Source organism: Odocoileus virginianus, chromosome 12 (genome assembly GCF_023699985.2).
Source record: "Odocoileus virginianus isolate 20LAN1187 ecotype Illinois chromosome 12, Ovbor_1.2, whole genome shotgun sequence".
In the NCBI taxonomy this organism is placed as follows: Eukaryota; Metazoa; Chordata; class Mammalia; order Artiodactyla; family Cervidae; genus Odocoileus; species Odocoileus virginianus.
In genome coordinates, this window is record NC_069685.1 from 2443863 (window position 1) to 2588041 (window position 144179).

Genomic DNA, 144179 nt, shown 5'->3' on the forward strand with positions numbered 1-144179 from the left:
AAAACAAAAGCCCAGGCCCAGAGGGCTTCACAGGTGAATTCTATCAAACACCTAGAGATGGGCTAATGCCTATCCTTCTAAAACTATTTCAAAAAATTGCAGAGGAAGGAATATTTCTATGAGACCATAATCACCCTGATACCAAAAGCAGACAGACAACACAAAAAAAGGAAACTACAAGCCAATATCACTGATGAACATAGATGCAAAAATCCTCAACAAAATTCTAGCAAACAGAATTCAACAACACATTAAAAAACTCATATACCATGATCAAGTTGGGTTTATTCCAGGGATGCAAGGACTCTTCGATATATGCAAATCAATCAATGTGATACACCATATTAACAAATTGAAAGATAAAAACCATATGATCATCTCAATAGATGCAGAAAAAGCCTGACAAAATTCAGCACCCATTTTTTATTAAAACTCTTCAAAAAGTGGGCATAGAAGGAACCTACCTCATCATAGTAAAGGCCATATATGATAAGCCCACAGCAAACATTATTCTAAATGGTGAAAAACTGCAAGCATTCCCCCTAAGAACAGGAACAAGACAAGGATGTCCACTCTCACCACTATTATTCAAGATAGTTTTAAAGATCTTAGCTATAGGAATAAGAGAATAAAAAGAAATAAAAGGAATCCAGATCAGAAAAGAAAAAATAAAGCTTTCACTGTTTGCAGATGACATGATACTGTACATAGAAAACCCTAAAGATAGTATTAGAGCTAATCAGTACATTTAGCAAAGTTGCAGGATACAAAATCAATACACAGAAATCACTTCATTTCTATATACTAACAATGAAAAATCAGAAAGAGAAATTAAGGAATCAATCCTATTCACCATTGCAACAAAAAGAATTAAATATCTAGGAAGCAACTTACCTAAGGAGACAAAGGAACTGTACACAGAAAATTATAAGGCACTAATGATAGAAATCAAAGGCGACATAAACAGATGGAGGGATGTTCCTGAGTAAGAAGAATCAATCTTGTGAAAATGACTATACTACCAAATGCAATCTACAGATTCAATGCAATCCCTATCAAATTACCAATGGCATTTTTCACAGAACTAGAACAAAAAGCTTCACAATTCATATGGAAACACAAAAGACCCTGAATAGCCAAAGCAGTCTTGAGGAAGAAGAATGGAGCTGGAGGAATCAATCTTCCTGACTTCAGATTATACTACAAAGCTACAGTCATCAAAACAGTATGGTACTGGCACAAAAACAGAAATACAGACCAATGGAACAAGATAGAAAGCCCATGAATAAACCCATGCACTTATGGGTACCTTATTTTTGACAAAGGAAGCAAGAATATACAATAGGGCAAAGACTTATCAATAAGTAGTGCTGGGAAAACTGGACAGCTACATGTAAAAATGAAATTAGAACACTTCCTAACACCATACACAAAGATAAACTCAAAATGGGTTAAAGACAAATGTAAGACCAGAAACTATAAAACTCTTAGAGGAAAACATAGGCAGAACACTCAATGACGTAAATCAAAGCAACATTCTCTATGACCCACCTCCTAGAGTAACAGAAATATAAACAAAAGTAAACAAGTGGGGCCTGATTAAACTTATAAGCTTTTGCACAGCAAAGGAACCTATAAGCAAGGTGAAAAGACAACCTTCAGAATGGGAGAAAATAATAGCAATGGAAACAACAAAGGATTAATTTCCAAAATATACAGCAGCTCATACAACTCAATACCAGAAAAGAAAACAACCCAACCAAAAAGTGGGGGAAAGACCTAAACAGACCTTTCTCCAAAGAAGACATACAGATGGCTAACAAACACATGAAAAGCTGCTCAACATCACTCATTATGAGAGAAATGGAAATCAAAACTACAATGAGATATCATCTCACACTGGTCAGAATAGCCATCATCAAAAAATCTACAAACAATAAATGCTGGAGAAGGTGTGGAGAAAAGGGAACACTCTTGCACTGTTGGTGGGAATGTAAATTGATACAGCCACTATAGAAGACTGTATGGAGATTCCTTAAAAAACTAGGCATGAAACCAACATATGACCCAGCAATCCCACTCCTAGGCCTATACCATGAGAAAACTAAAAGTGAAAAAGACATGTGTATCCCATTGTTCATTGCAGCACTGTTTACAATAGCTAGAATATGTAAGCAACCTAGATGTCCATCAACAGATGAATGGATAAAGTAGTTGTGGTACATATACACAATGGAATAGTACTCAGCCATAAAAAGGAACATATTTGAGTCAGTTCTATTGAGGTGGATGAACCTAGAATCTTTCATACAGAGTGAAGTAAGTCAGAAGGAGAAAGATAAATATCATATTCTAATGCATATATATGGAATCTAGAAAAATGGTTCTGAAGAATTTATTTACAGGGCAGCAATGGAGAAACAGACATAGAGAACAGACTTATGGACATGGGGAGAGGATGAGATGTATGGAAAGAGTAGCATGGAAACTCATATTGCCATATGCAAAATAGATAACCAACAGGAATTTGCTGTATGGTTCAGGAAACTCAAACAGGGGCTCTGTATCAAACTAGGGGGGTGGGATGGGGAGGGAGATGGGAGAGAAGTTCAAAAGGGAGAGGTTATATGTATCCCTATGGCTGATTCATGTTGAGGTTTGACAGAAAACAACAGAATTCTGTAAATTAAATTAAAAAAAAATAAACCAAAATGATAAAAGCCATGATGACCCAGAATTTGCACAGACCAAAAGATAAACTGGAGGAGTGGAGGGATTCCTGACGAGGTACAAGGGGGCAGAGCTGAGAACTTGGAGCCTGGGGCCGAGCATGGGGAGGAGAGGGGCAAGTCAGGGTAGCCCGGGTCCAGTGTCCACTGTCTTATCAAACATCACTCTCCTTCCCATATAAAAAGGCCCATCTGGGGAACTCCTTAGTGGTCCAGTGGTTAAGACTCTGTCCTTTCACTTCCCAGGGCCCAGTGGGGGACCTAAGGTCCCAAGCCTCTTGGCAAAAACAAAAGCCCATCAGTCACTTTCTCTTATCTTTTTTTCCTTTATAGCACTTACCAGGCAGTACATTTGCACTGTGACTTATAATCCCTCTCCCCAACTAGAACATAAGCTCCAGGAGGACTGAGATGTTTTTCATTTGCCTGTATCTAGAATAGTGTAGAACAGTACCCAGGATACATGTAGTATCACTCTATAAGAATTTACTGAATTTATTAATTCATGAAAACTTGTCCACAGAGAAAGAAAAAAAAAAATAATTAGACACCAAAGAAAAGTGTAGATGAAAGACCATGAGAACCAGAGATAGCACTTGGTTTTGGATGAGTTTTTTTACTCCTAGCTATAATCTCTCATGAGACCAGAGTGTATTATACACCCTTACATTCTGTTAGAGGTATATCCCTGTATTTTTCAAAAATAAATGTCCTCTTTTTATTTAAGCTTGTTTTCCCAAATTTAAATCTCTTGCAAGCAAAGGAGCCCTATAAAAGACAACTGGAAAAGTAGGTGTAAGCCAGACAGTGACAGCAGTGTTTAGACCTGAGTGCACCACGGAAGTGGTGGGACAAGGATGATGCAACCAGAGTGGGCTCTGGGAACATCATCATAGCAGCACCATCAAGCCAACACTCATTTATCTGAGTGCTGCCATTAGGTGGTGACGTGTGTGTGCATGCTCAGTCATATCTGACTCTGTGACCCCCTGGACTGTAGCCCACCAGGCTCCTCTGTCCATGGAAATTTCCAGGCAAGAATACTAGAGTGTGGAGAAGGAAATGGCAACCCACTCAAGTATTCTTGCCTGGCAAATCCCATGGGAAGAGGAGCCTGGTGGGCTACAGTCCATGGGGTTGCAAATAGACTGACATGACTTAGAGACTAAACAATAACAACAATGAACTAAATGCACATCCAAAGAAGAGGAACCATCACTGAAGCCTCTCTAGAAGTTATCTAAGAAGAGTGTTTCACTCTGGAAGTTATTTGGCAAATTATATCTATGATAGCTCTTTAGCATCTTTGGAAAAAGTATTAATACTGGAAAAACTGCATTAAGAGACTGGAGATGATTGCCTCTCAAGTGGTGTTTGTCTGAATGTCTTTCTTTTATTCAGTCCCACAGAACACTGTGTATAGATATATGGCTGTTATGTAAGATGGAATAAGGAAACAATGAAGCTTCTATTCCCTGGAAAAGAGACCTATTATTCTAGATCCTAGCCCACTGGCACCTCTACCCCCTTCATCCAATGTCCCTTCACTCAGTCTCTGAGCCCCCTGATGGCTAATCACTCTATGCTCACTCATCCTTTGCCTTGCCCAGCCTGTGCCAAAGAAGCTCCACAGAAGCTGATGTAGACGTGTCAGACATAAGCTGCGCCTTTGTCACTGTTAAAGGCTCTAGGGAAAACAGGTACACACTGGAGACAGTGGCACAGTGGTATGAGACAGCGTCTGATGAAAGGCCGAAATCAGTGACCCAGACTGTGAGGGGTCATGGCAGAGTGACCGCAGTAGCTCCATCTTTTAGACTTAACCACAGGCCCCCAGGGCACTGTGCAGAGCACCTCACCACCTTAGTTCATTCAAGCCTTCTGGCTGCCCCCACCTGGTGATTGTCATCCTCATAGTTGAGAAACCAACCTTAGGGAAGTAACTGATACAAGTTAAGTTGTTACCAGCGATTCAGGCTCAAACTTCTATTAAATCACTGAGAGATGCAACTTATCTGAGGCCTGAGGACCAGGAAGAGCTTCCTATGAGACACAGATCTTGAACTGAATGAATGATTTTGAATACTATAGCCAGTGCTATTTCAGATATGTGCTGACCTCCAAGCTACCAGCCTATTCCTCCCCTCACCCCCAATGAGTCCCCCTGCCCTTTAGCCAGGACCAGAAACTGCTATTTTTGTAGTCAAGAGTCCTGAAGTGGGCCACCCCAGCTCTGTTAATGTTATAAAGAGTTCACTTCACTGACTTTACATTGTGGTAACCTATACTGAGTATTATCAGGGCTCCAGGAAATTGGAGGAACAAAAGAATTTTCTGTGCTCTTGTTTCTAGATGTTACTCTTGAGGGCAGAACCTAGATTAATTTAGAGACCTTGATGCTTTCAAAATAAATTTAATGATAATGTCAAAAGAAAAGAAAAAAAGAATACTGGAGTGGGTTGCTATTTCCTTCTCTAGGGGATCTTCCTGACCCAGGGATAGAACCTGAGTCTCCCATGTCTCCTGCATTGCCAGCAGATTCTTCACCTGCTGAGCCTTCAGGGAGGGAAGCATTAGGTGGTTGGGGACAAGGTAAAAAACGGGGAGTGTAAAAGCAACTTCTCTCTAGGCCAAAGACAAAGCAAGATGGCAACGTGCCTCAGTTTATCTCCCTGAGAAACAAACATCTTCAAAATCAGACTTAAAACAGTCTTCAAATACTTTACTTCCAAAGTTATGTCTTTTTTCTTTGAACTCAAACTCGGAAACATAAATGCTTTCACTTTTGTATCCCCAGCACATAGCACAATGTCTCACCCATGAGACAGTCCCCATGAGGGAATGGCAGTCCCCATTTTATTCATTCCTGAATATCTCTCTTGTTCCTTTAGCTTTCACCTGTGACCTGGTAGCCTTTTCTAGCTTTGCAAATAAACTAAATAGAATAGGTGGCCAGGTACGCTTTTAGATTATGTGGACATCCAAGAATTGTATATGCAATAAATATTATTAAATGGTTAGCTAATATTTATTTAAGATAGTACACATTCTTCACCCAGGGAAAACAGAACAAGAATCAAGCAAACATATTTGCAACTTTTATTTTAAAAAGCACTTACAATCTTTGCTAAAACCAGTTTGCTGTTGTTACAGGTTTTAAATTTTTTTTCCTTAAAAACTGGCGGATGTTTCCCCCTGCAGGAAAACTCAGGTAAGTACACAAACTGTTACAGGAGGGAGATACATCTGGAATAGTCATTCTTTGGGTTGGGCAGAACACACAAAGAGCTTCTGAGAAAAGGCAGTTTGGAGGAAACAGCCACTGAAGCACATTCTTTTGCATACATTTTGACAAACTAGGGAGACGACAACATGCTCATTTGCTTTCTCCTTCCCATACACCTCAGACAACAGGGGATGTAGCATCCCCTTCTGGTGGGCCCTTAGAATAGCTGTGGATTCTCTGTTAGGGAGCAGGCCTATCTGTCTAAGGTGATGGCAGAAAAGGGGAGGTAGCTTATGACTGATTCATATGATGCCATGATGATCTGAGGTACATTTTATGCCTGCGGTTATTCTCCCCTATCAGGGTGCACCTATCTATGTATTAAACTTTTAACATTTAATTTGTTCATCCACTGAGTGTTTCATTTTAATGGATCATGTGAGGTAAAAATCTAATGACACTTCTTTTCCAAAAGTTTAAGCATTTTTCCTAGATATATTTGACATTCCATCTACATAGACCTATGCAAGATTCAATCTTACAGTTTACTTCTCTACAAAAATTAAAATTTCAGATACAAAGTGATTAAGGTAGCCAGCAACTTGGTAAAGATGGGTGCTCCATACCAGAGTCAGCAAGTGATATACTTCCCATCCTGCCAGTGCAGGATACAGAAACCATTCTAGATATTTCAAGTAAAAAGTAATTTAACACAGGAAATTCTCAACTCACGTAAAGCTGTCTCACAATGCATCTTTGCATATACTATTTTTCTCCCTGGAAAACTGTGCCCTCTTGTCTGCTTAGAGAACAATTTTCCCTAGTTCACACAGCATATTATCTAGAATTATTTGCGTGGCACCCAAGGTCATTAATCACTATGTACTATTTCAGTGATTGTACTGGGGAATTTAAAAGGTCTGAGAGCAGCAACTCAAGTGGAATTGGGCAACTCAAGACAGTTCAAAATTCAAAGAGCTGCCAGTGGATGATAACTTGGTTTGTGTTCTTCTCTCCAAAGTCTCTGAACGTTGCCCTTTTCTTGGAAGAAATGAAATATTTACTTTACTACTTTATTAGTAATAACAAATGACTTGCATCAGTTTATAGATTTTTTTCTTTACAGTTGCATAGTACTCAATGGTGTGGAAGTGCTAATCTATCCAAACAACTTCTCATTATGAATATTTAAGTTGTTTGCCACATTTTGCACAAATTGTGCTGCAATGAATAGAGATGTCCATATGTACTTTTATTTCCATCTGCCTGGTATACATTTGTCATCCCTTTGCATTTTGCATTCATAATTTGCTTTGTTTTACCTCTGTTTCATATAGATCACAGAGTTGAAAAGTGTTTTGTGATCCAATTCACAACTGGGCTTCCCTGGTGGCTCAGCAGTAAAGCATCTGCCTGCAATGCAGGAGATGCAGGTTCAATCCCTGAGTCAGGAAGATCCTCTGGATGAGAGCAAGGCCACCCTCTCCAGTATTCTTGCCAGGAGAACCCCATGGACAGAGGAGACTGATGGGCTACAGTTCATAGGGTTGCAAAGACTCAAACACGATGGAAGTGACATAGCACACACACACATGCAATTCACAATTACTTTATTATTTTAGGGCATAATTACTATGTGTATTACATTATATTTGTTTTTTCTCTACAGGATGGCTTTCCTTCTTTTTCTATCCTTTTAATATTTTAGAAGGCTTGTATTTGTGCTCTGGCAGCTACATTTCTTTGTGAAGTGTAGTTGATGTACAATATTATATAAGTTAGAGGTGTGTAATATACTGATTCACAATTTTTAAAGGTTATATTCCATTTATAGATATTAGAAAACACTGGCTATATTCCCTGTGTTGTACATATATCCTTGTAGTTTACTTTATACATACTAGCTTGTACCTCTTAATCGTCTCCCTCTGTTTGGCCACTCCCCTTTTCCTTCTCACCCCTGGGACCCTTTAATTTGATCTCTGTATCTGTGAATCTGCTGGATTTTTGTTATATTCACTAGTTTGTTGTATCTTTTAAATTCCACATGATATCATACAGCATTAGTCTTTCTATCTGACTTATTTCACTTAGCATAATATCCTCCAATTCTATCCATGTTGCTGCAAATGGCAAAGTTTCATATTTTATGGCTAAGTAATATTTCATTGTGTATATATATGAATCACATCTTGTTATCCATTCATCTATTGATGGACACTTAGGTTGCTACTATATTTTGGCAATTGTAAATAATATTGCTATGAACATCTGAGTGCATAATATCTTTTCTAACTAGTGGAGATTTTTGGATATATATATCCAGGAGTGAAATTGCTAGGTTAAAATGGTAGTTCTATTTTAGTTTTTTGAGAAAACTGCATATTGTTTTCAACAATGGTAAACTGGTGGCACCAATTTTCATTCTACCAGCAGTGTTCAAGTTTTCCCTTTTCACCATGTTATTGCTGATATTTGTTATGTTATTTTTGATGATAGCCATTCTGACAGCCATGAGATGATATCTCATTGTGGTTTTATTTTTGTCTTACCCTAATGATTACCAATGTTGAGCATCTTTTCCTGTGCCTGTGTGTCAACTGTGTGTCCTCTTTGGAGAAACCTCTATCCAAACCTTTTCTGTTTTTTAATTGGATTGTTTGATTATTTGATGTTGAGTTGCACGAGCTATTTCTATATGTTGAATATTAACGCCTTATCAGTTATATCATTTGCAAATATTTTCTGCATTCAGTAGGTTGTCTTTTTGATTTGTTGATGGTTTCCTTTACTGTGCAAAAGCTTTTAAGTTTAGCTAGGTTCCATTTGTTTATTTTTATTTTCTTTCCTCTAGGAGATAGGTCAAAAATATTGCTATGGTTTATGTCAAAGAGTGTTTTGCCTGTAGTTTCTTCTAGGAGTTTTATGAAATCCTGTATCATACGTTGGTCTTTAATGCATTGTTTATTTCTGTAAATGATGTTACAGAATATTCTAACTGCAGTTTTGACACATAGTTGTACAATTTTCAAAGCACCACTTACTAAAAAGACTGTCTTTTCTCAATTGTATATTTTTCCCTCTTTTTTGTCATAGATTAAGTGACCATTTATTTTTGGCCTCTCTATTTCATTCCATTAAGGTAGGTGTCTGCTTTTGTGCAGTACTATACTGCTTTGATGACTGTAGCTTAGTAATAAAGTCTGAAGTCAGGGAGTGTGATTTCTCCAGCTCTGTTCTTTCTCAAGATTATTTTGACTATTCAGAGTCCTTTGTGTTTATGTGTGTGAGTTAGCCACTTATATTTCCACCTCTTTGTGACCCCATGGACTGTAGCCTGACCGGCTCCTCCATCCATGGAATTTTCCAGGCAAGAATACTGGAGTGGACTGCCATTCCCTTCCCCCAGGGGATCTTCCTGACACAGGGGTTGAATTCTGGGTCTTCTGCATTGCACGCAGACTCTTTACAGTCTAAGCCACCAGGGAAGCCCTAAAATTAAAAAAAAAAAAAAAAAGATATTTTGTGTGTATTTATATAAAAAATTTTAAATTGATGGTTCTAGTTCTATGAAAAATGCCACTGGTAGTTTGACTCATAGAGATTGCCCTGAATCTGTAGATTGCCTTGGGTTATATGGTCATTTTAAACATTATTAATTCTTCCAGTCCAAGAATATGACATATTTTTCCATGTTGAAATCCTCTTGTTACTTTCCCAGTGTCTCATATTTTTCTGAGTCCAGATCTTTCACCTCCTCAGGTAGATTTATTTCTAGATATTGTATTCTCTGTTTCTGAAAATTTGTTGTTGGTGTGTAAAAATGCAAATGATTTCTGCATATTATTTTTGCATCCTACTACTTTACTAAATTGATTGATAAGTTCTAGTAGTTTTCTTGTAGCATCTTTAGGATTCTCTACATATAGTATCATATCACCCAAAAAGAGTAAGAGTTTTACTTCTTCCTTACCAATTTGGATTCTTTTTCTTTCATTCCTTCTTCTATATTCCTTCCTTCTTTTCTTTCTTCTTTTGTCTGATTGTTATCACTAGGACTACAAATACTTTGTTGAATAAAAGTAGAGTGGGCATTCTTTTCTTGCTCCTTATCTTAGAGAAAAGGCTTTCAGCTTTATGCCAATGAGTGTGATGTTAGCTGTGGGTTTCAAATATATTGGCCTTTATTATGCTGACGTATGTTTCCTCTATGCCCTTTCTCTGGAGAATATTTTTTTAAATCATAAATAGATGTTGAATTTTATCAAAAGATTTTTCAGCATCTATTGAGATGATCATAGAGTTTTCATTTTTTTGATTTGTTACTGTAGCATATAACATTGATTTTCAGATATTGGAAAATGCTTGTATCCCTGAGATAAATCCTACTTGATCATGGTATATGATCATTTTAATGTGTTGTTGAGGATTTTTGTCAAGGATTTTTGCATCTATGTTCATCAAATCCTACTTGATCATGGTATATGATGATTTTAATGTGTTGTTGAGGAATTTTGTTGAGGATTTTTGCATCTATGTTCATCAAATCCTCAACAAGATACTAGCAAATAAAATCCAACAACATAATAAAAAGATCATAAATCATGATCAAGTAGGCTTTATTCCAGGGATGCAGGGATCCTTCAATATTCACAAATCAATCAATGTGATATAACATATTAACAAATGGAAAGATAAAAACCATATAGTTATTTCAATAGATGCAGAGAAAGCCTTTGACAAAATTCAACACCCATTAAGATAAAAAGTCTCCAGAAAGTAGGCATACTTTTTGTATGCCATATTATGTCAAACATAATTCAACATAAGAGCCATATATGACAAACCCACAGCAAACATTATCCTCAATGGCAAAAAATTGAAAGCATTTACTCTAAAATCAGAAACAACACTAGAGTGCCCATTCCCACCAATACTATTCAACGTAGTTTTGGAAGTCCTAGCAACAGCAATCAGAGAAGAAAAAGAAATAAAAGCAATTCAAATTGGAAAAGAAGAATAAAACTCTCACTGCTTGCAGATGACATTATCTTCTACGTAGAAAACCCTAAAGATGCCACCAGAAAATTACTAGAGCTAATCAATGAATATAGTAAAGTTGCAGGATACAAACTTAATACAGAAATTCCTTGCATTCCTATATGCTAGTGAAAGATCAAAAAGAGAAATTAAGGAAACAATCCCATTCACCATTGCAACTAAAAAAATAAAATACTTAGGAATAAATTCATCTAAAGAAACAAAAGACCAGTATACAGAAAACTGTAAAACACTGATGAAAGATCTCAAAGATGACACAAATAGATGGAGAAATATACCATTCTTGGATTAAAAGAATCAATATACTGAAAATGAGTATACTACCTAAAACAATCTAGAGATTCAGTGCAATCCTTATCAAACTACCAATGGTATTTTTCACAGAACTAAAACAAATAATTTCACAATTTGTATGGAAATACAAAATACCCTGAATAGCCAAAGCGATCTTGAGAAAGAAGAATGGAACTGGAGGAATCAAGCTTCATGACTTCAACTTCATGACTATACTACAAAGCTACAGTCATCAAGACCACATGGTACTGGCACAAAGACAGAAATATAGATCAATGGAACAAAATAGAAAGCCCAGAGATAAATCCACACACCTATGGACAGCTCATGTTTAACAAAGGAGGCAAAAATAAATACAGTGGGAAAAGACAGTCTCTTCAACAACTGGTTCTGGGAAAACTGGTCAACTTTATGTAAAAGAATGAAATTTTAACACTTTCTAACACCATACACAAAAATAAACTCAAAATGGATTAAAGACCTAAATGTAAGACCAAAAAATATAAAAATTCTAGAAGAAAAGATAGGCAGAACACTCTCCAACATAAATCACAGCAAGATCCTCTATGACTCACCTCCCAGGGTATTGGGGGTTGTAAATAATGGGAGGTGAAAATAAACAAATGGGATCTAATTAAACTTAAAAGCTTTTGCACAATGAAAAAAAACTATAAGTAAAGTGAAAAGACACCCCTTAGAATGGGAAAAAAATAATAGCAAATGAAAAAACTATCAAAGAGTTAATCTCCAAAATATACAAACAGCTCACGCAGCTCAATACCAGAAAAATGAACAATTTAAAAAAAAAAGTGGGCAAAAGACCTTAACAGACATTTCTCCAAAGAAGACACACTGACAGCTAATAAACACATGAAAAGATGCTCAGCATCACTCATTATCAGAGAAATGCAAATCAAATCTACAGCGAGATATTACTTCACACTGGTCAGAATGGCCAGCATCAAAAAGTCTATACACAATAAATGCTGGAGTGGGAGTGGAGAAAAGGGTCCCTCTTACACTGTTAGTGGGAATGCAAACTGATACAGGCACTATGGAGAACAGTGTGGAAATTCCTTAAACAAGTGGAAATAGAACTGCCATACAACCCAGCAATCCCATTGCTGGGCATATACCCAGAGGAAACCAGAATTGAAAGACACACGTACCCTAAAGTTCATTGCAGCACTATTTACAATAGCTAGGACATGGAAGCAACCTAGATATCCATCAACAGATTAAGGAAATTGTGGTACATATACACAATGGAATATTACTCAGCTATGAAAAGGAGTGCATTTGAGTCAGTTCTAATGAGGTGGATGAACCTGGAACCTATTATACAGAGTGAAGTAAGTCAGAAAGATAATGACAAATACTGTATATTAACACATATATATGGGATTTAGAAAGACAATACTGACAATCCTACATGCTAGGCAGCAAAGGAGACACAGACCTAAAGAACAGACTTTTGGACTCAGTGGGAGAAGTGAGGGATGATTTGAGAGAATAACATTTAAACATTTACATTACCATATTTAAAAGAGATGACCAGAGCAGGTTTAATGCATGAAGCAGGGTCACCCAAAGCCAGTGCTCTGGGACAACCAGAGGAATAGGGTGGGGAGAGAGGTGGGAGGGGGTTTCAGGGAGGTGGGGGGGGGGTATGTATACCTGTAGCCAATTCATGTTGATTATGGGGAAAAAAATCACATTATTGTAAAGCAATTATCTTCCAGTTAAAATAAATCATTTTTTTAAAGAAGAAAGAGAAACTAAAGAAACAATCCCATTCACCATTGTAACAAAAGGAATAAAATACTTAGGAATGAATCTACCTAAAGAAGCAAAGACCTGTATACAGAAAACTGTAAGACACGGATGAAAGACATCAAAGATGACACAAATAGATGGAGAAATATACATGTTCTTGGATTCAAAGAATCAGTATCATGAAAATGAGCATACTACCCAAAGTAATCTATAGTTCAATGCAATCCCTTTCAAACTACCAATGGTATTTTCCACAAAACTAGAACAAATGATTTGACAATTTGTATGTAATTTTCTTTTGTGTGAAATCCTTGCTGGTTTTGATAGCAGGGTGATGGTGGCTTCACAGAATGGGTTTGGAAGGATTCCTTTATCTGCACTCTCTTCAGAATAGTTTCAGAAGTATATGTGTTAATTCTTATATAAATATTTGAGGGATTTCATCTGTGAAGGTATCTAGCCCTGAACTTTGGTTTTTTGGAGGTTTTTAAATCACAGATTAATCAGTTCCAGTAATGTTAATTGGTCCCTTCATATTTTCTATTTCTTCCCAGTTCAGTTTTGTAAGAATGTACACTTCTAATAACCGTCCATTTTTAAGAGGGAGTCCATTTTATTGGCCTGTAGTTGTTTGTAGTTGTCTTATGATCTTTCCTATTTTGTGGTGGTGGTTGTAACTTCTTTTTCATTTTTGAATTGGGCCCTCTATCTCCTCATTTTTTTGATGAATCTGGCTAAAGCTACATTAATTCTATCTTTTCAAAGAACCATCCTTTAGTTTAATTGATTGTTTCTTTTTTTAGTCTCTCTTTTATTTCTGCTCTAATTTTTTATTATTTCTTTTTTTCCTACTAGCTTTGTGTTTTATTTGTTCCTCTTCCTCTAATTGTTTTATGTGTAAAGTCCGGTTGTTTATTTGTGATTCTTCTTGTTTCCTGAGGTAAGATTGTATTGCTATAAACTTCCCTATTAGAACTGCTTTTGCTGTATCTCATAGGTTTTAGATTATTGTGGTTTTGTTTTCATTTGTCTCTAGGTGTTTTTTTTTCTGTCCCCACAGTTATCCATTGGTTGTTTAGTAACATATTTTTTAGCCTTCAAGTGTTTCTGTTTTTTGCGTTTTTTTGTAGTTGATTTCTAGCACTGTGATGTTGTGGTCAGATGAGACGCTTGATACGAGTTCAGATTTCTTAAATTGACTGAGGCTTATTTTGTGGCCCACTGTGTGACCTCACCTGGAAAATGTTCCATGTGCACTTGAATAGAATGTGTATTCTGCTGCTTTCAGATGGAATGCTCTATAAATATCAATTAAGTCCATGTGACCTAATGTGCCATTGAAGGTCAGTGTTTATTTTCTCTCTGGATGATCTGTCCATTGATATAAGTGGGGTGTTAAAGTTTCACACTATTATTGTATTAATTTCTATTTATCCTTTTATATCTGTTAGTATTTGCTTTATGTATTTTGGTGCTCTTGTATTGGGTGTATATATACTTATAATCATTGTATCTTCTTGGATTGACCCCTTGATCATTATGTAGTGTTCTTCTTTGTCTCTTGTGAAGTGAAGTGAAGTGAAGTGAAGTCGCTCAGTTGTGTCCAACTCTTTGCAACCCCATGGACTGTAGCCCACCAGGCTCATCCGTCCATGGGATTCTCCAGGCAAGAATACTGGAGTGGGTTCCTATTTCTTTCTCCAGGGGATCTTCCCAACCCAGGGATTGAACCCAGGTCTCCCGCATTGCAGGCAGACGCTTTAACCTCTGAGCCACCAGGGAAGCCCTTGTCTCTTGTAATAGCCTTTAATTTAAAGCCTGTTTTGTCTGCTATAAGTATTGTTATTCCAGCTTTCTTTTGGTTTCTATTTACATGAAATACTTTAACCCATCACCTCAATTTCAGTCTGTGTGTGTCTTTAGAAGCAAATCTCCTTCATGTAGCAAATATATGGATCTCATGTTTTTATCCATTCAGCCATTCTATGTCTTTTGGTTGGAGCATTTAGTGTGCTTATTTTAAGACAATTACTGTTATTTATGTACTTAATGGCCTTTCCTGATGGCTCAGTGCAGAATTGAGAATTGGCCTGCCAATCCAGGAGATGTAGGTTTGATCCCTGGGTTGGAAAGATCCCCTGGAGAAGAAAATGACCACCCACTCCAGTATTCTTGCCTGAGAAATCCCATGGACAGAGGAGTGGGATCATAAAAGAGTTGGATATTACTTAGCGACAAAATAACAACAAGGTCTTTAATGCCATTTTGTTCACTGGGGATTATTTACTTAGGTCTATTTTTCCTCTGTTATTATATTTTTTCTCTTGTCATTTAATGACTATCTTTGGCATTTTGTTTAGATTTCTTTTTCTTTTTAGTGTGTGCTTATTTGTAAGAGATTTTTGCTTTGTGGTTACCATGAAGCTTTTCTGTTCCAATCACAAGCATGTAATTGTTTTAAGCTGCTGATCTCTTAACTTCAAATGTATTATAACAACCCTGAATTTTTACTCTTCCCCTCACAATTATTGTTGATGTCATATTTTACACCAAATTGTTTTGTGTATCTTTTAACTTCTTATTGTGCTTGTAGACCATTTCATACTTTCATCTTTTAAACTTCCTACCAGCTTTGTGTATAGATGATTTCTTGCCTTACCTGTATAATTTTCATGTTTCCAGTTGTGGCCTTTTCTTTTCTTCTTAGAGAAGATCCTTTAATGTTTCTTATAAAGCTGATTTGGTGGTGCTGACTTCTTTTAGCTTTTGGTTGTCTGTAAAGATTTTGATTTCTGCAATTTGAATGAGAGCCTTGTAGAGCAGAGTATTTTCTACTCAGGCTTTTTGTAGGTTTTCCTCTTTCATCACTTTAAATATATTGTGGCACTTCCTTTTGGCCAGCAGAACTTATGCTGAAAAGTTAGCTGATAGCCTTATGGGATGTCCTTTGATTATTATTTGTTGCTTTCCCCTTGCTGTTTTTCATATTCTCTCTTTAACTTTTGCCATTTTGACTACAATGTGCCCTGGTGTATTCTTTGGGCTGTTTCAGTATGGGACCCTACACTTCCTGGACTTAGATGACTATTTCCTTCCCAGGTAAGGAAAGTTTTCACCTATTTTGTCTTCAAATGTTTCCTCAGGCCCTTTCCCTCTCTCTTCTCCTGGGCCCTCTAAAATACAAATATTAGTGAACTTGATGTCCCAGAGGTCTCTTAAGCTGCTTTCATTTCTTTTCATTCTTTTTCCATTCAGCATCAGTGATTTCCACTGCCCAGTCTTCCAGTTCACTGTTCCATTCCTCTATAAAGATCTATACTCTACCGTTGATGCCATCTTATGTATTTTTCATTAATTGTATTCTTCTTCTCTATTTGATTATTCTTTATAGTTTCTAATTCTTTGTTATAAAGTACTAACTTCCTGCTCTGTGTATCCATTCTTTCACAAGTCCTTTTGACCATCTTTATGATCACTACTCTGATAGACTGCCTATCATCACTTAGTTTTTCTTCTGAGATTTTATCTTGTTCCTTAATCTGGAACATGTTCCTCCATTTGGAATATGTTCCTCTGTTGCTTCATTTTGCCTAAGTTTCTGTTTGTATTTTTATGTATCTGGTAGGTTAGTTATGTTTCCCAGCCTTAGAGAAGTGGTCTTTTATACAAGATGTCCTGTGCATCCAAGCAGCATACTTCCCTCTTGTCACCCAAACTATATGCTTTAGAAGCTTCCCCATGAGGGCTATGCAGGTCCTTCTGTTGTGTTGGTCTGATTGTGTGGACAATCTTGGAGACTTTATTGGCCCCTGGTCTGCTTGACTGCCAGGTCCTGCTTTGTGCAGAAGCTGCCAGGTGCTGGCTGGCAGGGCCAGGTCACAAGGTTGCAGATGCAAAACCCAGTGGACCCTGTGACTAATGCTGGACTATTGGCAGGCAGAACGGGGTCATGGAGCCTGGATGCAGAGCATAGGAATCCTAGAGCTGGGTTTGGATCACTGGTTGGTTACGGGGACATTCCTGATGCAGTTGGGTACAGGGTCCAGGGTATCCTGAAGCTTGGGTTGGCCTGCTATTGGGCATGGCCAGGCCCCAGTTGACCCCAGGGCAGGGTCTACCCTGCTGTGGTACACTGGGTATGTACGCTGTGGGATTTTGGTTTCCTTGCATCTGTCGTCTGTCACCTGATGGATGGAGCTATGTCCTGGGCTCTCTAATTGGTAGGACCACGTCCTGTAGTGGCTGTGGGCTCCAGTGGTCTTAAGACAGCCTGTGGGTAAATGGGTGGGGATTTATTAACTAACTAACCCAGTTAGCTTCTTGGCCTGAAGCATTTCTCAAGTTCATAACATTGTACAGATGGGGTTATCAAAACCATCCCTTAGAAGAAAGGCAAAATGGTTGTCTGGGGAGATATTATAAAGAGCTGGGAAAAGAAGAGAAGCAAAATGCAAAGGAGAGAAGGAAAGATATATCCATCTGAATGCAGAGTTCCAAAGAATAGCAAGGAGAGATTAAAGTCTTCCTAAGTAATCACTGCAATGAAATAGAGGAAAACAATGGAATTGGAAAGGGTACAGATTTCTTAAGAAAATTAAATATACCAAGGGAATATTTCAAGCAAAGATGGACACTTTATAAAGGACAGAAATGGTATGGACCTAACAGAAGCAGAAGATATTAAGAAGAGGTGGCAAGAAAACACAGAAAAACAATATAAAAAAGATATTAATGACCTGGATAACCACAAAGGTGTGATCACTCACCTAAAGCCTGACATCCTGGAGTGTGAAATCAAGTGGGCCTTAGGAAGCATCACTACGAACAAAGCTAGTGGAGGTGATGGAATTCCAGTTGAGCTGTTTCAAATCGTAAAAGATGATGCTGTGAAAGTGCTGCCCTCAATATGCCAGCAAATATGGAAAACTCAGCAGTGACCACAGTGCTGGAAAATGTCAGTTTTTCGTTCCAATCCCAAAGAAAGGCAATGACAAAGAATGTACAAACTACCATACAATTGTACTCATCTACACGCTAACAAAGTAATGCTCAAAATTCTCCAAGCCAGGCTTCAACAGTATGTGAGTCAATAACTTCCAGATCTTCAAGATGGATTTAGAAAAGGCAGAGAAACCAGAGATTGCCAACATCTATTGGATCATAGAAAAAACAAGCAAAAAACATCTACTATTCTTTCACTGACTATGATAAAGTCTTTGACTGTGTGGGTCACAACCAATTGTGGAAAAGTCTTAGACATGGAAATACCAAATCACCTTACCTACCTCCTGAGAAATCTGTATGCAGGCCAAGAAGCAACAGTTAGAACTGGACATGGAACAACAGACTGGTTCCAAATTGGGAAAGGAGTATATCAAGGCTGTATATAGTCACTTTCCTTATTTAACTTATATGCAGAGTACATCACGTGAAATGCTGGACTGGATGAAGCACAAGCTATAATCAAGATTTCTGGGAGAAATATCAGTAAACTCAGATATGCAGATAACACCACCCTTGTGGCAGAAAGTGAAGAGGAACTTGCTCTTGCCTCATGAATAAAGTGAAATAGGAGACTGAAATAGCTGGCATAAAACTCAATATTCAAAAAATGAACATCATGGCATCCAGTCACATCACTTCATGGCAAATAGATGGGGAAACAATGGAAACAGTGACTGACTTTATTTTCTTGGGCTCCAAAATCACTGAGGATGGTGACTGTAGCTATGAAATTAAAAGATGCTTGCTTCTTGGGAAAAAAAGCTATGGCAAAACTAGACAGCATATTAAACAGCAGAGACATTACTTTGTCAACAAAGGCCCGTCTAGTCAAACCTACGATTTTTCCAGTAGTCATGTATGGATGTGAGAGTTGACCATAATGAAAGCTGAGTGCCAAAGAACTGATACTTTTTAACTGTGGTATTGGAGAAGACTCTTGAAAGTCCCTTGGACTGCAAGATGATCAAACCAGTCAATCCTCAAGGAAATCAGTCCTGAATATTCATTGGAACGGCTGATGCTGAAGCTGAAGCTCCAATACTTTGGCCACCTGATGTGAAGAAATGACTCATTGGAAAAGACCCTGATGCTGGGAAAGACTGAAGGCTGGAGGAGAAGGGGATGACAGAGGATGAGACGGTTCGATTGCATCACCAACTCAATAAACATGAGTTTGAGCAAGCTACAGGAGTTGGTGATGGACAGGGAAGCCTGGCATGCTGCAGTCCATGGGGTCGCAGTGAGTTGGACATGACTGAGAAACTGCACTGAACTGAACTGAAGCATCCCAGCACTACTGCCGACAGGCTATTGGGCAGGGCCGTCTTGGAGTTAATGAGCTAGAGGAAAGATTCTTCAATGGCACCCAGCCACACCACTGTCCACACAGCAGAAGTAACTCCCATGAATGGCTGCTGACCGTTTCTATATCCTTGGGGTGCCACAGTCACCCCTTGCCTCTCTTAGAGATTCTCCAAGACCAGCAAGTAGGTCTAGCCCAGTTTCCTATCAAATTTCTGTTTTTGACCTGGGTCCTAGAGCATGTGAGATTTTAGGTGTGTCTTTTATGAATGAAGTCTGTTTTCCTCCAATCCTGTGAAATTCCTGAAATTAAGCCCCACTGGTCTTCAAAGCCAAATGTTTGAGGACTCATCTCTGTGCAGGATCCCCAGACTGGAAAGCCCAATGTGGGATTTAGAACTCTCACTCCTGTAGGAGAACCTCTGCAATATATTTGCTTTCCAGTTTGTGGGTGACCCACCCAGGGTTATGAGATTTGACGATATTGAGTCTGCCCTGCCTACTGGTCTCATTTTGGTTCCTTCTTTATGTCTTTAGTTGTAGGTATTTTCTGTTAGGTTCCAGTCTTTTTCATGTATGATTGTCCTGCAAAGAGTTGTGATTTTGCATATACACAATGGAATATTACTCAGCTATAAAAAAGGACACATTTGAGTCAGTTCTAATGAGGTGGATGACACTGGAGCCTATTATGCAGAGTGAAGTATGCCAGAAAGAAAAACAGCAATACAGTATATTAATGCATATATATGGAATTTAGAAAGATGGTAACAGCAACCCTACATGCAAGACAGCAAAAGAGACACAGATGTAAAGAACAGACTTTTGGACTCTGTGGGAAGGCGAGGGTGTCATGATTTGAGAGAATAGCATTGAAACATGTATATTACCCTATGTGAAATAGATCTCCAGTCCAAGTTCGATGCAGGGAACAGGGTACTCAAAGCCAGCTCACTGAGACACTCCAAAGGGATGGGATAGGGAGGCAGGTGTGTGGGGGGTTTGGGACAGGGGGACACATGTACACCCATGGTTGATTCATGTCAATATATGGCAAAAACCATCACAATGCTGTAATTAGCCTCTGATTAAAATAAATTAATTAGAAAAATAGTTGTGATTTTGGTGTGCTTGTGAAGGGAGTTGAGATCAGGGTTTTTCCACCCTGCTATCCTGCCAATCCCTTGGTGGTAGCCTTTTTACATGCACCTTTTTATAAAGCTTTTAGTCTGTTTTCTTGACATTTTACAGTCTGATTTGTCAGTCATTATGGGAATTCTCTGAGTGCTAGTGACCATTTACAAAAAAGAGTTTACTTCACCTTCCTCTCCCTTCTCTTATTTTCGGTTGCATCATTTCTACTTTGTTACAACACTTGTGTATTGTATTCCCACCCTTAGCCCCACCTTTTAGTATTGGTTTGATTTGGTTCAATTAATGAAATGCTCACAATCATTTCTTTTCCTAAAGTTTCCCTAGTCATATCCTCTAGTAGATTCCTTAGGAAGCCTCAGGAGGATATTCCATGAGTGCCTAAAGTGGCTTTTTTGTTTTTCTCATACTGCCAAATGTTTGAGGATTTTTCAGTTTAATATATTGTGTAATTATTTTCTGCTACTTAGTATTTGTTTTTATTTTTCAGGAAATTTTCATCAGCTGAGGTGTATACTCATTTCTGTCTTCTTTTTACGGTGGCTTTATGAAGAAGTAAACTGCTTTAATATTTACTTCACAGACAGGCTTGGCAATTTTGAATGGTTTATAAGATTCCAGGTTTAAGAATGCTCTCTGCTCTCAGTGTAGTAAAGTACGATTTTTTTAATGGATTTTTTTGTGGGTGACAATTGTGTGCTCCCTTTTCTTTTATGGTTATTTGTCTTATAGGATCCTGAATTTCACCTCTTGAATTTTTTTCCCCTTTTACCATTCACAATTCAAAGGACATGTCCCAGTTCCTTTTGACTTTGTTCTTCCAGAACAGACTGCTTGTATATACCAGGATTTTTTTCAGTATTTTCACAGTTGAAGTGTACTGTTAGCTCACCCTTAAGCTTTATACTTCCAGATTCCTTTTTACCATTTTCTAGACCCTTTAACACATCCTTTGTCCTCCACAAAGGTCTGCATCAAAAACTCAAAAAATAACTACTGGAAGAACAAAGCTAGAGGCTTCAGGCTTCAAGCTATGTGACAAAACTATAATGATCAAAACAGTATGGCACTGGCATAAAATAGACATATAGACTAATGCAGCAGAATAAAGAACTGAGGAATAAACACACACATATATGGACAATCAATTTACAACAAAGGAGCCTAGAATATACAGTGGGAAAAACACAGAGTCTTCAGTAAGTGTTGTTGGGGAAGTGAATAGCTACATGAAAAAGAATGAAACTGGACCCAACTTACACCATATGCAAAAATTAAATCAAAATGAATTAAAGACATTAATGTAAGGTCTGACACTCTAAAACCCTAAAAGGAATTACAGGTAGTAAGCTCCTTGATATCAATCTTGGTGATGAATTTTTTATAGTTGACACCAAAGCCAAAGGCAAAAAAGGCACAAACAAACAGCAGGGTTACATCAAACTAAAAAGTTTCTGCACAGAAAAGGAAATCATTAACAAAATGAAAAAGCAACCTACCAAATGGGAGAAAATATTTGCAAATCATATATTAATATATGATAAGGGGTTAGTATCCAATAAAGAATTCACATAACTCAATTGCAAAGAATTCCAATTATAAATGGGAAAAATACTCATTTTTCCTAAAGAACACATACATAAGGTCGATAAGCACATGAAAAGATGTTCAACATAGCGAATCATCAGGGAAGACCAAATCAAAACCACGATGAAATATCACCTCATTCCTGTTAAAGTGGTTATCATCAGAAAGACAATAAGTGTTTGTAAGGATGTGGAGAAAAGGACACATTTGTGCATTGTTGGTGGGAGTGTAGATTGATGCAGCCACTATGCAAAACAGTATGAGTGTTTCTCAAAAAGTTCAAAATATAATAACTGCCACATGATGCAGCAATTCTTCTGGATACTTATCTGAAAGAAAAAAAAATGACTATCTGAAAAAGATATCTGCACCCCATGTTCACTGGAGCATTAGCTCAAAAGCCAGGACAGGAAAATATACTAAGTATACAATGATGGATGAATCAATAAGAAAATCTGTATGTATATATGATGGAAAATTACTCAGCCATAAAGAAGGAAACTTTGCCATTTGCAAAACCATGGATGGAATTTGAAGGCATTATGCCAAAGTGGAGTAAGTTACACAGACAGAGACGAATACTGTATGATCTCATATGCGGATCTAAAAGCAAAAAAAAAAAAAATCTGAACTCACAGGTACAGAGTTCAGATTCAAGGGTCTGGGAGTTGGCAAGATAGGTAAAGGGGGTAAAAAAATACAAACTTCTAGCTATAAAAGAAACTATTAATGGGATATAATGTAAAGCATGGTGGCTATAGTAATACTGTACATTTGAAAAATCACTAAAAAGTAGATCTTAAAAGTTCTCATTGTAATCAGAAAAAAAAATGTCTACTTACATGTGGTGATGGGTGTTAAGATTTATTTATATATACAAATACTGAATCACTGTTATATACCTGAAAATAGTATAGTGTTATATGTGAAATACACCTCAATAATAATGAAAACTCTTCTGCATTTGTCATCCATATTTATTTTTACTTACAGGTAGTTTGCAAATTGTAGTGCTCTCTAGTTGTGCTAAAGGTATGGATCATCCATGGCCTTGCTTTAGATTATTCCATATAGTTTCCAGAAAATGTGTAAAAGAGCTCTGGGTTTTGGTGCATTCCACTATATTTAGGACACTAGATTCCAATTTTTTTTCCCCTTAGTCAACTGACTTTAGTCAACCCCATAACACAGGAGACTGAGCAAAGGATGGGAGTATAGCAATAACAGTCCTTTAGACTATGACATGCCACTTCCAGCTGAGAGCAGGGCTGCCAGGCACACACCTGGTGACAAAGAGACACCCAATTCATGAGGGTCAATCTCTATCAAAGCCTGTGACTGTGTGCATCACAACAAACTGTGGAAAATCCTGAGCAGGCCACCTGACGTGCCTCCTGAGAAACCTGTATGCAGGTCAGGAAGCAACAGTTAGAACTGGACATGGAACAACAGACTGGTTCCAAATAGGAAAAGGAGTACGTCAAGGCTGTATACTGTCACCCTGCTTATTTAGCTTTTATGCAGAGTACATCATGAGAAACGATGGACTGGAGGAAGCACAAGCTGGAATCAAGATTGCCAGGAGAAATATCAATAATTTCAGATATGCAGATGACACCACCCTTATGGCAGAAAGTGAAGAGGAACTAAAAAGCCTCTTGATGAAGGTCAAAGAGGAGAGTAAAAAAGTTGGCTTAAAACTCAACATTCAGAAAACTAAGATCATGGCATCCAGTCCCATCACTTCATTGCAAATAGATGGGGAAATAGTGGCTGACTTTATTTTTCTGGGCTCCAAAATCACTGCAGATAGTGATTGCAGCCATGAAATTAAAATTTATTCTTTGGAAGGAAAGTTATGACCAACCTAGACAGCACAGTAAAAAGCAGAGACATTACTTTGTCAAAAAAGGTCTGTCTACTCAAGGCTATGGTTTTTCCAGTGGTCTTGTATGGATGTGAGAGTTGGGAGTATAAAGAAAGCTGAGCGCTGAAGAACTGATGCTTTTGAACTGTGGTGTTGGAGAAGACTCCTGAGAGTCAGTCCCTTGGACTGCAGGAAGATTCAACCAGTCCATCCTAAAGGAGATCAGTCCTGGGTGTTCATTGGAAGGACTGATGCTGAAGCTGAAACTCCAATACTTTGGCCACCTCATGCGAAGAGCTGACTCATTTGAAAAGACCCTGATGCTGGGAAAGATTGAGGGCAGGAGGAGAAGGGGACGACAGAGGATGAGATGGCTGGATGGCATCACTGACTCAATAGATATGGGTTTGGGTGGACTCCAGGAGTTGGTGATGGGACAGGCAGGCCTGGCATGCCCCATGTTCATGGGGTAGCAGAGTCAGACACGACTGAGCAACTGAACTGAACTGAACTGAATCTCTATTAAACCTAATCACAAGCTAAGAGCTGTTTTTCAGGAAGAGACTTATTTGCCTAAGAAAATGCAACTTTGTTTCAAATCTTGGAGGTCTTTTTTCACTGTTTTTCCTATCAGAGATAGACATATTTCAAGTAAACTGGACCCATTGAGTCAAAATTGGTGAAGTGCATAACTGATTATATTGCTGCTTTTATGATGCTGTTTATTTTGCCTGAGTTCCCTATTCAAGACCCATTAACTTCTTGATCACAGAGTAAATACACCAGTGCAGTTTTTCCTAATGTGTTTGTTTGGATTATGGTTCACTAAAGATCTTCATTTTGTTTCTTAGAATATATCTTTTTACTTAAAAGAAATTTAGATAAAATATAGAAGCGACAGACCAGTTTATCATTGTACTGTATCTGGCGTGAAGGGAACTAGAAGTGTGATCTCATACACTTTCCTCATAATCATTTATTTTGTAATCCTTTCACAGTCTAATATAAACACATACAAATGTTTTCTCCCTCTTTACCCAAAGTACATCATAGTATCTTATACACATTATTCCTAAACCTTAACTTCTTCACATCGCCTTCTATATTAGGAATAAATATTATTTTGTATAACTTTTCAGTTCACTCACTCAGTCGTGTCCGACTCTTTGTGACCCCATGAACTGCAGCATACCAGGGCTCCCTGTCCATCACCAACTCTTGGAGTTTACCCAAACTCATGTCCATCGAGTCAGTGATGCCATCTAAACATCTCATCTTCTGTTGTCCCTTTCTCCTCCTGCCTTCAATCTTTCCCAACATCAGTGTCTTTTCAAATGAGTCAGCTCTTCACATCAGGTAGCCAAAATACTGCAGTTTCAGTTTTAACATCAGTCCTTCCAATGAACACCCAGGAGGGACTTCCCTTAGGATGGACTGGTTGGATCTCCTTGCAGTCCAAGGGACTCTCAAGCCCTCCAACACCACAGTTCAAAAGCATCAATTCTTCCACACTCAGCCCTCTTTACAGTCCAACTCATACTATACACCAATAAATGTATTATTTAATCAGTCCCCTAATGACGGCTTCATTGATAACTCAAGTCAGTGAAGAATCCACCTGTAGTGCAGGAGACCCCGGTTCGGTTCCTGGGCCGGGAAGATTTACTAGAGAAGGGATAGGCTACCCACTCAAGTATTCTTGGGCTTTCCTAGTGACTCAGCTGGTAAAGATCCACCTGCAATGTGGGAGACCTGGGATCAATCCATGGGTTGGGAATATCCCCTGGAGAAGGGAAAAGTTATGCACTCCAGTATTCTGGCCTGAAGAATTCCATGGACTATAGAGTCCATGGGGTCACAAAGAGTCGGGCAGGACTGAGCAACTTTCCCTAGTGATGGGTATTTCAGTTACAAAATGTTTCAATGAATAGTTTTACACATACTATTTCACACACATGTGCAAGTATATTCCAGAAATAGGACTTCTGGATCAAAAGAGTTAAGTATTTGTAATTTTGGATGAGAGCTAAATAATTGCTCTCTACATGAATTATACTAACTTATAATCTTACCTGCAATGTATGAGAATGCTCGTTTTATTCAATGCTTCCAAAGGTTTATCAACCTTTTGAATTCCTATAAATCTAACTTTTCAGATTGCATTTTTTTCTTATGAGAAAAAATGTTTAAGGGTCAACAATCTTCTGTCTTCATACATTTTGCCCATTTTCCTCTTGAGTGGAAGCTCTTTTCACTGATATTTATAAATATTAGAGATTAGCTTTGTGAATCAATTCACAATTATTTTTCAAGTTTTATCATTTGTCTTTTGACATAACTGATAACATTTTCTTGCAACACAGGCTTTCCTTTTTAAATTGGACTTTCACCTTCTTCTATAATGGCCTTTAGATTGTGAGCCATAGTTACTGAAAACTTCCCCACTCTAATATTGTAAAAGGAAAACCAGAGAAGAGAGGTAAGGTTAAACTCTGCGTAACTTTTCTAATCCTTCTTCTTACCAGGGTTTTTATGCAAGCCAAGGATCATAGCTACTTAGTACTTCATATTTCAGCCATAGCTCCTTGCACAAAGTTGCACAAAGAATTTGATAAACAGCTGTCTTTAGAAGTATTTCCCTGTCCAATGAGCTGCATGACATAGCTAAGAAAGTTACCAATTAATAATGGCTTGTGGTTAATAGCTTATTATAGAGCCTGTACTATAAGAATTAAAGCAGCAAGTAATTAGTAGCTATGTTCACAAGTGAAATTTCATATGCAGTATGGACAAAATTGACCATTACATCAGTCATTACAAGCTCAAACATTACATCACAGAGACAGTGCTTGATATGAATGCATGATTTATATATTTCTGGTTAAAGGGAACAGAGAGGAGAAACCAGTACATTAAATCACTATTATATGTTATATAATTACACCTAAACAATATAGGCTCCTGCTTGAGTACTTTCTCCTTGGAAGTGCTTTACCTTTAACGTTGTAATGTTATCAGGATTATACAGATTTGAAATTATAGCTTCAATAGATTAAAAATCATGTACAAGCTCAGAGTCATTACTTGGCTGTGGCAGAACTGGTAATCAAACCTGAGGCTTGTACATACCTGCCATACGGGTATGGCAGCTATGGCAGAACTGGTAATCAAAGGCCAAAGCTTGTATGTTTTCCCACCATATAACTATGGATCTCCAAATGCACTGAGTGATTGGTAAACTCTGAATTGTGATGTACAGTTGATCCTTTAAGAACACTGGGGGTTAGTAGTATCCATGTTCCAGTATCCATGGTTCCATACTGGCAGATTCAACCAACCACAGATGATGTACTATAGCAGTACATATTTATTGAAAAAAATTCACATATAAGTAAACACACGCATTTATTGTTCAAGGGTCAACTGTATAATATTTTAAGTGAAAAAGTTATGTGTGAACTTGTAATTGTATTTGGGCCATTCCACACATTTCTATGAAAAACTGAATTAATTTGTCTGTTTATCTTCTGGTTTGAATCAGAGTCACCTTTGCATCTCAAGGGCATTTCCATAGCAGCTGACAAAATGCTCACTGTATGTTTGCTGAAGGAGTGATATGAAGCCGTGAATCTCAGAAGTTAAACTGTAAAGTCAGATGTCAGAAAAAAATTAACACTACTTAAGGATAATGTCTATGCTCATTTAAATTAGAAAATCTAAGGCAACAACCTAGAGAAAAGTATTAAGTATGGTCTGATGGAATGAACCTTCTTTAGAGGATGAAAACAAGGCACATTTATTATCTCCAATAACTTCTGCTAAAGAAAAACTTCAGTAGAAGACATACGCAGCTATTTAATATTCTACTTATCAAAACCCTATGTTCCATACAATGAGATGATTACCAAAGCTAGTATCTGGGATCTGAACAGTGCAAAGATTTTTGCCTCCTATGGAAACCATCATTAGAAACTGATTACAGATGTATGCTACTGAACTATTAAACAGCCCAAATGACCTGAGTTTGTTAATTATTCATAAGAAAGAGAGGAAAACATCACTGGGTTAATCAACAAAATATTTCTAACGGCCCCTAAGAAGGACTTTGTTAGTATTTTCTGCCTTCATTACCCTCTGCTTTGATCCCAGTGAAGACAGTGAGCCTATGCATACCAAGCAGGGAAACCGGCTTCTAGGAGGTCAGGTCAAGACAATCACGAGAACTAAACTTTTTCCACATACTTAATAAACAAGTGAGACACACACATATTAGAAACACTGTATATTTAATGTCAAAGAATTTGAATTCAAGTACAAAAATTAAACAACACATGATTTCAACGTTAAAAAACTGTAACACTTCTTACTCAACTATACATTGAATATCAAAAAAACAGAAGTATAACTATAAAAACCTGAATACATTAACAGCAAAGTTATAATTTATTTCTACAGCAAATAATTATTAACTAAAATATTTATAGTTATTTTCAAGGACCACAATGGTAGACTGCTTTTTCTTTCGTACTGCATAAAATTTGCATCTTAATCTTTTTGCCCTTCATTTCTTTTTACATAATAGTTAGATGCTTCTGGTTATACAATTGTTCTAATCTCTGATACAAATAGTGATCCTTGGTAATCAAATCTAGTGTAACCATTGTCTGCAAGTGCTTTAATACTTGTGAAACTCTATTTAGTAAAGTTACAATGAAAAAGTTAATGTAAACTTCCAGGTTGTATTGACCACTCAAGAATCAGAAGTTATTTAAAATCCCAAAAGTTTAAAATGAACAGTAGTTTGTTATACCTTTATCAAGAGAAATCACTGAGTAACTTTTTAACTGTAGCATTTTTACAAGTTTTACAACTGTAGGTTATTGATGTTTACTATGACTGATGTTTACTATGTTGAATATATAATTTTCATTTTAAAACCAAATGTACAAACCCGATTCTAAAATAAAACAGTATTTTAATGTGCATGCTTTACAAAGAAACTTCATACTCCTGTTTACAGTATTTTCTTCAGAAGAATGAGGCCTGATTGGAGATATATAGTCGCTGTCCAACATGGCTGCCATTAGCAAGAGGTATCATTGATGACAAGGAATAGCCTGGATAAGAGTAAGGCCTTGAAGTATAAGGAAGCACGCTGGGAGTCCCAGAAGAGAGGGTAGCACTAACAGGGGAAAGACTATTTATTGAGCTGCGACGGAAACTGTAGTCTGCAAACAAATACATAACAATTATGCTGCACATCTTTATGGTTACAAATTTAACTCAAAGAGACAAAGCATTATAACTATAATCACAGTTTAACATAATGTTCTGAAACTTTCAAAATCCTGATAATCTTATATTGCTGGTAAAGACTATTTCAGCATTCACTGCATTGCAAACCCTGACAGTTTCATCAGTCAGTATTATGTAAACTTTCACTGACACAATGCTTCAGAGATCTTACTAGAATGCATTCTTGGATATCTATTGTTTAGTGTCTTTATGATCACTGAAAAAGAGAACCTCTGATTTCTCTTACTCTATTCACAATGAAGCTCCTTTTAAATCTGATAATGACACTAACGGGTCGGTCATCCATGAAGAAAAGATATGAAACACTGAATTCATTATTTGCTTCTTTTTTAAAATTGTGTTAGGTATCAAACCAGCAGAAACATTTACCCCTGGATTGCAAAAATTATCTAATATTTCATTACTTAAATATTAATATAAACAATTATACAACTCAACAAACCAACTTAGTATCAGAATCCTATCAGTACCATAAAACAGTAAAATGAATCATCTTCATAAAATAAACATCAAGAAACCATTATCAACTTACAGTATCGAGAAATCCAAAAATTAAACCACATTATTTTTTGAAAACCAGTATTTGAAATATTGCTGTTCCAAAATAAACATTCATCTTATGTAGCTGCAACTTCCTGCTTCATTAATTATAATGTTTAGAGATGTGTGTGACCATTAAAGACCAAATCTGTAAATCCTGTACTTTCCAAAAACTCAACTATGTTCTTTAGTGTAGAGTAAGTCAAAGAGTGTGAAAATGACTATAAACTGATTATTTATAAAAGGTATGGTACTTCTAGGGATGGAAGAAATTAGGTCATCTAATACATAGGTCAAGTTTTTTCTACATTTTCCTGGTACTATAAATCAGGCCTAAAAATGAACATTAACCTAGTATTGTCATGGAACTTAATAGCAAGCCAACAGGAATGAGATCAACTGCAGGGGAATAAGCTTAAGAAACATCAGAAAGAACCTAGTTAAGAAAAAAAATGGAAAAAATAAAAATCAGTTAAATATAAGTTTATTTTCTAACACTGTAAAAACTCTAGTTAGAATAATTTTTATAAACTTTTAATGGTACCATAAGATCAATGAAAGTAGTTTGCTACATGTCAATGTATGGCAAAAACCACTACAATATTGTAAAATAATTAGCCTCCAACTAATAAAAATAAATGAAAAAAAAATAAGAAAAAATTTAAAAAAAGAAGACAAATACCAAGCATCCAGTTAAAAATATTTTCAGTATTTTGAAACTGGATAAGGAATTACTTTGATACCATTTGCTTTCCTAATATCTAGGTATTATAGAATCAAGTAGCATAAATCCAGGTATTATAGAAATTTTTTTTCTTCTTTTAAAGGATCCTCTTTGCCTGAAGTGTTACAATATTGAGTATAAATAGAAACCTCAGTGTTTCTGATAATTCTAATGATTGTTTTTTTAAAAGTTCTGATTCTCTCCTCTCATTCTAAAGATTATCACACAAATACAGTCAATTCCTTATTCAGTTCAGTTCAGTTCAGTCACTCAGTCGTATCTGACTCTTTGCAACCCCATGAATCGCAGCACGCCAGGCTTCCCTGTCCATCACCAACTCCCACAGTCTACCCAAACCCATGCCCAACGAGTCAGTGATCCCACCCAGCCATCTCACCCTCTGTCGTCCCCTCCTCCTCCTGCCCCCAATCCCTCCCAGCACCAGGGTCTTTTCCCATGAGTCAGCTCTTCACATGAGGTGGCCCATTCCTTATTAGCCATGCACATACAGTTCATGCTTTCACATTTTAACAGTGTGTTCACAGACAACATGATTTAAAAGAACAGATCTCTAAATGGTTATACTTTGTATGTGGGGAAACAGAGTTTGCAGAGAAATCACTTTCAGTTTGGGTTGCAGCCTGTTCATGGAATATGGCTAAAAGAGAGATTTTCAGAAGATTTCACAAAGACAACTGGCTACTAACAAGAGTGTTCACTAGGTTTGAAAAACTGCATTTTTTTTATATACCTCTACTGTAAACCTTCAATTTAAAAACACACTAATGACCACTGTAGTCTCACATTCTGAAGGAGACTAAAATAAAAACTTAGAAGGGCACTTTGACGGCTTTATTCATAGAGGATAAATAAAGGAAAAAAATTTCTCCCTAATATTACAAACATTGGGAAATAAAAGCCTCAGATGTTTACAAGCATTTCAAAAAAATTTATTTTGCAACCTAAAACTCTAGATATATTCAGAAAACATCTGGGTGTCTAGAAAATATAATACATACCAAACTTGAGATAATACCTGTGAGATAAATCTAGATGAACTGTATTTCCTCTAACATATAATTTATGTATCACAGACAACAGAACTCAGAAACATCACTGATCTCTAGGAAACGACAAATTAACAAATGAATTAAAATTCCTAACATATATTTACTTGCCCACCCCTGCTTTTTCTTCCCAATGAACATCCTTAGTTCTTCAATCCCACTGTTTCTCCCTCAGACTGGGATATGGACTCCCCTCTCCCCTTCTTCTTAAGGGAATGATATAGAACCAATTTCAGAATCTGTTTTACACTGAGAATTATTCAACTGTCTTAACACTTTTTAAATTGAAGTACAATATACATTTTACATTTAAATTCAGGTACAATTTACATCGGGCTTCTCTGATGCTCAGCTGGTAAAGAATCCACCTGCAATGCGGGAGACCTGGGTTCGATCCTGGGTTGGGAAGATCCCCTGGAGAAGGGAAAGGCTAACCACTCCAGTATTCTGGCCTGGAGAATTCCATGGACTGTATAGTCCACGCGGTCGCAAAACAGTCAGAAACGACTGAGTGACTTTCACTTTCACAACTGACATATAATAAAATGTATACATCTTATGTGTTCATTACAATGAGTATTGCTAACTATAAAAACCTATGTAAACAACACTTAAAGCAAGATATAAAACATATCCTTCAATCTAGAAGATCCCATTATCCATTTCAGAGCCCTTCTATTGGAGGCAACCACTTTCTGATTTCTAGCATTATTAGCTTAGTTTTGCCTGTTCTTGAACTTAATATAAAATTCTTAAGGTACTTTTTATGTCTAGATTCATTCATGTTATATCAGTAGTTTGTTCATTCTTATTGTTGAGTAGTGTTCCACTGTATGAATACACCACAATTTCTTTATCCATTTACCCATTGATAAAAATTTGAGTTGTTTCTAACTTTGACTATTATGATTAAGCTGTTATATACATTCTTATACAAGTTCTTTTGTTAATACATATTTTCATTTCTTTGGGGTAAATAAGAGTAGAATTGCTAGGTGATAGGGTAGAGACAGACACTGCTAAACAGTGCATTTACAACAGTACACTCACATCAATAAAATATGAGAGCTCCAGTTGCTCCTCACCTAACATGTTATTGCCAGAGCTTTTAATCACCGCTATTCCAGTGATGTGAAGTGATATCTCATTTTGGCTTTAATTTGTATTTCCCTTATGTCTAATCAGGTAGCTCAGATGGTAAAGAATCTGCCCGCAATGTGGGAGGACCCAGGTTTGATCCCTGGGTGAGATGAGAAGATTCCTTCATGGAGAGAATGGCCACCGACTCCAGTATTCTTGCATGGAGAATTTCACTGACCAGAGGACTCTAGTGGACTATAACCATGGGGTCAGAAAGAGTCAGACATGACTGAGTGGCTAACACTAAGCTACCTGGATTCTGCTTGCACCTACCCCCACCCTCATTTTGTACTTCAACACACAGCTCTGCATTCCCTTGCTTTAAATACTAAACTTTTATGCAACATTTCATTTAAGGAAAAGGCCCTTTTGTACAAAAAATGTGTGAATAACTTGCTCTAATATAATGCTTTGTTAGAGATACCATTTTAATCAAATCCTGTAAAATTCCCTATTTATATGCTGAATGGAAACATTTTTACAGAATAAATGTGACTTATCGGCTTAACCTTAAGTGGGCTCTTAATTCCAGAAGATTCTGAGGCTATGTCTGGAGTGGATCGTGAGTAACAGCCACGGTGCCACATGTGGGCAGGGAGCGAGTGCAGAGCCTGCTTCCAGGCCCACCTCTGCAGGGAGCATAATGTGGTTTCCTACCCTTCTCTGTCCAGCATGCGAGACAAATGCCACCAATGCGCTTCTCAGTGAAACCTGAGACACAGGTATACTGGTTTATTCTATTTGTGCCTTGCTTTTCTAACTCTCTTACACGTCTTGACAGAACATTACACAACGCTAGCTGGTTTTGTTTCATACAAAGGAGAAAGCCTTAATAGAGACTTTAAAGTGAGTTCCAAGAAAGTATCCTCTCATATTAATCTTTTTCTTTTAGTTTCTAACCAGACACCCTTTAAATTAATTTTCCATTAGAAAGTAAATTCCTCATAAATGGTTTTTTTCCTTCTCCTTGTTAGCTCTGTGAATTCTACCTTGATATCCACCTCCTCTTTTTGATGTACATTTTTAAAGTGTATGATTCAGTAATTTTTAGTACATGCACAAAGTTATGCAACCAAACACCACTATCCAGAACATTTTCAAGACCCTCAACAGAAACTCTGTATGTACCTATTAACTGTCACTCCATTCCATTTCCTCCAGCCCCAGCAGCCACTCACTTTTCTGTTTCTACAGATTTGCCTATTATAGATTTTTCATATAAATGAAATTACATAATTAAGGTGGTCTTTCTTAACTGACTTAGCATGATTTTAAGGTTCATCCATGTAGTATGTATCAGAACTTTTTATAGCCACTGTATAGAGATAATGCATTTTGTTTATCCAAATTGTTTATCAATTTGTTTATCAATGGACATTCACCTTTTGGTTGTTAGGAATAATGCTGTTAAAGAATAAGTGCACAAAATTTTGTGTGAACATATGTCTTCAATTCTCTAGAGTGAATAACTAAGAATGGAATTACTGGGTCATATGGTAAACTCTATGTTTAACTTTCTGAGGTATTGCCAATGATTTCCAAGAAACTATATACCATTTTAACACTCCCAACAGCAATGTAAAGCTCCCAATGTTTTGACCTATGAAAAACATTTCCACCTTTAACATGTATTTCAAGCATTTCTTTATATTTCTGTGAGATCTCTGTCAAAATTTTGAAAAAATTTCATTTTACCATTTTTATTTCAATTTCTAATATTCTAATAGCCATAACTATAGTAAATCAATAACTTTCTTTTACTGAACCACTGAATTTCATCTTTCAAACAGTTTTCTGTAACAATACTATACATATCTAGAATATTTTTAAAAGGCTGGGTTCAAACATAGACTTTAAAATCACATATGTTAGAAAACCATTAACACTTATCATTCATTACGCTGTATTTCTATCCTAGTACAGAAGACCAACAGGTAACTGTAAAGCAGAGGAGAGCATTTTCAGAATTAGTAATTACTAAGCAACTATAACCTACAAAATACTTAAAACTCATTAACTAAATCTTTACGTGATATTTTTGACTGGACTACATTAGGATTATCAAATTTACTGGTATTTTTACCTCATTTACTTTCCCTACTCCAAGTAAATTCTTTAAAAGTATTTTTACTTCCTACTTAATTTTTCCTACCAGGTGAAGAGTACACATGCAATGACCAGTGTGTTTCTCCAAGACTAGGCCCACAGGGTAACTGAGGTCAGTATTTCTGTTTTAACGTGGTTGATAGGAGGGTTTGAAGATCATAGTCTTAGAAACAGGTGGCTGGGTAAGAAAATTACTGTCTATAACTGTTTCCTTATAAGCTTCTAGTTAATTAGTTCTCTGATTTTACTAGATGATTATATTTCTCAGATGCAATTTTGAGGGAAATTATTTACTGCTGTTTTTAATTATTTTTTAAGATTAGTGTAATTCCCATATAATTTTGAAGATTTGGGTTTAAAATCCTTACTCTAAAAGCTCTGATATCATATATCATAAACATTGTGTCAATTATCTGTATTATCATTAAGAAATTACAGCTGTTTCATTCTAAATTGAAACCCCAAAACAAAGGTTTGAAAATCTCAAAAATGCAAACTAATATCACTACAGTGAAAGCAATCAGCTTCAGAGCCTGCCTGGGAAAGAAGACCCAGAAGAAGAAATTAATTATAGCAAGGCGACAGAAATCTTCATTTTCTTGATTTCACAGATTTATAAAGCAAAACTAACCAATGCGTATACTTTAAATATGAGCATTTTATTGTATTTTAATTATACCTCAAAAAAGTTATAAAGAAATCCCAAACATTTCTCTGGGTTAGTTTAAAAGTTTCCCAAATTACATCCCACACAATTCTTGTTGAAACAAGAATCCCTTGGGCCAAAAAACATCTTAGGAAAATTTTAGGAAAGATGGATCTAACAGCTAAACAAATTGTACTATAGTTATTCAGGATGCTAACTGCAACGCATTACAACTTCCAAGGGGATATATATAGTTCATGGTTCTTCCCGAACTTGACCACAGAAACAGCTATTTCAGTGAACAACTGTGCAAATCAGTAGAGGAAGAACATTTAATAAGATAACTATATAATGGGAAAATATTAAAAACAAATCAGAAAAATTCTTAAAATATGTTAAATACAGCAATTATAAACTCAAATGTCTTCAGAGGCCAAGATGTAACAAACAAAAGAGCCCAAAAAGGACCAAATGTAAAATAAGAGGTGTCCAGCTATTTGTACTGAAGTGAAACCTAGCTGCTTTCCCGTCAAAAAACTGAAGAGACCAAACAAATTCTTTCTAGAACTTCCAGTACGCTACCTTTGTATTAAGAGATTTACTTATGTCAAATTCCTTTTAATGCTAGTTTATACACCATTTGGAAAAAGAAGAATAAAAGAGCAGCCTATGAAAGGGAAAATTATGATTTGAGTAACAGCAAACAGGGTTCCTAGGTGGCACTAGTGGTAAAGAACTCACATGCCAATGCAGGAGACTTAAGACAAGAGTTCGATCCCTAGGTCAGGAAGACCGCCCTGGAGGAGGGCAGGGCAACACCCCAGTATTCCTGTCTGAATCCGAGGTCCAGAGGAGCCTGGCAGGCTACAGTCCATAAGGTCACAGAGTCAGACATGACTGAAGCGACACCACACATACAAAAGTAGGCTTCAGTGTGGCTTAAAATTTGTAGCTGGCTACAAAAACTGTCTGAGCCAAGTAAAGAGAGCTCTAGGAAAGACAGCAACTCTTCTCAAGTTTCATTTCCATCAGTAAAGTTAGTCCTTACAATTTAAAATTTGAACAAAAAAAATTGTAGGGAAGGCAGTTCTGAGAAGAGCATCACATATTTAGAAATTTTAACTAAGATTAAGATCTGTACAAATAAAGTTTTAAGTTTCAAACTTAAATATATTGCTTGTATCTGAAGTATGCTGTTCTATTCAGTTGTTAAATCATGTCCTACCCCCATGGACTGTAGCACACTGGGTTCCTCTGTCCTTCACTTTCTCCCAGAGTTTGCTCAAACTCATGTCGATTTAGTCGGTGAGCCTATCTAAATATCTCATCCTCTGCTGCACCCTTCTTTTTCCCCTTTCTCCTTCTGCCAGAATCAAGCTCTTTCCCAGTGAGTCAGATCTTTGCATCAGGGGGCCAAAGTATTACAGCTTTAGCACCAGCATCAGTCCTTCCAATGAATGATCGGGGTTGATTTCTTTAGGATGGACTGGTTGGATCTCCTTGCTGTCCAAGGGACTCTCAGGAGTCTTCTCCTGCATCATAATTCAAAAGCATCAATTCTTAGCGCTCAACCTCCTTTACAGTCCAACTCTCATATCCATAGGTGACTACTGGAGAAACAGTAGCTCTGACCATACAGACCTTGTTGGCAAAGTGATCTCTTCTTTTTAATACACCGTCTAGAGGCTTCCCTGATAGCTCAGTTGGTAAAGAATCCGCCTGCAATGCAAGAGACCCCAGTTTGATTCCTGGGTTGGGAAGATCTGCTAGAGAAGGGGCAGGCTACCCAATCCAGTGTTCTTGGGCTTCCGTTGTGGTTCAGCTAGTAAAGAATTCACTTGCTTGAGGGAGACCTGGGATCTTCCCTGGGTCAGGAAGATCCTCTGGATAAGGGAAACACTACTGACTCCAGTATTCTGGACTGGAGAATGCTGTGGATGTGCAGAGTCTATGGGGTCACAAGGAGTTGGACTTGATTGAGCAGCTTTCACCTTCACTTAGGTTTCTCATAGCTTTCCTCCCAAGGAGCAACAAGCATCTTTTAACTTCAAGGCTGCAGTCACTGTCCACAGATAATTTTGGAGCCCAAGAAAAGAAAATCTGTAACTGCTTCCACTTTTTCACCAACTATTTCCCATGAAGTGATGGGATCAGATGTTGTGACCTTAGTTTTTTTAATGTTGAGTTAAGCCGGCTTTTTCATTCTCCTCTATCATCCTTATCAAGAGGCTCTTTATATTCTCTTCACTTCCTGTCATGAGAGTGGTATCATTCAAATATCTGAGGTTCTTAATATTTCTCCTGGCAATCTTGATTCCAGCTTGTGACTCATCCAGCCTGGAATTTCACATGGCATACTCTGCATATAAGTTAAATAAGCAAGGTGACAACATACAGCACTCTCATACTCCTTTTCCAATTTTGAACCAGTCAGTTGTACCACATTTGGGTCTAACTGTTATTTCATGACCTGCACACAGGTTTCTCGTTTCTCAGGAGACAGGTGAGGTGGTCTGGTATTCCCATCTCCTGAAGAACCTTCCAGTTTGTTGTGATCCATACAGTGAAAAGCTTTAGACATAGTCAATGAAGCAGAAGCAGATGTTTTTCTGGAACTCCTTTGCTTTTTCTACAATACAATGAATGCTGGCAATTAAATCTCTGGTTCCTCTGCCTTTTCTAAATGGCATCTGGAAGTTGCACATCTGGTCTGTACATCTAGAAGTTCTCAATTCACATACCACTGAAGTCTAGCCTGAAGAATTTTGAGCATTATCTTGCTAGTATGTGAAATGAGTGCAATCATATGGTAGTTTGAACATTCTTTGGCATTGTCCTTCTTTGGGATTGGAATGAAAACTGATCTTTTCCACTTCTGTGGCCACTGCTAAGTTTTCCAAATTTGCTGGCATATTGAGTGCAGTACTTTAACAACATCATCTTTTAGGATTTGAAACAGCTCCTCTGGAATTCCATCATCTCCACTAGCTTTGCTCATAGTAATGCTTCATAAAGCCCACTTGAATTCACACTCCAGGATGTCTGGCTCTGGGTGAATGACTATAGTATCATGGTTATCTGGGTCATTAAGACCTTTCTTGTATAGTCTGTCTGTATATTCTTGATACCTATTCTGAATCTTTTCTGCTTCTGTTAGGTCCTTACTTTTTCTTTCCTTTATCGTGACCATCCTTGCATAAAATGTTCCCTTAATACCTCCAATTTTCTGAAAGAGATTTTTTCTATTGTTTTCCTCTATCTCTTTGCATTGGTCACTTAAGAAGGCCTTTTTATCTATTCTTCCTGTTTTCTGGAACTCTATATTAAAGTTGGGTACATCTTTCCCGTTCTCCCTTGCCTTTTGCTTCTCTTCTTTCTTCAGCTATTTATAAAGCCTCCTCAATCACTTTGCCTTCTTGCATTGCTTTTTTTCTGAGATGCCTTTGGTAATCGCCTCCTGTACAATGTCTTAAACTTCCGTCCATAGTTCTTCAGGCAGTTGGTCTACCAGATCTAATCCCTTGACTCTTTTTGTCACTTCCACTGTATTAATCATAATGGATATGACTTAAGTCATACCTGAATGATTTAGTGGTTTTCCCTACTTTCTTCAACTTACGTCTGTATTTTGCAGTAAGGAACTCATGATCTGAGCCACAGTCAGCTCCAGATCTTGTTTTTGCTGATTGTACAGTGTATCTCCATTTTCAGCTGCAAAGAATATAATCAATTTGACTTTGGTATTGACCATCTGGTCAAAACTGTTAAGCCTTTGCCGTGCTTCATTTTGTACTCTAAGGCTAAATTTGCCTTGCTATTCCAGGTATTGCTTGACTTCCTACTTTTGCATTCCAATGCAAAAGTGTGATTCTTTCATGGATCATGGCCTTGTCATGGCAAAGGAGCTTGTGTAACTTAATGAAGCTATGAGCCATGCCATGCAGGGCCACTCAAGTTGATTGGATCATAGTAAAGAATTCTGCAAAATGCAGTCTAGTAGGGGAACAGATGGCATACCACTCCAGTATTCTTGCCACAAGAACCCCATGAACAGTAGCTGAAGTATGAGTTATAGTTAATGTTTATTGAGCATTTACTAAGTACAAAAGTAACTACACAAGATCAGCAGTATTTAATCCTTACAGTAGCCTTACAAGGTCAGTACTACTAATTTTCTCTTTAACATGGAGGAAATTGAGGTACAGAAAGGTAAAAAACTTACTCAACAACATATGGATTACTTCCCAGTGAGCTACAACATTTTTTTGCCTCTATATGTAAAAATGAATTTGGATACTAACAATCTTTACTCAAACTCTAAACTACCTTTAATTTCCAACCAAACTTATCCTCCTCAGTACCACACTGAAAAACACTAAGTGAATCCTAATAAATATAACTTTTATTCTAAACTGTATCAATAATAATTTGGTTTAACAAATCTGAAAAACTCAGACTTCCATTGTCAAGTTAGTTTGAGAAATCTGGGGTAATCTACTTATGACATGCTTGTTTCAACTACATCTACTTTAAAATACTGTTTGTCATCTTAGTGCTTTACAATGTATACACTAGCCTGTTTAAAGTTTTGAGAAGTCCTAAAATATGGAAACCAGGTTAACTTTTTAAAACTTTCTGTAATGTGTCTATAATCAACAAAGCTATAATCATCAAAAATTGTCACAAGGTTTCATTGGACAGTTTTAAATAATTCTTCTTAAAACTGTAAGAAGAATAATTTATAACTAGCTTTCTGAAAACTAAATATATCACTTAATATTCCTAAGAGGCTTTTTCTTACCTGCTTATTTTCTCCAAATTCTTCTACATAGGTCCAGGCTGAAGAGACTGTGTTCCCTGTCTGTAAGCAGTGAAGACAGAAAAGAATTGAGTCTTTAGATTGATGTTATCCCTATCTTGGAAGTGACAGAATCCTTGATAACTTCAGTTAATATTATCTGATCAGTAAATATGAAAATAAATTTAGAGGAAAAGAAACAAGTGATAGTTATTTCTGAAGTTCTGCAAAGATGAACAAAGAGCAGTATTTTGCTTTTGGAATGAAAATTGTGATTTAATACATTAACAGAATTAACATATCTTTCTATGCAAATTAAGACCTTATCAGCTGGTTTTTCCAAGAAGTACTACTCTATCAATAAAATAAGAAAAATATTTTAAAAACAAATGAAATCGCCCGATTTTTGATAAGTGGATAGCCAAAGAACCTAAGTGAATTTGAAAAATATTAACATCCTTTCCCTCTGTGTTAAAAAGAAATAAATAGCCAAAATAATACTAACCTTAAAAATATTTGACTGATTAACAGCTAAACTTGATCTACTTGAAGCCTAACTTAGCTATATACAGTATAACTTTGAATGTCCATACTTTTTGGTGCATCTCCATATTTAAGTATGAACAAGTAAAACATGTTTGATCCACATAAAACTATAGACTTTTAAATACTGATCTTACACATAAATCAGCAGAAAAATTCACCATATTTTCTGATTTTTATGTAATAAATTACGTATTTAGTCAACTCTTCCCAGTGAGAACTAAATACCCAGACATTTATTAAAAGAAAAGCTAACTATCTGAAAGCACTGAGAATGGTCAAGACTGAAGAACTGTGGGACTGTGATTTTAGAAAAGAAAAAACTCAAAGTGGTATACACATCTTCCAGAGGTGTCTTTTGCCTACAAAGCCTGGCAGGTTCTAAAGAGGGATCTGAAAGACAAAGGAAGATGGCAAGATAAAGACAAGTTTCTGAGGATAAGAGGACAAAAACTGGAATTGAGGAGCACATCTAAAACCCTGAATAAAACTGAACTAGAAGTAGACCAATTTTAACTTAATTTAGATGACTAAATTAAAATTTCCTCAATACCTGACAAGATTAAGACAATCTGGGGTTGCCAGTCCTATGGTCACCTTTTTAAAAAAAGCATATTACCTTTCAGATCACCACCACGTTTTTCATATATAACACCTGGCATTCAATTGAAAAGAACCAATCATATAAAAAGATAAAATAATGTGACCTAAAATCACAAGAAACAGAAGTCAACAGTAACAGAGCTATAGGAAATGTAGACAAACTTTTCAGAAATAGACATCAAAATAATTATGACTGCTATCCTCAAGGAAATAAAAAACAAGACTGAAAATTTTGGAAGAAAAATATAAATCACAACAAAAAATCAAATGAAATTTCAGAACTTAGAAACTCAAATAATTACTTTATCATGTTAGACACAGATGAAAAAGGAATTCATGAGCCAAAAGACAAGCCTGGAGAAAATATATAGGAAATTAGTATACAAAAGAATGAAAAAATATAGAAAGAACACAGTAGATAAATGGGATACAGTAAAATGGTCCAACAATTCATAACTGAAGTACCATATAGAAAAATAGAGAAAATGGGACAAAAGCAGTATAAGAAAACAGAATAACTTAAAACTTTCTAAAACAAGTGAAAAACACTGATCCAGATTACAAGTGGTGAAAATTCCAATTAAGACAAAAACTGAGAAAATTACACCTAAATCTACCGTAGTAATACTTCTGAAAATCACAGGAGAAACAGAAAATATTTAAAGCAGCCAGAGGAGTTTATAATAAAGGAGTAATGGAGGCGGTCACAAGATGGCCAAAGAATAGGACGGGAAGACCACTGTCTTTCCCACAAATTCATCAAAAGATCATTTGAATGCTGAGCAACTTCCACAAAACAACTTCTGAACGCTGGTGGAGGACACCAGGCACTCAGAAAGGCAGCCCATTCTCTTTGAAAGGAGGTAGGACAAAATATAAAAGATAAAAAGAGAGGCAAAAGAGTTAGGGACGGAGACCTGACCTGGAGAGGGAGTCGTGGAGGAGGAGAAGTTTCCAAACAGTAGACCCTCTCACAGGCGGTCTGTGGGGAGTTTTGGAATCTCAGAGGGCAACATAACCCAGAGGGGGTAAAAAAAAAAAAACCCACACACAATAGGTGCCTAACCGCAACTGCCAACGGAGAAGCAGCCCAGACGCTCGCATCCACCACTAGTGAGTGGGGGACTGGACAGGGAGGCCGGGGCAGCATCATCGGTCCTTAGGGTAAGGACCAGGCCTGAATGCCCTGAGGACAATCTGAGGAAGCTAATGCGAGACAGCAACCCAAACTGTGGGGTCTCTAGAGAGGAAAAGTAAAAAGGAGAGAGAACTTTCCCACGGAAGGCTCTAACACGCAGCCTGGCGCGCTCACACAACAAAGGGCTGAGAATACCAAAGGAGGGAGCCAGCTGCATACAGCCCTCCCCACCCCCACCGCTCCCCCTCCAGGGCAGAGAGACAGGCATGCGAGAGCCACAGCCAGAAGGGGGGGCTGCTCCAATCTCGGCCCCAGCGACGGCACCCCCCACCAGCCCGCGAGCAGGCCCCCAGCTGCTCACCACGTCTACCTGGGATCCTGCATGGCTGACACCTGCCAGGAGGTTGCAGCCTGAGATCACTCCCCAGAGGAGACGCACAGCTGAGATGGCGCTCCTGCGGCACAGCAGGGAAACCGAGCGGCTGGGACCAGGGAGGTGATAGGACGCACAGCCCACCTGGGACAGCGCGCTAGCCAAGTACCTGGTCGCCTGACCTGCTCAGACCTGAAGGGCACAAAACGGATGCCCAACTGAGTCTGTGCCCTTGTGGACTTCCCGAGAACCTGAGTGGCTTGGCCCTGGGAAGTGCACGAAAGGCAGGGCCTGCTCTGGATAGTGGCCTGCAGAGCACCTTGCAGCCTGAGCAGTGTAGACCCGGAAAGCACACGCCTCTGTGAGCGGGGCAAACCCACTGTGGGCAACCCCCACACATGCCAGCAGTATCTGCCTGCAGTGTTCCTCCCTCCCCACAACAGAACTGAGCAAGTCAGCCTCAATAAGTGACCACATGTGCCCCCTTGTGTCAGGGCAGAAAAGAGAAGAGACTTGCAAACAGAGAAAGGCAAAATGAACAAATAAGAGAGAACTGCTCTGGAAGTGACAGGTGCAATACACAAAAACACTGACTAAGCATTGGAGGGTACCTATAGACCTTGAGAACAAGTACAAGCTGTAACAAGGAACTATCTAAAACTGAACTGACCCTACACTGCCCACAACAGCTCCAGAGAAATTCCTAGATATATTTTTACTATTATCACTTTTTAATTTCTTTAAAAACATTAGTTCTTTATTACTCCTTTAATTTTCATATAACCTTGCAAAAAAGACCCTATTTTTAAAGCAAATTTCATATTACATTTTTTTTTTCATTTTTGTGATTGATTTTGTTTTGTATTTTTAATATTTTATTTTTGAGAGTCTAACCTCTACTCTAAATTTTTAATCTCTGCTTTTGAGTATTTGTTACCAATTTTGTACCTTTAATAATCTAATCTTCAGTATCCATTTCTACTCAGGGGTGTGATTACTGGCTTGACTGCTCTCTCCCCTTCTGACTCTCCCTTTCCTCTCCCAGGTCACCTCTGTCTCCCTCCCCCTTCTCTTCTCTACATAACTCTGTGACTCTCTGGGTGTTCTGGAATGTGCAGAACACCTAGGGAACTGATTTCTGGCTAGATTGGTCTCTCCCCTTTTGATTCCCCCTCTTCTCCTCCTGGTCACCTCTACCTCCCTCCTCCCTCTTCTCTTCTCCATGTAACTGTGTGTACCTCTCTGGGTGTCCCTCACTGTGGAGAAACTTTTCATCATTAACCTAGATGTTTTATTATCTGTGCTGTATGGATGGAGAAGTCTTGAGGCTACTGTTAAAAATAAGACTGAAAGCCAGAGGCAGGAGGCTTAACTCCAAAACTTGAGAACATCAGAGAACTTCTGATTCCAGGGAACACTAACAGACAGCTCATTCAAAAGCCTCCATACCTACACTGAAACCAAACTCCATCTAAGAGCCAACAAGTTCCAGAGCAAGATATACCAAAGCTAATTCTCCAGCAAAGCAGGAACACAGCCATGAGCACTAAAAGACAGGCTGCCCAAAGCCAGCCAAACCCACTGACACCCCAAAACTCACTACTGGACCACCTCACTGCACTCCAGAGAGAAGAGATCCAGCTCCACCCACAAGAACACAGATGCAAGCTCCCCTAACCAGGAAACCTTGACAAGCCACTCGTCCAAACCCACCCACAAGGAGGAACCTCCACAATACAGAGGAACCAAAAACTTCCAACCTACAGAAAGGGAACCCTAAACACAGCAATCTAAACAAAATGAAAAGGCAGAGAAATATTCAGCAGGTAAGGAACACAATAAATGCCCACCAAACCAAAAAAAAGAGGAGGAGATAGGGAGTCTACTGGAAAAAGAATTCAGAATAATGATAGTAAAGATGATCCAAAATCCTGAAAACAAAATGAAATTACAGATAAATAGATGAGAGACAAGGCTTGAGAAGACACAAGAAATGTTTAACAAGGACCTCGAAGAAATAAAAAAGAGTCAATCAATAATGAATAATGCAATAATTGAGATCAAAAGCACTCTGGAGGGAACCAACAGTAGAATAACTGAGGCAGAAGATAGGATAAGTGAGGTGAAAGACAGAATGGTGGAAATAAATGAAGCAGAGAGGAAAAAAGAAAAAAGAATAAAAAGAAATGAGGACAAACCTCAGAGATCTCTGGGACAATGTTAAACCCATCAACATTTGAATCGTAGGAGTCCCAGAAGAAGAAGGCAAAAATAAAGGGCATGAGAAAATACTCGAGGAGATAATAGCTGAAAACTTCCCTAAAATGGGGAAGGAAATAACCACCCAAAGCCAAGAAACCCAGAGAGTCCCAAATAGTATGAACCCAAGGGAAACACCCTAAGACACATATTAATCAAACTAACAGAGATCAAACACAAAGAGCAAATATTAAAAGCAGCAAGGGAAAAGCAACATATAATACACAAGGGGATTCCCATAAGGATAACAGCTGATCTTTCAACAGAAACTCTTCAGGCCAGAAGGGAATGGCAGGACATACTTAGAGTAATGAAAGAGAATAACCTACAACCTAGATTACTGTACCCAGCAAGGATCTCATTCAGATATGAAGGAGAATTCAAAAGCTTTACAGACAAGCAAAAGCTGAGAGAATTCAGCACCACCAAACCAGCTCTTCAACAAATGCTAAAGGATCTTCTCTATACAGGAAACACAGAAAGGGTGTATAAACGAGAACCCAAAACAAAAAAGCAAATGGCAACGGGACCATACTTATCAATAACTACCTTAAATGTAAATGTGTTGAAGGCCCCAACCAAAAGACAAAGACTGGTTGAATGGATACAAAAACAAGACACCTATATATGCTGTCTACAAGAAACTCACCTCAAAACAAGGGACACATACAGACTGAAAATGAAGGGCTGGAAAAAAACAACTCAAGCAATGGAGACCAAAAGAAAGCAGCAGTAGCAATACTCATATCAGATAAAATAGACTTTAAAATAAAGGCAGTGAAGAGAGACAAAGATGGACACTACATAATGATCAAAGGATCAATCCAGGAAGAAGACATAATTATAAATATATATGCACCCAACATAGGAGCACTGCAATATGTAAGACAAATGCTAACAAATATGAAAGGGGAAATTAACAGTAACACAATAATAGTGGGAGACTTTAATACCCCACTCACAACTATGGATAGATCAATCAAACAGCAAATTAGCAAGGAAACACAAACTTTAAATAGTATAATGGACCAGTCAGACCTAATTGATATCTATAGGACATTTCACCCTAAAACAATGAATTTCACCTTTTTCTCAAGTGCACACAGAACATTCTCTAGGACTGATCACATCCTGGGCCATAAATCTAGCCTTAGTAAACTCAAAAATACTGAAAACATTTCAAGCATCTTTTCTGACCACAATGTGGTTAAGATTAGATGTCAACTACAGGGAAAAAACCATTGAAAATACAAACACACGGAGGATAAATAACATGCTTCTGAGTAACCAACTAATCATGGAAGAAATCAAAAAGGAATTCAACATATGCATAGAAACAAATGAAAACACGACAACCCCAAAACCTATTGGATTCAGTGAAAGCAGTGCTAAGAAGGTTCATAGCATTACAAGCTTGCCTCAAGAAACAAGAGAAAAGTCAATTAAATAACTTAACTTTACACCTAAAACAACTATAAAAAGATGAATGAAGAATCCCAGGGTTAGTAGAAGGAAAGAAATCACAAAAATTAGGGCAGAAATAAATGAAAAAGAAACAAAAGAGGCTACAGCAAAAATCAACAAAACTAAAAGCTGGTTTGTTGTGAAAATAAAATAGACAAACCATTAGCCAGACTTATCAAGAAAAAAAGGGAGACTCAAATTAACAAAACTACAGATGAAAATGGAGAAACCACAAGACAACACAGACATACAAAGGACCATAAGAGACTACTATCAGTAACTATATGCCAATAAAATAGATGACTTGGAAGAAACAGACAAATTCTTAGAGAAGTATAAACCAAAAATTGAACCAGGAAGAAGCTAAAAATCTTAACAGACCCATCACAAGCATGGAAATAGAAACTGTAATCAAAAATCTTCCAACAAACAAAAGCCCAGGACCAGATGGCTTCACTGGTGAATTCTACCAAAAATTTAGAGAAGAGCTAACACCTATCCTACTCAAACTCTTCCAGAAAATTGCAGAGGAAGGTAAACTCCCAAAGTCATTCTCTAAGGCTACCATCACATTAATGCCAAAACCAGACAAAGACACCACAAAAAAAGAAAACTACAGGCCAATATCACTGATGAACATAGATGCAAAAATCCTCACCATAATGCTAGCAAACCGAGTCCAACAACATATTAAAAAGATCACACATCATGACCAAGTGGGCTTTATCCCAGGGATTCAAGGATTATTCAATATTCACAAGTCAATCAATGTAATGCTGTTAAGTTGCCTCAGTCGTGTCCGACTTTGTGCGACCCCAGAGATGGCAGCCCACCAAGCTCCCCCATCCCTGGCATTCTCCAGGCAAGAACACTGGAGTGGGTTGCCATTTCCTTCTCCAAGTCAATGTAATACACATTAAAAAATTGAAGGATAAAAACCATATGATTATTTCAATAGATGCAAAGAAAGCCTTTGACAAAATTTAACACCCATTTATGATTAAAAAAAAAAAACCTCCAGAAAGCAGGAATAGAAAGAACATACCTCAACATAATAAAAGCCATATATGTTTATTACACAGCAAACATTATCCACAATGGTGAAAAATCAAAAGCATTTCCCCTAAAGTCAGGAACAAGACAAGTAGTCACCACTACTATTCAACACAGTTTTGGAAGTTTTAGCCACAGCAATCAGAGAAGAAAAAGAAATAAAAGGAATCCAGATTGGAAAAGAAGTAAAACTATCACTCTTTGCAGATGACATGATCCTCTACATAGAAAACCCTAGAGACAACACCAAAAAATTACTAGAGCTAATCAATGAATATGGGAAAGTTGAAGGATAGAAAACTAATACACAGAAATCCATTGCATTCCTATACACTAACAATGAGAAAACTGAAAAAGAAATTAAGGAAACCATCCCATTCACCATTGTGACGAAAAGAAGAAAATAATTAGGAATACATCTACCTAAAGAAACAAAAAATGTATATATAGAAAACTATAAAACACTGATGAAAGAAATCAATGACATAGATAGATAAAGAAATATACCATGTTCATGGATCAGAAGAATCAATATAGTGAAAATGAGTATACTACCCAAAGTAATCTATAGATTCAATGCAATCTCTATGAAGCTACCAACAGCACTTTTCACAGAACTAGAACAAATAATTTCATAATTTGAATGGAAATACAAAAAACCTTAAATAGCCAAAGCAATCTTTAGAGAGAAGAATGGAACTGGAGGAATCAACCTTCCTGATTTCTGACTATACTACAAAGCTACAGTCATCAAGGCAGTATGGTACTGGCACAAAAACAGATATATAGATCAATGGAACAAAATAGAAAGCCCAGAGATAAATCCACACACCTATGGACACCTTATCTTTGACAACGGAGGCAAAAATATACAATGGAGAAAAGACAATCTCTTTAACAAGTGGTGCTGGGAAAACTGGTTAACTACGTGTAAAAGAATGAAACTGGAACATTTTCTAACACCATACATAAAAATAAACTCAAATGGATTAAAAATCTAAATTTAAGATCAGAAACTATAAAACTCCTAGTGGAAAACACAGACATAACACACTCTGACATAAATCACAGCAAGATCCTCTATGACCCTCCTCCTAGAGTAATGGAAATAAAAGCAAAAATAAACAAATGGGACCTAAGTGAACTTAAAAGCTTTTGCACAACTAAGGAAACTATAAGCAAGGCGAAAAGGCAGCCTTCAGAGCAGGAGAAAATAACAAGTGAAGCAACTGACAAAGAATTAATCTCAAAAATATACAAACAGCTCATGCAGCTCAATACCAGAAAAATAAATGACCTAATCAAAAAATGGGCCAAAGAACTAAACAGACATTTCTCCAAAGACGACATACAGATGGCTAGCAAATACATGAAAAGATGCTCAACATATGAGGTACTATCTCACATCAGAATGGCTGCTATCAAAAAGTCTACACACAATAAATGCTGGAGAGGGTGTGGAGAAAAGGGAACCCTCTTACACTGTTGGTGGGAACACAAACTAGTACAGCCACTATGGAGAACAGTGTGGAGATTCCTTAAAAAACTGAAAACAGAACTGCCATATGACCCAGCAATCCCACTGCTGGGCATAAACACCGAGGAAACGAGAACTGAGAGAGACACGTGCACCCCAATGTTCATCGCAGCACTGTTTATCATAGCCAGGACATGGAAGCAACCTAGATGTCCATCGGCAGACGAATAGATAAGAAAACTGTGGTACATATACACAGCGGAATATTACTCAGCTTTTAAAAAAGAACACATTTGAATCAGTTCTCCTGAGGTAGATGAAACTGGAGCCTATTCATTATAAACAGTGAAGTAAGTCAGAAAGAAAAACACCAATACAGTATATTATTGCATTTATATGCAATTTAGAAAGATGGTAATGATGACCCTGTATGCGGGAGAGCAAAAGAGACACAGATGTAAAGAACAGACTCTGGACTCTGTGGGAGAAGGCAAGGGTGGGATGATGTGAGAGAACAGCACTGAAACATGTATATTACCACATGTGAAATGGAGGACCAGTCCAAGTTCAATGCATGCAACAGGGCTCTCAAAGCCGGTGTTCTGGGACAACCCAGGGGGATGGGAGGGGGTGGGGAGGGAGGTGGGAGGAGGGGTTGGGGACAGGGGGACATATGTATAACCATTGCTGATTCATGGCAATGTATGGCAAAAACCACCACAATATTGTAAAGTAATTAGCCTCCAATTAAAATAAATAAATTAATAAAAACAAGAGTAATAAGCAAATTTCAGCTGACTTCTCAACAGAAACAACAGAAGCCTGAAGACTGAATGGAATTAATAACCTCAAGGAATTAACGGAAAGTAACAGTTGGTATAGTAAAAATACCCTTTCAAAAGGCAGATGCATTAAAGACATAGTCAGGCAAACAAACGGACATAACCTGTCACTGGCATATTCATACCAAAGAAAACACAAATGAATATTCTTTGAGCAGAATAAAGAAGGGGTCATTAATCATAGTTGATGCTTGGCAACAGCAGAAAATAAAGAGGAAAGGAAATGATATATAAACAGTACAAATCTATGTTAACTAAAAACTACTATAATTAAGTATTTGGGGGTTAAAACAGTCCTAAGACATGCAGAAATATCAAGACACTACAAAAAATTGGAAGAGAACATTTAATAAGTTAGAGTGTATTAAGGCCCTTGCATTGTCTGAAATGGAATAAAAGCACTAATTAATGTCACATTTCAGTAACTTAAGAATACATGTTGGGGGCTCCCCTGGTAGTTCAATGGTTAAGACTCTGAACTTCTATCACAGGGACTGTGAGTTCAATCCCAGGTCAGGGAACGAAGACCCTGCAAGCCAGGCGGTGCAACCCCCCAAAAAGCATCCATACTGGAGGCTGCAAGGTTAAAACTAGTGTAATAAAGGCTCTAGGACTAACACAGCTAAAAGAGGAAGACAGAAAAAAACAACTAAACAATTCATTAAAGGAAAGCAAGAAAGGAGAAAGGGGGTGAGTACACAAGGACTCAGAACAAGGAATCTAAGGCAAAGGGCAAGAGAAGAAACTTAATTCTTAACATTCGTGCAAGTATATTAAATGCAAGCTGATCAAACACTTAAAACACAGAGTTTCAACAAAACCAAGTATCAGCAACACAAAAAACACTAACGCTACACTGGGGTCATCTTAAACCTAAAATGCAGGGAAAGTAAAAGCTTAAAAACAGAATAAAATACATGTGTGAAACCCTAATCAAAAGAAAGCCTGGTAACCTATGTTAATATCAAAAGTATTCTTTAGGGCAGGAAAGAATGATAGGAGTCAAGATTGCCAAGAGAAATATCAATAACCTCAGATATACAGATGATACCACTCTCATGTCACAAAATGAAGAACTAAAGAGCCTCCTGATGAGGGTGAAAGAGGAGAGTGAAAAAGCTGGCGTAAAAGTCAACTTCAAAAAACTAAGATCATGGCATCCAGTCCCATCATTCCATGGCAAATAGATGGGGGAAAAGTAGAAACAGCAGCAGAATTTATTTTCTTAACTTCAAAATCACTGCAGATGGTGACTGCAGCCACAAAATTAAAAGACGCTTGCCCCTTGGAAGAAAAGCTATGACAAACCTAAACAGTGTATTAAAAAGCAGAGACATCACTTTTCATCCATATAGTTAAAGCTATGGTTTTTCCAGTAGTCATGTACAGACATGAGAGTTAGACCATCAAGAAGGCTGAAATTGATGCTTCTTTATTGTGGTGCCAGGGAAGACTCCTGAGAGTCCTTTGGACTGCAAGGAGATTGAACAAGTCCATCCTAAAGGAGATCAACCCTGACTACTCATTAGAAGGACTGATGCTGAAGGTAAAGCTCCAATACCTGATGAGAAGAGCCGACTCATTGGAAAATACCCTGATGCTGGGAAAGATAAGGGCAGGAGGAGAACGGGGCAAAAGAGGATGAGACGATTGGATGGCATCGCCAACTCAATGGACCTGAGTTTGAGCAAACTCTAGGAGATAGTGAAGGACAGGGAAGTCTGGTGTGCTGCAGTCTATGGGGTTGTGGAGTCAGACACAGTTTAGCCACTGAACAAAACAACAACAATGCATAATAGAGACAGAATGACACATAATAAAAGAATGTAGGCCTCACCAGAAAACCAGCAATTCTAGATTTCTACGCACCTAGTAACACACAACCTAACACTAAGTAAAGCCAGACCCGACAGCACCGACAGGAGGAAAAGCCAAGGCTGCAGCCGCAACGGGCAGTTTCCGCAGCCCCTCGCAGTAACAGAGTGCGCACCCACACACGGAAGATACAGGGCTTCACACGAGGTTAGTAGGCCCAGTCTAACTCATGGAGTTCCATCGTGTGCCCAAAAACGGTATGTGAAGTTCTAATCCCTAGCGCCTCGGAATGTGACCTCAACTGGAAACAGGTTAATTGCAAATGTAACTAGTTAAGACGAGGTCACACTGGAGTAGGATGTGCTCAGTTGGTCAACAGTGTCCAAGTCTTGCTGACCCCATGGACTGTAGTCCGCCAGGTTCCTCTGTCCATGCAATCCTCCAGGCAAGAACACTGCAGTGCCTTGCCCTTTTCCCCCTCCCGGGGACCTTCCCAGCCCAGGGACCAAACCCGCATCCCCTGTCTCCTGCCCTGCAGGCAGGTCCTTTGCTGCCAGGCCATCAGGGAAGCCCACAGCAGGGACTCAATCTAGAGAGCTGGACACCCCGACAGAAACAGAGAGGCACAGAGAAGATGCCTCATGAAGCCACAGAAAGACGCAGGGAGAAGACACCCTCACTCAGCAGAGGCAGAGGCTGCAGTCATGCCTAGAAGCCAACGAACCAAAGGGCTGCTGGCAAATACCTGACGCTAACAGGTGCAAGGAAACTCTCCCCTACCAACTTTAGAGGGAACCAACACCTTGATTTTTTATTTCTAGACTCCAAAACTATGGAAAAATAAATTTCTGTTGCTCAAGTCAAACAGAATGCTATACTTTGCCACACCAACCCTAGCAAACTAAATACACTGCAATTAACAACTGGAAATACATTCTTTTTAATCAGACATGAATTATTTAGTCTAATTAATCATTAAAAAAACAAAAGACAAAGTACGGAAATGATCCATAATATACTTTTTGACCATAGCAAAATAAAAAGCAAAAAAGTAACTATAGAAATCTTCATATGTTTAAAATTTATACTCATGTGAAATACTTCAAAATGAAGTATTTTCAAATAAATAAAGATAAAAATCAACAACATCAAGACATATGTGACACAGCTATAACCACACTTAAAAGGGCAATTTGTAGCCTTGACATGTATACAGTGTAATAAAACAAAGGCTGAAAACTCTAAGATGAGTTCTTAAATGATATTCCACATATTCAAAAATATACATATAACGCAAACCAAACTCCTCCATAGAACATTAAAAGAGAAAAAATTTAGTAAATGTTTTTATGAGAAAAAGTATAGGCCAATCCCATTAATGAACACAGATATAAAAATCCTAAAGAAAATATAAAAATGAAACTTAGCAATACATTAAAAAGGATAATGTATATCATGATCCAACTGGGTTTATTTCAGAAATGCAAGACTGGTGTCACATTCAAATACCAATCAATGCAGTTAACATTAAAAGAATAATAGATAAAATTATATAATTATCCATAAAGATGCAGAAAAACCTCATCACCCATTTGTGATAAAACCTCTGAGCAAACTGAACAGAAGGGCTGTGATGAAGAGCTTCTACAAGAACCATAGTGAACACCACAGCTCAACCGAGAAACACTGAAAGGGTTTAAGAATGCCTTCTATGCTTATTTGTATTCAAGGCTGGATAAGTGGTTCCAGCCAGTGCAATAAAGCAAGAGAAAAACAGAAAAGTGAAAGGACAGAAAAGGAGGAAAAAAATCCCACTTTTTGGTGGTGATATGACTGTGTAAGCAGGAAATTTTTAAATAATATAGAGTCAAACCATTATACTCAAATAAATAGTATCAATACATAATATGTAAATTGTATTTATACAAACAGAAACAATTAGAGATAGAAATAAAAGGCAGCATTTACAATGGCAGTGAAAAACTATTAAGACTCAGGAATAAATCTAATAAAAGCTGTAGGAGATATTTACACAAACATTTATAAACTATTGAGTGTTTACAGAAATTAAAGAAAGTCTAAATAAATGTATAGATCTATAAGTTTCATGGATCAGAAAGCCCAATAGTATAAAAATGTCATTTCATCACAAATGGAGCTACAGATTCCAACTAAATCCCTAGTAGGATATTTTTTGGTGAAAATTTACAATTGATTCTAAAATTTATATGGAACTATAAAGGCTAAGATGAGTCAAGGTAATTGTGAAGAAACGAAGAAAGTATGGGAAAATAATTCTCTACTAAATATCAAGATTTTCATAATTAAGATGCTGTAATAAAATCGATCAATGGAAGAAAATACAGAATCTAGAATAAGACTTATACCAATATATATGTAAATGTATACATACATATACATACAATACATACTTCACAACCTCACTAAATTTGAAAGATAAAAGTTTCTAAAGGATAATACAGGAGAATATTTTATCACCTTGAGGTAAGCAAAGATTTCTTAAACAGGGCACAAACAGTACTAACTTTTAAAGACTGATAAAGTAACCACACTAAAATTAAGAACTTCTGTCCTTTTCAAAGTATATCATGTAGAGAGTAGAAAGGTAAGCCACTAGTGGAAGAAGGTATTTGTAAAGTATATATCCAACAAAGGGCTTGTACCTTAAAAAAAAAAAAAAAACCAATATAAGAAAGAGACAAAAGATTTAAAAGGAGACATTTCATCAAAGGGATTATCTTAATGCCCTATAATCTTATTAAAAGATGCTCACTATCCATTACTCAACAGTGATACAGAAGTTATAATCCCAATGAGACAGCATATATATCTAGCCAGAATATTCAATATCAAGAGACACAATAATATTCAAAGTGGTGGCAGGGATATGGAACAACTGAAACCCATGTACTGCTAGTAAAGTATAAATTGATACAGTCACTTTGGAAAACTGTTTGGCCTTATCTGCCCAAGTTTTAAAGGCTCCCCAGGCGGCACTAGTGGTAGGGAACCTGCCTGCCAAGGCAGCAGACCTAAGAGACTCAGGTTCAGTCCCTGCGTGCAGAAGGTCTCCTGGAGGAGGGCATGGCAGCCCACTCCAGCGTTCTTGCCTGGAGAATTCCATGGACAGAGGAGCCTGGCAGGCTACAGTCTATAGCATCACACAGAACAGGATATGCCTGAAGTGACTTAGCACATATGCACTCAAGCTTTAAAAATAGTACCTACCACTTTTATGCCTGTGTATTCAACAGAAACACATTCAAATGTACACCAGAAAAACCCACCATGTACAAGAATATTCATAGCATCATTATTCAAACAGATCAAATATGAAGCACTCAAATTTCTAACAGAAATAGCAAACTGTATGATTTTGATGGAATCCTTACACAGATGACAGTACATATGATAATGCAGGCCAATTTCATAAACATAATGTCAAAATAAGCCAGACAAAAATATACAAAATTCTGCACAAATTTCTAAAACAGAAGTAGTTAGATTAGTTTCCTTTGGGAACAGAGATATCTGAGTAGGAGTACAGAGGACCATTCTAGGGTATTGATTTTCAGTCTTCCCCTGGTGATTACAGCTTCCTTGGTGGCACTAGTGGTAAAAAAACCTGCTGGCCAGCAGAAGACTTAAGAGACACAAGTTGAGCCCCTGGAGGAGAAAATGGCAACACACTTCAGTACTCTTGCCTGGAAAATCCCACGGACAGAGAAGCCTGGGAGGCTATAGCCCATGGCGCTGCAGAGTCAGACACGACTGAAACCGTTGAGCACACAGCAGTGGTCACACTGAGGTGCTCCCTCTGTGGTAATTCTCAAAGCTTTCAGTCAAGGACTGGGCATACTTCTCACTTTGCATGCAAAGTGGTAAGTTAAAAAAAGAATTAGAGGAAGTTTAGAGTACACTTATCAAATTGTCAGGCAATACAATTGAACAGACTGATGTTTTCTAATGATTGCACTCTGATACACTTCTTAACTGGAAGTTATAAGTACATTTATAGTAGAAATCATTAACAGTGGTATGTAAGACTGTATTTGCTAAAGGCAATGCAGAAAGATAAAACATTTAGCCAAATAAATGACTCTCTCAAAATATGAATTATTGTAAATAAATTTTGTAACTCACATGTCACTTGTGGTATGGAAAGGCCCATATATAACTAATGACCTTTAACCAAATATTCCAAACTTAAGGGCAAGAAAATCCAAGTTGTTATTAGTACTTTGGCGATTTAGAGATTCTAACAACCTGGGGAAACTAGAGTTTTTTTTACTCTCCAGAGGCAAGTACACTCTTCTTAGAGGTAATGCACCATCAGGTCTTGGACAGAGTATGTATCACTCCATGACAGAGCATGACTTGCTCTAGTAGAGATACTATATCTGAAATTAACTAGTAAGATCAGGTACTACATTTAATCCTCACCAAAAGGCTTGGAAGCAACTGACATTGAGTAATTTTAAAGTGGTTAAAAGCACAAATGATCACTTCAATAAATTCATCACAGTAAAATCATTTTTCCAAAACAGCTTCCATCCCCATTCACTAGTCCATTCATTTTACAGCATCAGCAATTACTGTCTACTAAATATTAAGTAGGAAGCAGAAATAAAGGCATAATAGAGCAGCTTCTACAGATTTTCACTATTCTAAACCCTCCAAAATAAGTAAGCTTTAGAGGAGAGAAAAAAATCAATACTGAAGTTCCTTTTAAAGCCACATTAAAAATATATTTAGGGGATACCATGCAGCAAAATTTTGAGTTGATCCTGATATCTAAGAATGCACATATGCAAAATTTACTGTGGCCTATAACACTAGAGGAAAATTTACAAACCATGAGTTTTTTAAATATTAAATATCATACATTAAGTTTATAAATTAAAAATCAGTAGCTACTATTAAAACTAGTGTATCAGAAAAAGAATTTTAGAAATGTATTAACCAGAGATACTAAGAAACTGTAGGACAGAAGATTAAGGATGACTAAATGAATGTATAAAGTAAATGAAATCACATGATCACATTTGTCAGCTAATAATATAACTGGAATAAATACTGGTCATATATGTTTTAATATACATCATTAATTTCCTAGATTCTCTGGTACAAAAACTAATTTCCAAATTGCTAAGTAATTAGGTTGTTTTATAAAATCTTGGTTTTGATTGTAACTAATTGACAAATGCATGGAAAGAAAAAATAATTACTTGTTATCATGAAAATGAAATAGGTTAACTCATTTTCTTAATCTAGTTGTTTTTGCTGTGAAGCAGACAAACAAGTTTTGAATTATATGAAAGAAGGAGCATTAAACTGAGAAAAGGGTTAATTCTGACAAAAGCAGCTCTTGATTTAAACTATCTGAATTCTATCTCTGCATGCATAAGAAAAACTCAAGTGTTGTTTTTTGGTTCTTCACAGAGTTTTTATCATACTTTAAACAAAAACCATAGATTTTGGGGAAGTGAGCTCCTTAGCAGTCACCAGGTAAAACCCCGGTGTCTCAGAGATGGCGGCGCTGTGGCCCACAGAGGTGGCCCATCTCACGGCCACATTCTGCTGGCAGCTGAGACTACAGCTTCTTTTACTTGATTACTCTTCATTAAGAGTCTCTGACAGCAGCAACTTCATAAAAATTATGGTCCGCTAAAACAAGTGTTAGTAAGATAAAAATTATATGAGTAATACCAAACGATGATCTTCTGGGAAAAAAAAAACTAAGTTTCAAGAGGAATAAAAACACATTTTCACAAACACGGGGCCCTCTCAGAGGTCCAAAGACACATAGTTGAGTTAATGGAATTTTCACCTCACCACTTGGTCATATGAAAACAAATTAATGTATAAAATGTTGGTGCTCATCCCACTTAACTAGGAGAATTTTAAAGCAAATTCAGAAAATTACTTTTTTTCTTTAAAATATAAGCTTAAAATAGTATAAAAGTTAGATCCATAATTAAAACTGGAACGAAAAGATTAACTTTCTAAGAGTGTTAATTTTTCTAACTATTTACAATTTAAAATTCCACTATAACCATTATATTTAGCTTAAGTGTCTCCTAAAATTTCTTAAATATAAGAATCTAGACAAGTTTCTGATCAATTATTAAACAGATAAAAATTATGAGATAGAAAAGGCTTACATAAAAAGATGTGATACAGAATGACCCGAGATGTTTCCATACACCAAATATTTAGTATAGAACCTATCTCCTATCCCCCAAGTCTGTATTCTACCCATTAAACCTACTGATGGTGGTGTGGTGGTCTAGTTGCTAAGTCATGTACAATTCTTTGCAACCCCATGGGCTGTAGCCTGCCAGGCTCTTCTGTCCCTGGGATTCTCCAGGCAAAAATACTGGAATGGGTTACCATTTCCTTCCCCAGGGGATCTTCCCAGCCTAGGGACGGAACCCACATCTCCTGCATTGCAGGCAGACTCCTTACTACTGAGCCACAAGGGACGCCCTTAAACCTACTGAGTATCCCATTTATTACAGCTTCCTAACACTGAATAACCAAGTGATAGGTAATTTCTTTGCTTGTTGGTTGGGTACTGAGTTTCCAGGGAGGTTGCTCTATGACATTTGGAAGATGAAGACAGTCTTTATCTTTGAAGTAAAAAAAAATAATAATAAGGGTTCAATTTTGGCAAGAACCCCAGCTTCCAGCTTTTCTTAAATTATTTTGCTTAAAATAAAGCTTACTATAAAATGGAAACAAAAAACCCAATATATTTTAAAAATTCATTTTATGTTACTATGCAACAAGAATATTTTGGACTCTAGTAAGAGCACTAAATGGTCGCCAGAAGTACTCTGATTTTGGTACTTATATAAGATGCCTGCTCTCCCTTGAAAAAACTTCTACGTCCCTCAACACCAATAATCATCATCTTTCTTTTCTCTTTTATTTTCAGACTTGAAAAACAGGCAGAGTGAAGCTAAAACAAATGTGGATAGTGAAAGCACATTATTCTTAAAGAGCTCTGAGACAAAAAGGCAAATGACTGTTTATATAGCATAGAACAGCCAAAGATCATTAAAGTAAGATTTAATAGCATCAAAATAGCATCAAAACTGAAAGAGAAGAGTGTCAAAGCAAACAAAATGCTACACCTAAAGAAAACATCTTAAAATATTAATAGCAGTTAAATTCACTATCTAGGGAATTAGATTCAAATTCTTCAAGAAAATAGAACCAAAATATGATTTCATACTTAATAAACATTTGAGGGGGCCTCCCTGATAGTTCAGCTGGTAAAGAATCTGCCTGCAATGTGGGAGACCTGGGTTCAATCCCTGGGTTGGAAAGATCCCCTGTAGAAGGGAAAGGCTACCCACTCCAGTAGTCTGACCTAGAGAATTCCATAGACTGTATAGTCCATGGAGTCACAGAGTCTGACACAACTGAGCAACTTTCACTCACATTTGAGGAATTCCAGGAACCAGTAGCAACCTCTCAAGATCTCAGAACAATCCAATGCTTGAAACATGCAGAACATCAATAACACAGCACCTCTTCCCCTCTAAAAACACACCACTATCACCAACTGATCTCAACCCTGAGTCACCCAGTGAAACTCTGCAACCTTTATTTAAAGGAAACCGCACATAAAAAGGCACAGTTCATTACAGCCCAAAGGATCCAATGCTAACAGAAGGAACAAGCACGCCAGAGCACTGCCAACTGTATTCAATCTATCCCTAGCCTGCCCTGTGGCAACATGTTGCTTTCCGGCTGCCTACGTTAGAGACCTCTGAAGGTCTGATATTTGTTTTCTTACTAAAGATTTCTAGACTTCTGATTTCTGATTCTTCCACTTCCTTGATTTCTCTTCCTGCTTAGCTGCCTCTTAACTCAGCCTTCACTCGTATTTCTAGTCAATCACAGTTTGTGTGCTACTATCTATAGACAAGGGCTCTGGCCTTGTGCATGAAATTCAAATTTTGACTTGTATTTGGATCTTGGCTTTTGTCTCTGATGATGAACCGAAACTGAAAAAAATGAAATAAAATGAAACTATTCAACTTTTTATAAGCAGTTTTGATATACATTGATAAAATCTGTAATAGAAGACTAAAACAAACTGTCTGTGCCCTCTAAGAACGTCATTCCTTGAAACTAACTGTATCCCTAATGAACATAATCAAGTTGGAAATACTATAAATGAACAGGGGTTGTCTTTGGGAACTACAGGTGAATAGCCGTTAACCATGGCCCTAGGACTCAAGTGAAAAACATCTTAATAATGGAATTTAAAAGTAAATGGGTAAACTGTGTCTAAATAGAAAATCTGATAAACTAAAAAAAAATGTTTTAAGATTCTTGCAAATTTGAATTTGTAAAGGAAATGAACACATATAGAAATAAAATATGTTTCAAGCACAAGTATCTTGCTAAGCAACTGAATGCCAAACATTCCACTTTGAAAGAATAATTTGATCCATTTTCTCTAAGAACACTGTTAGTCATTTGCTATCCACCTAATATTATCTTTAACTCAGACTGTCTTTATTAAAAGGAAAACTGAAGGATTCTATTGAGTTGGCCAAAAAAGTTCGTTTCAGTTATTCCCTATCATTATATAGGCTTCCCAGGTGGCACTAGTGGTAAAAGAACCCGCCTGCCAATGCAGGAAATATAAGAGACACAGATTCAATCCCTGGGTTGAGAAGATCCCCTGAAGGAGGACATGGAAACCCACTCTAGTACTCTTGCCGGGAGAATCCCATGGACAGAGGAGCAGTGCGCGCTACAGTCCATGGGGTTGCAAAGAGTCAGACATGACTGAAGTGACTTTAGCATGCATATATGTATCATCATACAGAAAAAGTCAAACTTTCTGACCAACCCAATATTTTGTAATTAACAGAAATCACATCTAAGACTTTATTAACTTAGATGATTGTAACTAATAATTGAGAACACTGCTTAAAAGTTTCTTGTAGGGAACCTCCCTTCAGCCCTAAAATTCTGACTCTACCTCCAAATCAGAATCTCCTAAAAATATTCGTAATAGCATGGGAGTGGCCATGATAAATAAGCAAGTCTATAATGAGGTACAAAAATTACTCTCTCCCTTTGGCAATGATTTTCCTTTCTGATTTCCTTTCCTTAACAAATTTGAGAATATCAACTTTAAATAGATGCAATCTTCAGTAATATGATACTGCAACTATATAACAAATAAAGTTTAAGCTATGACTGACAATTATAATCAAGAACAATTATAATCCTTAGTAGGAGACCTTTCCATTCTATTGTAGCTTTCAATAAGCCAGTATTTTCTAATAAATATTAAACACAAAGTAATAACCAACTGAAATCTACAGCTGCATTAAAAAATGAAACAAACTAATACAAGGGGAAGACACTAACCCAGAACAGTAAAAAACAGCAGAAGGAAAATACCAGAGTGATGTTACATCTCTTTCTTCACAATGCCAAATATTTAGTTAGCATATGGCCCAACGTGTGTTTTAATTATCACTCAAATGCTTCAGAGAAACTTTTTTAAAAGCATGAAAATAAAGAGAATGGTAATAAACATCTATTAATGATGCTTCTTGTTTTTCAGGAGTAATAACGACAGATTTCCAGGTTGGTGCATAAGGTATGTCTACATATGACCCATCTGAAATGCTTCTGATTTTAGCCTAAGCCTGCCCTCGAAAAAAGATTATCATGTAGACTTCACCAAGGATGTAGAAACACTCTTATAAACTGGTTTAAGTAATAAATAATGCAACTTATATAGAAATTATTTCACATGAGGATTAATCACTACAAAAACAGTAAATTGATAAAACAAGATAATGAACTCTCAGTAAATCAAAACCAAATGTCCTCCCCTCCTTAGTAAGTAATAATTAAAAAGCTAAATACAGGAAGATCAAACAGAAGTATCAATAAAATTTAGCATGAGTTCACAAAACTGAAGTAAAATTTATGTTAAATACTCACCATTGAGTTCAAACAAAATAAATTTATAAATACCCTATAATAATACTTCCTAATTTCATATTCTACTATATTGTTTAAAGTACTTATAAACTTACCCAAATGAAGTAATGTAAACTGGGCTGCCAGTTCCTTTGCATCTTCTAATGTAGTACAGAGTTTGTCTGGCATGAAATAACTCTGGGATCCATTTGCAATAGCAGGAATAACAATTTTATATACCAAAAGTACTTTCCCATCTTGACTTGTTGTTGAATATAAATAATATTCTGGTGGTGCCCAATTATTTTTGTTGCAGTAATAATCCAAATGCATTACTGCAGAATTGAAATGATTGGATTTTAAAGAATACATACTAATTGGAGTAAGCTTTGTTCCAGGAAAAAAAGGGTAAGTGCATCTTTCAATTTCAGGGGGGCTTGGGCTATGCTGGCCATTAAGACGAGCTGGAAGAGTTGGCGGTTTGCCTAGAATTTTGGGGTGACTCTCTTCTTTGTTAGCAAACACAATCAGGTTTTCAGAATTGGGGCTAATCTGACCATTAAGATTCTGTCTCCAAGTGTTTTCTTTATTCACAGGTTTTGCCAGTGTTACCTCAATACTTGCTCCATCGATGCATTTTCCATTCATTACTGACATGGCAGCCACTGCATCTTCTCGGTTGAAAAAGTGAACAAAAGCATAATCTCTAAGTTTCTTTACTCGCTCAACTGTACCAGGTTTGAACTTATTGAATTCTGCTTTAATTGTTTCCTCAGTAGTTGAGATCATTAAATTTCGTACATAGAGAACTTTAACTCTCTGCATGGTTTCCTCATCAACCTCTTTCTCTGGGTCAGCCCAATCTACCTGAATGGTATGGCCCCACAGTTGGAAGGTTCCTGTAAAAAAATAAATTAATTTGAAGACAATTAAAATAAATCAAAGTCAAAAATAAGTAAAACTGTTTCTCCAAAGAAGAAACTCAAATACATATAATATATTTGGTAAAGTATTAGTTTCCTATTCACACAAGTTTTTACTAAGGTGAACCCAGACAGGACTTAACAGTGAAATTAATTTTGAGAGTCAAAAGAACAAGTACACTTCAAAACAGACCTTTATTAAAAGGATTAGGTACTGTCCTTTTTATTTTTATCAAACAACAACTAACAGCTAAACAAAACTGTATACATTCAGTAAATCAGTAAACTTGTAAATAATGACTCATTTTATAGGATCATATTCTTTTAGAATCATTTGTTTTACTTTCTTAATTTCTATTCCTCTTCAAGGGCACTACATATTTTCATAAATTGATCTATGAGGTACTGCTATTTTTTCAAATGTATAGGAAGGTTAACAGAGAAAAATAACCTTTGAAAAAGGATAAACTTACCTGGAATTAGTTTTCTCCTAGCCATAGCAGCAGCTCTGTGAGATTCATATTCCACAAATGCAAAACCACGATTTTTGGTCTTATCAGTTGCACTTGGGTAAACAATGACATCTACAACTCCTTCTGTAACTTTCTTCATTTCATCCAAGATTTCCTCTTTCTTCTTTTCTTTCGGAATAGCTCCAATAAATAATCTGCAATTATCTAAGCTTACACACACACCAATAAATTTCCCTGGTCGAATTTCATAATTATTAAGAATTCTAATGGCTAACTGGGCTTCTTCTTTTGTGGTATACATCACAAAAGCATAACCTCGATTTTCACCACTAAATTCCATCATAAGTCGAAATTCATATATTTTCCCAGCTCTTTCAAATACAGGAACTAACTCATCTTCATACATATCACGAGGTATTTTTCCTACAAAAACTTCACAGCCTCGAGGTGGGGGTGGACCTTCCCAACCTGAAAAACAAAAATAAATAGACAAGTTCTAATAAGGTATTTATGTTTCCTATTCAATAATTCATTCCACAGATTTACTGTGAGCCTTCTACATGCCATGGACTATTATACATATTAGGGATACAACAATGAACAAACTAGAAGCCTCCTTCCCTCATGAAGCTTATATTCAACAGAAAAAGAAGACAATGAATACTGAGTTCTATGAAGAAAAATAAAGCCACAGAAAGGTTGATATTTTTGGTAATCAGGTACATCTTTTCTAGGCACATGAGGTTTAAGCAGAGACCTGACTGAAATGAAGGACTCAGCCTTGAGAATATATCAGAAAAAAGAAAAAGCAAGTGCTTTTTATATTAGTCATATTAGAACAACACACAGCAAGCAGGTCTGTACGGGAAATGCATAGTTGGGGGAGGAGTAAAATGACAGGCAAAGCAGCCGTCACTGCAGTGAGAGGCCACGACTCTCGCTTAGGTCTCACAGAAAGTTAACTGGAGGGTTTTGAGCAGGGAAACTCTACTGGCTACTGGTAGAAAGGCAAAACATGATATCTAATAATCTGCTTGCATCTAGTATAAACATCACTCCTTTACTTGTTTCTCTTTCTGATTCCTCCCCAAATGTCCTCCCCTTTCATAGCTAGAGTCCACTTTCCCCACTGACCTAATCCTGACTTGTTTCTTAACTGCTACTTAAACCAACAGTAGAATGTTTAGGGAAAGACACGCATAACAAATGTAATCTACCTCTTTCCCTTCACAGCGGTAAAAATGACTGCTGCGGTCTCAAAGCGGTTTTAAGGAAAGAGTTATTTGTTTGGGATACTTGTGGAGATATATATCTAATGGAAATGACAGCATTAAACATGCAATTTTTTGAACATAAAGAAATCCACACCTGGAGGTGGGCCACCAAACTTCCTTTGCCCATTTTCTTGAACCATGTTGTATCCAGTCTTTTCCATCAAAGCAAGTAATGCTGCTTCATTCTGAGTACCAGTCCGTACTTTGTTGCATCCATTTGCTCCATCTATAGTTTCTTCATTCATCGCTGCAGTTCCTAAAGCAAAATTGAAGAGAAGTGTTTAGGACATGGAGCTCCAGGAGGAACCTATGAAGAATTTCACCAAGTGCAAAAACCAAGAATAGTTGTGTCGCTCTATTCAGGGATCACTGAAGCCTCGGCCCCCCAAGAATAGTTGTGCCGCTCTATTCAGGGATCACTGAAGCCTCGGCCCCCCAAGAATAGTTGTGCCGCTCTATTCAGAGATCACTGAAGCCTCGGCCCCCCAAGAATAGTTGTGCCGCTCTATTCAGGGATCACTGAAGCCTCGGTCCCCCAAGAATAGTTGTGCCGCTCTATTCAGGGATCACTGAAGCCTCGGCCCCCCAAGAATAGTTGTGCCGCTCTATTCAGAGATCACTGAAGCCTCGGCCCCCCAAGAATAGTTGTGCTGCTCTATTCAGGGATCACTGAAGCCTCGGCCCCCCAAGAATAGTTGTGCCGCTCTATTCAGAGATCACTGAAGCCTCGGTCCCTGAAGTTCTCCCTACAGGGGAACGGAACCCTTTTAATGTCTTTAATCAGTTATGCAGCACCTTTATAAGGCATAAGCTACAAAGAAAGGGAAGAAAAAGTGAAAAAGACAAAGGAACAACAAAAACAAAAGTGGGAAAACAGGAGTAAGTGAAAGGGAGTTAGAGGAGAAAACAGCCAGCGGAAGTAGTAACAAAGTATTCAGAAATGCTAAAATGATATAGCTAATATTAGGTGACCTGAGAAAGTCCTTCTGAGTTCTAAAATATCTGAGTTTTCTTCTGAGTGATGAGAAATATAGCTACAAACATCCATTATCATATACACCACACCCACAAAGTCTTTTTACAGTTCCTCCCAAGCTATCCAGTGGCATCAATGATACATTTCTGAAGACAACATAGCAGGGAAGTAGCTCATGCACCCACACACCTAAATGCAGCAGTCTAAGGCTCTTTATTAAGCTACCAGTCATTATCAAACTGCCTACTGAGTTTGTCTAGCAAACACTAAGAATGAGATTTTTAACTGGCATCTTGAATTCAACAGATTTAAAACTGAATGTCATTTTATCCTCCAAACCTGTTCCTTCCTATTTTACCTTAACTCCATCAATTCATCTGGCCAACCGACAATGGCACCACAAGGATGATTTATTACTCCCTCTCCAAACCGTCAGAATCAGAAACTCCGGGACTTAATCTTGAGGCCTTCCTCTGACTCACAGCTAATCAACCACAAAAACCTGCATATTTTCCCTTCCAAATATTTCTTGAAATCAACCTTTTCCTGTATATCCCCACAGCCTATTCTCAATTATATCTTACTTGAATCAGCATAGTCATTTTTCATCACTCAGGATCTATTGGGGATGGTTCTAGAACTCCCAAGGACACCAAAACCACTTACACTCAAACCTCACATAAAATAGCATAGTCATTTGCCTATAACTTATGCATATCTTCCCATATACTTAAACCATCTCTATAGATTACTTATAATAAAATATAAACACAATGTAAAGAGTTGGAAATACAATGCAAATGCTATATATGCCAGTATGGGTGGCAGATTTAAGTCTAAGGAACTTTCTGGAACTATTTTTCAAATATTTTTAATCAAAGGTTGGTTGAATTTGCAGTTGTGGAACCACGGATTGAGAGAAATGACTATGCTAGGTTCCTAACCATTGTTCCAGAGATTTTTGTCCCTTTCAGACAAAATCTCAGTGTGGACAAGATGATATAAAAATATGCACCTGACTACTTTAAGCTACTACAAATCAAAATTAAGGGGGAAATGAGTGAATTTACTTTCTCTTAGAATCAAGAAGGCTCTTCTAAGAAATAAAAAACCCTCAAAGAAAAATAGTACTAAATTACTTTTACTACCCTGGTGGTTCCAACAGTAAAGAATCCGCCTGCAATGTGGGAGACCTGGGTTTGAACCCTGGGTTGGGAAGGTCTCCTGGAGGAGGGAAAGGCTACCCATCCAGTATTCTGGCCTGGAGAGTCCATGGGGTCGCATGACTAAGCAACTTTCACTTGATTTTTACTAAATAAGTATTAACTATTTTGAAGGCAGAAAATTACAAACGGGGGGAAATGGTCTGCAACACAACATAAAACCTAATTTTCTTAAAACAGAAAGAGCAGCATGGTATCATAATTAAGAGCAAACTCAGGTACCTAAACGACGGCTTAAATGTGAAGTCTGGTTCCTCCCCTTATTAGCTATGACTTTGGACAAGTTTGACCTCAGTTTGTCTCTAAAAGTAGAAAAATAACACTTTCTATTTCATAAGGTTGCTGTCAGGATTAAGCATAAAAGGCTTAAAATAGTATTTTGCATATAAGCACTATAAATTTACTATCTAATTAATACAATAATACTTAACATTAACTTTTAGGAAAATAATACTACTAAATAATAAATTAATAAAACAACAAAAAAACAAACTAATAAAAAAAAAAACCAACTGCTGACCAGGGACTGCAAACATGAATTCACTCATTCATTTATTCAGTGAATGTTTCTCAAGGACATACTGTTGCCAGACACTATTCATTGAGTCTGGGCTACATCAGTCAGGTAAACACCAAAACTACTCCCTTGCACAGCTTACACTCCAAGAAGAAAAACAAACGATAGCACAAGTAATATGTAATGATATATGTTAAAAGATAACAGGAGGAGGAAAATGAATGGGTACAGGGTACATAGATGGGGACGAGGTGTGCAAAAGACAGTGTACAATTTTAATCAGGTAACTAGTATTCAGAGTTTTCTGAGAAGATAACATTTGAGCAAAGAACTAAGGAACCTGGCCGTGTTGGGAAGAACAACACAAAAGGAAAAATGAGGACAGAAGCCCAAGAAGAGAAGTGTGCATGGCACATATGAGGTCAGCAGGGGGACCAGTATGGTAAAGCCAAGAAGAGAACAGCAGGAGATGAAGTCAGCAAGGTAACAATCTGCACATCACACCAATCTTCTAAGTTAGGTGCTAAAGGTCCTCAGCGGTGGAGCCACTGGAGATTCTGAGCACAAGAGTAATACGATCTTTCATTTTAAAAGGATTATCTGCCTATTATATTGTGAATTCTGTAGAAGGGCAAAGGTGGAAGCAACGAGACCAACAAACACCAAGACTAAAATTCAGGTGAGAGATGATGGTGCCATGGACCAGAAAGGTAGAGGTGGAGGGGAGTCTGCGATGTGAGATATAATCTGAAAGTACATCCAATAGTTTTCTGACAGATCAGATATGAAAGAGATAAACAGATGTCAAGGATAACACCAAAGTTTTGACCTCAGCAACAAGAAGCAAGGAAGTAAGGAAAGCTGAGATAGAACTCAGAACTTATACTTAGGGGTAAGAGCAGAGTTCAGTTCTGGGCCTGTTAAGTTTGAATATCCACTAAATGACCAACTTAAATGCCTATAAGGCCATGGCAAGGAATGTTATATGAGTGAAACAAGAGGTAAAACCACATGATTCTGGCAAGTGCCGTGGACTGTGTTTAACAAGAAAGATACTGGAAAAAGGCAGTGGATACTCAATTCTAGCAAACTGTTACTGTGAGGAAATCCCCAGTTTGCCCAGTTACACTAAATTTTCCAAGGTTTCAGGAGAAGCCAGAAATATGCAGATTCATATGTAAAATCTCTCAATTCTTAAAATTTGAGTCAAGGAGCTGCATTAATATATTAAAACTATAAAAACTACATAAATGTCATCCATTTACATGTACAAATACAGCATAAGAATGGCATGATGAAAATGTAATCTGGTAGAATATTATGTTCAAACTTAACATAGGGTATGTTATCCAAATTCCAACTCAAAAAATTAATGAGTCAAACTCCCACAACTCAGCTCAAGTTTCTACACATTTACTGAATGTTTTCTATGACTAAGTCATTTTTCTGGAGTTTTAGTCATGTGGATGACCCTGAGGGGCAGGACCACCACTCAGGTGGACAGCAGAAGACAGAGTAACTCAGTGTGACTTTCTGCCGAGCAGAGAGAACTGCACAGTGAGAAAGGGCTGACCAGAAGATGTCTTCCTGCCTAACTGAAGTATTCAAACACAGGCTGGACATGCTGGAGATTCAACCAAAGGGGGCACTGCGGGACCAGGTGGCTTTTCACAGTCCTTCCAAAATTTAATACAAAGGGAGTTCAAGCACAGACTCTGCCTTTTTAAAAGGACCTACAATCCAGAAGAGTAATAGCATCATCATGCAGTCAGCTTCCTTCTATGTTTTAAGTCTGCATTTTGGAGATCATTATCTCTACAAGAGGTTCACGGTTCCTTGAAAACAAAATGCTGCAGGGTCAAAAAAAAAAAAAGAAAAGAAAACCCTGGAAATTAATTCAATTATAAAAATAATAACAAAAACTGTAGAAACCAAACAAAATACCTGCAGACAATCTGTGGCTTAAACTCTGAGATGCATAAAAGCAGACATTCCTGTCTGCCTTGGACACGTTCCCTATTATCCAACAAAGTGCTTGGTACACAGTAGATACTCAGTAATTATTTGCTGGATGAAGAGGCTAACAGAAAATTAAAAAAAAAAAATCCTTAACATGACTTCATACACTCTGGCATTAAATTAGAATGATTTTTTTTAGGAAAATCTGGTAATCTTACTAAATTCTAAAATGCATATATACTCAGTAATTACTAAGAAATTAACCTACAGATATAGTTGTACAAGTGTATAAAGATAGACACACAAGCATGTTCACTGAAACACTGTGTTCAAAATAAAAAGTCTAAACAATATTTAGTTGTCTACCAATAGAGGACTGATTTTAAAATTATGGTATAACTACATAAAGGAATGTTAAGCAGCTATTAAAGAATTTCTTAAAATTTGTGTGTGCTGATATGGAAAAATATTCAAGAAATATCACATGAGAGTAAGTTGGAAAACAATGCATTGACTATGCATCAACCATGTGTTTTGTTTAAAGATATATATGTATACACTCACAGATGCTTGTGAATACAAAAATTAAAGACACACTTTGGAAAAATTTACAAGGAACTTTAACAGCAGTTATCATTGGTAAGTAGGAACCAAGAGTTAAGGGACCTTAACTTGTCACTTTTCTGTGACTATCAAGAGCATATGCTACTTTTACTAAGAGAAAAGGTCATTTCAGGGACTTTCCACTGTTCTTTAAAGATAAAATCTAAACTCTCTTTTAAAAGAGTCATAAAGGCCCTTCCCTCACCTGCCCAGCCCCTCTCTCAAACTTCGCTTCTTGTATGTCAACAACAGAACTTACGCAGCTGCCATTTCATAAACGCGCCACGTCCTCACACACGGGCCTTTGCACAGGCTGCTCCGCAGTCCCCTTGCTTTCTCTCTTTCCCACACTTAATATTTCCAAAAAACCAAACAGACAAACAAGAACAAACCATCTTCTACCCTCCCTTCTCAAAGCTAAATTAGATACTGTATCCTCTTGTCCTGCTACCATCTCCCAGTGCTGGACTGTCAGTCCCTGCTGCCCCCTCATCCCCCAACCCCTGACAGATCTTAAGCAGGGTCTGGTCTTTTATTCCCAAATCCCTACCACAGTGCACATTCTTTGGCACATTCACTAGCTTGCTGCTCAAAGGAAGAGACAGGAAGGAAGATACACTGTGGTTTAACTAAACATAAGGGACAAAGGTTCTAGTTCTCAGTCAACAGATCTTTGACATATCACTTTACACTTTTACCTTTACTAATTTCTGAGATTCCACTGTACGCTTATTTCTGCATTCATTTATTAAGCACATTTATATTCTGCATGATGACAGGCATGTTACACACATTATCTCATTTAGTACTTACCCTCTAAGATATTATTTTCCATTTTAAAAATAAATAGGCTGAGATTAAGAGAGGTAGAAGTCATAGTGCCTATAAATTGATAGTGCCTGGTAGGGTAGATATGCAAATTAGAGACCTGTCTGCCTAAATATGGGATTCCTAAACCCCTAGTTTATATTACCCTCATTTTACTTATTTAAAAATCTGAGATGTACAGAAAGTAACATAATTTACCTGAGATCATATAACCTGAATCCAGATTTTTTTTTTCACAATAAGTTTTTCTTTAATGTTTACAATAACAAATCAATTAAAACTACAGCATGATTTTTTAAAAATACTATATAAACTTAGAGGGCAAAAATCCATCAATGGAAACTTTTTGGAAAACTCCTAATAAAATAACTTCAAACTTTAATTAGAGATCTTAAAATAATTTAATTCAACCAATTTTGCGGCAAAGCAGTCACCCAACTTATTTTTGAATCCTTATGACAACGTAACTTAGGTTCTTTAATAAAGGTCTTTTTATGAATCATTATCTTTTTCCTTGTAACCTTCACCTACAGGTTCTGACTTTATCCTTCCGGCCAAACTGAACGCGCCCCTCTCATATAACTGCATTTGAAACACGAGTCTCTCCTTCCCCAAGCTGAACATCACTTTGCATGTGTGCGAAACTGCTTCAGTCATGACCTACTCTCTGCGACCCCATGGACTGTAACCCACCAGGCTCCTGTCCATGGACTTCTCCAGGCATGCTGAAGTGGGTTGCCATGCCCTTCTCCAGGGGATCTTCTGGACCCAGGGATTGAACCCGCATCTTCTACATCACAGGTGGATTCAGTTTCTTTAATCCAACATTTTCTAAAATGATATTCCTAAAATGATTATTCCAGGCACTATTAGCAGGCCTCAAAAATGTGTTTTATGCCTAAATACACCTGGGAATCACTATAACTCCCTCTTAGGAGCATCACAATGAACAGCAGCATATTTAAGGCCAAGAAAATTTTAATAAAAACAAATCTTTCTGCTTTAACTCTGTGTTTCCCAAACATTTCAATATGATATCCTAACTTTCCTTGGTAATTAGCTTTCTATAGAGCCATTTGGAAAATGAGTGTATGAACTGCTTCTTCTATGATAGTTTCATGCTTCCTCACTAACCTCTTTACTTCAAAACTGAAAAGGCCACCAGTGCAAAGACAGACATCAGTGTTTGACACAGCTGCATGACACTGACAGTTCAAATTAAGCAAACTGCCAAAAAAACAATTAGACTCATAATGAATTTCGTCTTCTTAGGTTCAACTCACCAGTTCCTCCAACCCTCCTCTCTAACCTTTTATCAACTTGTGCCCCATCCATGAAATGACTTAACTTGTTCTCCTCTTCCAGGACACAACTTTCACATATTTTCAAGTTTAATTAACAGTTATCTTTCCAAATATACTCAAAAAACAACTTAAATCTGCCCAAGTCTGACTAGTGATAGTAACAGAATTCAATACTGGTTTAAATAGTCATCCTTGTTCATCTTTGATTCAGAATAAAACATTCTGTCATCTTTATAATAAAATAGAGTATCTACTCATTAATATTATTTAGGTACTGACAATTCATTTTAAAAATTTACACTTGAAGAACAGGTATAACTGATAGCCTAAAAAATTCTTGTTTTAAATAATACAGCCACTATGTAAAGGCCCATTTCCAGAAAAGGTAAGAAGCTGTTCAGCTTTTCTTCAATTCCTCCTTCCATGTTCATTTCACCATGGCTGGTAATGTCTCATTTCTCTTTATATGATTTTCAGATTCTTCTAATTTACTGGCCTCATATATTTATTAACTGGCAGAATTAGAAAAAAAGCCTTAACCAAGGAAAAGTCTTAAGTCTGTACACCCAGCTGTGTATCTTACACTATACTTAAGGAATATATTTTGTTAATGTGATATAAAATCCAATAAACTATTATTAATAGATTCTTAGAAAAGACATGTTACTTTGACAATCAGAATCATTAAAGATTCGCTAACCAGCCTTTTGTCCTTGAATAAACACGATTTTTTCTACTATCATTCCTCTAAAATTAAGAGCATTTTAAATGATATAGCTACATTTCTCCATTTAAGACTGTTTTATTCTAGGTTTTGCCAATTATACCATCACTGCAGACTTTGCAGTAAGAAAATATCAGAATTGCAAGTGGACCTTAAATCCCTCAAATTTTACACACTGGAAAATTAAGAGTAAATAAGGTGAAGAAACTTGCTTACGGTCATAAAACTAGAATTAAAAAGACCTGGGACCCAAACCCTCAAACTCCAAGAGATTAACAAACTCTGGCTCTCTTCAGTCATTTATTCTCTGTGCTCAGCTGCTCAGTCCTGTCTGACTCTTTGCGATCCCATGAACTACAGCCTGCCAGGCTCCTCTGTCCGTGGAATCCTCCAAGCAAGAATACCGGACAATTGGTTGGTTCTCCATGCCTTCCTCCAGGGGATCTTCCCAACCCAGGGATTGAACCCAGGTCTCCCACACTGCAGGTGGATGCTTTACCGTCAGAGCCACCAGGAAAGCCCATCATTTATTCTGGAGCGACCTTAACAGACTAAACAAGACATCATGCTGGCCCACTACACTAAGGATGTCAGGTTGACACAATGTAGAGAAAAGCAAGGTGTGAGATTTCCATTTTCTAAACATGCTGCAAGAAAAAGGATGAGGAAAGAGAGACTCTAGTTTAATATGTCACCTTACACATGAAATTTACTGCCTATAAGCACAACAGATAAATACAGATTCTACTTCCATTTTATCCAAAACAGTTCTGGATGTTTTTTTTTAGGTGTAATGCACAGCCTCCTTCCAAATGACTGATTTCTGCATCCCACCCTACCCTCCCAATTACTTTACAGATATATATCTTGAGTTAGCCCATGTCACTGAAGCTGTATTTTTAAAGATATTATCTAGAGTCCCATGCTTAAATAATAGGCCAGACCCCACATTAAAGATGTTTTTTCTAAAGAGATAGTAAAAATGTATGCTATATTTAGTACATTTCAAGAAATCTCAATCAAAATACAAAAACTTGAAATTGCAGAAGATACACTGGAGAGTCACCAATCCCACTCTTTTTTAAAAAGAGTATGTTCTTTTCTTAAAGTCTCCCAAACAAAAGTAACATATGCATATATCTAATTCACATTTAAGAAAGCTGAAAAATATCTAACATGAAGACCATACTTTGAAGAGCCAGAATTCAAGACCCTCAACCAGAGAATCATTAATCAAATCTAAAGCAGGCATACAGCATTTTTATACTCATTTCAAAATGTTCCAGAATCTGAGAATTACCAAAATTCCAAAGAGGCACAGCAGTCCTATACATTATGACAAAGCTAATATTATCAACTGAAGCTTCCAAGACTCAGTCAGTCCTCTGGCACTTTCAGCTGTGGATCCACAGTGCTACGTATTTCACAAGCTTCCTCCTTCCCCGGTTGACCCAGAAAATCAAGGTAAGAAAGAGGGTCCTGAACAGAAGAATGGCACCCTGTGTTTATAAAAAATAAAAAGTGGGAAGGGCAGATTAAAAGCTGTTGCACCCTATGTGGACTCTAGCTAGCATAGATAAGTCTTCTTTCCCAAATTTTGGACTTTCAAAGATTTCTCTCCATCTCTATTTTAAAGTAAAAGAAGAAAAAAAGGAAAAAAAAAATCCACTAAAGTAGAAGGACCAAGATAGTTAGCCAATCACAGGATAGATATTCAAGCAGCAATCTGAATCAAGTCTTTAGCCTGAAATGGTTAACTATATTTTCATTAGTGTTAAGCACCTTAATGACAAAAATTTCAAGCTTCAAACTCCTACTGACTTTCAAAATAGAAAATATATTAATGAAAAATAAGAAGCACAATTTTAACAAAATATAAGTGAAAATCATTCATCTAAAAGGTCAGTTGTACTTAAATTGAAACTTCAACTTATCAATTACGTAGAAATTTATCAAGTTGTGAAAATGAACATTTTATAAATTTTGATTTTTAAAACCTAAATTTAACAGTGAAAAAATATTAATTTTAAAAGTATCCAAATACACTTATAAAAAGCACATTAGCACTTTAAGGTATCCCTTAAATTACATGACATTAAATTTCTGACTTGTTAGTTCAGTTGTTATTGACTGTGGTACATGACTAGCACGTCAACAGAGATTTTTGAGCGACAACTCATTTTAGCGACAGACTGCACTACAGCAATACGGTTGGAAAAATGAGAAGGATAATCGAAAATGTATGGATGTGTAAGTCTAAGGTTATTTCGAAATGAAAGTGTATAAATGGACCCATTACCTTCCACTTTAAATTATTTTTTTTAAAGATGAGAGCACATTTTTATTCCTACATTTTACTCCTAACTTAAATATATCTATGTATAAAAAGTTTTAGTATTAGGTGTTTTACAACTTCTGGTAATACTGTGGACTGCAGATTTAAATTCAGAAAACACTTAAAAATTGAACTACTTTATTTTTTTTAATTGAACTACTTTAAAAATAACTGGAACTAATAATAATAAATGTCTAAAATAGTGCTTTACATCGAACCATGTATATTATCTAGGGTGAAACAGATCACCAGCCCAGGCTGGGTGCATGAGACAAGTGCTTGGGCCTGGTGCACTGGGAAGACCCAGGGGTGGAGAGGGAGGTGGGAGGGGGGACCGGGATGGGGAATACATGTAAATCCATGGCTAATTCATTTCAATGTATGACAAAAACCGCTGCAATGATGTAAAGTAATTAGCCTCCAACTAATAAAAATAAATGGAAAAAAAAAAAAAAAATAAAATGTAAAAAATAAAAAAATAAAAATAAAATAGTGCTTTGAATAGGAAGTGTTATATGCTCTTTGAACTCAGGATAAAGCTATCTACAATAGAACCAAAATTCTTGTGTGCTGCTACAAAATTATGCATTACTATTACTTATATAAGGTCTTCTATAATCAGTGTCATGTGAAACCTGTCATAATTTGAACAGATTTTGGTCATCTTTCCTCACCAACCATGAGGTAATAAAACAAAATAAAAACCACGGTATTAATATGCGTATCTGGTCAGATTTAACCAAATCCTCCTTAAATCAGCATGTCTGTTTCCTAACAACAAACATGACACCACTAAAAATATAAACCTTAATTTCGGTCCACAAATTGGGCATACACTTGTATGCTTGACAATTTTTACCTCATCATATATTCAGTAAGGCTACATCTTATATTTCAACAAAACTCATACTTCACATTTCACATTCATATTTCAAGTATTATCTTAGACAATAATGTTCAAGTTGAATACTCAATCTTAAGTCAAAATTAGCAATCAAAACAGTGCTAATTACAGCACTGCTTATATTTAATAATTGCAGCACCAGTAGTAATCTTTATGTCTATGCAACTGAAAGTCGTTCAGTCCTGTCCGACACTTCATGACCTCGTCGACTATCCAGTCCATGGAATTCTCTAGGCCAGAATACTGGAGTAGGTAACCTTTCCCTTCTCCAGGGGATCTTCCCAACCCAAGGATCGAACCCAGGTCTCCCGCACGGCAGGCGGATTCTTTACTGTCTGAGGAACCAGGGAAGTCCCTTTATGTCTATAATGGGACGTAATTGCAAACAAGCTAATTTTCAAACAATGTTTTAAATGTGTACTCTGGAAAGAAGTCTATCATTAGAGCCCATGGTGAAGTTTAATCCTGAGAGGCTCTAAATGGAAGTCTATCCAACTCCTGAAGATTCTTGAAAGAAAAATACATCCTTAAAGAAACAAAATTCTATCAACACGCGAATGTTATTTACGTTAGCCCACCTATACACGCAATGTATGCTGCTTCCTGGTTCTACAGCAATCCTCAAACACAAAGCGGCAGATCCATAAAAAGAAACCACGTCTTTTGAAAAGCACCTGCTGATGTCCCGTCTGATACTGGCCCGTGTTAGAATCGCCATACACGATAAAAGCTATAGAATGTAAAGAGAGAGCTTAAAGAAACGTCAACATTAGATAAACTAAATTCACATATGAGGCAAGAGTGTCCAGATTAACAAAGCAGTTTCACAAGGATTTCAGACTCAATATCAATGCCGGGATGAAATCTAAATTCTCCCGACTCCAGATTCAGAGGTCTTTTCAGTACCCCAAAGGAAGTATTTTTAAACTTAGTAAGGAAAACCATCTGGCATTAGCAAACAAGATGGTACCCTGCGTGTACTCCCGCCCGCACTCCGTCCATGGCCGCACACTGCGAGTCTCGGGGAGAGGGGTCAATTACAGTCCCCTCTAACCGCAGCCCTCGCTGTCAACACCCGACACACGCGAGCCCTCGGGCAGGGACGGAAGGGAGTCCAGGGCAGAGGGAGAGTTCGAGGCTCATTTCCGTTTCAACGAAGTGAAGGACGACGTGATTGCCAAATCTCACCCAGCAGAGTCGGACGCCTGGGGCGCTGGCCCAGAGCCTCCAGAGGGGACACGCGGGCCCGACAACGGCCGCACGGACGCGGCAGGCTGCGTGGACCCGCGGCGGTCGACGGAGAGAGAGTGTTAGCAGAACATGGAGGGCAGCAGGTGGGGACGGCCGGAAGGGGGCGGCATAGAGCGGAAATAAGGGGGGGAGAGGGCCAGGCGCCGCGGGCGGAAGGCGCCGTCGAGGGGCGCCGACGCCCCGACGGGCAGTGGGCGCTGGCGGCAACCGCGGGTGCAGCAGCGCAGAAGACGCCCTGGGGCGGGGAGCCCGACCGAGAGCACCTGTCCTCCTGCCGCTCCACGAGACGGGGACGGGGGACGGCGCAGCCTGCAGACGCCGCCTGCAGCCGAGCGCGGGTCCCAGCGGCGCGGCTGCCGAGACGGGGAGCTGGACGGGGTTTTCTGCGGCCAGGAGGCACGGTCTCCGGCCGTTACAGGCGGTTTGGCAGTGACCCCGCGGCCCCCATCCCCTCCTCACCCCTTCAGGTCTTCAAATATTGGTCCTAAATCCGTGGAACCAACGACCACAAACCGCCGTCACCGTTTCGGAAACCAGTGGGTCGGAGCGAGGATGGAGGGCGGGGGTCGCCACAAAGGGGAGGGCACTCCACGAGGAGCAGCTCGCGCGGTCCTCGAGCCCAAGCTGGGCTCCCGACGGGCGCTGCGCGGTGGCCTAGGCAGCGCACGTGGAGGAACGTCTCGACCAATCAGTGACCAGCCCCGGGAAGGAGGGCGGGGTTCCTGGACTGAGGTTTAAGGTCCTCGGAAGGAAGTTCTTGGGCCGGGGCGCGGGGGGGCTGGGAGGGGGCGGGGGGGACGGGAGGGAGGGTAATGCTTGGAGTGACAGACCCTTTAGCCAATTAGAGCGAGAAGAGCCAGCCATCCGAGCAGGTGGGTATAGACTGATACCAAAAAAAAAAAGTAGTGCGTGTTTTGTTGAGATGTTTATAAAGCAAGGGCTGTGACCTGAACTTCCTTACAACTTTCACTTGGGAAGAGTGTGGATGCATTGGAAAAGTTTTCTGAGTTTTCAAGTCTTTAGCTGCTAGTCTGACCCAACACGGTTTTATGTGTGTGTGTGTGTGTGTGTGTGTGTGTGTGTGTGTGTATTGTGTATGTGAACGTACGCACTAAGTCACTTCAGTCGTGTCGGACTCTTTGTGACCCTTTGTGACCCACGAGGAACCTCTGTCCATGGACCTTTTTAAATAAGGACTTGGGGACGGGTTGGGGAAATATAAGGCAGATTTGCAATAGACTCACAAAGTTTGAATGGTTTAAGTGCACAAGAAAATGGGCTGAATTGGAGACCTAGTAACCTACCGCTGATCAGTTTGGAAAGTGATTTGACGGTGGCCGAGCTGATGCACCAGGTTGTATGCTTGTGTAAAACCAGCTTTTCACGGATACAGTTGTGTGGCGTTCTGCCCACGTTATACTGAATTTTGCCTCCTTTAAAGATAGAGCTTGGGTTTATATGGCAGACAAAAAAAGAAAAAGATGGCTTTAGGAACCAACTCCCAAATAGATTCAAAGAATATTAGAACCAGAAAGATCCTAGATCATGTAGCTTCTCCTTTAACAAAGGAAAACTTGATGCCCAGAATAATCTACTGAGTTACACAGTAACACAGCCCCCTAATTTCCAAACACATGGTGCTTCTTCTACACTAACTAGTGATTTCGGTTTGTTTATCATCTCCATATGTTGGAGGCCTAACGAATGTCTTAAATTTTCTTAGTTGTTAAGTGTGTGCATATGTATATATAAACAGATATGTACATTTAATATATATATTAACATATTCCAACAGTAAAGAATGAGCAAGAACTTTAGAATCATACAGATTTGGGCTCAACTCCCTGTGTCACCATTTTATGATTATGATACCTTGGATGAGTAACTTCTCTGAGCTCCAGTTTAAAATGGGATAGGGTGTCTAAATGATTATGTTAACAAATAATGAGCACTTACTGTGTGCCAGAAACAACTTTAAGGGATTTTCATATGTTAGTTCGTTTATTTCTCCAAGTAACTTTGGCAAACATGCTAGCTCCCTGCAGCCCTCTGTTTCAGATGAAGAAAATGAGACACACAGAGCTTAAGTAGTTTATGGTCGTTTACCTAGTAAGTGGCCCCAGTTTGAAACCTCCAGACAAAGCCAGTATGTTTTACTGTCTCAAAATGTGTGCAGAAACAAGTGCCATAATACCCAGTGCATACTAGATGCTCAACAAATACTCTTCCCTAAACTCCCTACCCTTCAGACAGTGAACACCAGTCTCATTTATGAAGGCTGCATGCATTCAAAGTACAGAAAACCTAGACTGATAGACCATTCCTATTGATACTTAAGTGTTTTTTTTTTCTAATGCATTTCTCTACTTTGGGATCCACAAGGATGATAATTATTCTCTTATATTGATTACTATTTGTAGCTACTCATTTATTTCTCTGAGAGAAAGATTACTCACATTCTTAATTTTCATGTTGGTGCCTCCTCAATCCCAAGCAGTTCATTGTAATACACATTCTTAAATACATATTTTCAAAGTTAAACTAAAATTGTGTTAGACATATTAGTCTGACAAGTTTAATCATTTTTAAAGGAGTTGCTGAAGGATCCTTCACTGTCACTAAAGTGGAAATGTTCTCTTGTGAGCTGCACAAGACATTCTTGGAAGTAGACTGAAGAATTGTTTTACATTTCCAGTTTTCTTTTTTCCTTTTTCTTTTCCTACAAATATAAAGGAAACCAAATAAGGAAAAGTTCCTCAATAGGCATTAGAGTCAGGCCAAAGACACTTGCTTTAGATAAGACAGTGTTATTTTAAGACCCCTCTGATGCTAACATTACATGTCCTTTTGGTCAGATTTCTTCTGAATCTTTTATTGCTCAGTGTACTCAGTCACTTCAGTTCATGTCCGACTCTTCGCAACCCCATGAGGCCAGACCCTTCTGTCCATGGGATTTTCTCAGCAAGAATACCGGAGTGGGTTGCCATGCCCTCTTCCAGGGGATCTTCCCAACCCAGGCATTGAACCTATGTCTCCTGCAACTCCTGCCTTGCAGGCAGATTCTTCATCTGCTGAGTTATCAGTGGTGGTGGTGGTGGTGTAGTCTCTAAGTCATGTCAGACTCTTGAGACCCTGTGGACTATAGCCTGCCAGGCTCCTCTGTCTGTGAGATTTCCCAGTCAAGAATACTGGAGTGGGTTGCCATTTCCTTCTCCAGGGGATGTGCTGAACCATCGGGGAAGCCCAAATCTTTTATTACCCATAGCCTATATATTTATCAAAAGCTATTAAAACTGTATTCTCTTCAAGTAAAATTGAAGGAATGGCCTTTAGCTTTGTTTCTCAAGGCTCCTAGAAAAGAGAATCTAAAACACTTATGCCAACTTGAATTATTTTTCAGGAATAGATCCCAAGTTAGGCTTTGTTAGAAGTTATTTGCAAATTTATGGGAAATGTGATCCAAATAAATAGGAACATAAACTGTGTATAGGTATTTTTGAGTGAAAAGAAGCCAAAGTTGAAGGGTACTTATTGGTGAGGGAGAAAGTAGAAAGGGAGCTCTGTAAATGCCAAAAAGATAAATAATATTGTGGAAGATGCAAAGGAAAAGTTAGAATAAAAAATTGGAAGGGGTATACAAAATATAATTAGATAAAGTGATCTGGATTACTATGTAAATGTGTTTTTCCCCATATTAAATGCAAGCTTTTTGGATTAAATTATCTTCATATACCTTCTATAAAATACAAAACCTCAAAAGGGAAAGAAAAAGGCATGAGAAGTCCTTATAAATGTTTAAAATCCAACTTGGTCCTAATAAAGAAGGAAAAGAAGGAAAGAAGTGAACAGTTGTATATGAAAGAGCATCATGCAGTGGTCTGCTTTGTTTTCCATTTGTTGGAGCCTCCTTTAACCATACCTGGCAGTGATGGCACAGATCCACCAAAAAAAAAGGCAACTACTTGCGTATTTATAGAATTAATGAACACAGCATGGGAGCTAGAGAACCTCCTTTAATTTGGTGACCCTCCAATCTATATGATCTCTCAAAACCCTTTCAGAAGTATAGGAGGTTTTCCAATACTTAGAGTAAATGTGTTTCATTCAATTCTCTGAATAGGAGGTTTTCCAATACTTAGAGTAAATGTGTTTCATTCAATTCTCTGACCCTTACTTTCTCACCCAGATTTGCTCCTTTGTGCCTGACAGTTTAATTTGAATTTTTCATGACTCTGGGATGTGAATGTCAGTACCAAGACGATTATAAAGTAGAATAGTGTGTTCTTTAGTTCCCGTGATAGGTTATACCACACCATCTTTAAATCCAGTCAGTGTACCTCCCATGAGTAACAACTTGTCTTTCCAAGGCAGCAAATCTTTTGGATCTTCCTACATAGATTAATGCTCTACATGGAGAATAAACCCATAGCTAAGGCCTGGAGACACACACATCAGTGGATGAATGGATAAAGAAAATGTGGCATATATATACATACATACATAAATGCACATGCATACATACAATGGAATATTACTCGAGCATAAGAAAAGAATGAAATCTTCCCATTTGTGACAACATGGTTGGAATCTTAGGGCATTAGGCTGAGTAAGTCATGCATAAAGGGCAAATATCCGATGATCTCACTTATATATGGAAAGAAAGAAGAAAGAGAGGGATAGAGGAATGTAGGGATGGGAAATGGAAGAAAGAAGAAATGAGAGAAAGAAAAAAGAAGCTCACATATATAGAGAACAGATTAGTAGTTCCCAGAGGCAGAAAGTGAAGTGAGGACAAAAGGGTAAAGGAGGTCAAAAGGTACAAACTTCCAGTTATAAAATAATGAATTCAAGCAAGTGTATTATGTAATGTACAACGTGACACCTAGTCAATAATACTGTATCACATATTTAAAAGTTGCTATAAGCAGATAGTAAAAGTGCTCATCACAGGCAAAAAGTTGTAGCTATAAATAGTGGTAGATATTAGACATATTGTGATCATGTTGCATTATATGCAAATACTGAGTCATTATGTTGTACACTTGAAACTAGCATAGTGTTATGTCAATTGTACCTCAATTTTTAAAAATTAAAATAATTTAAAAAAAGAATGGAGCAAATATTATGCTAGAGTCACCAAATTAATTTGATGTAGCCTTCCTAGTATAGAAAAACTGTAATAAACATCACACTATGCAATGCTAATAACTTGTCTTTCTGTAACATCATCTGTCAATAACGATAGTGCTATGCTGATCATCTGACCCTTGGTTTCCCATTTTCAGTTAAAAAAACTAGTCATCCAATTAATTTTATAATCAACTACAATATTAGAAATAGTATTAGGCAATACAGAAAAAAACCATTTTCCCCCTCTGACTTAACTCATGACATGATGAAACTGACATATGGAAAAATATTTTTCTGATCAAGAAGTTTAGAAATGTGAACGCTTGGTTGGGGAAAGAGCGTGATAAACTCTCGTGTTAACTCACTGGTTTTGTTGAATGACGAGGTACAGTGGTACTGGAGCTTACAGACACCTAAGAGTCAGCAGGCCAGTAGGGAGCGGCCGGAGCACTGGCCCCACGTCCCAGAGCCAATCAGTGGCAGTACTGGATCCCCAGCTGCTCACCTCTGACTGCCGGTCGTATGTGCTGGCTCTCACAGAAACTTTTAAACTGGACTTTGAACTTTTACAGATTCTTTTTAAAGTGCCATCATAAATATATTCAATGAAGAAAATGACTTTGGCTGAAGTCAGCTCTGGTTCAGAGACATTAGTACCCCTGGGCATGAAGGCTGCCTGAGGCAAAGCAGGACCTCAGGTGTGACTTCTCCTTTATTGCTCCATCCAGGGTGGTGCCCTCTCTTGATGACTCCAGCTGTGACTGTTCAACTGTCATTTGTCACGGCAGAGGAAGCGGAAGGATACTTGTTCTTTGGACCAAGAACAGGTTGCATTTTCACATATGCAGGAACCACAAAGCCCATGGAACTCTAAGGGGAAAATGTTTAAAATGCCTTTATAATCCACAATGCAGTCTGCATATTTTGGGGGGTTTTTTTGGAGGGGGTGTTCTTTATTATTTTTTTTAATTGAAGTATAGTTAATTTACAATGTTGTATTAGTTTCAGGTATACAACAAAGTGATTCACTTATACAAAAAATACATATATTTGCATGTATATTCTTTTTCAGATTATTTTCCATTATAGGTTATTACAAGATATTGAAAATACTTCCCTGTTTTATACAATAGGTCCTTGTTGGTAATCCATTTTATTTATAGTAGTGTGTGTATGTTAATCTCGAACTCCTAATTTATTCCTTCCTCTCTTTTTCCCTTTTAGTAACCATAAATTTGTTTTCTATGTCTGTGAGTCTACTTCTCTTTTATAAGTTGACTGTATCATTCTTTAGATTCCACATATAAGTGATATTAGATATTTATCTTTGACTCATGTGTGTGTGCTGAGTTGCTTCAGTCGTGTCAAACTCTTTGCGACCCCATGGACTGTAGCCCATTAGTCTCCTCTGTCCATGGGATTCTCCAAGCAAGAATATCGGAGTGAGTTGCCAAGCATTCCCCCAGGGAATCCTCCTAACCCAGGGATCGAACCCACATCTCTTAACATTTCCTGCATTGGCAGGTGGGTTCTTTACCACTAGTGCCACCTGAGAAGCCCTTGTCTGACTGACTTTCCTTAACATGAAAACCTCTAGACCCATCTATGTTGCCACATATGGCACTATTTTGTTATTTCTTATGGCTGAGTAATATTCATACACACACACACACACACACACACACACACACACACACACATTGGAGTGCATGTATTTGGTTGACCAAAAACTCCTTCATGTTTTCCATACTATCTTAACATCTTTTTGAGTTAGAATTTTCTCTGGATATATGCCCAGGAATGGGATTGCTGATCATATGGTAGATCTATTTTTATTTTTTCAAGAAATCTTCATGCTGTTCTCCATAGGGGCTGTACCAATTTACATTCCCACCAACAGTGCCGTAGGGTTCCCTTTTCACCAGAGCCTCTCCAGCATATATTTAGACTTTTTAATGATGGCCATATTGACTGACATTAGGTGATGCCTCGTAGTTTTGATTTCCAATTCTCTAATAATTACTGATCTATAGCATATTTTCATGTGCCTTATTGGTCATCTGCCTGTTTTTTGGAGAGATGTCTATTTAGTTCTTTTGCCCACTTTTTGATTGAGTTTTTTGTTTTTCTGGTATTGAGCTGAATGAGCTGCTTATATATTTTGGAGATTAATTCTTTGTCATTTGTTTCATTTGCTATTATTTTCTCCCATTCTGTGGACTGTCTTTTCACCTTCCTTATAGTTTCCTTCGTTGTGCAAAAGCTTTTAAGTTTAATTAGGTCCCATTTGTTTATTTTTATTTCCATTACTCTGGGAGGTGGGTCATAAAGGATCTTACTATGATGTATGTTGGAGAATGTTCTGCCTATGTTTTCCTGTAGGAGTTTTATAATTTCTGATCTTACATTTAGATATTTAATCCATTTTGATTTTACTTTTGTGTATTGTGTTAGGAAGTGTTCTAGTTTCTTTCTTTTACATGTAGTTGACCAGTTTTTCAGCACCATTTGTTGAAAAGACTATTTTCTCCATTGTATATTTTTTCCTCATTTGTTAAAGTGTCTCTAGGTGCATGGATTTATCTCCGGACTTTCTGTTTTGTTCCATTGTTCTATATTTCTGTCTTTGTGACAGTGCTATACTGTCTTGATGACTGTAGATTTGTAGTATAGTCTGAAATCAGGAAGGTTGACTCCTCCAATTTCATTCTTTCTCAAAATTGCTTTGGGTCTTTTATGGTTCCATATAAATTGTGAAATTATTTGTTATAGTTCTATGAAAAATACCATTGGGAGTTTAATAAGGATTGCATTGAATCTATAGATTGCTTTGGGTAAGTATATTTATTTTCATTATATTGATTCTTCCAAACCAAGAACATGGTATATTTCTCCATCTATTTGTGTCACCTTTGATTTCTTTCATCAGTGTTTTTTTCCCCGCCTTTTGGTAGTAATTTTTTAAATTAATTAATTTATTTTAATTGGAGGATAATTATTTTACAATGTTGTGGTGGCTTTTGCCATACATCAACTTGAATCAGCCACGGGTGCACATGTGTCCCCCAACGCTGAACCCACCTCCCGCCTCTGTCCCCACCCCATCCCTCAGGGCATCCCAGAGCAATGGTTTTGAGTGCCCTGCTTCATGCATCAAACTTGCACTGGTGATTGGTTTTGCATATGCTTATGTACATGTCTCAATGCTATTCTCTCAAATCATCCCAACCTCACCTGCTCCCACAGAGTCCAAAAGTCTCTTCTTTACATTTGTCTCTTTTGCTGCCTTGCATATAGGATTGTCATTCCTGTCTTCTAAAGTCCATATGTATGCAGTAATGTACTGTATTGGTATTTTTCTATTTGGCTTACTTCACTCTGTGTAATAGGCTCCAGTTTCATCCACCTCATTATAACTGACTCAAATGTGCTCTTTTTTATTTCATTGTGTATATGTACCACAGCTTTCTTATCCACTTGTCTGCTGATGAGCATCTAGGTTGCTTCCGTGTCCTGGCTATTATAAACAGTGCTGTGATGAACATTGGGGTGCATGTGTCTCTTTCAGTTCTGGTGTCATCAGTGTGTATGCCCAGCAGTGGAATTGCTGGTTCATATGGCAGTTCTATTTCCAGTTTTTTAAGGAATCTTCACCCTATTTTCCATAGTGGATGTATCAGTTTACATTCCCACCAGCAATGTAAGAGGGTTCCCTTTTCTCCACACCCTCTCCAGTATTTACTGTTTGTAGACTTTTTGATGGTGACCATTCTGACTGGTGTGAGATGATACCTCATTATGGTATTGATTTGCATTTCTCTAATAATGAGTGATGTTGAGCATCTTTTCATGTGTTTATTAGCCATCTGTATGTCTTCTTTGGAGAAATGTCTCTTTAGTTCTTTGGCCCATTTTTTTATTGGGTTGTTTGTTTTTCTGGTATTGAACTTCATGAGCTGCTTATATACTGTGGAGGTTAATTCTTTGTCAGTTATTTTGTTTGCTATTATTTTCTCCCATTCTGAAGGCTGCCGTTTCACCTTGCTTATATTTTCCTTCATTGTACAAAAGCTTTTAAGTTTAATTAGGTCCCATTTGTTTATTTTTGTTTTTATTTCTATTACTCTGAGAGGTGGGTCATAGAGGATCTTGCTATGATTTATGTCAGGGAGTGTTCTGCCTATGTTTTCCTCTAAGAGTTTTGTAGTTTCTGGTCTTACATTTAGATCTTTAATCCATTTTAAGTTTGTTTTTGTGTATTGTGTTAGAAAGTGTTCTAGTTTCATTCTTTTACTTGTAGTTGACCAGTTTTCCCAGCACCACTTGTTAAAGAGATTGTCTTTTCTTCCTTGTATATTTTTGCCTCATTTGTCAAAAATAAGGTATCTGTAGGTGCATGGATTTCTTTCTGGGATTTCTATTTTGTTCCATTGATCTATATTTCTGTCTTTGTGCCAGTACATACTATCTTGATGACTGTAGCTTTGTAATATAGTCTGAAATCAGGAAGTTTGATTCCTTCAGTTCCATTCATTTTTCTCATGATTGCTTTGGCTATTAGAGGTTTTTTTGTGTTTTCTTACAAATTGTGAAATTATTTGTTCCACTTCTGTGAAAAATACCCATGGTAGTTTGATAGGGATTACATTAAAACTATAGATTGCTTGGGGTAGTATATTCATTTTCACCGTATTGATTCTTCCAATCCACGAACATGGTATATTTCTCCATCTATTTATGTCATCTTTGACTTCTTTCATCAGTGTTTTATAGTTTTATATATATACATATTTTTTTTCTTTAGGTAAATTTATTCCTAAGTAGTTTATTCTTTACATTGCAATGGTTAATGAGATTGTTTCCTTAAATTTTCTTTGTTTTTTTTCATTGTTAGTGTATAGAAATGCAAGGGATTCCTGTGTATTAATTTTATATCCTGCAAATTTATTATATTCATTGATTAGCTCTAATAATTTTCTGGTAGTATTTTTATAGTTTTGTATGTTGTGGAACATGTCATCTGCATACAGTGAGAATTTTACTTCTTTTCCAATATGGATTCCTTTTATTTATTTTTCTTCTTTGATTTCTGTAGCTAGTTACTTCCAAAACTATGTTGAGTAGTATTGGTGAGAATGGGCACCCTTGTCTTGTTCCTGATTTTAGAGGAAATGCTTTCAATTTTTCACCATTAAGGATAATGTTCACTGTGGGTTTGTCATATATGGCTTTTATTATATTGAGGTATGTTACTTCTATGCCTGCTTTCTGGAGAGTTTTTATCATAAATGGGAGTTGAATTTTGTCAAAGGCTTTCTCTGCATCTATTGAGGTAATAATATGGTTTTATCTTTCCATTTGTTAATATGGTGTATCACATTGATTGATTTGTGAATATTGAAGAATCCTTGCATCCCTGAGATAAAGCCCACTTGGTCATGATGTATGATCTTTTTTATATGTTGCTGGATTCTGTTTGCTAGCATTTCACTGAGGATTTTGCATCTATGTTCATCAGTGATACTGTCCTGTAGTTTTCTTTTCTTGTGGCATCTCTGTCTGGTTTTGGTAATAGGGTGATGGTGGCCTCATAGAATGAGTTTGGCAATTTATCTTCCTCTGCAGTTTTCTGGAAGAGTTTGAGAAGGATAGGTGTTAACTCTTGTCTAAAGCTTTGGTAGCATTCACTGGTGAAACCATCTGGTTCTGGGCTTTTGTTTGTTGTAAGATTTTATTATTACAGTTTCAGTTTCCATGTTTGTGATAGATCTGTTAAGATTTTCCATTTCTTTCTGGTTCAGTTTTGAAAGGTTATACTTTTCTAAGAATTTGTCCACTTCTTCCAAGTTGTCCATTTTATTGTCATATAATTGCTCATAGTAGGCTCATAATCTTTTGTATTTCTGTGTTATCTGTTGTGATTTCTGGATTTTCATTTCTAATTTGATTGATTTGATTATTCTCCCTTTTTTTTCTTGATGAGTCTAGCTGTTTGTCTGTTATTTATCTTCTCAAAGAACAAGTGTTTAGTTTTGTTGATCTTTGTTATCATCTCCATTTCTTTTTCATTTATTTCTTCTCTGATTTCTATGATTTCTTTCCTTCAACTAACTTTAGGGTTCTTCTGTTCTTCTTTTTTACTTGCTTTAGGTGTAAAGTTAAGTTTTTAATTTGATGTTTCCCTCATTTCTTGAGGTAGGCTTGTATTTCTGTGAACCACCCTCTTAGCACTGCATTTACTGAATCCCATAGGTTTGAGGTTGTTGTGTTTTCATTTTCATTTGTTTCTATGCATGTTTTGATTTCCCTTTTTATTTCTTCATGATCTGTTGGTTATGCAGAAACGTGTCATTTAGCCTCCATATGTTTGTATTTTTAATAGTTTTTTTTTTCCTGTAGTTGACATCTAATCTTACCACATTGCGATCAGAAAAGATGCTTGAAATGGTTTCAATTTTTAAAATGTATCAAGGCTAAATTTATGGCTCAGGATGTGATATATCCTGTAGAATGTTCCATGTGCACTTGAGAAAAAGGAGAAATCATTGTTTTGGGTGAAATGCCCTGTAGATAGCAATTAGGTTTAACTGGTGCACTGTATCATTTAAAGCTTGTGTTTCCTTTTTAATTTTCTGTATGATTGATCTATCATATGTGTGAGTGGTTTCTTAAAGTCCCCCACTATTGTGTTACGTCAGTTCTCCCTTTCATACTTGTGAGCATGTGCCTTATGTATTGAAGTGCTCCTATGTTGGGTGCATATATATTTATAATTCTTATATCTTCTTCTTGGATTGATCCTTTGATCATTATGCAGTGTCTTTCTTTGTCTTTTATCACAGTCTTTATTTCAAAGTCTATTTTATCTGGTATGAGTATTGCTACTCCTGCTGTCTTTTGGTCTCCGTTTGTATGAAATGTCTTTTTCCAGCTCCTCAACTTCAGTCTCTATGTGTCCCTAGGCTTGAGGGGGGTCTCTTGTAGACAACATGTACAGGGGTCTTGTTTTTGTATCCATTTATCCAGTCATTGTCTTTTGGTTGGAGCATTTAACCCATTTACATTTATGGTAATTATTGATAAGTATGATCCTGTTATTTAATAAACCATTTCTGTGTTTCCTGTCTAGAGAAGACCTGTTAGCATTTGTTGAAGAGCTGGTTTGGTGGTGCTGAATTCCCTGAGGTTTTGCTTATCTGTAAAGCTCTGATTTCTCCTTTGAGTCTGAATGAAATCCTTGCTGGGTAGAGTAAACTTGGTTGTTGGTTTTTCTCTTTCATCACTGTAAGTATATCCTGCCCTTCTGGCCTGGAGAGTTTCTATTGAAAGACCAGCTGTTATCCTTATGGGGATCCCCTTGTGTGTTATTTGTTGCTTTAACCTTGCTGCTTTTAATATTTTCTCTTTGTGTTTAATTTTTGTTAGTTTGATTAATATGTGTCTTGGGGTATTTAGCCTTGGGTTTATCCTGTTTTGGACTCTCTGGGTTTCTTGGACTTAGGTAGCTATTTACTTCCCCTTTTTAGAGAAGTTTTTGCATATTATCTCCTCACATATTTTCTCATACCCTTTCCTTTTGTCTTCTTCTTATGGGACACCTATGGTTCAAATGTTGAGGTGCTTAACATTGTTCCAGAGGTCTCTGAGGTTTTCCTCATTTCCTTTAATTCTTTTTTTTTTTTTTTGCTCTGTTTCATTTATTTCCACCAGTGTGTCTTCCACTCACTTTTCCTCTTTTCTGCCCCAGTTATTCTACTGTTGGTTCCCTCCCCAGTGGTTTTAGTCTCCATCATTGCATTGTCATTACTGATTGGCTCTTCTTTATTTCTTCTAGTCCAACATTTCTTGTATCTTCTCAGTCCTTGTCTCTAGTCTATTTATCAGTTACTCCATTTTGTTTTCAAGATTTTGGTGCTGACTTTGGCAGCACATATACTAAAATTGTTTTCAAGATTTTGTATCATATTTACTATCATTATTCTGAATTATTTTTCAGGTAGCCTCCCTATCTCCTCTTTTGTTTGATTTGGTGGGTTTTTATCATGTTCCTTCTCCTGCTGAGTATTTCTCTGCCTTTTCATTTTTTTTCGGTTGCTGTGTTTTGGATGCCCCTTTCTTCAGGCTGGAAGGTCATGGTTCCTTTAATTGTGGAGTCTGCTCCCTGTGGGCGGGGTTGGGCCAGTGGCTTGTCAAGGTTGCCTGGTTGGAGGAACTTGTGTCTGTATTTTGGTGGGTGGAGCTGTATCTCTTCTCTCTAATGTGCAGTGAAGTGTCCAGCAGTGAGTTTGGGAATGTCTATGGGTTTGGCATGGCTTTGGCAGCCTGTCTTTTAATGTTCAGGTTTGTGTTACTATTTTTCTGGAGAATTAGCATGGTGTGTCTTGCACTGGAACTTGTTGGCTGTTGAGTGAGTTTGGTTTCTGTGTAGATATGGACATTTGGTATCGAGCTCTTGTCTATTAATGTTCCTTGGAGTCAGGAGCTCTCTGATGTTCTAAAGTTCTGGAGTTATGCCTCCTGCCTCTGGGTTTCAGTCCTTTTCTTACAGTAGCCTCAAGACTTCTCCATCCATACAGCATAGATGATAAAATCCCTATATTAATGGTGAAACAATTCTCTGCAGCCAGGAACACCAAAGAGATTCACAGAGTCATATAGGGAAGAGAAGGGGGAGGAGGAAAATAGATGTGAACAGGAAGACAAAAGGGAGAGTAAGAAGGGGAGAGAGCAGTCGAGACAGTAATCACATCCCTAAGTGCTCGCCACAGCCCAGAACACCTGGAGAGAAATACAGAGTTATATAGAGAAGAGAAGAGGGAGGAAGGAGATAGAGGTGACCTGGAGGTAAAAAGGGAGAGTCAAAAAGGGGGAGAATAATCATGACAATAATCAAATCCCTAAGTGAAAATGGATACTGAAGATTAGATTCTTAAAGGTACAAAATTGATGGCAAAAAGCCAAGATTAAAAACCTAGAAAAGAGGTTAAGCTCTCAAAAATACAATAAAAAATGCAGAACAAAATTGATCACAAAAATTTAAAATATATATATATATATTTATGGAATTGCTTTTAAAAAATGGGTTTTTTTAGAAAGGTTATAGTAGGCTATAAAAATGAAAGTTAAAGGAGTAATAAAAAATAAAATATTTTTAAAAACTTAAAAGTGATACTAGTAAAAATATATCTAGGACCTTCTCTGGAGCTTTTGTGGGCAGTGTGGGGTCAATTCAGTGCCAGGCAGTCCCTTGTTCTGGCTTGTACTTGTCCTCAAGGTCTCTAGGTGCCCCTCAAATGCACAGCCTCTGCCTTCACCTTGGGGTTTTAATCCATTGCAGCTGTCACTTCCAGAGCAGTTGTCTCTTCTTTGTTTATTGTGGCTTCCCCGGTTTGCAGGCACCTTCCGTGTCTAATCTCCTGTCTGGCACAAGGGGGCGAGGTGGCCACTTACTTAGGCTGACTTGTTCAGTTGCGCCGCGGGGAGGGAGGGACGCTGCAAATAGCCCTGGCGTGTGAGGGCAGTGCTCACAGCAGATGGATGGCACCGGGCTTTGCCACAGCCCACGGTGGCCTGTACTCATGTCCAGGGCCCTCTGCAAGGGAACTCTTCCCTGTGGACCCTGTGTTTCCTGCACTCCCCAGGTGTAAGGCGCTCAGGTGCTCTGCGAGGGCACAGACCCCGGTGGCTGTGCACTCTGCGCCTTTCGCAGGTCAAGCCCCTCGGTGACCTGTGCTTTCCAAGCTCACGGTCCAGGTGGCCATGTGTTCACGTCCCTCCCTGGTCCTGGCCACTCAGCTTCCCGTGTGTGCGACGAGGTCACAGTCCCAGGCGTGCCGTGTGTCTCCCTAGGGGGCTGAACTTAAGCTGCGGCACCCCTGGCAGATGTGAACCGCCCAAGATCCCAGGAAGACGTGGTTAGCAGCTGGCCGCCTGCTCAGAGCTCGGCGGAAGGTGCAGGTCTCTGGGGCAGAGACTGAAGCGGCCCTTGCCTTCTGACTGGCTGTCACACACCTGCCTCTCTGCCTCCGAGCAGGGAGGCTCTAGACTGCAGCTGGCTTGCTTCCCTTTGGTATTCGCCAGGGTAGCACACACACCGCAGGGGTACCAGTGCGGTGTTGGAACATTCCTGCAGGAAAGGTCCTGTGTTTTTCTCTGTCTCTGGCATTCCCGAGGCTTGGGTTGCTAGGTCACATTAGTCCCCTCAGAGCATCCTCAGGGCATTTAGCCCTAGTCCTTACCGTAAAGATTTACAAAGCAGCGGTGCCTACACACCCAGACCCCGCTCACTGCAGGCAAACACGTGAGCTGCTTCTCCTTGGTAATTGCCGTTCAGCACCTCTTCTGTGGTGATTTTTTTTTTCTTTCTTTTGGTTATGCTGCCCTCTGAGATTCCAAAGGTCCCCGCTGATCCCACCTATGAGAGGGTTTCCTATTGTATGGAAACTTCTCCTCCTTCACGAAAAGGAGGAGGAAAACCCTCCCCAGGATGGGTCTCTGTCCTGAAATCCTTTGTCTCTCTTTTAGTCTTTATCTTTTGTCCTCCCTCATTTTGAAGAGATTGGTTTGCGTTTCTGGGTATCTCAGGTCCTCCACCAGCTTTCAGAAGTTGTTCCGTAGAAGTCCCTCCACACGTAGATGATCTTTCAATGTATTTGTGGGGGAGAAAGTGGTCGCCTCATCCTATTCCTCCACCATCTTGGGACCACCTGCCCCTCCCCCTGCATTTTACATTAAAGCATCAGATCTTTCTTAAAAAATTATTATATCTGTTCTCATTTGCATTGATCTGCTTGTACAGTCTCCACAGCATCCCTGAAATCACTGACCTTTTAGGTTTTACCAGTTTTTAGTCATTCTATTCCAATTCTCATTCTTAATAAATGAGATACATTTCGATCTCAACCTCTATCTTAGCGCCACTGGAATCTTTTTCTGTAGGAATAACATATTTAAATGGAAACTGATAAAAGAACTACAATCTATAATTGAAATAACTACAATTACTAATTCTAATTTTCATCACCAGTGTTCTTTATATATAGGGTATGCTAACCAGACTGATTTAGAACTACTTCTCTGGTTCAGTCCAGTAGCCCCATGTAACCCAGAGACAGAGCTTCAGTTCTGTGAAGAACTAGGAGATAGAACAAATCTGAAGTATGTGTTTAGAATTCTAGAAAGTGGGTGAATAGTGTCTATGTCAATTAACTGGAGGCATAGGCAGAAAGAAGGGGAGTGATTAGTAAAATGACTATAAGATGTAAAATCAGAATGTTTTTAAGGACAAATTCTAATAGCAAGAAATCATATTAAAATTTTAAACATATTTTTCATACTACTTGTTTTTACTAGATGTGACAAATAGTTAAGTATATCTTATAATCTATACTTGTAGAAAAGTGTACTTTTATATACAATTACACACACACACACACACACATATAGGCTTCCCAGGCAGCTCAGTGGGTAAAGAATCCACTTGCAGTGTAAAAGACACAGGAGACATGGGTTTGATCCCTGGCTTGATCCCTCCTCCCTGGAGGAGGTCATGGCTCCAGTATTCTGTCCTGAGGAATTCCAGTGACAGAGGAGCCTGGTGGGCTACTGTCCATTGGGTTGCAACTAGTCAGACACAACTGAAGCAAGTGAGCGTGCGTGCATGTGTGTATATATGTGTGTGTGTGTGTGTGTGTGTGTATCCGCATGTAAGATATTTTCATATATTTTATATGCAGAGTGGTGTAAATAAAAGCACTAATATTATAACACCTATATGAAAATTTCACCTCTTTTCTTTCCCAGTGTACATAGCATTGGTCAACTCATGTAATCTTTCTGAGCTTTAGTTTTCACAGTTGTAAAATGGACATAATACCAACTCTCTCACAGGTGGGGAACATAACATCAACATATCAAGTGAAAACACTCAGCCCTATACTGGACACTTCGGGATATGTGATTTTTAGTATCATCTCCTAAACTGTTTTTTTGTGGTTTGTTCACTGTAACTTCAGAAATTTTCAGTAGACATATAAGAATAAAATACATTATACTTTCTCACCACCCAGAATTTACTACTGACTTAATTTTCTTTCAGAAAAGGCAATGGCAGCCCACTCTAGTACTCTTGCCTGGAAAATTCCATGGACAGAGAAGCCTGGTAGGCTGCAGTCCATGGAGTTGCTAAGAGTTGGACACGACTGAGCGACTTCACTTCCACTTTTCACTTTCATGCATTGGAGAAGAAAATGGCAAGCCACTCCAGTGTTCTTGCCTGGAGAATCCCAGGGATGGGGGAGCCTGGTGGGCTGTCCGTCAATGGGGTCGCACAGAGTCGGACACGACTGAAGCAACTTAGCAGCAGCAGCAGTAATTTGCTTTAATCCTTTATTTTTAAAAAGTGTATGTGCATGTACACATAGGATAAAATTAGAATTCCTCTGGCTACCAGGGCTAATTGTATTGATACCCTTTGCCCATTGGTGGATTTATTTATTAGCAAACATTTATGGAATGCCTGCTATGTGCTAGTCATGAATGCTAGTTGCCAGAGTAAATGCTCATGATGAACCAGACTAAAAGCTCCTTGCCTTTACTTACCCCAGCTACACTAACTTTCTGAACATAACAGGTAAACTTCTGCCTCAGGGAGCTTATTCTTGCTATTCCATGATCCTGGAATGTTCTTCCTCCACAAAACAAGGTAGCTGGCTATTTTATCTTCTTGAGGGCTTTATTCAAATTACACTTTCTCAGTAAGATTTTCTAAGGCAAGGCCATATTGTGTGAATTATATCCTTTCACATCATACATACAAGCTGTATCTATCTCTATTTTTCTCCATAGGGCCTCTCGCCATTTAATTCTCTATATTTTATTATCTTGTTATTATCATCTCCTCTACAGAAATATGGTATCCAAAAAGGCAGAGATTTATTCATTGCTCAATCTCCAGTGCCTAGTACAGAACCCTCAAAACTTATTTGTCCAAGGAATGAATAAGATTAAAAATTAAAGCAGCTTATTTTCCTCTCAGAGTTTAATATTGAAGTGATGTAATGAAAGAAAAGTTAAATTTATGTGATTTTTAAAATTACTGATACACAAAATTAATCCCCATTTATAGAAAAAGTAGAACAATTATTTTCAAAATATGAGTGGAATGGCTTTCATAATGTCAAGGTTTCGGTTCAGTTCAGTTCAGTCGCTCACTCATGTCTGACTCTTTGTGACCCCATGAATTGCAGCACACCAGGCCTCCCTGTCCATCACCAACTCCAGGAGTCCACCCAAACCCATGTCCATCGAGTTGGTGATGCCATCCAGCCATCTCATTCTCTGTCATCCCCTTCTCCTCCTGCCCCCAATCCCTCCCAGCATCAGGGTCTTTTCCAATGAGTCAACTCTTCACATTAGTTGGCCAAAGTATTGGCGTTTCAGCTTCAGCATCAGTCCTTCCAATGAACACCCAGGACTGATCTACTTTAGGATGGACTGGTTGGATCTCCTTGCAGTCCAAGGGACTCTCAAGAGTCTTCTCCAACACCACAGTTCAAAAGCATCAATATTTCAGTGCTCAGCTTTCTTCACAGTCCAATTCTCACATCCATACATGGCCACTGGAAAAACCATGACTTGGTTTGACAGACCAAGGCCTTGACTAGACAGACCTTTGTTGGCAATGTAATGTCTCTGCTTTTTAATATGCTATCTAGGTTGGTCATAACTTTCCTTCCAAGGAGTAAGTGTCTTTTAATTTCATGGCTGCAGTCACCATCTGCAGTGACTTTGGAGCCCAAAAAATAAAGTCTGACACTGTTTCCACTGTTTCCCCATCTATTTCCCATGAAGTGATGGGACCAGATGCCATGATCTTAGTTTTCTGAATGTTGAGCTTTAAGCCAACTTTTTAAGTCTCCTCTTTCACTTTCATTAAGAGGCTTTTTTAGTGCCTCTTCACTTTCTGCCATAAGGGTGGTGTCATCTGCATATCTGAGGTTATTGATATTTCTCCTGGCAATCTTGACTCCAGCTTGTGCTTCTTCCAGACCAGTGTTTCTCATGATGTACTCTGCATATAAGTTAAGCAAGCAAGATGATAATATACAGCCTTGACATACTCCTTTCCCAATTTGGAACCAGTCTGTTGTTCCATGTCTGGTTCTAACTGTTGCTTTTTGACCTGCAGACAGGTTTCTCGGGAGGCAGGTAAGTTGGTCTGGTATTCCCATCTCTTGAAGAATTTTACACAGTTTGTTCTGATCCACACAAGAACTTTGGCATGGTCAATGAAGCAGAAGTAGATGTTTTTCTGGAATTCTCTTGCTTTTTTGATGATCCAGCGGATATTGGCAATTTGATCTCTGCTTCCTCTGCCTTTTCTAAATCCAGCTTATACATCTGGAAGTTCTCAATTTACATACTGTTGAAGCATGGCATGGAGAATTTTGAGCGTTACCTTGATGGTATGTGAAATGAGTGCAGTTGTGCAGTGGTTTGGACATTCTTTGGCATTACCCTTCTTTGGGAATGGAATGAAAACTGGCCTTTTCCAGTCCTGTGGCCATTGCTGAGTTTTCCAAATTTGCTGGCATATTGAGTGATATTGAGTGAAGCACTTTCACAGCATCATCTTTTAGGATTTGAAATAGCTTACCTGGAATTCCATCACCTCCACTTTTTTGTGGAGCATCAGCATAGTGATGCTTTCTAAGGCTCATTTGACTTCGTCCTTAAGGATGATTGGCTCTAGGTGAGTGATCACACCGTCATGGTTATCTGGGTCATTAAGATCTTTTTTGTATAGTTCCTCTGTTTAGGCTTGTCATCTCTTCTTAATATCTTCCACTTCTGTTAGGTCCTTACTGTTTCTGTCCTTTATTGTGTCCATCTTTGCATGAAATGTTCTCTTGGTATCTAATTTTCTTGAAGGGATCTCTAATCTTTCCCATTCTATTGTTTTCCTCTATTTCTTTGCATTGATCACTGAGGAAGGCTTTCTTATTTCTCCTTGCTATTCTTTAGAACTCTGCATTAGGATGGGTATATCTTTCCTTTTCTTCATTACCTTTTGTTCCTCTTCTTTCTCAGCTATTTGTAAGGCCTTGTCAGACAACCATTTTGCCTTTTGTATCTCGGGGATGGTTTTGATCACCGCCTCCTGTAGAATATTATGAACGTGCATCCATAGTTCTTCAGGCACTCTGCCTATCTGATCTAATGCCTTGAATCTATTGTCACTTCCATTGTATAGTCATAAGGGATTTGATTTAGGTCATACCTAAATGGTCTAGTGATTTTCCCTACTTTCTTCAATTTAAGTCTGAATTTTTACAATAAGGAGTTCATGATCTGAGCCACAGTAAGCTCCTGGTCTTGTTTTCACTGATTGTTTAGAACATATTTGTAAACACTCTAGTAAATCTAAGAGTTGTATTTTAACATATTTTTTCAGTCAGTGTAATAAGGTGGAAATGAAACAGGCTTTGGAGTAAGACAGTTCAAATACCAGCAGTCTGACTTTGCATACAAATTATTTAGCCTCTCTTAAGTCTCTACTTTCACATCATTTACACTTAAAAAACAATATTGTCTGTCTTGTATGTTGTTTGTCTAGGTTAAATATAAGATACTGTATCAGTCAGGGTAGACTAGGTTATGGTGCAATAATAAACAGTCTGACAGATCTCAGCTTAAAATAATAAAAAGATTGATTTCTCTGTTGAGCTACAGCAGCTGTAGGTTTGCTCCCGTGGAGTCTTCCTTCCTCCCTTTGCTCTGGAGTCCAGACTAACGGGTGCTGCCACCTGTCACACTGCAGGTGGTCATGGCAGAGACAGGAGTGCCGTGGGTGGATCTCACACGGGCACTCACATGCTGGGGTCCAAACTGACTTGTGTTCATTCCCATCACAGTTTGTTAGCTGAGACTGGTCACATGATGCCCCTAACCAGGAAGTCTAAGGGGTAACATGCTGCTGACACCCAAAATGTGGGCGTCTGTATGTTTACTAAGGAACATCAGTCATGACCATAGACATGTAAAGTGTCGAGCACAGGTTCTCCCTCACATTTATCCCTTTCCTCTCTCCAGCCTACTCCCCATATGCATTCTTATTTATAAAATGGAGGGATCTATACGGCAAAAGCATTATCCTTGAATTCCCAAACTATGTTCAGTACAATACTTATACCAGAAAATGCCCCATGAAAAAAAAAGTTATGTGATAAAATTAGAGAAGAACCACATATTACATCCTTTTCAGAAATTATCAGTGCCTAGTATCTTTATAAAAGTTCAGAGATACAGCAAAGATAATTATTATTAATTCTGTTAATAATTATTAACAGATAATTATTAATTCTGTTTAACCCAAAGCTTAAACTTAAATTTAATCATCCAACAGGTTCAACACCCAACAAGTACTAATAGCTATTAGTAACCCGTGGGTCATCCACTGAATACTTACTGGAAAATGTTACTCCAATGAATCTAAGACTAACCTCACTGAAATTCAGCTGGCAATGAAAAAGGTCTTTGCATTTAGAAACAAAACATCTTACCCTGGGATTTATTACGGAGTTTCCTAATACGGCTAATTGTTTAAAAATAATAGTCTATAAATATGTAAGTAAAATAAATATTCAACAAATATTTATTGAGAGTTTAATTCTACCAGCAGTTCTGCTGAAACCAACACTACTATCCCCATTTATTGAACACCTCCTCTGTGCCAAGTTGATGTTAGACCCGAGAAATACCAGATTGAACAGGGCAGACAAGATCCTTGCATTGATGGTGGTCATAGTCTAGTAGGGGAATAGTAATCAGCACTGTTCTAAGACTTTGCATATTCTAATTCATTTAATTCTCATAACAACGCTTAAAGTTCCCATGAGTACTAGCCTCATTTTACAGATGCAAAATAGAGGTTTCACAGCTAGAAAAATGTTTAACATTCCCAGACTGATTAAACAAAAATTCTGTTATGGAAGAATATTCATGGCATAGGAATCACTCCTTAGTATGATTTTGATGGCAAGAGGAGAGTCCCATTTTTATTAAAAGTTAAATATTCCTATGTTATTAACAAAAGGATTACAGATGATCTTATTTTGTGACAGTGAGCTTGTAATATAACTATTTTTTGAAAAGAAAAAAAAAAGATATTTTTTAAGAGGGAAAAAAATCCAAAGACTTACTTTTCTTTCGGTGCTTGAGCCACAGCCATGAGAATGCCAGGCTTCAGAAGAGTTTTTCCTCTGGCGTCCTTCACTGTGTTAAGAATACGGTCTGGTTGGACTCTGAAGAGACTAGTGTAATAGCTACTGGTGGCTCTTGTCTGCAGATTTGGAACGTATCAAACATGAGCAGATTGCCTGCAATCCTGTGTCTGTTCATTCTGGGATTTGATTCCAGAAAAGGGCAGGCATATCGGTGCAGGTAACACAGGGCACTTGAATGTCTGAGAAGGTAACCTGGATGGGATGCCTTTCTAGGGGGATGAGAACTCTGTGCCCACTGCTCAGAGGACACTGTCACTAAGTCGAGTGACTGCCACCTGCATATCACTGCCTGTACCTGCCAGTCAAGGCGAGCATGTCCAGGAGCAGGCGGATTCTCACGGAACACTTCACAAGCTGAAGATGGACAAAACCCGCAGGGAGCTCCTGAACAACCATCCATGCCGAGAGCTCAGGGCAAGCCAGGATGCATGCAAGTGCTCTGGGCGTCTTCCCCCAGCCAAGGCCAGGCTCCGAGAGGCTGCCCAGGATGGAGAGATCTCAAAATAATACTTCTCCACTTCCTCTCCTTGCCCTCAGCAATTACGTAGATCAACCAATCAGTAAAAGAAGTCTTCTTCTGCCATTAAAAAAAAGATAGATATTAATAATAGTAATATGCCAAAGAAACAGTTATAGTTTAACAAGGAATGTGTTACTTGGTTACCCACCAGTTATCTTGTCTGAACACACCTGTGTGGTATATGTAAGTGTAAAGTTCTTTTAAGAAAAAATTGTACTGCTTACTGTGAGAACTAGAATCCTCATGGATGGGTTTGCTTCCTGACCATGGGGTGTATACTGCCACCGAAGATTAACGTGAGGTTGACCCAAGGTTAACATGAGGTTGGCCCTAGTGTTGTGTTGCACTTAGTAAAGATTTAATACTCAATGTCTCTTTATGGTAGAAACTAATGTCACTCATTTAGATCAAAAGGAGGAAAGGAGCTTTTATCTTATGAAAAATTCAATATTTTATATGACCAGACTGATCATTTATATTTATTTTGAATAGAAAATTGAGCGATAAAATACTGACACAGAATTCTTTGGGGAAAAGATTGAATTAATACATAAGAGTGATTTAGCTGAGCATATATGCAAACAAAGATGTGAATTTGCCACTCTTACAATGTTGTCTCAAATAATTTAAATATTCTCTCATAATCTTGGTACATAATCTTGATGTTGAAGCTGAAACTCCAATACCTCGGCCACCTGATGTGAAGAACTGACTCATCAGAAAAGACCCTGATGCTGGGAAAGATTGAAGGCAGGAGGAGAAGGGGATGACAGAGGATGAGATGGTTGGATGGCATCACCAGCTCAATGGAAATGAGTTTGAGTGGACTCTGGGAGTTGGTGATGGACAGGGAGGCCTGGCATGCTGCAGTCCATGGGGTCGCAAAGAGTCAGACACGACTGAGCGACTGAACTGAACTGAACTGAATCTTGGTACACTCCTAATTTTCTTAAATTGTTGTGGGATTAAGTCTCAACCTATCTCTGTTAGCACTGTCACAGAATGCAACTTTTTAAGTTAATTTTTTAACAAGTTAACTGTGGACTAGTGAGGCTTTAGATACATTGGTATATAATTTATAGCCAGTATATCATCTGCCTCTAGTAGTGACAGTGGAATAAACCAACATATTAACTCAACCTATGCATCACAAAATTAGGAATAAAGGAAATAGGAATTTAACACCATGGAGATGCTGAAGGATGGAGTTCTTTTATTTTTTTCCCTTTCCCACCTATGTGATTATTTTCCTGCTGATGTGAAAATTATATATTCTATATGCTGAACTTACTAAGACCTATGCTTATCAACACATGTATTTTCTCTCTAAGACAAGGACTTTAGAACTCTCTCAGCTCCCACTTTCCTTCACCTGATCCCTCAGCCAAACTACACACATACGCTTTGTTGTAGTTACATGAAATTTTAGTTTTGGATTATCATACATATACACACCTCACTATTATTCTTATTAATTGTTTAAAAATTTATTTACTCACCTCTTATTCCCATATATCTCATTGTGACTGCCTAAGTGTATTCCCATTTTTCTTAGAATATTACCGCTAACAGTCTTTTCAGGGTTTCTCACATTTTTATCTTTATATAGATCCTTTTATATCTCTTGTGTTATGATGACATTTCCAAGGTTTGATCCTGGGAAACTGCCTGAGCCAGTGCAAATTAACCATCTTATGAGGAATTTGAAGGTCTGAACTAATCCATCAGTCAAAAACAGAAAAAGAAAAAGAAATGTGCTCCATATAATAGAAATAGCCAGATTTTATTATGTCAATGAAGATTAGCCTTCAAATTTATTTGATTAAATTTATTTTGTCATTTATTGTTCATGGTATATACCAGCCTATAGGAAGATCTGAAGACTTCCTTCTTTATTGTTCCATCCCTTTGGAGGAGGTTTAATGTATAAAGTACATGGTTTATAAATGGAACATAACTCCTGTAGCCATTCCTGTTACTCTTTTTAGACTGCTCTTTTACCCATTATATAATGGATGCCCTGGAGGACCAGGCAGCTGGCATGGTGAGGTTTCAAGTGATGAAAGCATGGGGCTGCCAGTTATGGCCTGGCAGAAAGGAGACTGGGGATAAAGTCTCACTCATGATAAAAAGTGTGCAACTGTCTATGGTACCTCTGTGTTAGTAAAATCTTTGGAACTTAATGTTCATTGTGGTGGCTGCAGTAGCTATAGTTGGCTGTAAGTACATACCTGTCAATATTTAAATGCAAATGGACAGAATGCTTCAATCAAATGAGATAGAGTAGCTGGATGGACACAAAGATAAGACACGTACATGCTGCCTAGAGACTTCCTTCAGATCCAAAGACTCAGACGGAAAGTGAGGGGATGGAGAAAGGCATTCCATCCAATGGAAATCGAAAGAAAACCTGGATAGCATACTCAGGACAGACAAAATAGACTTTAAAACAAAGGCTGAAATGAGGCAGGAGGCATTACATAATGATCAAGGGATCAGTCCAAGAAGATAGAAAAATTATAAACGCATACACACCCAACATGGAGCTCCCAAACACACAAACACTTCAGGAGATGTAAAGGGAGAAGCTAGCAGTGAGACACTGGTAACAGGGGGCCTTAACAACCAGCTTATATCAGTAGATCATCCAGATGCAAAATCAACAAGGAAACACTGGCCCTAAGTGACACCTTAGCCCAGCTGGGACTTGATAGAAAAATACAAAACCTTGCATCCGAAAGGAGCAGAACACACACTCTCCTTCTCCAGCAGAGATTACATGGTAGGCCACAAAACAAGTTTGTCTCAGTAAATTTAAGAAAATTGAAATCATGTCAAACATCATGTCTGACCAAAATGCTATGAGACTAGAAATCAACTACAAGAAAAAAAAACTGCAAAAAATCACAAATATGTGGAGGCTAAACAATGTGTTACTAAACAGTGGACCACTGAAGACATCAAGAAGAAGAAGAAAAAACCTGGAGAAGAATAAAACAAAAACAATGATCCAACATCTATGGGATGCAGCAAAAACAATCCTAAGAGGGAAATTTATAGTAATACAAACCTACCTCAGGAGACAAGAAATACCTCAAACAATATAACCTTATAACCAAAAAACTGACAAAATCAAAAGTTAGTAGAAAAAGAGAAATCCTAAAGAACAGAAGTGAATGAAGTAGAAACTAAAAAATAAAAACAGAAATGATCAATGAAACTAAAAGTTCTTTTTTGAAAAGATAAACAAAATTGATAAAACTTTAGCCAGATGTATCGAAAGATAAGAAATGAGTCCAAATCAATAAAATCAGAAATGAAAGAGGAAAAGTTATGATAGGCACTATGGAAATACAAAACATCATAAGAAGTAACTATAAACAACTATACATCAATAAAACAGACTACCTAGAAGAAATATACAAATTCTTAGAAATGTACAATCTCCCAAGATTGAACCAGGAAGAAATAGAAAGTATTAAGAGACCAGTTATCAGTAATGAATTTGGATTCATAATAAAAAAAAAGAAGTCCCAATAAACAGAAGTCCAGGACAAGATGGCCTCATGGGTGCATTCTACTAAACATTTAAAGAAGGGTTAGTATCTATTCTTTTTAAACTAATCCAAAAGGTTGTGGAGAAAAGAACACTTCTGAACTCATTTTATGAGGCCACCATCACTCTGTTATCAAAATAAAGCAAAGGTACCCAATGAAAAAAAAAAAACTAAAGGCCAATATCACTGATTAATATAGATGCAAAAGTCTACAACAAAATATTGGCAAACAAAAATTCAGCAATACATGAAAAGGATCTTACACCATGATCAAATGGAATTTATCCCAGAGATGCAACGATAGTTCATTATCTGCAAACCAATCAGTGTGATACACTGTATTAACCAACTAAAGAATAAAAATCCTATAATCATCTCAATAGAATCAGAAAAAACTTTTGACAAAATTCAACATCAATTTCTGATTTTAAAAAAGTGTCAACATGGTGCATATTAAAGAGGTATGTCAAAGAGGTGCATATTAAAGGTGTATATGATAAGCCTACAGCTAACATTATATTCAACATACTCAATGATAAAAAAACTGAAAGCATTTCCTCTAAGATCAGGAACAAGACGAAGATGCCCACTCTCACCACTTTTATTTAACACAGTATCGGATGCCCTAACAAAAGTAAAAGGAATCCAAATCGGGAAAGAAAGTGTAAAACTGTCACTGTTTTTGGATGAAATGATACTATACCTAGAGAAAATCCTCAAGAAGCCATTGAAAGACTACTAGAGATCCTTAGTGAATTCAGTAAAGTTGCAAGATAGAAAATTAATATACACAAATCAGTTGCATTTTATACAATAACAACAGACTATCAGAAAGAAAAATTAAGAAAATAAACCCATTTATCACCACATCAAAAAGAATAAACTAAGTAAATCTAACTAATGAGGTAGATGATCTCTACTCAGAAAAATATAATACATTGATAAAAGAAATTGAATATAATACAAACAGATGGAAAGATATTTTGTGTGCATGCATTAGAATTAATGCCCATAATGCCCAAGGCAATCTATAGATTCAATCCCTGTCAAAATACCAATGGCATTCTTCACAGAACAAGAACAAATAATTTTAAGATTTGTTTGGAAACACAAAAGACACTGACTAGCCAAAATAAACTTGAGAAGAAAGAGCAAACCTGGAGGTATCATGCTCTCTAATTTCAAACTTTATTATAAAGCTGCAGTAATCAAAGTAGTATGGATATGGCACAAAAATAGACACATAAATCAATGGAACAGAAAGAGAACCCAGAAATGAATCCATACATATATATGGCAATTAATCTATGACAATGGAAGCAAGATTATACAATGAGGAAAGCTAGCCTTTTTAACAAATGGTGATGGGGAAACTAAACAGCTAAATGCCCCCCCCAAATCAAACTGGACTACTCTCTCCTACCATGCACAAAAAAATTCAAAGTGGGTTGAAGACTTAAATGTGATCTGAAACCATAGAACTTCTAGAAGAAAACATAGTACATTCTTTAGCATTCGTTTTCATAATATTTTTTAAATATGTCTCCTCAGGCAAGGGATGCAACAACAAAAATAAACAAATGGGACTTTGTCAAATTAAAAAGTTTTTGCACAGCAAAAGAAACTGTCAACAAAACAAAAAGGTCACATACTGAATGGACGAAGATATTGGCAAATTGTATATCTGATAATGGGTTAATATCCAAAATACACAACTCATATAGCTTAATATCTCTTAAGCAATCTGATTAAATATTGGCAGAAGATCTGAGCAGATATTTTTCCAAGGAAGACATACTCGTGGCTAGCAGGCACATGAAAAGTTGTTTAACATCACTAGTCATCAGGAAAATGAAAGCAACAATGAGATACCACCTTACAGCTGTCAGAATGGCTATTATCAAAAAGATAACAGATAACTGTTGGCAAGGATGTGAAGAAAAGAGAATACTTGTACACTGTTGGTGGGAATGTAAATTGGCACAGTCACTATAGAAAACTATATGAAGATTCCTCAAAAAAAAAAAGAAACGAGAAGAACCATCGTATGACCCAGCAATACCACTCATGGGTATGTATCTGAAGAAAACATAAACACTAATTGGAAAAAATATATGCACCATTATGTTCATTGTGCCATTATTTACAATAGCCAAGATATGGAAGCAACCTAAGTGCCCATCAGTAGATGAATGCACAAAGAAAATTTTGTGTCTCTGTGTGTATAAAATGGAATGTTATGCATCCATAACATATGGATCCATATGGATCCATAACATATGGCATATGGCATATGCATCCATATGCCATTTGTGACAGTATGGACGAACCTGGGGAGTATTATGCTAAGTGAAACAAGTTAGACAGAGGACAAATGTCATACATATGTGACAAATTCACTTACATGTGAAATCTAAAAGCAAAACAAATAAGCATAATAGAAACAAATATACATGTATCCCCATGTTCACTGCAGCACTATTCACAATAGTCAGGACAGGGAGGCAACCTAAATGTCCATCAACAGAAGAATGAATGAAAGTATATACAATGGATATTACTCAGCCATAAAAAAAGAATGAAATATTGCCATTTGCAGAAACATGGATGGATCTAGAGGCTGTCACGCTGAGTGAAGTCAGTTAGAAAAAGATAAATACTGTATGGCATCACTTATAATGTGGAATCTTTAAAAAATGCATAGACATGAACTTATCTACAAAACAGAAGTTGAGTTACAGATACAGAAAACAAACTTATGGTCAGTAGGAGCTAAGTGGAGGGGAAGGATAAATTGGGAGGTGAGACTGATGCATACACACTACCATATAGAAAATAGGTAATAAGTACCCACTGTGTCAGGCTTCCCAGGTGGTGCTAGTGGTGAAGAACCTGCCTGCCAATGAAGGAGACACAAGACTCAGGTTCAACGCCTGGATCAGGAAGATCCCTTAGAAGAGAGCATGGCAACCCACTTCAGTATTCTTCCCTGGAGAATCCCATGAACAGACGAGCCTGGTAGGCCACAGTCCAGAGGGTTGCAAAGAGTTGGACACAACTGAAGCGACTTAGCACTCACACACCTACTGTATAGCACAGGGAACTTGATCAGTACTCTATAATAACCTATCAGGGAAAAGAAACTTAGAAACAGTAGATACATGTATTCACTTTGCTATACACTTGAAACTAACACAACATTGTAAATCAATTATACTCCAATAAAAATTAACACAAAAAATTTACATGGATAAGTCAAGACTAAGAAGAAAAAAAGACTTGCCCCTGGGCTCCTCTGTTGGCTGGTAGTAACAGGAATCCTTCTTCTCTCAGTGAGGAATACGTTCAGCCACATTGTTTTCAGTGGATGACGTCTCCCATCTGTGTTTGGATCCTAGAGTCCAGAGAAACAACTTTAGGATTGAAGGTGGCATTCAGTGTGGGAAGGACAGGCCTAAAGTTTCGAGATGCGGTGAGGGTGAGGGCCCTTTTGCGCACCTATAAATTAAAAAAAAAAAATCAACCAGGGTTTCTCATCTGTTACTTGCAGATATCCTCACTTCACAAGGATCCTGAGAGAGGCAGGAACTTAGCAGACAAGGGGGAAACAGTGAAAACAGTAAATCAGAGCTGTTATGTATATAGTACATTTAGAGAAGGAACAAGGCTCCCTGTGAGTGCGAGGCTGCAGCGTCCTTTGTGCACTATGAATGGTCCCGCTTCTCACTCTACTCCTTTCTCATCATGCTTTTAGCTGCCATCTCTTACTTGTATTCTCTAGTCAAGTTGTTGCCCAAGCATCAGTCACTGTGTCATCAGATGGAGAAGTGCCCAAACAAGGTCTGACCCTGTGAGGAGAGCTCTAGAAGCAGCTAACAGGTTTCCTCTTTGGAAATCATGCAGTTACTAGGCTACTCTGTACAGTAGAGCCACTTTGACCTTCTACCCAGTCTAGCTAGGGAGTCAGGAAAGCCTAACTAGAAATACATTAAAATCCTGACAATGAGTGTAATTCCGGATAGATGGATTTTTGGTGACTTTAAATTTCATTATGTACTTCTGAAATTTCTCGATCTTCTACATGAGCACATATTACATCTATAGTTAGAAAAGTCAATTCAAAAAGAATAAAAATTGAGCACATTCAGGCTTTTTGAATGTTGTGCTTTTTTTATCAAGTGCTATCAAAATTGTCTCCAAATCCATGGAATTTAGGTCAGTGGCCTTGTCTCAAAGTTTCAATAATATTTCATTCTCTTTCCAATACTGGTAATAACAGGAAGAAGGAAAACACAGTCCAATATTTTTTTTAATGTAGAATACATTGAAAATGTGGTTTATAGCAAGTGATGTATAGCAAATTGGGCTTCCCAGGCCTGCCGATGCCGGAGACATAAGAGATGCAGTTTCAATCCCTGAGTCAGGAAGATACCCTGGAGGAGGGCATGGCAACCCACTCCAGCCTGGACGATCCCATGGACAGAGGAGCCTGGCAAGCCACAGTCCATAGGCTCGCAAAGAGTTGGACACGGCTGAAGGAACTTAACACACATGCATGATAGCAAGTTAACAGTCCCACCGATAAGGAACTGAACAGATGACACTTGAATGAAAGGGGAGAGATTAGCCTAAGAATCAATTCCTTGGGAATGACCCAAGGAGTCAGACTCCCCTGTAAATCCAGAGTCACTTCCCCTTTCCTTAGGAGTAAGATGCGGGTTGGTTTTCCAATTTTGGAGATTGCCACAAAAAATCTTCAGAAATAGGTTTAAAATAATGTATTTAATAAAGTTGCACAGATGTTTTATCATCTATCAGAAGCTCAATGAAGCCAAAACACTTAATAGAATGAAAAATGACCAATCTCAGCTAACATTTACTCAGAACATTAAATGCCTTGTCATATATTTTTCGCTGCAACTTCATGAAAAATTACTATTTTTATCTCCATTTTGCAAGAAAGGAAACTAGATTGTTTTGGTTTTTTAGTGACAGTATTGCTGATGTTTGTAGATAAGAATTTAACACTTTATTTTTAAGCATTGCCTTATGATACTAATTATAGAATCTCTAGCACAAGGTCTCAGCAACATATGCCAATACTTAAAGAGCAAAAGGAAAAGACAATACCTTGGTTAGGCTGATGATATCCATGGAAGACATGGGGAATCTGTAAATACAGGCAAAGAGCTGGATTTTTTATACCTTTTAAGAAATGTTGAATAATCAATGTCTTAAAACATGCAGGTGGATTATTTCCAAACTTCTTAGTGAGATCTCTATGGATCATTAACATGCATCACCCTTGACTTCTGAGCATCACAGTTCTAAATGAAAAATACAACTTTCCATTCATGGAACTGGCATTTTCAATATGACTATCAGAGCTGTTAACTTCCATAATGTTAGAGGACACACCAACATCCAGGAACTTGGATGTTCACTTTGTTCATAAAGTGGTGTGTGTAGGGGGAGTGCTTCCACGATGGTGGAGGAGTAAGATGGTCAGATTACCTTTATCCCCACAAATACATTAAAAACACATCGGCATGTGGAACAACTCCTACAGAACACCTTCTGAACACTGGCAGAAGACCCCAGACTTCCAAAAAGGCAAACTAATCTCCACAGAATGATGTAGGGCAAAAGATATAAGAAAAATAAGAGACAAAATGTTCATGTCGGGGACCTGTGTCTTGGAGAGGGAGCCCTAAGGATGAAAAGTTTCCACACACTCAGAAACTGCCTCATGGGCAGGGATTGGGTTGGGGGAGCTTTGGAACCTCAGAGGGGAATGCAGAAACAAGTGCTCGGAAGACAAAACGGAGAGAATTCACTGCAGATATGGTTACAAACCAGCACTGGGACGACACTGTTTTCACACCTGCCTCAGCAAGAAGGGGCTGCGTTCCGAGGCGCAGGTTTTGGGAGGTCTGACCCCAGGGAGAGAACTGGGATGGACTGCCATTAAAATACTGCCAATAAAATAAAAGGGGGCAAATATGACACAGCTCAAAGTGTCAAGGAAAAAGCCTGGGCCTGCCAGAGAGGCGAGAGATCACTGCTGCAGGGGCCCTCTAACTCCATGAGCTCACAGAGAGAAGGATCTCACCTTTGCAAGTCTATAGGAGGCATGAGCTGTGGCCGTGGACTGAAATCCCACAGTATGTTGGCTGGCCACCGCCAAAGCCAACACAAGTGCCGGAGGCGGCACTAACCTTGACTGCAGTTTACAATCCCAGGCGGGGAACTCGTGCCAGCAGTCCACCTCCAAAGCCAGGGCAAGTGCCAGAGGTGGAGGACAGGAGCCTGCTGCAGTCCTGACCCCAGAAGTGGCAGCTGCCACCGTGCTGTGTGCAGGCACAGGACACTGCCCACACCTTCTTGGAAGCCTATGCAACTTGACTCTGCTGAGGAACACAACCCAGGACCGACTGCTCTGCGGGAACGCGGGAAGTGCCTCAGATGATAGCAACATCTCATGGGCCTTGGACAGAGCAGGCACTCCCCATCCACCCCAACTGTGCCTGCCGTACCCCCTTCCCTCTCCCCAGCCCAAATGAGCAAGTGAGCCCTAACGAGCCACTCCTTTCACCCTGTCTTGTCTGGGGAGGGAACAGACACCAGAAGGTGTCCTACAAGCAGATGCAGGGCCAAGACCAAAGAAGGAGGGAATGCCCTCCTGCAGCCACAGGTGCAGCAGATTAAATCCCCACAGTTATCCTGAGACTGTGGACTTTGATGCCAATTGTGGACTTTGGAAGCAATTACAAACTGGAGTAAGGCCAGGTCTGAGTCTAAGCCGACCCCACGGCACACACAACAGGTTGAGAGACCCCTAGAAATATTGGAGGACTTCTTGAGTAGTATGGTTGGCTGCTGCTCACTGTATTAAGGACATACAGGAAGACATTCTTCCTACTCTCTCTCCCTCTCTCTCTCTACATATATATATATATATATATATATATATATATATATATATAAAATCTGTATATATAATTATATATATAATCTTTTTACTTTTTGGTATTGTTCTATTGTTATTCTTTATTATTCCCTTAAATTTTATTTTTAAACTTATGTATTCCTTTTTAAAAACTTTTATTTTTAAATAAATTTATTGTCTTATATTTTTACAGTACTATTTAGTTACATTACATTTATTCCGTGATTTTGCTTTTGTATTTCTTCTAGTCTAGTTTTTAGTATTTGTTTTCACTTAGTGGTTTGTATATTGGCTTGAATGCTGTCTTCTTTTTGGCTCCTGTTTTTATTTTTTTTCCCTTCTCTTTGTAAGTATACGAGTTTCTTTGGGTATTCTTGTCTGATGAGTGGTATTTTCACTATTTATCTTGGGATTTTGTCTGTCCATTTTTTTTTTTGTTTGCATGTTTGAGATTTCCTTTATTTATTTTTATTCTTTTTTTCTTTCTTATCATTTTTTCTTCTTCTTTTCTCTCTCCGTTTCCTTTTCTTTTTTTCCCTCTGTCTCCTCCTTTCTCTTTCACACCCATGCTGGCGGCTTCTGGAGTCTTGTGCTACTGTAAGGGGTTGGGCCTGAACCTCCAAGGTGGGAGGCTTGAGTCCAGGAGGTTGGACAACCAGAGAACCCCCAACCTCATGGAAGGTTAATTGGTAAGACCTCTCCCAAAACCTCCACCTCAACACTAAGATCAGGCCACACCCAAAGTCAGCAAGCTTCAGTGCCAGACACCTCCTGCCAAACCATCAGCAGAACAGGAACACAAAATTGGTCATTAGCAGACAGGCTACACAAGGCCATGCCAAGCCCACAGACACTCCAGAACACCCACTGGAAACAGCACTGCCCTGAGAGGAAAGAAGACTCAGCTGCACTCCCCAGAGCACAGGCACTAGTGCTCGCAACCAGGAGGCCTTCTCAAGGCATGGGTCCAACCCGCCCACGCGGGGCAGACTCCACAGCTAAGAGCACCTGTGGCTTTGAAGCCTGCAGAAACTGAACAAATGAAGAGGAAATAGGCAGTCTACCTGAAAAAGAATTCAGAGTAATGGTAGTAAAGTTGATCTAAAATCTCAGAAATAAAGTGGAGGCAACTAGGTGGCACTAGTAATAAAGAACCCACTTGCCAATACAGGCGACATAAGAAACGTGCGTTCAGTCCCTGAGTCAGCAAGATCCCTTGTAGGAGTGCTTGACAACCCACTCCAGTATTCTTTCCTGGAGAACCCCATGGATAGAGGAGCCTGGTGGGCTACAATCCATAGCATTTCAAAGACTCAGACAAAACTGAAGTGACTTAGCACACATGAACAGATAAATAGACTGGAGGCCCAGATCTAGAACATACAAGAAATATTTAACAAGGACCTAGAAAAAATAAAATAGACAATCAGCAACGAACGACATGATCACTGAGATTAAAAATACACTAGAGGGAACCATTAATGAAATAACTGAGGCAGAAGAATGGATAAGTGAGATGAAAGATAGAATGGTGGAAATAACTGAAGCACACCAGAATAAAGAAAAAAATGGAAATGACAGTCCCAGAGACACCTGGGAAACATAAAGTGCACCAACATTTGAATTATAGGGGTCCCAGAAGAAGAGAAAAAGAAAGGGTATGAGAAAATATTTGAAGAGATTATAGTGAAAAGCTTTGCCAACATGGGAAAGGAAACAGCCACCCAAGACTAGGAAGCCAAGAGAGTCCCATACAGGATGAACCTGTATGAACCATATGAACCTGTATGAACCATACAGGATGAACCTTTTTTTTAAAGGTTCCAAGACACATACTAATCAAACCAATGAAAACTAGTGCCAAAGAAAAAGTGTTAAAAGCTGCAAGGGAAAAACAACAAATAACATATAAGGGGATCCCCATAAGGCTAACAGCTGGTCTTTCAATAGAAACTGCAGACCAGAGGGAGTGGAAGGATATACTTAAGTGATGAAAGGAAAAAACCTATAACCAAGATTACTCTACCCAGCAAGGATCTTGTTCAGATTCAATGGAGAAATAAAATACTTCACAGATAAACAAAAGTTAACAGAATCCAGCACCACCAAACTAGATTTGGGGCTTCCCAAGTAGTGCAGTGCTAACTGGGTTCATGCAGGTTCAGTCCCTGGGTCAGGAGGATGTCGTGGAGAAGGATATGGCTGCCACTCCAGTACAATATTCTTGCCTGAACATCCCATGGACAGAGAAGCCTGGGGGGCTATAGTCCACGGGGTCACAAAACAGCTGGACACAACTTAGTGAGTAAATAACAAACCAACTTTACAACAAATGCTAAAGAATTTCTCTAGACAGGAAACATAAGAGAAAAGAAACACCTATAAAAACAAACCCAAAGCAATCAAGTAAATGGTAATAGGAGCATACATATCAATAATTACCTTAGATGTAAATCAATTAAATGCTCAAACTAAAAGACACACACTGGCTGAATGAATAAAAATATAAGACACCTATATATGCTGTCTATTAGAGACCCACTTCAGACCTAGGGACACATACAGACTAAAAGTGAGCGGCTGGAGAAAAATATTCTATGCAAACAGAAATTAAAAGAAAGCAGGGAATACTAATACTTATATCAGATAAAACAGACTTTAAAATAAAGACTATTACAAGAGACAAGCAAGAGTGCTACATAACGATCAAGGGATCAATTCAAAAAGTAAACATAACAATTCTAAATATATGCACACCCAGCATAGGAGCATCTCAATGCATAAGGAAAATGCTAGCAACTATAAAGGGGGAATTTGACAGTAACACAATAATAGTGGGGGACTTTAACACCCCACTCACACCAATAGACACATCATCCAGATAGAAAATCAATTAAGGAAACATAAGCTTTAAATGACACATTGGACCAGATAGACCTAATTGACATCTGCAGAACATTTCATCCAAAAACAGTAGATTTCACTTTTTTCTCAAGTGCACATGAAACATTCTCCAGGATAATTCACATCTTGGGTCACAAATCAAGCCTTGGTAAATTTTAAAGAGCTGAAGTTGCATCAATTGTCTGATCACAGTGCTAAGATTAGATATGAACTACAGAAAACAGCTGTAAAAAACACAAACACATGGAAACTAAACAATATGCTTCTGAATAACCAAAGGGTCACTGAAAAAATCAAACAGGAAATAAAAAATAACTCACAGCAAATGACAGTGAAACATGACAACTCAAAACCTAGGGGTGCAATAAACAAGCAGTTCTAAGAGGGATATTTACAGCAATACAAGCCTAACTCAAGAAACAAAAGCATCAAATAACCTAACATTACACCTAAAGCAACTGGAAAAAGAGCAAAAGTTAGAGGAAGAAGATAAATCATAAATATCAGACTAGAAATGAATGGGGGGAAAAATGAAGGTGACAATAGCAAGATCAATAAAATTAAAAACTGTTTCTTTGTGAAGATAAGTAAAATTGACAAACCATTAGCTGACTCACTGAGAGAAGAGTGGAGAAGACTCAAATCAGTGAAATTAGAAATGGAAAAGGAGAAGTTACAACAGACAACACAGAAATACAAAGGATCAGAAGAAACCACTACGAGCAACTATAGGTCAATAAAATGGATAGCCTGTAAGAAATGGACACATTCTTAGAAAAGTATAACCTTCCAAGACTGAGCCAGAAGAAAATTTAAATAGACTAAACACAAGCCCTGAAATCTAAACTGTACACAAAAATCTTCCAACAAACAAAGGCCCAGCATCAGATAGCTTAACAGGCAAATTATACCAAATGTTTCAGTTCAGTTTAGTCGTTCAGTCATGTCTGACTCTTTGCTACCCCATGAACCGCAGCACGCCAGGCCTCCCTGTCCATCACCAACTCCAGGAGTCAACCCAAACTCATGTCCATTGAGTTGGTGATGCCATCCAACCATCTCATCCTCTGTCATCCCCTTCTCCTCCACCTTCAATCTTTCCCAGCATCAGGGTCATTTCAAATGAGTCAGGTGGCCAAAGTATTGGAGTTTCAGCTTCAGCATCAGTCCTTCCAATGAACACCCAGGACTGATCCCCTTTAGGATGGACTGGTTGGATCTCCTTGCAGTCCAAGGGACTCTCAAGAGTCTTCTCCAACACCTCAGTTCAAAAGCATCAATTCTTTGGCACTCAGCTTTCTTTATAGTCCAACTCTCACATCCATACATGACTACTGGAAAAACCATAGCCTTGACTAGATGGACCTTTGTTGACAAAATACTGTCTCTGCTTTTTAATATGCTATCTAGATTGGTCATTATCACTCTGATACCAAAACCAGACAAAGACACCAAAAAGAAAAAAAGAAATTTACAGAACAGTATCACGGATAAACAAAGATTCAAAAGTCCTCAACAAATTCTACCCTCCAGGATCCAACAACACATTAAAAGGATTGTTTACCATGGTCAAGTGGAGTTTATCCCAAGGATTCAAGCATTCTTCAATATACACAAATCAATCATTGTGATACATTACCTTAACAAATTGAAAGTTAAAAGCCATATGATCATCTCAATATATGCAGAGAAAGCTTTTTAAAATATTCAGTACCCTTTCATGGTTTAAAAAAAAAAAAAACTCTCCAGAATTTAGACATAGAAGAAGGATTCTACCTCAACATAAAGGCCATATACAACAAAACCATGGCCATGATTATTCTCAATGGTGAAAAACTGAAAGCATTTTCACAAGATCAGGAACAAGACAAGGGTGCCCACTCTCACCACTATTATTCAACATAGTTTTAGAAGTCCTGGCCACAGAAACCAGACAATAAAAAGAAATAAAAGGGACCCAAGTTTGCAAAGAAGAAGGAAAGTTCTCACTGTTGCAGATGACATGACACTAAACATATGAAACCCTAAAGATGCCACCAGAGAATTACTAGAGCTTATCAATGAATATAGAAAAATTGAAGGATATAAAATCAACACATAGAAATTCCTTACATTCTGATATACTAGCAATGAAAAATCAGAAAGAAATCAAGGAAACAATCCCATTCACAATTGCAACAAAAAGAATAAAATACCTAGGAATAATCCCACCTAAAGAGACAAAAGACCTGTGTGCAGAAAACTATATATAAGACACTGATGAAATAAATCAAAGATGGCACAGATAGATGAAGAGATATACCATGTTCTTGGATTGGAAAATCAATATTGTGAACATGAGTGCACTACAGAAAGTGATCTACAGATTGAATACAAACCCTGTCAAATTACCAATGCTATTTTTCACAGAACTAGAACAAAAAATTTCACTATTTGTATGGAAACACAAAAGACCTCAAATATTCAAGGCAATCTTGATAAAGATAAACAGAACTGGAGGAATCAACCTGCCTCCCTTCAGACTATATTACAAAGCTACAGTCATCAAGACAGTATGGTAATAGCACAAAAAAGAAAAATAGACCAATGGAAGAAGATAGAAAGCCCAGAGATAAACCTGAGTATCTATGGGCATATTATCTTTGACAAAGGAAGCAAGAATATGCAGTAAAGAAAAAACAACCTCTTAAATAAATAGTGCTTGGGTGGGAAACCTTGATAGATACATGTAAAACAATGAAACTAAAAAACTTCCTAAAACTACATACAAAAATAAGCTCAAAATGGATTAAGTTCTATAAGACTTTTAGCAGAAACATAGGTAGTACAGTCTTTGACATAAATCACAGCAAGATCCTCATTGACCCACCTCCCAGAGTAATAGAAATAAAAGCAAAAATGAATAAATGAGACATAATTAAGCTTAAAAGCTTTTGCACAACAAAGGAAATAATAAACAAGAAAAGCAAACCTCAGAATGGAAGAGAATATTTACAAATGAAGCAACTGACAAAGGATTAATCTCCAAAATATAAATGTAGCTCATACAACTCATTATCAGGAAAATAAACAGCCCACTCAAAAAAATGGGCACAAGACCTAAACAGACATTTCTCCAAAGAAAATGTACAGATGGCTGATAAACACATGACAATATGCTCAACATTGCTCATTATTAGAGATGCAAATCAAAGCTACAATGAGGTATCACCTCAATCAGAATGGCCATCAAAAAAAAAAAAAAAAAAAACTACAAATAAATGCTGGAGAGGCTGTGGAGAATGTACTATTTGAGGGAATGTAAATTGGTATAGCCACTAGGGAGAACAGTATGGAGATTCCTCAACAAACTAGCAATAAGGCTACAGTATGACCCAGAAACCCAACTACTGGCATATACCCTGAGAAAACCACAGCTCAAAGAGTTACATGCCCCCCAGTGTTCACTGGAGCAGTATTTGCAATAGCCAGGACATGGAAGCAACTTAGATGTCCATTGACAGATGAATGGATCAAGAAGGTGTGGCAATATATACAATGGAATATTACTTGGCCATAAAAAGGAACAAATGTGAGTCAGCTGTAGTGAGGTGGATGAACCTGGGGCCTGTTATACAGAATGAAGTCAGAAAGAGAAAAACAAATATTGAATATTAACACACATATACGGAATCTAAAAAAATAGTACTGATGAACCTATTTACAGAGACAAAATGAAGACATAGAGAATTGGTCTAGTGGACACAGTGGGGGAAGGTGAGGGCAGGTCAAATTGAGGAAGTAGCATTTACATATATACACTGTCCTGTGTAAAACAGATAACTAATGGGAAGCTTCTGTATAACATAGGGAACCCAGGCTGGTGCTCTGTGACAATCTAGTGGAGTGGAATTAGGGGAGAAAGAAAGGAAGAAAGGGAGACTCAAGAGGAGAGGGTTGTGTGTGTATGTGTGTGTGTGTGTGTGTGTGTGTGTGTGTGTATAAATATAATTATGACTGATTAGCATTAATGTATGGCAGAGACCACCACAACATTCTAAAGCAATTACCCTCCAATAAAAAATGATATGTATGATGATATTGTCTACACACACACTTATAAGTATAGGTATAGATTACTTTAGCAATATGGTGAGCATTTAATTGCTTTGTGTTTAGAAATGGATTTACCCCTCATAAGGCTAGCAGCGCTGAAGGATTGAATAGGATTATTGGACTCATACTTTCCTGGTAGCAAACTCTGGAGGGGATTCCAAAGGCAAAACAGACACCACATTTGAGAAAGTACAGTGTCACTGCAAAGCCACTAACCACTGTGTTGTGATTACTGCTATACTTTTGTTTTGATGTTCAGAGCAGTAGAAAAAGATTTATCTTCCAAGTGTTCCTTAAAATTGTCCATAGTTAAGAAACATTTTCTCAGCTAGCTAAGGGAAGAAATTAACAGGTTTTATTACCCATTTGTTCATTCTGTGGGTTCTGATGGACCATCTCCTACTATTTCATGACCCTGTACCCTGGCAATACAAGCAAAGGTACGATGTATACAATCATCATTCTGATTGGTCTAACAAATAATTGTAAAGTCACTTATGGACCTTTTAAACCATGCCAGTGGTTCTCAAATGTAATTGTGTTCAAGAATTATCTAAGAGGGTTGTTAAAATTGCAACTTTTCAACAGATTTTGATTCAGCAAATTGAGAAAGTGGAATTAGGTTAGCTGCATAGAACAGAACATTCTCAATGGTATAAGTGAATTAGGAGCTTATTTCCTCTGGAGGAAGGCAGCCAAAACCTGATAAGGTGCTACCAAGGTTCTTTCTTCCTACTTCACCACCCTGGATACCTGAGTTCATCCATAAAGTAACACCATGTTCCAGAATGGCTGCAGGCAATCTAAACCATTGTGTTCACTTTCAAACTGGCAGAAAGAGAAATGGGTAAAGAAAAAAATGCATTCTTTCCCTTACAAAGTGCCTTCCTGGAATTCCTGTCCAACGCTTCCACTTTCATTACATTGGTCAGAATACTCTTACTTGGAAAAGAAGGCCAGGAAATGTAGTATTCTAATGTGTATTGCTGCTGCTGCCGCTTCAGTCGTGTCCGACCCTGTGCGATCCCATAGACGGCAGCCCACCAGGCTCCCCCGTCCCTGGGATTCTCCAGGCAAGAACACTGGAGTGGGTTGCCATTTCCTTCTCCAGACGTGTATTGCTAGCCCCAACTAAATAAGGATCATGTTACTGAAAAAGAGACAGTGGCATTGTAGCTGGTAATTTCTGCTCCACTGCATGTGGAATGCTGTCTGGGAACCTGCCACTTTAACATGTTTCCTCGGTGATTCTGATGCAGGTCACCCATGGAGCTCCATTAAGGAGCAGTATATACAAATCAGAACATTATCGTCGGCCGAGTTTAAAGCTCAGTCCACTGGATGGGGGCATTCAAACCTCCAAGGTTATATATATCCTCTCAAGGTATGTATTTTCAACAAATACATATATTTTCAAGAAATATATTTCAAATGTATATTTTCCAGGAATATATATCTTGAAAGGAAAATTATTTATTAACAAGGGTAGAAAATGGGATGTGGGTGTTAATAAAATACTTTAGTTGGATAGGTATTATCATATTGTTGGAATGGACTTTTTAATAATGATAATAATATTTTAATATTAATATTTTAATAATATTATTATTATTAAAAATTCCATTCCCAAGGAATGCTCAAACTACCGCACAATTGCACTCATCTCACAGGCTAGTAAAGTAATGCTCAAAATTCTCCAAGCCAGGCTTCAGAAATACATGAACCATGAACTTCCAGATGTTCAAGCTGATTTTAGAAAAGGCAGAGGAAGCAGAGATCGAATTGCCAACATCCGCTGGATCATCAAAAAAGCAAGAGAGTTCCAGAAAAACATCTATTTCTCCTTTATTGACTATGCCAAAGCCTTTGACTGTGTGGATCACAATAAACTGTGGAAAATTCTGAAAGAGATGGGAATACCAGACCACCTGACCCACCTCTTGAGAAACCTGTATGCAGGTCAGGATGCAACAGTTAGAACTGGACATGGAAGAACAGACTGGTTCCAAATAAGAAAAGGAGTACATCAAGGCTGTATATTGTCACCCTACTTATTTAACTTCTATGCAGAGTACATCATGAGAAACACTGGGCTGGAAGAAGCACAAGCTGAAATCAAGATTGCTGGGAGAAATATCAATAACCTCAGATATGCAGACGACACCACCCTTATGGCAGAAAGTGAAGAGGAACTAAAAAGCCTCTTGATGAAAGTGAAAGAGGAGACTGAAAAAGTTGGCTTAAAGCTCAACATTCAGAAAACTAAGATCATGGCATCAGGTCCCATCACTTTATGGGAAATAGATGGGGAAACCGTGGAAACAGTGTCAGAATTTACTTTTTTGGTCTCCAAAATCACTGCAGATGGTGATGGCAGCCATGAAATTAAAAGACGCTTACTCCTTGGAAGGAAAGTGATGACCAATCTAGATAGCATATTAAAAAGAAGAGACATTACTTTGCCAACAAAGGTCCGTCTAGTTAAGGCTATGGTTTTTCCAATGGTCATGTATGGATGTGAGAGTTGGACTGTGAAGAAAGCTGAGCATCAAAAAATTGATGCTTTTGAACTGTGGTGTTGGAGAAGACTCTTGAGAGACCCTTGGACTGCAAGGAGATCCAACCAGTCCATCCTGAAGGAGATCAGTCCTGGGTGTTCATTGGAAGGACTGATTCTGAAGCTGAAACTCCAATACTTTGGCCACCAGATGTGAAGAGCTGACTTATTGGAAAAGACCCTAATGCTGAGAGGGACTGGGGGCAGGAGGAGAAGAGGACAAAGGAGGATGAGATGGTTGGATGGCATCACCGACTCGATGGACATGAGTTTGAGTAAACTCCAGGAGCTGGTGAAGGACAGGGAAGCCTGGTGTGCTGCAGTCCATGGGGTCACTAAGAGTTGGCCATGACTTTGGAACTGAATAACGAAGAACAAGAAATTCATTTCCAGTTCAGTTCAGTTCAGTTCAGTCGCTCAGTTGTGTCCAACTCTTTGCAACCCCATGCGTCGGAGCACGCCAGGCCTCCCTGTCAATCACCAACTCCTGGAGTTTACTCAAACTCATGTCCATCGAGTCAGTGATGCCATCCAACCATCTCATCCCCTGTCATCCCCTTCTCCTCCTTCCTTCAATCTTTCCCAGCATCAGGATCTTTTCCAAGGAGTCAGTTCTTCACATCAGGTGGCCAAAGTATTGGAGCTTCAACTTTAGCATCAGTCATTCCAATGAATATGCAGGACTGATTTCCTTTAGGATGGATTGGTTTGGTCTCCTTTCAGTCCAAGGGACTCTCAAGAGTCTTCTCTAACACCACAGTACAAAGGCATCAATTCTTTGGTACTCATCTTTCTTTGTAGTCCAATTCTCATGTCCATACATGACTACTGGTAAAACCATAGCTTTGACTAGATGGACCTTTGTCATCAAAGTAATGTGTCTGCTTTTTAATATGCTGTCTAGGTGTGTCATAGCTTTTCTTCCAACATGACGTACTCTGAGTATAAGTTAAATAAGCAGGGTGACAATATACAACCTTGACATACTCCTTTCCCAATTTGGAACCAGTCTGTTTTTCCATGTCCAGTTCTAACTGTTGCTTCTTGACCCACATATAGATTTCTGAGGAGGCAGGTAAGGTGGTCTGGTATTCCCATCTCTTGAAGAACATTCCACAGTTTGTTGTGATCTACACAGTCAAAGGCTTTGGTGTAATCTATAAAGCAGAATTTATTTTTTTGGAATTTCTGGAATTCTCTTGCCTCCTTAGACCACCACTTTGCATGGTTTTGGTCATCACCTCTCATAGCATGTTATGAACCTCTGTCCATAATTCTTCAGGCACTCTGTCTACCAGATCTAATCACTTGAATCTATTCATCACCTCCACTGTATAATCATAACGGATTTGATTTAGGTCATACCTGAAAGGTCTAGTGGTTTTCCCTACTTTCTTTGAGTTAAGCCTGAATTTTGCAGTAAGGAGCTCATGATCTGAGCACAGTCAGCTCCAGGTCTTGTTTTGGCTGACTGTTTAGAGCTTCTCCATCTTTGGCTGTAAAGAATATACTCAGTCTAATTTCAGTATTGACCATTTGGTGATGTCCATGTGCAGAGTCATCTCTTGCATTGTTGAAGAGGATATTTGCCATAACCAGTGTGTTTTGTTGGCAAAACTCTGTTAGCCTTTGCTCTGCTTCATTTTGTACTCTAAGGCCAACATTTCCTGTTACTCCAGGTATCTCTTGACTTCCTACTACTAACTCCCCACATCTAGTATTAGTGGGTGCTTACTAATCAAGGCTGCTCCACTCCTTGTCTGCCAAGTCCAATGTGAACATATTCAGCCTTTTTCTTTTTTCTATCTTGATGCTATTGATATACTGCCTTCTAAAACTCACCCCTCTGTAGGTTCCTCATAATGTCTCCTGGTCTGCTCTAATCTTTTTACCAGTATTCCTCAATCTCCTTCTAAATAGGTTCTTGGTCTTTCTTCCTTGCTCTTATTTGTTTGTAACTGTAGTCTCCCATCACTATATTTTCACTTTTCATAGACGCCCCCAAATGGTATATTCATGGCCTGGCTCCATTCAACAGTGTTACAACTCCCAGTATATCGCTCTCCTTGAGCTCTGTTCTGAGCGAGAGATTACACTTTCCAGTTGTTTATATTTCTATCTATGGGACCCTAGGCTACTAAAACTGCATATCCAAAACCAGGCTCATCCTACTTCTTCCAAGGCCCACTCCTCCAAATTAGCCAGTGTGGCACAATACAACCAGGTATGCTGATGGGCGCCCAGTCTTTCCTATGAGCCCTCAGGTACGTGTCCCAGCAGGATGCTGGCTGGGCTTTACAGTCAGCTGCTTTCTGGCTTAGTTGGCAAATGTAAGGCCCTCCCAAGAGTTTGGAGGCTTACTAGACGGGAAAATCCAAGTTATTACACCACACACACACACACACACATGCATCTTGCCAGACAATACTTAAAACAATTTCTTTGTTCTTGGTTGGACCCTTTATGAAATACCCCCCTTTTACACCCTTCAAATCATTACATTCTTTCCTCTCCATCCTCACTGTCATTGACTTTCAGTCTTCATCATTTCTCTCCTACATCTTGGTGACAGAACGTATGTCCTTTGAGTTAAGTTTGCTTGGGCAATCCATCCTCTATATTGTTGCAGACTGAACTCTCAAAGGTGACGGTCAGGTACTGCTCTCCCATATAACCTGGCTGATAGCCATCTGCAAAGGAAAATCTGTTACAAGTAGCTTCTTAGAATAGCTCCACCATGCCTTGGAGACCATGGTTGTACAACTCAGCAACAACCGATTGGCCCAAGGTCATGACCTGATCTGAAGGTATCTAATCTAAAAAGGATATGAGAGGGTTCAGTGGCCCATGAGGCAGGCTGGCTTGAGAACTTTGTTCATTGTGAGTACTAATACACCAATATTGCCCCATCAATCCTCAGTCTAATTAGATTCTTTGGCAGTTTTCCGTGAGAGACTTTACCCAGGAGAGTGCAGCGGAAGCGAAACAGAGGAAAGGAGTTGAGGGAAGCCGTGAGGCAGCAGACACAGTGACGCTCTCAGCGCTGGGAGCAGCATCCCCGCAGCCCTGGGGGTACCAGCTAGAAGCTCCATGGGAAGAAATACGAGGGCAGTATCCAGAGTCAGGAGGATCGCTGCTGGGACCTGGGAGCAGCTGTGAGCTGACAGGACAAGGGGCCACTCATCTGTTGGAGGAGATCCCTGTTCTTCCCCCTTCTCCATCTACCTTAAATAAATCTTTCCATAAAACGGTTTCTTTTCCTCACAATCTAATTCCACCTCCATTCATCATGTGTTTCACAAAATTGCCAACTTAGACACACCAGAGGGACTTGGAAAGTTTAGGAAACACTTCCTTCCCATTCAGGACTTTTACAGTGTAAAGCCCTCCAAGATCTTGGCTCTTGTCTCTAGAAGCACCTGAGCAGAGCCGTTCTTCCTCAAGAGAACTGTGAGGTCTTTGTAATAGCACTGGGCACCTTTCTCTCAAAGCAGCCATGTGAATGCAGGTGATTATTCTTAATAACTAGCAGTAATCCAACTGCAGGGGAGTCTCATGACTCTGTGCCTTTGTATTTACTGCTCCAGGTGCCTGCAGTGGCCAGGAAAATGGAGTTGTCACTTTAAATGTTTGTAGTCTTACTGCTCAGTTAAAGGGTCAATGAAGACTTCTCTGCCACCCTCCCTTTCTTTCACTGCCTCCAGTAGACAGGTCTTGTCTGTCTGTTCTCGGACCTGTACAAAATTATCATTGTTTGGAAATCTGTTGAATTTTCATTCTCTCTCCTTAGACTGAGGAACTAGGACTAAGATTCTAACTAGTGCATTCCTATATGGCCCTGAGTACAGAGTACATAGAAGATCTGCAAGAAATGAATACATTGGTTGAAGGAAATCTTGTCCTGTTTATGGGAAGCCTCAGTGAGCTGCTGATACAGTGGAAAGAAAGTTAGGCAAGCTTTGGCTCTGGCTCTAAGTTTCTTGCATAATCTCAAAGTATCTCAACCTCTGCCTGATTTTCCACCTCTGAAATGTGGTCAGATGTTTAACGGTTCAGCCCAGTAACTTCTGTGGTCCTTGCTGTGCCATGAATCCATTTCAGGACTGGGCTGGGACTTGCTCCTACTGACACCTCATCCTCACTGCACCTGTGGCCGGTGTAAAGCCGCAACTGCCTTGGTAGTTACACATCACACGTCGGATTCTAGAGCTCCTGTCTGTGACTCTGCTTGTTTGTTCGTGTTGATTCTGTGGAGTGGAGAAGGGATTCGTTATTTCATATTACACAGGACCCTTTTCTACATAGTCAAGGTAGGCTTTAAGATGTAGATAACATAGATTATATCAATCTGAAGGAAGATTCACAAGATGTTTTAATTTCAAATATATAAAACTATGTTCAGTAAAGGAAGCTTTGAGAGGCAAAAACTTTCAGGCTACCATGTTCAAGAAAGTTTGTTATTTACTTTCATGTATTTCAGATTCAAAGACAAGAGGGGACAGTATGAAAATCTGATTTTATTGAACATGCATGGATACCAAATGTTAAAATTAGTTGAGCTGACATATCCAGTTAGATAAAACTCTCTAAATAGATTATATAAAATAGAAGGTTAGCAACCATCATTTCTCATAGACTTCTCATCTGTAATAAAAGCCTTTTGCCTTTGGCATAACTTTGATATAGCTGGAAAATATTTTTGATACTTGACAGTAATATTATGAAATAGAAAATGGAAAAATATGAAATATATCTCTATTCTAAAAAAATATTTTTTAAACAACAAATCCATACTTATTTGCTTGTTCTCGACAAGGAACACATTTAGCAGAACAAAGATCTGAAATGTATAATTTAATCACATTTCATCACATCACAGTCATCACATTTATTTTTCAGGAACCAGCCTTCTGGCAAGAAGGAAGGATGAATGATTCTTCCCAGACACTCCACCAGGAATTACTCATGAGTCAGAATTTGGCTAAAGTCTGCTGACATTTCCTTGACACGTTTGTTCCCCACCCTTACAATCACAGGCCATTATTTTAGAGATCGAGGACAATAACTAGTCTCCTAACTCATAACTAGTTATCATAACTAGTCCCTTGTTGTCTGCCCCATGCCTCCATTTACCTACATGCTTTTGGGAGTTGTCTCTCTGAATCCCAAGTCTCTGTTGCCTGTTCATAAAGCCTAAACTTGGTCTACACAAGACTTGCTCCACCTGGTCACTCTCTCCCAGCGTCGCCCCTCATCACCTCTGCTCTGCTCTGGCCTCTTGCACTTGCCCCAAATGCCCCCACGCAGTTTTTGGCTTTTAGTCACAGAATAAGAAAGAACCTCACTCTTTTGAGCCGGGCATGGTGGGGGCAGTTCTCATGCCTTTGCTCATGCTGTCCCCAATGTATAAAATGCCCTGCCCCAAATTTGTACTTTTGGAAAACACTCCCATTTTTCAAGTCTCAGTGCAGTCCCTAGAGTTTTGGCTATGTCAGCGAAAATGAACCGCTCTTTTTCTGCGCCTTCAGTCAGCTCCATTGCAGAAAGCCTCCCTGTGTCCTTCTGTGCACACAGACCATCAGCTTTGGGGAGAAGGCCCACATCCACTCATCTTTTCACCCTCCGCACTTGCACAGCACCCAGCACTTGCCTTGCTTCATCTGAGCGCTGGCTAGTCCTGTTCAACCTTTAGCTAGGTATGGCAAAGAACAAAAGAAGCAACCAAAAACTGCATCGCACACTGCTGGATTATCATTTCACAAGTTAGAGTAAAAATCTGTAGGATTGTAAGGACAAATTTTACCTAATGAAGCCCAGAGGAATTCACTAGAGACGTTAATGGCTCAGGGTTTCTTCCATAACCACAATCAAGGATTATATGCTGCTTTTTCTTCCTTGTTAAACAACCAATCAAACTGAGCACAACAAAATAAAAACTCTCATTTTCTCCTAAGAAGGTCAACAAGCTCCAGGGAATAAAACCTTCCTTCCCATTCCCTTTTCCCACAAGTGACAGGACACGTCAGTATGATGAGATCCCCTCTTTCTATTTCTCTGCTGATGCTGGCACTGCCTCCCTCACACAGATTCCTCTGATCCTTCAGAAGAGCTCTTCCATTTGTTTTCCCAAAGCACTGTGTATACTCTAATGCAGGTAGTTAACAAACATGAATTCTAGGCCATGAAATTGTAACAGGTCAATGTCTGGCACATAATGAGCACATAAATGAAAGATGAATTGAATCTTGCTTTAAGGATATGAGGTGAGTCAAGACTAATTAGCTTAATTTCAACCTCAAATACTTCCCTTAGCTTTTAATGAGAGATCATCTTTGAACACAGATTTAACAATACACACTGATTGTTTTTGCTACCTACAATACTAAAGTCTGAAGAAAGGTGTAAATTATTCATGAGCACACCATATGTTTAAATGAGTTTATTTATAAACAATTGCTATATAAGTAATATACAGTAAGTGAAAACCACTTATACAATGGAGTTCTCACAGTGATTGTTTTTATGTATACACACTTAGAATAACTTTAAGTGTTTGGTACAGGCCCATAGAACACTTCATTCTGTGGTGTTGTCATTTCATGTTTTAAGTATTCAACACATTTAAATGATTAAATACAAAGTTTATTTATTATTAAACTCTAACTGAATTTGTTGTTGGTAAATTAGTGGTGATAAAACATCAAATATACTAAAATCTACTCTTAAATTTGTTCTGATTGGATCATTGAGTTACCAACCCTCATAACCACTCTTTATGTGACTCGTTATTTTCTGATTCTTGATAGTTTATAGGCTTGTAGCTTAGTTTTTAGAATTTGGTAATTCTGCAAAAGTACTTGCACGCTTGCTTTAACATTGGGGTATCTCAACTCTGACATTAAAACAGCCTCTGTGTAATCAACTTACATGTTTGGTAGTATTAAGACACTTAAAAATGACTTCTAACAGCTATTTCCCTTAGTCTTACTTGCTTGGGTTTTTATATATTGCTGAAGCATCATTCTTTTAAGGATGTAAACTATACTGAGTTGGTAATGAAATGGAGAAACCTAACTAGAAGACAAATGCCAGGGCTTTTAAAAATTATACAGTGCATTAGTAAGTGCTTTAAAATTAAACCATCCAATGACATACATGCAAGTTACACTACAGATGCAAAAAAATGGATTGAATGTGCTCTTATGTTCACCTTCACCAATGCTCTATACTAACTACACTGTTATGACAATAAAGCAATTAAGAACTGACAATTTGTTAGTCTGAGTACATGTCGGAATACCTGTACTCAGTCTCAGGACATCAGTCTGAGTACATGTACTCTATACACCTCTGTATTTAACTGGCACATCACTCTCCAAGTACCCAACTTACTTCAATCCTATGTTCATTTTCCTCTCAGAGTGGTTTAAGTAACTACAGTGACACACAAAAGGGAAAAAAAACGAATGCCAGGCTTCCTATTAAGTAAAGCCAAATCAAAACTATAGTATTATTAGCTATTTCTGCAGGAAAACAGATTTCTATAGTTCTGGTCAGTTATTTTATCATTAAACCTTAACTTTGTCCATATTGTTTCAAGAAATGAAATTATTCTTGACTTATTGGAAATTATATATAATACACAGAGAAAATGTGATTTTTTTTGGCCAATCATTGAACATGCTTTCATCTGAACAAGGGAAATTATTTTAGTTTAACGTAAAATTTTCAATGAAACAGCATAAATTTACAATATTTAGTGGTCTCATTCGATAAATTTTCCAATCTTCTAATTCAGGCTTAACAGAGAAGAACAATGATTATAGGAGAAAAGCAAATAACACACGACCTCCTGTGGCCATCTCCTCACAGGCTGGCTCTCTTGTGGCGAATCCTAGCGCAGGCCGTCATGTTCCAGGATTCTCGGTGCCTGGAAATGGAGCTGCCTGGGAAGATTCAGAAATCCTCCATTCTTGGGCTTACACGGTAAGCACTTGGCGTGATCCTCAATCACACTTTTATCCAGCACACATTATTATAGGTCAGATTTTTCTCGACAATGCTTATACTGATTTGTGCTATATAAATATAAACATTTCTATACACAGAATGCATACACTGACACAGGAGTATGAAGTTAGCCAGCCATCCACAAGCAGAATGGAATAAAAATTGCAGGAAGAGTAGTATATGATGCCAAGCCCAGACAGACTATAGACGCCAATCCCAAGACTGCCGAAGCAAGGACACTTCTCTGATCACGAATAATTATCTTCACATTCTCACAAAACTGGAAAATAAAATTTAAGAATATTAGAAAAGGCTAAACCTAAGAAGAATCATATATACCAAACAACTTTTCCAGCTATTTCCTGTCACCAGAAGAACTAGAATTTCTCTCACAACTTAGGAAAGAATTTAAGTTGTTAACAGTTCGGTTTCCTGATTCCACATCCCATAGTGGCTGAAATAATACTTTAGGCACTTGCCTTTGTAAATGCAGAACATTTACAGAAAACTACAGAGAATATAACCACATAAAAGTTATTCAGGATTAAAGGTTAAAAACAACATTAAACTGCCTCTTGGTAACAATAACATATTCAAAAGTAAAATGATCTTGAGCGAATAGAATTTAGCCCATCATTACTGGTGAATTTGATTCCTACAACTCACCATTCTAAAATTTGGCAATACTTCTGATGATATACTTCTGATAAGCCACAAAATCTAAAGACATCAGAAGTCTAATTTTATTGTCATATCCCATTCCCTGCCAAAATAAAGTCACGATCAATTGAAATTGAAAATTGGCTGCTGGAGATAAACATAAACGAGATCTTTACCTGCTGAGGAATGTATTCTTCTAAGATGTGTATTTTTTTCTGAGAAAACTAATTTTTCTCAGAAATATTGCCTGGGTCACTCTTAATCATTTAACCTGTCCAGAGTACCTTCTTCTCCTCCATGCAAATATTGAGGTTGTTGTGAGGATCAAATGACATCTATTTTGCAAAAGTACTCTGCATTCGTCTGCATGCTGTATAAATGTAAGGTATTACAATGATTATTTTCACTGCTAGATCTTGACAGTTATCTCTACCTCATCACTACTGGGGCAGAATTTGGCAATTAATTGCTCCGTTTTTATAAGAGTTTCCTACTTGTGCTCAGCTAGTGAAGAATCTACCCGCAATGCAGTAGACCCCGGTTTGATTCCTGGGTTGGGAAGATCCCCTGGAGAAGAAAATGGCAACCCACTCCAGTATCCTCACCTGAAAATCCCATGCACAGAGAAGCCTGATGGGCTACAGTCCATGGGGTCGCAAAAAGCTGGGGACACAACTCAACGACTAAGCACTTGGCTTTAAGCTCATTTTCTAGATGGCACTGTATATGCTGGTAGGGTCTCCTAGAGTTGCCTATGTAGCTCTGGACAGCCACCTTTCCAAATTCTTAATGGATAGAATGAAAGTGAAAGTGTTAGTCGCTCAGTCGTGTCCAGCTCTTTTCAACCCCATGGACTGTAGCCCACGGGTTCCTCTGTCCATGGAATTCTCCAGACAAGAATACTGGAGTGGGTATCTTCCTGACCCAGGGATCAAACCCAGGTCTCCTGCATTGCAGAAACAAGTCCAGTATATTTTAACACACCACCTTCTGCAAGGCTGTCTGTCAGTACTTTTATACAGTATCTCAACAAATATAAAATTTCCAGTTGGTTATCCATATATCATTCTTTTTGTGTGTTAAACACATGATTTGTCTCTTTCTACTAAACTAACAAGATATTGAGTAACAAATACGTAATTTTAAAGTGATGAGGATCAAACTGAATGAAGTTTTCAGGATAGTAAGAAAAGTTGTTTGGCAAATAATGGGGAGATATACATTTAGGTGGGCTTCCCAGGTGGCACAGCAGTAAAGAAATGCAGGAGATGTAGGAGACATGTGTTCAATCCCTGGGTCAGCAACCCACTCCAGTAATCTTTCCTGGAAAATTCCATGGACAGAGGAGGAGCCTGGAGAGCTACAATCTATGGGGTCACAAAGAGTTGGACACAACTAAAAATATACACACACATACATTTAGGTAAATACGAATACTGTCTTGATATAGTCATTCTTCTTTAATTTTTTTCCCCAATAATATTTAATTAAGACCAACATAGAATCATTGTGGACTTTCTTTCCCCCATAAGAGGATCATCTCATTTCTAATGTCCTGTCCAGGAGGCACCTCTGGTGTTGCTCTATGGTAGGAAATGCCCTCTAGTTCTAGATTAATATTAAGAAGCCTGTAGGGGCACGTTTGAGCAACAAATCCCTGTAAATTAAAAGGGGTACATGTATTCATTTTGGCAATGCAAAGCAATACCAGCAAAAAAAAAAAAAAAAAAAAGCATAAGAAATAATAATAGTTACTAATTAAAGGGCTTTATAGCTTATGAAATACTGAAATTATTATAAAATGGTTTAATTTTACATTTTCTAAGCTTGTTTAAAAAAAAAAGCATCACTGCCAAAGGGAAAAAAAAAAGATTCTCTTCGAGTTCACTTTCACATTAACTGTAGTGTTTTCACGAGGGAAAGTGCTCTTGAGAGATTTTATAAACACAAATTTAAGTGAGACAACTGTGTAACTCTCACGTTAATCTGATAACAGTCATATATGTGGAGAATTCAACCACCAGTCCCAGAAGCAAGTCAGTCCTCATGTTTCTAGAAAAGAAAAGCCAGTCCTCCTTCAGAACTAATGACCTACTTCTCACAGAGCATGTTCAAAAACAGTCCTTAGAATTGGAAAATTTGGGATGGGGATATTTTTTGTTTTTCCCCTAGGAAATCTACTGTGTGGCCAAATTGTTTGTTAGACCATTCAAAGTGAAGACAAAAGCTCAGTTTCACAAGACGTGCTATGCAGCAACAGCAATTAAAGCACTTCTCTACTTCTATAAAACCTTGAGAAGTTTCCAAAGAGGAAAAACTGTTCCAACTAGTTATTTATGCAGATTAAATATTTTACTACCTGAAAAAAGCACTTGTACTATTTTTTTGTAGAAATATATAATACAGTGTTATATGTGTTCCATGAAAGGGTAACTCCTAATTATGGGAGGGAAATACTGTTTCTCCTTAGAGAAATGACTTGCTTGGGTCGTAAGTAAATCTGATGTGTTTCCTTTTGAACACTTTTGGAGCCAGTGTTTGTAAATGTGGTGAAGCTCATTTCTAAACAGCCCTGACTGAAGCTGTGATTCTTGAATCACTGCACAGTGCTTTAACTGTATTTTTATTTTACTTAGAATTCCTAGATTGAGTCTGTTATGGCTTTATAAATATTCTGTAAGGAGTTTCATATATGGATGTAAACAAGCACTATACTTTCATGCTCTGTGAAAGAGTGTGGAAAAATAAAATACTGGTTACATGGACTTAGAGTCTCTTGGTCCCAACATATCTAAACATGAAGAGTATAAATGAAATGTATTATGTGATTGCCCAGATTTTCATTGTGAAGGATGCACACTAACAGCACCTCTTTAGCAACTGCAGAGGTTAAGACTTCCAATTGCAAATGAAATTGCAGGCTTAAAATGTGATTTTTATAAGTTAAAAGGTTTCAAAAGGCAATAAATAATCCACTATTTTTTCCTTTGGCTTTGTAGCTAATTTAATCATCTTAAATTCTGACAGTCCCCCCCCCCCCCTTTTTAAAGTACCCATAAAATTACCTTCCAACATTTAATGACTCTCTGGAAAACCAATTGTTTTAATCTCTGGGGAACTCTGAAACACTCGAACCCAACTGTGGGGCTAGTGGATATAGGATGCTTAACAATGGGGAAGTCTAAATGGGGATTAAAGCCAGCATAAAAGAAATGCAGATAACCAGCCCAGGTTGGGTGCATGAGACAAGTGCTCGGGCCTGGTGCACTGGGAAGACCCAGAGGGATCGGGTGGAGAGGGAGGTGGGAGGGGGGACTGGGATGGGGAATACATGTAAATCCATGGCTAATTCATTTCAATGTATAACAAAAACTACTGTAATGATGTAAAGTAATTAGCCTCCAACTAATAAAAATAAATGGAAAAAAAAATAAAATTTAAAAAAAAAAAAAGCCAAAAAAAAAAAAAGAAATGCAGAATACCAAGGAGAAGATTTCCCTCAAGCTCAGGCACAGGAGTAAAAAACCTACCAGGGAGGTCTTCTTAATGGATATTTTGGTAGTTAATATTACGCAAAGAGAATTCTCTCTCTGCAGCTCATAGGGAAAACGGGCATGCTTCCTTGTTTTAAAGGCACGACAATTTGTACTAGACAGTGTTATAGATTAAATATACACTCTGGACACCTTCCTTCCAACTGCCAATTCTTGGGTAAAGTTGCAAGCATACGGCGGCAGGTTTTGTGTGACCCTCCCAGCCACCTGCCCTGGTCATTTCAACTACGCTGGCTGGACCCCCTGATGACTTCTGCGGCAATAACTGGGCGGCTCTCTGGCGTCTCTGGCAGCGGAACGGCATTGCCACATTCTTTCTCCGTGCATTTCGAGATATCCTGCAAGGCACATTGCCATTTATTTCTTTACTTCGCTTTCCTGAGGAACACCAGAAGGTTCGTTACTAAATCTAGAACTCAATCCCTGCTCCCAGGGGAGAGGAAAGTTTAGGGATGGGAGGGGGTGTTCCCAGCGAGCCCACCCGGGAGTCAGTCACGTGTGGTACCTTGTCGGCCTGGGGGCTAATCGCGATGCCGAACCTGCAGTAGGTGACGAAATGCTCACAGTTGTTCCAAAGCAGGCTGTAGGGAGTTATGCCCAGCAGCTTCTCTGCCCTCTGCGCCACCTCTTCGTTGAGCAGCGCCTTCTTCTTGAGGGACCTGTCCAGGTGATTGACCAGGATCTCGGCTCCGTAGGCGAAGTCCTCCACGGTGTCCACGCGGATGCTGGCCACCCTGCAAATGACGCCTAGGATGAGACGCTTGTTGGAGACCACCTTCTGCGTGAGCCCTCTGTCTTCAGTCAGGGCCAACAGGATATCGGGCATCATGTGGGCGACACGGTTGTCGCCCAGGTAGATGCCATAGTGCGTCAGGTGTGTCCGAGGCACCTCCAGCACGTCGCCGCGGAGAAAAGAGTTGATCTCATATAAAGTGTTCCCAGCCTTGTCTTCCCCCGGGGCGCCCGAACTGAAGAACTTGAAGTTGGACATGAAGAGCAGCTTCTCCAGCACGAGCGACACCGCCTCCAGCATTGCGTTCTTCATCCTGTAGGGAAAAGGGAGTTTTGTGGCTGGGGCACCGCCGTTTCTCCGGGACCAGCCGCGCGGAGCCCGGCAAGGTGCGCTGCGCCGCCGCTCACCGGCGGGCCGGCCGGCCAGTGCCGCGGGGCACGTCGCCTGCGGAGGAGGGAGGGAGAGAAAAAGGAGAAGGCGAGAAGCCCGGAGATTGGCTCGGCTTGGCCGCACCCCACGGGGGACTGAGGAGGATGCGGAGCTGGCCGCGGCTGATCGCTGGGACAGCGGGACCTGCCCGCCAAGCTGGAGACTATGTAAAGCGTACCTGGAGGTCGGGCCGGAGCGCAAAGCCGCGCGCGGTGCTCGCGACTGAGCCTTTGCCGAGGCTTTTATCGCCGTCGAGGGGGCGGGGCCGGACGCCATCACAGACCCGGCGAGAGCGCTGATTGGGGCTGGCGGCAGGGGCGGTGCCGGCCCTCAGGCCCCGTGGAAAGGGCGGGCCGCTTCTGGGCTTCGAGGTCCTGCCCTCTCTCTGCGACCCCTTTCTGGGCAGGCCTCCTCTTTGAGATCCAGATTAGCACTTCCCGCCTCTCAGCGGCCGGCTTTGGAAAGTAGAAGCCGTGCAAGAGATCTTGCGCCTGCTAGATTGGGAAGGGTTCTGGGTACCTCTGGGACGTTTTTGGTGGAGAGTCGCATTGGGCGAGATTTCTGAGTAGAGCCACCTCTCGCCAAAAGGTTGGATACTCGGAGACGTCGGCTTCCTAAAATATCTAAATTTACTTGAGAAGTGTGCGCGCCTCGAAAGCCTCCAGATTCCTTCCTAAACTCCGTAGAGCAGTGGTCCTGCACACCGCGCACTCTTCTCCCCTTTAAATGCCCCCGAATGACCCTCGCTGTCCGCTGGCGCGCGGGTGGGAAGCGGCGCTCGGTTGGGAAGCGACCCCGCGAGCGAGCGGAACCCGAGGCGCCTCCGCGTCCCAGGGCGCCAGGGACCGTTGAGCGCCCGGTTCCCAACGGGCGACAAGTAAAACGACGAAGCGCCTAACATTCTCCTGGAAAACCGAATTAATTTTTCCAGCTTCCGAGTCACCTGAAGATCCTGCTTCTTCGGTTCGCTCACCGAAACTTCGCCTCTTCAGCGCAGCCCCCCGGACGCGACCGAGCACGGGGCGCTGCCCTCCTGGCCCGAGCGCCCGGGGCCGCGCACAGCGGGGCGGTTCCGGGGCGCACGTGCTCCAGGGCGCCGCGGTCGCCGAGTCCGCGCCACTCTCCTTACGCGGAGTCCCGACCCATCGCCGAGTTCCGTGCTCACGCATTATGTAAACATGTAAATTCCTCGGACAAAGGCCACGATGAGGGCGCCTCGGTTGGCTCCACAAAGCCGCCCCGTGCGGAGTTAACAGGTTCGGTCAGCTAGCAAATTCTCCGCTCGCCTGGGCGAGGGCGCTCCCGGCGGGTGATGGATGAAGGGACACCCCTCTTACCTGGAAGACGGAGGGGAATGGAGACCAGAGCGGGAGGAGGCCGGCTCCCTATTATCCTCCGAGGCCCAGCCTTCGCTCTCACTCGTTATCTGCCGTCAGTGCTCTGCCCCAGACGTCCGGCTGCTGGTGACTTTTGTTCATTTCACAAAAGATTTCTAATCACATTTTAGTCCCAGCAAAGAGAAGAAAATTCCATTTCCCACACACACACAAAAAAAAAACCAAAACAAAACAGAACAAATCAAAAAAGGAAGGTGGGGTAAGAGGGGAGAGGCAGTGTATGAGGAACTTTTAAGATATTATTTCCCCATTCTTAGCCCCAAATTTAAAGAAAAGAGCGGTTAGTAGGTAGCTTAATCAAACTCCTGGACACACAGGCGCTAGTTAACGTCCAGCAGCACACCAGCTCCCTAGGTCTGCAACTCTGGGATGTCTGTGGACATTTTTAGCAGTCCGATCCAGACCTTGGCATACACGTTAACTGCAGACACGGCTCTGGTCTCGCTGCTCTGGTCCAGTTTTGGGAAAGCACGGATACCTGGGCCTCCAGAGTCAAGAGCTAAGAGGCCCGGGGAGATCAAAAGGGACTTGGTAATTAGCGATTTCCGTCTCTAGTGGTCACTAACCCGACTTAAAACGCTAAGACAGTCTGCACCCGGCCAATTTGCTGGAGACAAAAGCAAGGAGAACTGCCTCACGGCAGGCAGTTTCACTCTTTCAGAGAGGGGGTTGGGGGGGGGGGGGGGAATTAAGCAGAAATCACCTATAGACCTAGTCGCATCCCCGGGGCGTTTTGTGACTCAGGCAGCGCCAAGCCGATTTGCATTTGAGTTTTCTCTTTCCCAGTAAAGTTAATTTTTGGACCGCCGCCTCTGAAAAGGGAGTCACTTAACGAAAGAAAAAGAGAGAAAGAGATATGAGAGTAATATGAAGCATGAAGCCGACTACGTTGCTCAAGATGTAGGCGCTCTGCTGTCTTGGGCAATGAATGGTGAGAGTGTCCATAGTTTCTGGGAGGTTATTTTTGCCTGGGTTAAGTCCCTATTTTTAAGCCAGATTGTTATGCTGTTGAATAAATTTATTTTTCTCAATGTAACTGCCCCAGAGCTGCCCTCTCGGCCTGCCCTGCCTGCCGGGAATTCGGCTCCGGGAACCTGTAGGAGAAAATGAAACGTCTTCATGTGTCCATGTTTGAAGTCTCTTCAGATCTGTCGAGCACGGAGGCGTTAGCGAGGACTAGGCTGTTTTTCCGCTGAGAAAAGGAGCTCTTGTTGGCTGAACAAAACTTTCCTTACAACTGCAGTAGTCAACATTCTCAAAGTCGTATATAAGTAAGTCTGCCTCCCTAAATCAGTCAAACTAAGGAAACACAATTGCTATTAGAAGCAAAGGCCCCTAACATCAGAACATCTTCCTTCCTAAACCAGAAGCGGTCATTCATTCGTAAAGGGGAAAATCCGACTTGCTAGAGAGACTCCTAGTTTCCCAGTTGTAGGAAAGGTCGCTACATTCAACAAGTTTCGTGCAAACGCCTTAAATGCATTCAGAACTGGTCGCCCGGTCTGGTGGGGGGATTGTGAAAGCGTGCTGGCCTTCCAGGACAAAATAATAATGTCAAAGAACTATTAACTCTCGCCTCGCTGTTTCTTTCTACCTTCCCAAGGAAAGAGCCAAGTCAAAAGACAGTCACAGCATCCACTCAGGTCGGCGTCCATGTCTTCCAGTGGGGCAGACCACGATTCCACGGGGTTTCTGCATAAAGGAAGCTGGAATCCGGGCTCGCAGAGCCCACCTAACTTTCAGGCTTCACCTTCAGGCCCTGTATCCCGCCGCCGGTCCCAAGAGAAAGATCTCCGGTTGGTTCTCCGTTCTCCGGGCAAAGGGCGGAGTCCCGCAGAAGCCCGAAAGCTGAGGGGTTTCCTATCCGCAGACTTTTTAACCTCTGGAGATCCTCTTCCTCAGAAGACTTTGTAGCGGAAGATTGGATCACAGAATCTTGTACTTCTTCTGTGCTAGGCACTGAATTAATAAGCATTTTCTCACTTAGTCCTCCTAACCCTACGAGTGTAGTCTCTGTTTTCCACAGGAAGAAACTGAGGTTATAAGTCACTCTCTGTGACGTGTGTTAGTGGGGATCAGGACTGAACCACAGCTTCTTTGCTCCCAGGTCCACCACCATTGAGGAAGGTCTGACTTCCCGTCAGTTCACCCACCTATCACCCCATCACCCAGGGCCTACTGTATGACCAGCTCTGTTCCTAGTCCTGGCATTTCGTTTAAATACCCAACCTAAATTTAGCTCCCAAAACTTTTCTTTTTCTGTTGGACTTCATTTCCCTGCTTCTGTAGTGCTACAGATTCCAATTTTTAACATCACTTACTGCTATAGAGAAGGATCTGATTATGGTTCTAGTTAATAGAATCCCTCACAGGAAGGCCCAGCACTACCTTCTTCTTAGAGAATAGGATAGGCGGATAGGTGATGCTATCTTGCCAAGGGCACAGAGTCAGAAATAGAATATAAGGGCAATGTCCCAAACTCCTTAGCTGTTAGAACTTCTCTCCCCTAAGCCTGACAAGTTTGGCTTTCTGAACTTAATGTTTTTTGATTTATCATCCTTCAGGATTATTTTGTTGTTGCTGTTAGATTTTTTAGACTAATAAATCACTGGGCACGTAAATATCGACAGTCTTAATGCTTGTTTTCCTTCTGGACTGGGTACCCATCTGCTCTCGGTCCCTTTACATACGCTCGGCTCTGGCCACAGGGACACAAACAGGGTCTCAAAGTAGCTGACTCTAAGGAGACAAAGAATAAAAGGCTTTGTGAACTCCCCTCTGGGGGCAGAGGAAAAAGAGCTGACACCTTTTCAAGGAAATCTCCTAACCCAGTGTTCCCTGGTGTTTTCTGGCAGGAAGCCATTACCTCCTGGGAGGAAGATCCCCCAACTTCCTTGCGGGTTGGCCAGCACCTTACTCTGAGGGCCTCCATCCTGCATAGGGTCTTTAGAAAGATTAAAGGCAGCAGCTCCAGCCAGACAGGACTTAGTTGTTTTTTGTTGTTGTGGCTGTTGTTGTTTTGAAAGCCATAAAATAACACTAAAAAAAAAAAAACCCGAAGAAATTCATATTGAATATTGCAAAAATCTTATCTCTTCAAGAATATTAGAGATACCAAGGGAACATTTCATGCAAAGATGGGCTCAATAAAGGACAGAAATGGTATGGACCTAACAGAAACAGAAGAGATTAAGAAAAGGTGGCAAGAATACACAGAAGAATTGTACAAAAAAAGACCTTCATGACCCAGATAATCACGATGCTGTGATCACTCACCTAGAGCCAGACATCCTGGAATGTGAAGTCAAGTGGGCCTTAGGAAGCAACACTACGAACAAAGCTAGTGGACATGATGGAATTCCAGTTGAGTTATAAAGTGCTGCACTCAATATGCCAGCAAATTTGGAAAACTTAGCAGTGGCCACAGGACTGGAAGAGGTCAGTTTTCATTCCAATCCCAAAGGAAGGCAATGCCAAAGAATGTTCAAACTACCACACAATTGCACTCATCTTACATGCTAGTAAAGTAATGCTCAAAATTCTCCAAGCCAGGCTTCAGAAATACATGAACCGTGAATTCCAGATGTTCAAGCTGGTTTTAGAGAAGACAGAGGAACCAGAGATCAAATTGCCAATATCTGCTGGGTCATAGAAAAAGCAAGAGAGTTCCAGAAAAACATCTATTTCTGCTTTATTGACTATGCCAAAGCCTTTGTGTGGATCACAATAAACTGTGTAAAATTCTGAAAGAGATGGGAATACCAGACCACCTGATCTGCCTCTTGAGAAACTTGTATGCAGGTCAGGAAGCAACAGTTAGAACTGGACATGGACCAACAGACTGGTTCTAAATAGGAAAATGAGTACGTGAAGGCTGTATATTGTCACCCTGCTTATTTAACTTATATGCAGAGTACATCATGAGAACGCTGGACTGGAGGAAGCACAAGCTGGAATCAAGAGCATCTTGATGAAAGTGAAAGAGGAGAGTGAAAAAGTTGACTTAAAGCACAACATTCATGGATGCATGAGATAAGTGCTCAGGGCTGGTGCACTGGGAAGACCCAAAGGGATGGAATGGGGAGGGAAGTGGGAGGGGGGATCAGGATGGGGAACACATGTAAATCCATGGCTGATTCATGTCAATGTATGGCAAAAACCACTACAATATTGCAAAGTAATTAGCCTCCAACTAAAAAAAAAAAAAAAAAAAAAAAAAGGCTCAACAGTCAGAAAACTAAGATCATGGCATCCAGTCCTGTCACTTCATGGCAAATAGATAGGGAAACAGTTTTTATTTTGGGGGGCTCCAAAATCACTGCAGATGGTGACTGCAGCCATGAAATTAAAAGACACTTACTCCTTGGAAGGAAAGTTATGACCAACCTAGACAGCATATTAAAAAGCAGAGACATTACTTTGCCAACAAAGGTCTGTCTAGTCAAGGCTATGGTTTTTCCAGTGGTCACGTATGGACGTGAGAGTTGGACTATAAAGAAGGCTAAGTGCCAAAGAATTGATGCTCTCAAACTGTGGTGTTGGAGAAGACTCTTGAGAGTCCCTTGGACTGCAAGGAGACCCAACCAGTCCATCCTAAAGGATATCAGTCCTGGATGTTCATTGGAAGGACTGATGCTGAAGCTGAAACTCCAATACTTTGGCTACCTCATGCGAAGAGCTGACTCACTGGAAAAGATCCTGATGCTGGGAAAGATTGAGGGCAGGAGGAGAAGGGGAAGACAGAGGATGAGATGGCTGGATGGCATCACCGACTCAATGGACATGTGTTTGGGTGGACTGCGGCAGTTAGAGATGAACAGGGAGGCCTGGCGTGCTGCAGTTCATGGGGTCACAAACAATCGGACACGACTGAGTGACTGAACTGAACTGCACTGAACTGATTGCAAAAATCATATTCCCGTAAGTGAATACAGCTTGCTATAAATTAATAACAGGTCAAGGCAGTTGTAATGCAGAGGAAGGAGCAGAAATCCTGAGTGTAAGGCCTTGTGTTGCCATTCACAGCTAAATGAACTCAGACAAGTCATTTGCCACCTATAAGCCAGAATTTCATTTCTCTAAAAATATGAATAATATTTCAGAGGGCAGTTTTGGGATTAGGGGAATACTTCTCTGCAGCATTGTATGAAGTTCATATGGTGAAACCCATCTCTAACATCATCTGTATATTCATCAGTGAAGCAGAGTAAGGCAGAGAGACGGCACCATCATGCAAGAATGCAGAGTAGACAGAGCCACATTTTTACTAACAGACCCCTTCCCGTGTCTCAGCACGGAGCCAAAGGGGTGAGCAGAAAGTAGGCACGTAAGTGTTTTGGAGGTGAGCACAACAAGCAGAGAGACAGAGCTCTGGTCCTCCCACTGCTCACCGCCAAGGAAGTCCTTTATAATTCATAAAAATAAAGATTAAAAGCCTGCCATTTATTTGAAAGTATGTCTCACAAGGTACAATAAAACCCCAGATGTCCATTTTAGAAATGATGAAATGTTATATCAAAGAATGACTAACAGTTTTGAGATACTCCTGACATGTAAAGCACATTTCACTTTACAAATAGTAAATGGCAAGCAATGTTACTTCTTAATAACTTGGAGAAGATAGAAACTAACTTATAAATTCATCTTCTTTCCTTTTGATTCTATAATCTACCATTATAAAGCAATATAAATATGAACATTGGGTGACACAGGTTTGTTAACAAAAGCAAATATGACAGTAATAACCTTTGGCGACATTTTCAAAAGACAGTTACCACACCACTGTACTCATATAGGAACTGTACAGAAAAATCAGGTACTGTTATGCTCCAAATAGGAAAGCAGCAGCAATCACCAGAACTGATAAGCACCAAGAATGGTGGTGAATGCTCTGTGAAATTTATATTTCAAAAATTCTTTCTAAATGCATAGACATCCTAAGGGTAACCTGGCAGGTAACTGAAGACAGAATTTACTTAACATCAGCCTTGCTTTCACTACTATCTGATGATTTGTGAGATCACTGGGACTCACGAGGCCTCATGTGTGAAATGTCCTGAGCTGATGAAAAGATGCTCTCCAAATCACTATAGTGTGAGTAGTCCCTGGGCCAATGAAAATCAAACTACTCAGGCCCTTCAGAGAGTCTTAGCTCTTGTTCTTGGTGAATTTTCACAGGGAGTAATTAGCATAGAAGATAAATCACTGTCCAGTGCTTAGAAAATCTAAATAGCACTCACAATAATTGCTTTAAAACATGCAATGTCTCATTGGATTAAAAAAAATATGAAAGAAATCATTTATACTCCAGTGAAGCAGTAATTACACAAGAAGAGAAATGACTGAGCAGGGGGTTGGCAGCAGTTGTTGCTGGAAATCAGTGACTGTTGATAATATTCAATCAATATATCGATAATATATGCTCTTTTGATAATATATGTGCAGAAATTTAAAATAATATAAACACAGTGTCATCAATATTTTGTAGCAACAAATACTATTGCTTTATAAAAAAATAACATCTTTAATTTCTAAAGTTAATTTGAAGGGAAGTGTATCATTTTGGTATTTTTGTAATTGTATTTACTCTTACCCACCCCATGCTAAAGGAAAATTCAGTGTAGTTCAGCTAAAGCTGATTCATACCTACACAGCTCAAGCAGTTGTAAAAAAGGGAAATTGGATTTTAAATTGTAGTACTTCTTACATGGGTGAACTCCAAGTGGGTCGCTCTCTCTTGAAGAACTAGTTTGCCTGTGTTCTCCATTGTAGGCACAAAACTTTGTGCTTGACTTAACTTCTTATTTTTACCCTGGCTGCCCTCTCGAATGACTTGCCTTCATGTCAGATTATATAAAGTTACTTTTATTTTATTTCCATCTAGACTTCATTTGTGAAGAATGTGAGCAGAATGGAAATTGCATTGAGGCAAGAGGTAGATCCCTGTCCCCACCACTGAGGAAAGCAATTTGAATAGATTCCATTTAGACAGATACCCCAAAACCCATGGCAGGGCAATCAAGAGAGGAGGCTGGGCCCTTCCCAAATAAAAGGTAAGAGACCACATATTTCTCATTCTCAAAGTCAAGGAAGCCTTCCCACCTAGCAAGCTCCCTGGAGGTCCAAAGAAGGGTGATGCTAAGTCTACCCACAGGCTTCTTCGCCAGAATCCATCTTGGTTGAGAGATGCAGGCGCTCACACAGGATGACCCTGGGATATACCAAATACAGACCCTGAACCAGGCAAATAAAAATGATTTGCCAAGGAAACTCAGGAGAACTCCCCCATATAAGCGATTTAAACTATCTGAGGGTGAGACTTTCTCTGAGTTTGCCAAGTGACTATCCACACATACAGAACTCATTCTTCCTAGTAAACACCTTATCTGTTTCACTACTTTTGATCTTTGTGGGGAATTCTTTTCTGTAAAGCCGAAGGGCCAGGGCCTTGTCACTGACTGCTGGTTTAGTGGTTAGGATTCAACTTTCTCACTGTTGTGACCTGATCTTAATCTTTGGCTGGGAACGGAAACCCTGCTTCAAGCTGCTGCAAGTCGAGGCCACCGGAGATCAAGATCACACAGAATTAATAAGGAAAATAAATTCAATAACTATTTTTTTCTTTAAAGTTAAAAATCCATGAAAATGTTTTCATCCACATAGGAGCTTAAATCAGAAATCACTGCAGTTTTAACGTTCAGCTAAACTTTCAAAAAGAATAAACCAGGATAGCTATCTGTCATAATTATTTCATGTTCTAACATATATCTTAACGCTTTCTCTTTTCCCATCTTCATTCTTATACTTATTTATTTCCTGAAGCAGTGCTTCTGATATGTTTTTGTGGTATCCTCTAAGGGCACTGGTCTTACTGGAGGCCAGATGGCAACCAGCAAATCACAGTCCTAAATGTGCTCTGGAACCTGGGGAGGCAGTCTTGCTGCCAGCATGAAAGTGGGTTCAGGGCTCTGAGATCACTCATCTCATCCTCCAGGGACCTTCATCCCACAGAAGAATAAGTAACCAAAGAAGACAGGCAAGAACATCTTGGGCCAAGCTGGACTCAACAGCAGTGGAACCCAGGCACTGGGCCCAGAGGTTTAGCCAGACTTAAACTCTCTCAGCATCTGTGCTAGATTTCCTACACTCAATCCTACGTCACCAAGAATATTGTCACAACCTACTATGTGATTCAAGTATATTGGTTAAACTTTTCATGCCCTGGTCTAGTCATTCACAGAATAAGTGCCTGGTGATGACTCTACTCATCTCTTCACCTCCTGAACTTCCTGGAATTCAGTGTAGCAATAGCTCCCAATAGTCCTGCATGCCTCACCACAAAGTCAAGTAGAAGACAACAAAATCTAAACTGTTTCCTTAGACTATAGTTTCTCCTGGATTTGTGTTTACTTTTGTTGAAAGGGACCAGACTTATATGTCTTTTATGGCTTGCAAATAACAGTTTTTGGGTTTTGTTCCTTAAGAAGAAGTAAAGTGAGACTTAACTATAATTTAGTGAAGTGTTTTGCTTTATAGTTTAAATGGAAGAAATTTTAATAGATTAAATGGAAAGATTTTTCTCTATTTATTTAATCCTCCAATGTAGGATATCTGCTGCTGCTGCTAAGTCGCTTCAGTCATGTCTGACTCCATGCGACCCCATGGACAGCAGCCCACCAGGCTCCTCTGTCCACAGGATTCTCTAGGCAAGAATACTGGAGTGGGTTGCCATTTCCTTCTCTGTAAAATATCTAGCAGGGGTTTATTCTTTTTTTAGAATACCAAATTAAGGAAGAATAACTAAAAAAAGAGTGATTTATTATCAAAGTAAAAAAGATTTATTGCTAAAGAGCTACTTTAATAATGTACTCGGCCCAAAATGTGACTTTTTACAACTCATTTCAGCAGTATTATCTAGAATATTATCTTTGATTAAAACAGTATTCATAGTTCCAAGGTCATGGTGGGCATTCAATAAAAACTCCTATTTACAATTTTATCTTAACCATTGTATTTTAAATTTTAATTATAAATTACTCATAATTGGACTGGTTAATACTCATAATTCTATTGACTAATATTTCAGAATCATTCCTGTGTTAAGATTGCATTACTTTGGATAAAGGCTCATTTTTTGAGTGACCTTCAAAGTCTCTTTGACTCTAAATTTCCACACTTCTTTAAGAAAGACAAAAGTAATACACTTAATATTTGTTG

General features: G+C 38.7%; 2 protein-coding genes across 15 annotated transcripts in view; both read right to left on the reverse strand.

Moving 5' to 3' along the window:
- Positions 1-27442: 27442 nt before the first annotated feature.
- RBM46 (RNA binding motif protein 46) lies at positions 27443-77805 on the reverse strand. Of its 5 annotated transcripts, none has more exons than XM_020891600.2 (6): positions 77643-77805; positions 64654-64815; positions 63286-63753; positions 62006-62788; positions 40339-40398; positions 27443-27641 (listed from the first exon to the last, which is right to left on the reverse strand). In XM_020891600.2, the coding sequence occupies exons 2-5, from the start codon at positions 64802-64804 to the stop codon at positions 40343-40345; spliced, it is 1458 nt and encodes a 485-aa protein (XP_020747259.1). In that variant the 5' UTR covers positions 64805-64815; positions 77643-77805; the 3' UTR covers positions 27443-27641; positions 40339-40342. The 5 variants fall into 5 exon arrangements, with proteins under 5 accessions (XP_020747259.1, XP_020747252.1, XP_020747256.1 ...); XM_020891599.2 differs by lacking the exon at positions 27443-27641 and adding an exon at positions 29142-29226; XM_020891593.2 differs by lacking the exons at positions 27443-27641; positions 40339-40398 and adding an exon at positions 28268-29226.
- Positions 77806-124677: 46872 nt separating this feature from the next.
- The window catches only part of LRAT (lecithin retinol acyltransferase), a 162314-nt gene continuing 142812 nt past the window's right edge, over positions 124678-144179 (reverse strand). For 7 of the 10 annotated variants that reach the window (XM_070474715.1, XM_070474712.1, XM_070474713.1 and 4 more), the window contains 2 exons: positions 132910-133450; positions 124678-128470 (listed from right to left, as the gene is read on the reverse strand). In XM_070474715.1, the coding sequence (XP_070330816.1) occupies positions 128318-128470; positions 132910-133449 (693 nt within the window). In that variant the 5' untranslated portion in view covers position 133450 and the 3' untranslated portion in view covers positions 124678-128317. Of the gene's footprint in view, positions 128471-131828; positions 132743-132909; positions 133451-133744; positions 133853-144179 lie in introns of those variants that run through there. The other 3 variants (XM_020891590.2, XM_070474716.1, XM_020891591.2) reach the window with 3 other exon arrangements.

Coding starts and splice junctions, on each gene's coding strand:
- RBM46 (XM_020891593.2), bottom strand. CDS start 64,804: ATGAATGAAGAAACTATAGATGGAGCAAATGGATGCAACAAAGTACGG. Junction 63,754..64,653: donor GTTTGGTGGCCCACCTCCAG/GTGTGGATTTCT, acceptor TTTGTTTTTCAG/GTTGGGAAGGTCCACCCCCA. Junction 29,227..62,005: donor GTTTACATTACTTCATTTGG/GTAAGTTTATAA, acceptor ATTTGTTTGCAG/ACTACAGTTTCCGTCGCAGC.